This window comes from Ictidomys tridecemlineatus, chromosome 8 (assembly GCF_052094955.1).
Source record: "Ictidomys tridecemlineatus isolate mIctTri1 chromosome 8, mIctTri1.hap1, whole genome shotgun sequence".
NCBI lineage: Eukaryota > Metazoa > Chordata > Mammalia > Rodentia > Sciuridae > Ictidomys > Ictidomys tridecemlineatus.
The window spans coordinates 99,899,876-100,044,054 of NC_135484.1; the positions used below are offsets into that span (position 1 = coordinate 99,899,876).

At 39.4% G+C, this 144,179-nt stretch overlaps 2 protein-coding genes, 1 long non-coding RNA gene and 1 pseudogene across 8 annotated transcripts; 2 read left to right on the forward strand and 2 right to left on the reverse strand.

Moving 5' to 3' along the window:
- Window positions 1-3,442: 3,442 nt before the first annotated feature.
- On the reverse strand, window positions 3,443-49,089 carry Paqr8 (progestin and adipoQ receptor family member 8). 5 transcript variants are annotated; one of them, XM_078019899.1, is made up of 5 exons: window positions 48,931-49,055; window positions 43,474-43,544; window positions 42,801-42,831; window positions 19,267-19,414; window positions 3,443-8,778 (listed from the first exon to the last, which is right to left on the reverse strand). In XM_078019899.1, exon 5 carries the CDS (start codon window positions 8,747-8,749, stop codon window positions 7,685-7,687), a length of 1,065 nt encoding a protein of 354 aa, XP_077876025.1. In that variant the 5' UTR covers window positions 8,750-8,778; window positions 19,267-19,414; window positions 42,801-42,831; window positions 43,474-43,544; window positions 48,931-49,055; the 3' UTR covers window positions 3,443-7,684. The 5 variants fall into 5 exon arrangements, with proteins under 5 accessions (XP_077876025.1, XP_077876026.1, XP_077876027.1 ...); XM_078019900.1 differs by lacking the exons at window positions 42,801-42,831; window positions 43,474-43,544 and adding an exon at window positions 8,858-8,986 and having other exon boundaries at window positions 48,931-49,089; XM_078019901.1 differs by lacking the exons at window positions 42,801-42,831; window positions 43,474-43,544 and adding an exon at window positions 11,803-11,902 and having other exon boundaries at window positions 48,931-49,089.
- Window positions 49,090-66,753: 17,664 nt separating this feature from the next.
- Window positions 66,754-67,117, forward strand: LOC110597482 (chromatin accessibility complex protein 1 pseudogene; annotated as a pseudogene).
- Window positions 67,118-119,073: 51,956 nt separating this feature from the next.
- Window positions 119,074-121,693, reverse strand: LOC110597501 (uncharacterized). Its single transcript, XR_013425106.1, has 2 exons — window positions 121,154-121,693; window positions 119,074-119,271 (listed from the first exon to the last, which is right to left on the reverse strand). It is a non-coding gene; the product is annotated as an uncharacterized LOC110597501 (long non-coding RNA).
- Window positions 121,694-122,237: 544 nt separating this feature from the next.
- Window positions 122,238-139,662, forward strand: Mcm3 (minichromosome maintenance complex component 3). Of its 2 annotated transcripts, XM_005318571.5 has the most exons (17): window positions 122,240-122,607; window positions 124,440-124,552; window positions 124,977-125,185; window positions 125,678-125,808; window positions 128,035-128,273; window positions 128,730-128,838; window positions 129,591-129,744; window positions 130,094-130,225; window positions 130,808-131,016; window positions 132,940-133,114; window positions 133,419-133,545; window positions 134,272-134,422; window positions 136,250-136,390; window positions 137,320-137,420; window positions 137,668-137,753; window positions 138,190-138,259; window positions 138,908-139,662. In XM_005318571.5, the coding sequence occupies exons 1-17, from the start codon at window positions 122,530-122,532 to the stop codon at window positions 139,104-139,106; spliced, it is 2,424 nt and encodes an 807-aa protein (XP_005318628.1). In that variant the 5' UTR covers window positions 122,240-122,529; the 3' UTR covers window positions 139,107-139,662. The 2 variants fall into 2 exon arrangements, with proteins under 2 accessions (XP_040138708.1, XP_005318628.1); XM_040282774.2 differs by lacking the exon at window positions 124,440-124,552 and having other exon boundaries at window positions 122,238-122,607.
- The last annotated feature ends 4,517 nt before the right edge of the window (window positions 139,663-144,179 follow it).

Genomic DNA, 144,179 nt, shown 5'->3' on the forward strand with positions numbered 1-144,179 from the left:
TTCAAATTTTTAATCTTCTTTATCTAAATCTTTTATCTTATTATCTTCCCATTTTCGTGGGTTATATTTTTTTTTTCTCCGTCATGAAGGCATCTTAACCACCTTCAATTTAACCTTTTAAAGCCTTTTGCAACTTACTTAGACATTTTACAACTTTTTACTTTACCACACAAAGATTATCTCATCTCCCTCTTTTTGGTTTAATAAATACATTTTAATAGTTTGATGAGTAAAGCAATCTTTTTTTCCGCCATGAAGGTATCTCAACCACCTTCAATTTAACCTTTAAAGCCTTTCAATTATCATCTATACTGTACTTTTAAATGTACTTTTTCACCACCTACAGCTTCACTCTTTTAAATGAGGCTTAGATTCTGTTTAAATCGCTTTAATGTTAGTTTACATGGCTGCCCTTCAACTAAAGGCCTTTTTTTTTTTTTTTACTCCATTGAGAAGCTTTGTCTCAATCTGCCATGTACAAATACCTCGGCTTGGCACCAGAATCACGAGGCACTCACAGCTTTGTAGGTTCAAACAGCAATTCTTTATTCCAGCTCTCACACCACCTCCACACAGGTCCAGGGGCAAACGCGTTCTCCCGTCTGCCCGCACAATTCTCCTACTCCACGAGGCTCTCTCCAAATCCCATTTTAATCTCTCGAGAACTCAACGGGAACAAGCAGCAGGAACACCCTAATCCCAGCAATAATCTTCAACTTCCAACTTCCCTAAAACCCATTATCTTAAACTGGCAACGCCTTAAACTCAAGGAGCCGGTTACTTCCTTAAACCTGATCAGCTCTAAACCCGAATCCGCCTTGGTCCTTGAGCAAGGTCACCTTATTAAAGCATGCATGCAATGTTCCATCAAATGTCCTCTAAGCAGCATGGGGTACGCTTGGCAAGGAAATTTCGATGCGTCATTCCTACTTGGTAATGGCCCTCAGCAATCATCAAATTCCCTACATAATACAACATTAGAAGGGAGTATAATGTCACTGTCTATATATTCCTGTAAACTCAACTAAAGACTGTTGACTCTGTACTTAATAAAATGAAAGTATTAAGTTACTTAAAATTTTTAGTTCCTAAGTTCTGGTTTCTCAGAAAGTTTTATGTGATACTGTTTATTTACCTTTGTGGTTGAGATTATTTTGACAAAAGTTTTATTTTTTCCCTAAAAGGGATTTTATGTTACTGATAGACCCTTGGATTATCTTTTCGTCCTACTTTTCTACATTTTCTGTAACAATTTTGTATTACTGCAAAATTAGAAAAATAACTAATGACTTTTTTAAACTTTCTACTACTTTTCTAAATCTGCATAAAAAGAAAGGTTTTTAAAATCCCATGTTCAAATCCCTATCTCTTGTCAAAGTCTGTGAGTAAGCTAATCATTTGAGAAACTAAAATTGCCAGTGAAAGATGATACAGGGAGGATTTGGGATTAGGCAAGATTATTAAGACTGGATGAGTTTCTCATACAAGGATTCAAAGGTTTTTCCAAAAAGCTAAATGGGAGAATGGGATTTGTCTGTGATCTAGGCCAAGAATGGACAGTGGACTTTTGGGCCTTCTGGGAAGTTTCTGTAGCACAAAAACTTCTGATGCTTTATTTGGTATCCAAGGATATACAGTAAAGTTAAGTCACTTTAACTCAAAAAGAAATACAGCCTTGATTATTCATGAGGGATTTAGAATCAAGTTAAAATGAGATTTTGTTAAAATATACTTGTTAAAAAATGCTTCATACATCATAAAATACTCTGAAAATATTTGGTTCTAATGTTTCTGCTTAGGGGATTTAGCTGAAGGAAAAATGAGTTTAAACAATTTGGCTAGTTGTGTGACTTTGAGCCAGTCACTCAACTAATGTTTTCTAGATCCATGGATATCTTTTGCTTTATTTGCCTCATATAGTTATTTAGAAGTTCAAATGGATGTGGAATGTCTGGGAAAGGATAATGCATAATAAAATTTGATGTATTACTCTAGAGATTTCAATTTGATAAAGGCCTTAAAATAAGTAAATACTTCTCCCTATGATTCTCACAGGAAACTTACTCTGGTCAAAACCCACAATCACTTTCCTGAAGGATGAGCCTTTAAGTACCTGGGAGTTCTATACTGCTTGTGAAAATCCAGGGTTCCTTTCTGTGTCTGGATGTGTCAAGGATCCTTGAACCTAAACAACCAGAGGGCAGTAAGAATGGTTGAAGAACATGAGGTTGAAGTGTCTTTAAGTTGCCTGGCTGGCTGGATGGGGAGATGTTTCTGGACTCTGGAGAGAAAAGACAGAAAGCTCAATCCTTTTGAAAAGGTTCTGACCCACAGCAGCCAGTCTCCTCAGGCCATCTGGTACTCAGGCTGTAACTGGCACCAAAATCTAAAAAGGGGAACCTTGTCATGGGGCCTTAAAGGGAAGATGTTGGTCCTTATTCAGCCGAGTACAGATTCTTTGTCTGCAGCCTCTGTGTCTGTTTTTCCTCATCATGGTATCTCCAGAGCAACCATGTTACCACCAATAGGTACTCAATAAATTCTTGCTAAATCAATAACTAAAAGTGGTTAGACAAGTAAGAGTAACAACAGAAGCATTTGGAAACTGTGTGGGGCTCCAGCTGATCAACTTTTTAAGGGGCAGTTTGTTTTACCCACAAGTGCAGAATAGAGGTCTATATTAAAAAGGTTGAGGCAAGAGAAACTTCCATAGTTCTATCAGTGAAGGCTCCAACCTTAGAAATGTTTCCTTACACTTATGATGATAGTACTATTGACTAAAACTGCAGTAACCCAGATAATCACCTTTTACTTAGCTATTTCAATCTAATAGTGAAGATTACAAAATAATTTGGTTGATAGATACCACATTTCACAATACATGCATTATAGTACTTATTATTATTTTTTAACATTTATTTATTTATTTATGTATCTTTAGTTTTTAGGTGGACACATTATTTTGCTTTTATGTGGTGCTGAGGATCGAACCCAGTGCCTCATGCATGCTAGGTGAGCACTCTACTACTGAGCCACAACCCCAGTCCCTATATTACTTATTAACAGTAGAATTATGATCATTAATAATTTTTAGATTTCAAAAAATATAGTCCATCAGCTCAAAATTTAGTCTTTTAACACTATTACCTGTAAAAGTAGGAGTATTTATTCAATTAGATTGAAATCCTCAGAGAAATCAACTTTTTAAGGGGCAGTTTGTTTTACTCACAAGTGCAGAATAGAGGTCTATGTATATTGGGCTGGGGGAGTTGTATATAGAGACAACTTAAAAGCTTATATATTTTACTAATTCTAGAAGGATATAAAATATCCTAGCCCCTTCTGGTAATGTTTGTATAAATAAAATTTGCTTTAGGACAGGCTTTGTTAAGGTAGCCCCTATCCAGGGTAACTGTTTTTTAAATCGTTAATACCACAACAATCCATATACAAAAATCCGTTTAATGATAATTTGTGTAAGTAGATTTATAGAGACAGAAAAGAGTTCCACTTTTTCTTTACCAAGCAATCAAGCAAAACACAGGACCAATACAATTAGTGGGCAGAAGTGGGTGGCAATGGCTTTTCTCTAATAAGACATGATCGCCATCTAGAGGATCCATTTGAAACTACAGTGTAGTGAGCAAAACCTACAAAATATTTTCAAGAGTTAAAAGTTATAATTTATGAACAGGTAGGCAACAGAGAAAGAAATAAACCATGCTAATTTCATGGCTATGAATACCTATTATTTCAAGCTTCTAGTAAATGAATCTTGCAAATATCGTTATTGAGATACTTTCAGCCAAAACTGGAAATAAAACCCTGATATCTTCAGAGCATTAAAATTAGCTCATCAGTAAATACAGGTCAGGAAGAAACTAGACAGGAGGGTAACAGGCAAATGTATCCACAGTTTGCTGTGTTCTGCTTCCCTAAATAGGACCTCATACAAATCCATAGGAATTTTTATTCACCAAAAGATGCAAAATACTGATAGTTTAGTTCGATCAGGAACATCTGCATTTAAGAAATTTTTGTTTAGTTATAGATGGATATATTACCTTTATTTTATTTATTTTTATGTGGTGCTGAGGATTGAACCCAATGCCTCATACATGCTGCTCTCTACCACTGAGCCACAACTGCAGCCCCAACATTTGCATTTTAGTAGATTCAAAGTCTTAATTAAAAGTGAGAGAGGAAAAGATAAACAGAATTTTTAGTACTTGTCAACTGTTGGAGCAGTGATGGAGTAAGATAACCATCTCCTTTATAAAATTCTTAATTAACTTTTAAAACTAGGACTTACTGATAAATATTTATTCATTTACTTATTGGGTACTGAGGATTGAACTTGAGAGTACTCGACCATTGAGCCACATCCCCAGCCCTATTTTGTATTTTATTTAGGGACAGGGTCTCACTGAGTTCCTTAGTGCCTGCTTTTGCTGAAGCTGGCTTTGAACATGTAATCCTCCTATCTCAGCCTCTTGAGCCATTGGGATTACAGGCATGTACCACCGTGCCTGGCTGATAAACTTATTTTAATGATAATATTTCAAAAGGGGCCAGACTCAGTGGCACATGCCTATAATCCCAGGAACTGGTGGATGAGGCAGGTGGAATGCAAGTTTGAGGGCAGCCTCAGCAATTTAGTGAGACCCTCTCAAAATAAACAAAAAAGGCTACATACTTAGTGGTTGTGTGCCTCTGGATTCAACCCTCAATACCACACTGCCCCACACATACACACTCAAAGGCATATTAGCCTCTTTCAGAAGTTTGAGTAGTTAGCTGGGCTTGGTGCTCACCTGTAATCCTCGTGGCTCAAGAGGCTGATGCAGGAGGATCCCAAGTTCAAAGCCAGCCTCAGCAACTTAGCAAGGTCCTAGGCAACTTAGCAAGACCCTGTCTACAAAAACTAAAAAGGGTAGGGATGAGGCTCAGTGGATAAATACCCCTGGATTCAATCCCTGGTACCCCCCAAAAAGCAAAGTTTTGAGTAGTTAGAAACATCTGTACTTCCTGTGTTTATATACTTCTAATGAGATACTAGTATTTTGAGAGCATATCATAGCTGGGCATGGTGGTGCATACCTGTAATCCCAGCCACTCAGGAGGCTAAGAGAATTACAAGTTCAAGGCCAGCCTTGCAGTGTCTCACAAAAAGGTGGGGTGGGGGGAGTTGGTGATGTAGTTTAATGATAAAGTGCCCCTGGGTTCCATCCCCAGTACTGCAAAAACAAAAAAGGAGATAGATTATATTATAGTCCCCTATCTCAATGATTCTCAAATATCACTTGTAAAATAAATGGTTTCTTTTTTCTTTTTTAAAATTTTCCAATCACTTGAGGGTCAATCTTCTGCAAATTAAAACTTGTATGGCAATATCTTAGTTTCATGCTTCTTTCTATACTTATGGTGCCATAGGCAAATCATAACAAGGTGCAGACTGGTATTGGTCTGAGGTACATTTGAAGATAACTCCTCTACTTTCTGTCTCCACTTTAAAAATATGTATATATATCTGGATGATTTAATCTAAAGATCTCCACCAATACCACCATAGTTATGCTCAAAAGTTTGATTCACAACTTTCTCCCTTATTTCTTTTTCTTCCATTTTTGAAACACTATAGTCTTTGAATCTTTAATAATGAAAATTTCACTTTCAAGTTCCCAGTTTAAATTGACCTTCTACTTGAAATGTTTGCACTCCTCCTTCCCTATTTTCAGTTCAACCTCATTCAGTTTTGCTAACTTTATTTGCTGTGAATTTGACCTCGACAAACAGAAGCTTGTATAAGACATTTAGGTAGCATAAAAGTTGAGATACTTGAGGATGAACAAGAAATTCACTAAGCAAAACAATGTAGCTAACAAGACACATGCTTTCTTGATTTAAAGATTATAGGAAAGCTTGAGTTGGATTTTTTTTTTTTTGGCCAAAACACAGATTCAAAGTCTTTTTTATTGATAAATAGTTCTAGCTTTCTTAGGTTTACAATGATTTTTGTTTCTGATCCCAATAACCCAAGATAGGAAATCCCACTCGTGCATATATTAAATAAGGTGTTTATACATTTACATTTATAAGGCACAAAACTCACAAATCTTTCAGAAAAAAGAATAAAAAGTACTCTTTGTTTCTGAAGACAAGAAAATAATCTTAGAGGAGGTTCATCAAACTGGAATTAAAACAAACCACTTCCTTTTTTAGTAAACAAGGGACTTTATACTGATAGGAAATGTAGCCGATGAAGAGAAGGCTTCTCAGCCCTTCCTTTGATGCAGCCTCCTTCACTGGATTAGTGCAGAAGCCAGTCCTCAGAGAGGGCTGCATGGCCAGAACAATAATTGCAAGCACCACCTGTCTCACAGAAGCTGCTGGGAAGCAATGTTCCAAGCAGAGCATTTTGGTTATAGGGTGCCTGATTCCCTTGCCTCTTACCCAAGGACCTTTTAGGGACCAACCACAGTGAACACATGTACTGGGACTTGATTATTTTAAGGTTCTGCTTTAAGTTGAGGCAGAACTGCCTGCTTGAGGCCCCTGAATTGAGGTGGTTATGTTGGTCCTTCATGAGCAGAATCTATGTAGAAGGCTGGACTTCAAGTTCCTCTTGAAATAATCAGACCCCCAGAGGAAAGTTAGGACCAATTCACCCTACAAAGGGTTCCCCACCCCCACCCCCCCAAAAGAGCCATTTTTGTCAATATGTTTTTTAGAATCTTAGAGCAACCCCCAGATCTTCTGGTTTGTAAGGCAGCCCTAATAGCTCTGGTAATCCTACAGTTCACAGGTATAAAAGAAGGGTCCCATAACACCAAACAAGCAAGGCTATTCATGCTTGTTGGCTGGGCCTCCTGGAGGCTCTTGGCACTGTACTTTCTAGTACCATTTACATTAGTATTATACAAGAATGAACTTCCTGCATGTCACATGGCTTCAAGCATTTCCTGGAAGTGTGACTGCTTCATAGTACTTTGAGTTACCATGCAAAGAAGGGACAGGAGTGAACAGCACTTCAGACAAAAACAAAACAAAACAAAACAAACAAACAAAAAAAAAACAGCCAGGCAGACAATTGTCCTGAGAAACGGTCAGTGGTAGAGTGGATGAGAGAGTAAGGATCAGAAATCAGATGAACTGAGTAATTCCTTATTTCTAACAGTTTCACAGAATCATCTTGAAGATTCTGACTTTTCCTCTAGATAATTTGAAATCCAAATAAAACAAGGTCTTTAGGTCAATTTATTCAATTACCAAAGACCAGCATAGTAGGATGGTTATTCCAATAGGGTGAGGACAAACCTACCTACTTTCCAGTACTATTTTATTATCCACTCAGTTCTAGGACTTGCCTCTGGAAGCTATCGTCAGAATTTGCTAAATTTTCAGGCATGAAGATAGTTCTCAGTTCAGTGTTTCATTAATCTTACCAAGATCCCTTTCCTTCTAAGGCTATGACCCAGAAGGAAAAGGAATATTCCTTTACTTAACAACAAAACTCTTGAATCCTTTGGCTTTTAAATGCTGTAGCCATAGCATATCCTTGGAAATACATATTAATTTGAAAATCAACCCCTAAAAATAACAAGTCAACTTCCATTGTTGTATCAAGTTTTCCCCAAATCACAAGGGCCACGTTCACATCTACATCCTGTTCCACCCAAAAGCCTCATGAATCTTTCTTTGTCAGTCTGGCCTTGACTTTGTGTCTCAGAAGGGCTGCGGTGGCAGCACTACAGGCGGCCAAGAAAAAGAAAGAAAGGCAGGCCATGTAGACAGACAAAGGACCATGGCGCTGCTGGAAGATCTCATGTCGCCCCTGGTAGTCCAGAAGGATGGCTTCCAGCTGTGAGAGCGTGCAGATAGACAGAAAGGCATGGAAGATTTGATGCCCATGGCCCACGATGTCACAGGAACCCGGGAAATACTTCTCAGGCACCGGGCAGGAGAAGAAGTAGGCGCTGACCAGGAAGAAAAAGATCTGGAGGGTGTGGTACCAGGCTGCCTGCTCCTGGCAGCCAGCCAGGTGGCAGAGTGCCACCCGGTGTGCCACAGGACTGATGTCTAGGATGAAGGCCAGCCCTGCCGGTACCACTTGACAGATCTTCCTCATAACTGGGTAAGGCCTTCGGTAACGATACTTTGCGTAGCAACAGCCAGTACAAGATAACCAGCCGCAGAAGGCAGCTGCTGGCAAGAAGAAAAGCCAGAACCGCTCATACCAGGCCTGGTCTGAGCTGTAGAAGAAGTGGGCCAAGGCACTGCCATATTGGTAAACACTGACGCCAACATAGTCCACGAAGTAGAAGGTGTAGTGGGACAGCTCGGACTTGGACTGGAGCAGGTGGGCCAGAAGGCTGCACGTGAGATACGTAATGGAGGACAGGATAAACAGGAGCAGGGGCAGGGAGTGAGGAGAGGCCCACGGCAAGGCCTCGGCCTCCGCAAAGGCCCAGAATCGCAAAAGTACGGCCAGGGCCGCCAGCAGGTGGGTCCAGACGTTGACGACTTCGTTGTGTTTCTGAAAGAGACTGAAGAAGTAGTAACGCCACTCGTGCCCCGTGGGGCGGTAGCCCGTGCGGATGTACGGCTCCCGGAAGAGCTGGGGCACATCCGTTTCCGGGACGGTGCAGGGCATCTTGGGAAGTCCATCCTCCAAGATCTTGGGCAGGCGGCGCAGGTGCTGGCCGCTCACGGACAGGGTGCTCAGGCGCTCCAGGATGGCTGTCGTCATGGCGGTGGCGTCGTGGGGGCCGGGGCAGCCTGAGGAAGAGAGGGAAACCGCGATGAGACACGCGGCAGACAGTGAGGAACTGTGACCAGTCTTAATGGACTTGGCTACCTGGGGCAGGAGGAGAAGCCGGGAACTGCAGCTGGCTTCTCTGGACCTCGTTTTCCTCATCGGTAGAATGATGGAGTTGGAACAAGGTCCCTTTACTGTCCAGTGTTCTGATTCTGTATCTGCTGCATACTACAGGGTGAGACAGAGCCACGCTTTGTCAAACGGGTCTCTTTGCCACCTTAACATTATTTAATAATAAACAAGATTTAATGGTACGTAAGATTATTTTTAAAGACTAGGTTTTCCTTAATGTAATTAAAATGTAATTAGGCTTGAACTACTATAAATATGTTGAAACACAGAACGATAAATATAAGCACGATAAAGAGCTGGGCATGGGGGTACACGCCTGTAATCCCAGTGGCTATGGAGGATGAGGAAGGAGGATCACAAGTTTGAGATCAGCCTCAGCAACTTAGGGAGGCCCTGGGGAATTTAGAGAAACCCTGTCTAAATAAATAAATAAATAAATGTGGGCGGGGAGCTGGGGATATTGCCCAGTGATTGAGCTCACCTGGGTTCAATCCCTGGTGATAGATAGATAGATAGATAGATAGATAGATAGATAGATAAAAATAAAGGCTAATAAATGCTCCATTTCTTTGGCACCCACCTAATCTTAAATTACCCCACTAATTTCACTGGTAACTTGAAAATCTGAGGTAAACAACTGTATTAACTTCAAACTAAAGAAAAACAAATTAGGTTGGGAAAAACCAATGCACATTCTGAGATATTGTAATAGTTAAAATTAAAACATGGCCTAACATAAAGCCTTAACATAAAGTCTTAATTGCAAATATTGTTCTATTTAATTTACTATTATTATTTTCAGTACTGAGGATTGAACCCAGGGGTACTCTAGCCCTGAGCTATGTCTTCAGCCCCTTTTATTTTTCATTTTGAGACAAAGTCTCACTGAGTTGCCCAAGCTGGCCTCAAATTTGTAATCCTCTTGCCTCAGCATCCCAAGTTATTGGGATTACAGGCCTATGCCACTGTGCCCATCGGGATTGTTCTTTTCAAGAAAGGAGAAAAGCTCTGGAAATGGGGTAGTTTGGGATTTGTCTATCTTGGATAAGTAAATTTGTACTTGTAGGCTTCAGAAATGCTTAACTTATTCTTGGAATGTCTATGTGACAGATTAGTCTGATAAGCACAGCAACTATTTTGTAAAATATTTAATAAAATTTATGAAAAATTCCCTGTGAAGTTACTGGGTAAAGAAGCATACAGTTAACTGTACTTAATAATTCCTAAGCTTGTTTCCTCAATAAAAGTTATATAGTGGGCTGGAGTAATAGCTCAGTGATAGAGTGCTTGCCTAGTACATGTGAGGCACTGGAGTCAATCCTTATTAGCACCATATAAAAATGAATAAATGAAAGTATTGTTTCCATCTACAACTAAAAAATATTTTAAAAAAGTTGCATGCCAATTTATATAAATGGACCCCTACCTTCAAAGATCTTCAACAGGAAAAAATACAGAAAGTACTATAATTTTAGTGAAAAAAAAATGTAATATTCCCACTTATTTACATTGAAGGAGAAAAAAATCTAAGCAGATAAAAAATGTAGGGCATGATAAATAAAATGTGGCCAGATGTGGTACTACATGCCTGTAATCCCAGCAACTTGAGAGGCTAAGGCAGGAGGATCACAAGTTTGAGGGCAGCCTCAGCAAATTAGTGAGACTCTGTCTCAAAAGAAAATAAAAGAGGCTGGGGATGTGACTCAGTGTTACAGCCCCCCACCCCCAGGTTCCACTTCTTAGCACAATCAGTCAATCAATAAAACGTGAAAGAAGTTCAGACCTGGAGTTGAATCTTGATTTTTGCCACTGAGTGATTTTGGGCAAGTTATAGAACTTTTCTCAGCCTTTGTCTTTATATGCAAAGTATGCTTCATAATTTTACATATTATGGGGTAGTTGTGATGGTTAAATGAGGGAGTCTAAAAAAATGAATTGTTTTGCCTGGCCCAAGACAGATGCTTAGTAAATGTTAAATACTTTTGCTATTTTTATTAATATGAACTGGGCTCTATGCTAGATACTAGGAATGCTAAGACCAATAAGATAGGTTCCCTACTTTCATGAAGGTCAGAGTCTACTTGGGAGATAGACAAGAAGTGGGACCTTATAGAAAAGTGTAGTTAAGCATTTTACTAGAGAAAAGCCCCAATTCATAGACTAGAAGGTGTGATTGGGGGACAAGTCTCTCCAAGTTACCCTTGAACTGAGTCTTAAAGGAAAAGTCAGAATTTCTGAAAGGATATAAAGAAGGAGATTTCCAAACAAAGAACAAGATTAAAAACTTTTGCCAAGATATGGGCTGGAAAGCCAGGAGATTCTCATGAGACTCTACTAGTGTAGTTCACTATAAGTTACTGGCATCAAGAGAGATCTGAGCTCTAATTTTGACCCCACTGTCAACAAGTCACATTACTATCTTAAGCTCTCCGTCATCTGTGAAGTAGAGTTAATGCAGAGAAGCTGCCCTACAAGGTTGATGCAAGGGCTATATGATATGATGCCTGTTAAGTGTTATCAAAATGTTTGGTTCCAAAGTGACACACAAAAAAACATTATAACCATCACTAGTATGTAACACAGGAATGGCTCATGAGTGGAGGGTCTAATGTCTCCTTCATCTTTGTATTTTGGTTTTAGCTCCAGTAACCCTATATTGAGACATTTTCTAAGTAAGCACCCACTAGATGGTGGTCTCCTACTGGAATTAGGTTATGATCCAAATCTCAACATAGGTCATAGTTCATAATGTCAAGGGGAAAGTACTAAGGATTACAGAGTCAACCAGGAAGCGAACCAGAATATGTGGCCAGATGTGGTACTACATGCCTATAATCCCAGCAGTTTGGGAGGCTAAGGCAGGAGGATCAGAGAGGGAATATGGAAGTTAAAAAGAATGTTCATTGGAATACCTTAATTCAGGCTGGCTGTAGTGGTGCACATATGTAATCCCAGGGATTTGAGAAGCTGAGATGAGAGGTTCAAGACCAGCCTGGGCAACTTAGTGAGACCCTGTTTCAAAATAAAAGATAAAAAGGGCTGGGGATATAGCCCAGTGGTAGAATGCTCTTGGGTTCAATCCAGTGCCTTCTCCCACAAACCCAAAAATAAATCTAAAAACACCTTGATTCTTTTAAAAATAAGAAGGAAAAGCTTAAAAGTACTTCTACAACTGACCTCAGAAGGAAGAACTGCAGGAATGGGACATGGGATAACTTTTCAAGTTGTTCTTTTGCTGTTAGCCAACATATTATCTGGGGGAGTTGGGCTTGTTGGATCTCTGTTCTTTAGACACAAGCTTCTATTATCTCTTGTGAAGCAGAAAACAAAATCAGATGAACATACCAGTCTGATTTTATGATTGGTAGACAACTGAGGTAAGACATTGGGCATATGAAAATATCAGTCTGATTTTATGATTGGTATGATTCCTTTATAATAAGGAATCTCTAAAGATATTTTCCAGTAGGCTCCATCTGGATGTCATCTAATATTAAGGATTTTACATTATCTTTGGATACCCAGACCAATCTGCAACAATTCTCATCTCAAATAATACATAACCACCCAGTTCCTTCTTATCTTTATATCCTTAAGGTGTCTAGCCAGGGGCAGTGGTGCTCTAATCCCAGCTACTTAGGAGACTGAGGCAGTTCAAAGCTAGGCTGAGTGATTTAGTGAAACCCTGTCTCAAAAAATAAAATGGTCTGGGAATATAATTCACCGGTAGAAGAAAGCTCCTAAGTTCAATTCCCAGTACTGCAATAAATAACTAAAGTAAATAAAACAATGTCTATTAAACAGTAGGTTTTTACAAACCTGATGATTCAACTGAATTGTTTGTTTGTTTGTTTGTTTGTCTGCAGTATGGGGTGTTGAACCCAGGTGTGCTACATCCCTAGTCCTTTTTATTTTGAAACATTGCCTCACTAAAATGCCAAGCCTGGCCTCAAACTTGGTGATTCTCCTGCCTCAGCTTTCCAAGTAGCTTGGATTTCAGGTGTGTGTCACACATCTGGCTCAACAGAATTTATAAAGTTTCAGTTTTTGATTATTTAATGGGTGGAATGGAGCATAAGTCAATTGTAGCAACTAACTAGTCCCATCTATTCTGATAGAGGAAGGACAGAATGTGATGCTGCTGTATTGTTGAACTCCAGAAGACCAGGCCTGTTTAACTGTGACCATGGCAGTCCTTTAGTTCTCACATTACCTCCCTTATAACTTTATGTTGATTAGTCTTATGACTTTATGTTGGTAAGTATTTTTTCAGAAATTTATTTCTACTTCACTTTTCATGGAAAATAAACTAAAGAGAGGTCTATACTAAGAAGCAGAGAGATGTAAGACCAAAAGGATATTAACTTTAGTTCAAAGGAAAAGGAACACCGAAGAAAAAGTTGGCAGAACCAACTTCGAATGAGATCTTTAAAATGCACACCAGTCTTTGAGTTTCCATAGGTATTAATGCCTCTGCATTAATACTCCTCTGGATTAATACATGCCCTGGATTGTGTAAACCTGATACTCACAGAGGGACCAGGTAGTCCAGGGACACAACCACCATGGCCTTCAACTCAGAATGTAATTCCTTATCTCATTCAGCAATGAGGGGGGTTACAAAGAAGTAAGTACTCTTATCTGTGGGTAGAAAGGATTTAAATTTCCCTTGGGATGTGCAGGGTCATGAAAAATTCTAAACATTTTTGCAGTACTGGGGATTGAACTCAAGGTGCTCTACCACTGATCTATATCCCCCGCCCATTTTGAGAACAGGGTTGCCCAGTCTGGCCTCAAACTTACAATCTCCTTCAGTAGAAGGGAGAATGTGGCCATCTAGAGAGCAAGAAGCTTTAGGAGTAAAGGAAGGGATATATATTCTTTTTTTACCCCCTTAGCAACTACCTCCTCCTCTGACATGAAATTCTCCTTTTGTCTGAGAACAACCAATACAACCACAGTAATGGAAATGGTTATAAATCTTGTGTCATAAACTACAGACCACTGTCTAGTGGGTTCTTGCTTTCAGCACCCCGTGTCCTTAGATAGACCTCACTTTCACCAAGCCAGAGTGGGCAGCACTTACAGAAAGAAGCTTCAAAAGACCACCTGTAAAGTTTGAGCTTATTTTGGAGGAAACACATGTCAGCATCATAGTGTTGTTCAGGCACACACCTTCATGCCTTCCTAGGTGATTTCTCTGAGTGAGGATTCCCTCATTCCTGGACTCTGTCCCATGTAATCCTACCTAAGCTGCTGTGGTTATCAGCTGACCTAGAAGCAACCTCAGAACCGTCTACCTTGCACAGGATTCACACCAACTCCTGGACATCTGAAATTCAAATCTTCATTAAGAATCCTCCTGAACTAGCCAGGCATGGTGGCACACTACTGTAATCCCAGCAGCTTGGGAGGCTGAAACAGAAGGTTCTCAGGTTTGAAGCCAGCCTCAGCAGCTTAGCAAGGCCCTAAGCAACTTGGTGAGACCCTGTCTCAAAATAAAAAAAATAAAAATAGGTTGGGGATGTGGCTCAGTGATTAAACAACCCTGGGTTTAATCCTTGGAACCAAAAAAAAAAAAATCCTGAATCCAACTACTTGGGAGGCTGAAGCAGGAGGGATCACAAGTTTGAGGACAGCCTGGGAAATTTAATGAGACCCTGTCCTAAAATAAAAAATACAAAGGGCCTGGGATGTAGTTCAGTGGTAAAGTTCCCCTGGCTTCAATCCCTAATACCACAAAAGGAAAAAAAAAAAGAATCCTCATGACCTGGACAAGTCAAAAGGCAAATTGATCATTTTGATCAACCAGAAAGCTTTTTCAGAGTAAGGATTATCTGTTCAATACTATTGCAGGGTACAGAGACCACAGAAGAAGATGACTTCTTATTTGAAGAAGCTTATAAGAAGAGTCGGACTTCATGAATCAATAGCTAAAAACACCAAATGGAACATAATCAAGTATAAATGAGATAGAAATTTAGGGATACAGAAAAAGATACACCGAGTCTCAAAAGAGAAAGGCCTGTGAGCCACTGAAAATGCCCATGAACCTTGAAATGCAAAATAAGCAATTCCTGAGCAACCTACCATATCTTTGGCCCATGTTCTTGCCTGAAAAAAGTAACATAATTTGAGAGAGATACACAAGTGCAGGAAAACTGGCATGAAATTGCATAACTCTGCCCTTCACCTCTTAGCTACTTTCCCTCTATGTATAGTAACACTCCAGACCAAGGGGTTGCTGTCTCCCTCTGGAGATGGCCTGCATCTTCTCTTGGATGTGTATTCCTTGCTTTACCCCACATTCTCCTTGAATGTGTATCTGCTTTCCTAAATATATCTGTCTGTGTCACTGGCTTGTGATGAAATGCTTTTCTGTCATGTACCAAGAACCCCATTTTTTCTGAGACAAGGTCTCCCTCTCCAGGAACTCCTCCAGTGACACAAAGTAAAATTATACAGGTCTGTATAGAGCAGAACTGGAGCACATGCAGGCAGCCATGGACAAAATGGACTTGTGATAGATCTGGGTAGATGGACAGAACTTAGACAAGGATGAGGCATCCCAAGAAAGGAGCAAAATACAAGCATAAGAATGCTGTCGCTTCTTGTTGGTCTGTGAGTAAAGGGATGCTGGGGAGTAATAAGGGAGTGGGGTAAGGACAGTGGCATTAGTGAAAGCTTAGGTTTGATGAAACCTTTGAAAAGGTTTGAAACAAGCTTTTAGCTTGTTTGAGTGATTATCTCTCCTGAGCTCTGCAGAACTCCCATTGCTAACTAGTTCCTCCTCTCTTGGGTTAAGTGACAGTACCTCTCTGCCTTGCCTCTATTCTCTTATTCCACCATCCCTGACAGCTGTGTTCCCAAAGATCCATCCTTCTTAGTGTCTGTACTATGCCTTTCACTCAAGTACTTTTCCCAGGCCCTTAGCTTCAGTTGGAACCTCTAACAGCTGATTCCCAAATATGCCTCCAGCCACATCTTTCCTGAGGGTTGGATTCAAATATTTAACCATTCTTGAGGTGTATAACTGAATGTCCACAGGTACTTCAAATTCACCATCAAATATCTCCATCAGTTCAGGATTGATCCTGCCCCTACTTCTAACATCTAGAGCTGCTGATCTTATCTCAGCATTTCTGGAATCTATTTGCTTTTTCCATTTCTACTGTTTTCCCTTAATTCACTCAAAATTAATTTAAGTTGCTGATAACAACCAATTACCATAAATGCCCTTTCTTCCTTGCATAATGGCTTCCCCACACACACAACCACACCCTCACTTCATTCTTTCCCTTCATTTTCCAGCCACTTCAGGGTGATAGGATAAAAAATGGAAATATGATCATAACTTCCTCCTCAAAACTTAATAACTCACCATTGTATGTTTGCAATACAAATACTAAGCTCTTACCATGCAAACAGGCCTTTTCTCTCTGACCTCTCTATTCCAGTCTCCTCTTGAGTCCACTTCCCCATGCAATTTATATGGCCTAAGGCCTGGATAATTACACTGGGAATTCTTCCAAAGTGTTCTCACTCTCTGTCTCCTAAGCACCCAAACCAGTGCCCCCTAGACTCGCAACCCCAGCCCATCTTCAACACTCTGCCCAGAATCTAGCTCTGCTGGGAAGCCTTTCCTAGACTAAGTTGGATCTATTCCCAGCTCCCATAGGACTAGGCTTTGCCTCCCTCTACTTGCTTTTGTCCTGGAGCCATGATCATTGATATACTCCACTCCTCCATTAGCCATCAGTGTTACCATGTTTAAAATAGCATCTTACATATAGAAATCACTTCATAATTATTTACTGAATAAAGGTTGAAGAAAAAATAAATTATGGATTGGTAGACAGTCTGGCTGTTAATATTTGCTCTACTCAGCTGTTGGCTATGCCTAAAACATTCAATTAGTCTGTGTCTTTATCCTCTTTAAAAAGGGTAGGTAAGTCAGGTGTGGTGGCACATACCTCTAATCCCAGAGATTTAGGTGACTGAAGCAGGAGAATCACAAGATTGAGGCCAGCCTGGGCAATTTAGTGAGACTCTGTCTCAAAGTAAAATCATTTTTTAAAAGGTGGGGATATAGCTTAATGGCAGATTGTCCCTGGGTTCAATCCCCAGTGCCACATGGGAGCACACACACACATACACACACACACACACACACACACACACACACACAAAGTGTCTGGTCGAACATGTCTTTTTTCTTATCATTCTTTAAACAAAACAGTATAATATTTACATAGCATTTATAATGTATTAAAGTACACAGGAAGATGTGCATAGATTATGCAAATACTATGTCATTTTATATAAGGGGCCAGAGCATCCTCAGATCCTGGTATCCCTGGGCAGTGGGGGTATAGAACCAATATCCCACAGATACTGAGGGCCAACTATATATATTTTTTGCCTTATAATTGATTTTAATGCAATTTTTGAAAATTAAACAGGAATGTAGGGCTGGGGTTATAGCTCAGTGGTAAAGCACTTGCCTAGCACATGTGAGTCACTAGGTTCAATCCTCAGCACCACATAAAAATAAAATAAAATAAGGTATTGTGTCCATCTACAACTAAAAATATTTTTTAAAAAAGAATATAAAATTTTGTGCTTCCTCACAATCCTCACAATCCTTCTCCCCAAACTACCTTTGTGTGTGTGTGTGTTTGGGATGCTAGGAATTGGTGCTCATGCTAAGTATGCATTCTACCACTGAGCTATACCTTTAGCCCAAGATTTTTAATTAGGCTCAAAATGGAATTGAAATTAAAATTTCTATTTATTGAGTATGGTATGCCTTGAATTCATTTAATATTTATAAAAAGTTACAAAATCATGCCTTGGACTATGTAGGGGTTCAATCTTAAAGCTTTGCCTTATAACTTAGAAGCCCCTTTCAAAATATTTTTTTAAGATTTAAAGATAATTTAGGAAAAGCAGAGAAAAGTAAGGTAGATGCATTATTCATGGTAATAATTTAATATTTTAGCTAAAATTGTTCATTTAAAAGTTTTTTTAAAAAGAAATCACAGGGCTGGGTTTGTGGCTTAGTGGCATAGTGCTTGCCTAGCATGAGTGAAGCATTGAATTTAATCCTTAGCATTTCAAAAATAAATAATTTTTTAAAAAAGAAAATCACAGTCAAGAATGGTGAGGCAGCCTGTAACCTCAGCTACTCAGGAGGCTGAGGCAAGAGGATCACAAGTTCCAGGCCAGCCTTAGCAATTTAGCCAGACCCTGTTGAAATTTTTTAAAAGGCCTTGGAGATGTAGCCTAGTGGCAGAGCACTTGCCTAGTATGTGTGGGGTCCTGGTTTTATACAATCCTCAACACTGGAAGAAGAAAAAAAAAACAAGAAAATGTTTTATTTACCTAGTTTAAACTGAAAACTACCAATAATACATTTTGTTTTCAGTAACATTCAATAAAACAGTGAAATTATATGTTTCTGATGACTGTTGTGACTTCCTCCTCCCTAAAAGTACATGGAAAAAGGATAGAGGGAATAAAGATCAGTAGAAAGGAGACAAAAGGAAAGGAAGGAGACTGTAGCTGTAAATCTAAAAGCCCCATCATCAGACCTTCTCCCCAGACCTGTTTTTTCCTCCTGATCTGTCACTCCCAAATTTCTGAGAAATCTACAAATTTTAGTGACTATAAATTCACTTTTCTATGAAAATTGTCTTTTTCCCCCCACAGTACTGAGGGTTAAACTCACGAGTGTTCTGCCACTGTAAAAATACCCCCAACCCTTTTTGTTTTTTATTGGGAGACAGGGTCTGGCTAAGTTGCTGGGGCTGGCCTCAAACTTGTGATACTTCTTTCTGAGCCTCCTGAGTAGCTGTGATTAGAGAATGTGCCACCATGCCTGGTGAAAATTGCCTCATTTTGATTAAAGCTTAAATGTACTGTTAGCCTACACAGTGGATTTTCAAATTAGATAAAGCAAAGGGAGATGTATTTTAAAAATCTACAATATAGGCACATTCCAAATATTACCTAGATAAAAAAGACAATGTCAATCTTGGAAGATTAACCACCAAAAATATCTTGTGGTCCACGAACAAAGAGCTGAGTTCACCAAGCTGGCATTGTTCACACATACCTTCCCATGCCACCCTTCATAAGGTGTTGTTTAAAAGAAGAGCCTAAGACTCAAAAGCACTTCTCACTTTCAAGAGAGCACACACAGGAGCTGAGGTTGTGGCTCAGCGGCAAAGTGCCTGCCTAGCACATGTGAAGCACTGAGTTTGATCCTCAGTACCACATAAATAAATAAAATAAATGTATTGTGTTCATCTACAACTAAAAAGATATATTTAAAAGTATTTAACAAAAAAGAGCACACACACATGCGTCGTTACCTTTCACTTTTAATAAGGCTCTTCCTCTTTGCTAAAACTTGATGTGTCCTTAACTTCTGCAATGTGTCATGAGTTCCAAGTAGATGTTTCCTCTGCCTCTGGAAAGATCTCCTTGAAGTCCCTTATGGTGACAATATGTTCACATGCCCTGAGGAGATAAGAGAAAAAGAAATTCAGTTTCTTCCACAATATACTCACAACCCATCACTCTCTGATTCCAAAATGCATAGGAATTTTTTTCCACCAGTAAGCCAGCAATTTTGCTTTGGACACCAGCTGGGCATACACTAATCCAATTTAGTTCTGACAGATAGTGTCAGATCTCCCAGATAGAAGGCTTAGTCCCACAGGACTTCCCTTGATTCAGATACTAGTCCTCAATCCTGGCCTCTGAAACTTCTGACCAACCAGTTTTGCGTTGGGTTTCCAATGACTATCTCTCACCTCAGGCTCATTTAATTTGCTACAGAGGCTCACAGAACTCACTGAAATACTTATATTTGCTGGTTTATTATAAAGGAAAATTTAATGATATAATTTAAATGATATAAATAAATAGCAAGTTGAAGAAATACACAGGGTGAAGTCTGGAGGGGTCACCATGGAGTTATAGTGTATCATCTTCCCAGCACATGGATGAGTTCTTACTTACTCTCCTGTAAGCCGCCACATACTTAGTTGTCCCAAAGCTTAGAACTTTGTCCACTTGGGTTTTTAAGGAAAGCTCATTGCCTAGGTATAAAGCATGGGACAACTATGTAGAAATGTAATTGGTCAAAAAGATAGGACCTGTGCTAATAGGCTGAGTAGGGAAACCCAGCATGGCCTGTCTGTTCAGATTCATCTTGGCCTCTCTGTGTTGCATTCCTTCTCCAGTGTGTGGGAGGTAGGACTCCTTCTGCAATGGCGGTCTTATGATGTAATATCAGAGAATTCATTTTATAGAAGAAAAGGCGAGGGAAAATTAGATTCTATTTTTAATTTCTATGACCTGCCTTGGGGAAGAGAAATTCTGATTTCAATGGCTTGCCTTGGAGAGGGAAAGGAACAGGTGAAAGCAGGTTAGAGAGAAAGCCTTTGGTTTTGGGGAAACCTGTTTCTGAAGCTGAAAGTGCCCCCCCCCCCCCGCCCACATACACATTATAACAAAGCTGCTTCAGGAACCAAAGCCAAAAGGCAAAAATCTTCAAATTTATTGTTGTAGTCATTTAGGAAATAAAGACAATGGAGGTATAAGCCAGGAACTATGGACAAAAACCAAAATAGACGTTTTTATAATATCACATGCCCGTAAATAACCATTTAAGTTTCAGAGAGAAAGTGTATAGATGAGCAGAATAGCACCTGGGTGTCTTCCAATCAGCTGTGGGACAGACATAACCAGATACAACAGGTGTGCCCACTGCCCTCATTGCTCCTCACCCTACTCCACTGCTGGGCTCCCTCTCAGTGAGGGCTCCAGGGTGGCATGGTCAATGTCCACATTTGAAGGTTTATCATCTCTCACAGGAACCTCTGTAGAATATAGGACTTTCTGGTTCTTACCTGCTTATATCAACAGTCCCTGAATTGGGTTGCACTCAGCCACTGTGTTTTTTGTTCTAGTTATTCTACCTACCTCTTAGGCCTTGTTTCTGTACATGCCTGGAACACCCACTCCTGATGACTGCTGACCAACTCCTTTTCATTCTTCTTTTCCCAGATCAAATAGCCCCTATAAAGCCTTCCCCTTAGGTGTTTCTATGTCTTACTTCCATGGCACTCATACTTCTCCAATATGTCACTTTCCTTGCCATATACCTACAGTGTCATGGTTTTCATCATGTCTCTCAACCCACTAAGCTATGAGATTCTTGAGGGCTGAGAATCTTTATATTATTTAAGTAGCACACAGAAGAGATTCCAATAAATTGTAATTGAATAATTGAATGAATGAATGAAATGAGAAATTTGAGAATAATAATAGTAAATACTTATATGGTGTTTATCAATTGCCAGATAGTGTTTTAGGTACTTTGTATTACCTCATTTAAGATTCCTAACATATCACCTGGTACCAGTAATATTAGGAATAGAGGACAGAAAGATTAAGAGACTTTCCCAAAGCTACACAGTACAGGCAGATTCAGAATGTAAACCTAAGCAGTTGGCCTAGAGTATGGACTCTTAATCCCTAGGCCCTCAAAAGAATGCACTTTTTAAGACAAAACCACAGCTGGGCAAGGTAGCATACACGTGTAATCCCAGCAGCTCTGGAGGCTGAGGCAAGAGGATTATAAATTCAAAGCCTGCTTCAGTAAAAGCAAGGTGCTAAGCAACTCAGTGAGACCCTGTCTCTGAATAAAATACCAAATAGGCCTGGGGATTGGTTCATGGTTGAGTGCCCCTGAGTTCAGTCTCTGGTACCTCACCACCACCACCAAAAAAAAAAAAAAAAAAAAAAAAGACTAAACCTCAGTAATTTTTGATGATATGCAATGTCAGATATACTGCTTTGCAGTTTCCCTCATGAAAACAGTCGTTACTATCAAAAGCCATTCATGGGCTTTGTGCGTGAGCTATGCGTATTCGAGTACATGAGGGGACTGGACTGACATTGCTGCTCTGACTGGGCTGTGGGATGTATGTGTGCTTTTTGCTCACTCTGCCTGTGATCACCACACAGCACCTGATATAGGTGTGACTTTCCAAGATGTCAGTCAAACTGCTGACCAAGACATCACCAGACAAGACTCAACCCTCCAAAACCTGACCCCTTGCCTTGTTTGGGTAGAATATTATATGAATGGCTTCTCCCCAATAAATAGTAGGGTCTCAGGCGAGCTCTCTCTCCTTTGCCTGCCTCTCTTGCCTCCTTTATGGGAGCTGAGGTGGAGGAGCTGTCACTGAACCCCCCAAAAGATATTTTCTGCCTCTGTATGGTTATTTAGTAGCCAGCCCAATTCACCTGGAGTGACCCTGACTGATTCAGTCATGTGTGGTAGCATGTTATTGCAAAGCATCTCAGTTCTTTGCCACTGAGTTTCTTTGAAAATCAGATTTCAGTACTCTCCAAAAGAAGAAAATGTGACTTTCACAAGATCTGAGTAGAATCTACCAGTCAATCCAAGTCAGTCCATGACCCAGATAAATGTGATCAGAAACCTGCTGGGGTTCTTTCATCTTAACATGCAGTTCGCTGGAGCTGCCTTTGCAAAACTGTAGCAGTGAGATGTTCCAATCATAAGCCTAAAGATGGAGGTCACATTGGACATCTAATGGAAAGCATATGAAATTGAGAATAATCACTGAATTTTGTTGTACATATTGCATGCTATCTAAAAGCCTCTCCCAGATTAACAAAGTTGAGAATTAAATGAAAATTCCATACTTGGGAAACTGGCATGGTTTGGTACAGAAGACATTTTTTTTTATTTAATTTTTTTTTTATTGGTTGTTCACAACATTACAAAGCTCTTGACATATCATATTTCATACATTAGATTGAAGTGGGTTATGAACTCCCAATTTTACCCCAAATGCAGATTGCAGAATCACGTCGGTTACACATCCACAATTTTACATAATGCCCAATTAGTAATTGTTGTATTCTGCTACCTTTCCTATCCCCTACTATCCCCCCTCCCCTCCCCTCCCATCTTCTCTCTCTACCCCATCTACTGTAATTCATTACTCTCCTTATATGTAATTTTGTATAGCAATGAGGGTCTCCCTTCATTTCCATGCAATTTCCCTTTACTCTTCCTTTCCCTCCCATCTCATGACTCTGTTTAATGTTAGTCTTTTCTTCCTGCTCTTCCTCCTTGCTCTGTTCATAGTTGCTCTCATTATATCAAAGAAGACATTTGGTATTTGTTTTTTAGGGATTGACTAGCTTCACTAAGCATAATCTGCTCTAGTACCATCCATTTCCCTGCAAATTCTATGATTTTGTCATTTTTTATTGCTGCATAGTACTCCATTGTGTATAGATGCCACATTTTTTTTATCCATTCATCTATTGAAGGGCATCTGGGTTGGTTCCACAGTCTAGCTATTGTGAATTGTGCTGCTATGAACATCGATGTGGCAGCATCCCTGTAGCATGCTCTTTTAAGGTCTTCAGGGAATAGTCCAAGAAGGGCAATAGCAGGGTCAAATGGTGGTTCCATTCCCAGCTTTCCCAGGAATCTCCAAACTGCTTTCCAAATTGGCCGCACCAATTTGCAGTCCCACCAGCAATGTACAAGTGTACCCTTTTCTCCACATCCTCGCCAGCACTTGTTGTTGTTTGACTTCATAGTGGCTGCCAATCTTACTGGAGTGAGATGGTATCTTAGGGTGGTTTTGATTTGCATTTCTCTGACCGCTAGAGATGGTGAGCATTTTTTCAAGTACAGAAGACATTTTAACTGAAGGCCACATAGAAATGCTCCAATGCAATGTGTTCCCCGACTTGTTATTAGGATCCTATATGAAACTATCACAAACTTGGAATAGCTGATCCCCTGGAATGAGCATGTGATGAGAAATCAGAAATTCTAACTAAATTCACTAACTATGAGACTTGAGGCAATTCATTGAACTTCTCTAAACCTCAGTATCCTTGTCCATAAACAGAGGCTGTACAAGCTCTAATACTGTAAAAGTTTATAATTTTCCTGGGCTATGTTTTGCTTTGTACTGAAGATCAAACAGTGTGCTCAAATCATTAACAAACAGATTCTGTGACATCACCTCATGTCACTGTGTGCAGGACTCACACAGATGGCAAGAAGGTGGCCTGCTGGTTTTTGGCTAGAGAACAAAAGAACAGCAATTCCCATTAAAGAGGGAAGGAGAAATGTTTCCAGAATCCCCAGAAGGCCAGCTTCACACATCACTGCATAACCATAAATGGCTGAGAAGGAACAGCAGTCAAAATGACAACATGGTGCCCATTTATAAGGAATGGAACCATGCTTTGAGAGCAGCCTTTGAGACAGAGGTAGAGTTGGAAACAACTCTCAGACGCCTCCAGGATCTCCACAGTCATCCATCAAATGAGAGACTGCTAGGCCCACACTGACTGATCTTTTTAGCCACATCTGCCAAGAATCATATCACTGTTTATAAAGTCATATTTTACAGAGTACCACTACCAGCTGAATCCTATTATTAGCAGACATAATTTAACATGGTTTAGAATTCACCAAAGGTCAATGCATAGTTCCTCTTATACTTAAGAAAACTTAATACAGTACCTTGACATTCTAAAAGGAAGATTTGATTGAATAAATAATGGTGAATCTATACAACAGAATACTATGTGCTTATTAAAATAATTATATAGTCTATTTACACTTATAGTGTGATGCACATGATACATGTGTATTTGGCTTATTTTCACTGTATTCTCCCCTATATTTAGAATATTGACTGGCACATTATACATGATCAAAAAATTGTTAAATAAATGAAGGAAAGACATTGTTATAAGGAAAAAGCAAATTAAAAGCATGTTTCCTATTTTTATAAACGTATAAATATGGCATAGAAAAATTATAGATGCACATATAATCAAAACAATACTGCTGTTACTAAGTGGTGGGATCATCAGGAATTTTATTTTTCTTCTGAAATGGATATGATCATTGTATAATTTTTTAACAATAGATGTTTACTTTTGTAATTGGAAAAATAAGGCTATTTTTATTCTGCCAATAGGAATATTTGACATAAATATACAAAAATTGGTGAAATAGATATCATCAATATACTTCTATTCCTCAAAAAACACACCAGCATTATAAAGGGATATATACATATTTGCATTTTAATCTGTGGATTTTGAACTTGACTACTTTGCATTCCATACTAATAAAATTGTTAGATATGACCTGATTATATTTGCTATTATGTAAGCAAATGATCATGGGAGGTTTAAGTGGGAAAAATATACCACCTCTCTTAATGCAGCCATCATGTTCTCTTAGATTGGGAAAGCTTGTATGCACAATATTGTCAAAAGATATCACACAAACCCAAATGGCCCTAGCAGCAAGTCAATCCATAACCATGTGGTTCATGGGAAGACTGAATCAGCCTCTAAAAAAGGCGAGGTATGCTGGTGTACTACAGATATTCAAGAATGTGGGTCACCTCTGAGCTCGGTGACCTCTCCACCTCTGAATCTTTTCTTCTATCTTCTCTCTACAATATTCATAAGAGGAGAAAGAAAAGATAACCTTAATTTCCTGCTGTACCCCTGGGGGAAGATGAGCACAGCATAATTCCTCTGAGTGCCTTTTTCTCTTTCTCCAACTGGAATCCTCTAACTAGAATTCCTGACTATTCTCGACTGTCATTTCCTTCATCTCCCATATCTCAGCTAATCTCACTTGAGCTAGTACCATTTCTAAATGCATCCTTACAGACAGCATGTACCTCTGCAATGGAACAAAAAATATTTGTGTTTAATCCATCAGATGGGAGAATTCAGAGGAAGTAGAAACAAATTAGAAGAATACATTGAGCTATCTAAGGCCAATCAATAGGTCAACTGGGCAAAAATAATTTTTCTTCCAAGACTTCTTGCTTGGGCAAAGATAAACTACTGCCTGAAACTCTTCCTAATTAAAGTCTAGAGACAGGAGTCTCTACGGACTTTACAAATGAGTGTTACTATCCTTTTCACTAGGTGTGGTTTGGCTTCAAGCCTCTCAGCTTGATCTAGTTCTATCAGGAAGCTTCCACTGATATGCAAATCTGCTAGGATCTGAGTTCAACCCAGGTGAACCCTGAAGGGAGGATATTTCCAAGACTGACTTCCACTGGCTGGGAATCAATCTTGGAAATGTCTTTTCCATAGCAGAAGAATTGGATAACAAATGAAGCTGGAGACTGGAGCACCACCTAAAGATTGCTGTGTTCTCTAGCACCATTAAGGTTAATGTTAACCCTTCAGCAGCTGATACAGTACACTCCCTTGATGGTCCCCAGATGTGACCATTTTATTTGCTACAAATTCAAGCATGTCACTTCATTCTCAGTGTCTATATATCCCCGAGATATCTAATTCATCCCCAAATCACCAAGAAACCTACTTCATAGCAATTTTGATTTCTCCCTCTCCCCCTACATTACCCACCTATTCCACATGCTTTGGTAGGTAGAATCCTAATGCACACATTATCTCATTACTCTGTGGATAAAGAACCTTGCTTCTTCTATTGATTTGCAAGCTCCTTGAGACAATGATACTAACTTACTCATCCTTTGTTATAAGCAAACTCTCAGAGTAAAAGTGTCCCAGAATTCCTCAACTGATAATACTTATTCAAAAACAAAGTGAAATAAGATTATCCTTTGCTTGATTCTCAAGATAAAAACCAATAGAATCTTAAATAATAAAAATGTGGGGTTATTTATCAAAAGGAAACCCCATTTGAATTTGACATTGTTTTTCTCTGTGGCTCATCTTCTTGGTAGGTAGCCATAACAATACTTAAATTGCTAACTAGATATCTAATCACCAGCTTGTTTGGGGGTTTGTCACCTCCAACCATTAGTACTTTTATGCTCAAGAATGCCTATGCAAAGATTCAAGAAATGGAGAGGCCTGGCAGCAAAAAATAATGTAAACTAACATGGAGCAGAGTTAAGAGACCTAATTTCCTATTCTTGTTGCATAGAAAAAGGCAGAACAGACTGTCCTGGTTTCCTGAACAAGCCACTCACTTGATATCACCATGCTACTATACCCACTGTGCCTGGCAATACCTGCTTCTCTCAATTTGGCTTAAATAGAATCTCTCCTCTGAAGTTCAGCAACAGTCTCAAGCACAATTAATAACATCCTGTTAAACCCTGTCTTAGTCCACTCAGAATGCTGTAACAAAATACCAAAGACTAGATGGCTTATAAACAACAGAAATTTATTTCTCAGAGTTCTGGAGGTTGAGAAGTCTAAGATCAAGGCACCGGCAGATTCTGTCTGGTGAGGACTTCCTTTTGGTCATACATGGCTGTTTTCTATCCTCAGTGGCAAAAGGAATAAGGGAGCTCCCCAGAGTCTCCTTTACAAGGGCAGTAATCCCATTCACTGAGGGTCCTAATGACCTCCCAAAGGCCCCACCTCCTAACACCCTCACATGGGAGTTAGGATTTCAATCTATGAATTTGGGGGAGGAGAACATAAATATTCACAACCATTCTATGGTTGCCCTCTTAGCATTATGCTGTAATTGACTATAGACATTACATTAAATTCACTGAGTTGCATAAGAAAGTCCCTGAGTTGTACAAGAAAATTATTCAAATATTTTTTAAAATGTGTTTGTGGTCAGGCAAACAAATCCCAGCTATTGAGAAAGCAGAGGCAGGAGGATTGCAAATTCAAAGCCAGCTTGGGCAATTTAGGGAGACCTGTTTCAAAATAAAAATTTTAAAAAAGGTTTGGGATGTAGCTAAGTGGTAGAGAACTTTCCTAACATATGCAAGGCTCTGAGGTCAATTCCCCAGTTAAAAAACAAAACACAACAAACAAACAAACAAACAAAAAACTAGTTTGTGTTACCTGATTGGGAAAATGAGACATGACCTATTCAAAGCCTTAAATCAAATCAGCAATAATGTGTGGGGGCCTAACCCACTCCTGTTGACTCCTCTGTACCAAGAGTCCAGTTGGCCAAGTCTCAGTAAAAGAAAGTCCATCAACCACCAATGAAAAGGAAGAACTATATAGAAAGAGGCAGTGCACCAAGAGCACCAGCCAGAGTCTCCTTTACCAGGGTATCCTATGCAGGTACTCCTGAAGGCTGCATTCCATTTCCCAGGATGTCCTTTTCCACAATTTGAAGCAGTGATTCATAAATCAGTAGTTAGTTGATCTGGTTAAAATTATCATCAGTTATTGCACAGAGGAGTTTCATTTAAAAAGTCGATTTATGCAGTTCAGATCAATAACTGAGAACTATTACACAGCTACAGCCTTCCATCTCCATTATATCATAACCATCCACCTGCCTGCTCATATTTTCTACAAAGGTAGTGATCACTTATAACCCAGAATTACTTTTAACTCCAAGATCTCCAGTTTGAAATTCTTGTTCCCTGATTGCAGCACTCCTGATTTCCACCTGTATATTTCCTCATACCTGCTGGATACTCTCTTTGGGTTCTTCATTGCCTCTAGTCCTCTAGCCCTTCTTCTTTCCTAGTCCACTCACCTCACTCAGCCCCAGTAACATCCCGTCACAATCCTGACCCCTGCCAGCTATTTCATTTCTGCCCTAGCCAGCGCTTCTCGCCCTTTATCCCCTATCCATTTGCTGGGTCCACTTGCCTAGCTCCACCTTGATTATACCTAATCTCATTGTTTTCCTCAGGAGGTACAATGTAGAGCTATGGAAAGTCATAACATATTATAGGACCATTATGATTTCATGCCTTTGAACCTCAACTGAGATTTCAGAATAGCCATCTGGATGTCCCCATCAGCACCTTATACATTGCATTTTAAAACCAAACTTCTACAATACTTCTTTTCGTTACTGGTAGGACCAATCTCCTAGTCGCCAAGCCTTGAAATCCCTCCTCCTTCCCTTAACCCAGTTATTAAATCTCTTCTTTATTTTTAAACCCAGCATTTCTCAAACGTGTTCTTTTTTTTCACTTCCCCTACAGACTTGGAACTGGTCCAGTTACACTCATGGTGATGGTGATAACCTCCTAGCTGATCTTGAATCTTCCAACCTTCAGCCCTAGTTCTATCAAATTTGATTTGGCTAAGTTCAGCTCAGAAAATAACATGCCTTAAAGCCACTGGCAGCCCTCTTCCCTCTGCCAACTAAAGCTCCTATTCCTGAGTGAGGCATTCAAAGCCCGCCACGAACTGTTTCTAATCTGTATCTGCAGGCATCACCCTGCTTGATTTCATGCAAGACAAAGAGAAAGTGAATAGAACAGAACGGGTCAGGGTACATACACCCGACATGGTAAGAAAATTCCTGTTCCTAAAACAATATTTTTTTAACAAGGGTCTTGTTAAAGTTTAAAAACCACTGATGTACACCATTTTCCTTCCTAAACATGCACTATGACTTTCTCCTTCATTTAAAATTTATGAAATATTTCAAATGTATGGAAGAATGTAAAGGATAATACAACAATTTGTCATATCTTAAAATGTCATATTTACTTCATATTTTAAAATATACATGTAAATGTACATACAAGTGCATATGTATCTATCTGCCTATCTATCTCTATGTCTATAAAACAGATACAACTGAAACCTAGCATTCCTTCTCTTCCTCCCTAGAAGCAGTCACTATACACTGATTTGTGTAGTTCTCATTCCCACTGTTTTCACATGAAATTAGAAGATTATATGTCTACATATAATGATGTAATAATATTATATATCCATGAACAACATTTTAACCTTTGGATAATTTAACCTTTGAGTATTTTAACTTTTATATAAGCTTTGTACCCAACAATCGGTAACCTTCTTTCTTTCACTTACTATATGTTTTGTTTTGTTTTTCCAGATAAATTGCTAGATGATTCTCTATTTGATTTACTTTCTCTGCTAAATATCTTCCATTGTGTGAATGTTCCACAAGGTTTTTGTCCATCCTCTTGTGACTAGATATGGAGATTGCTTTTAGTTATTTACTATGACAAAGCTGCAGTATCATAATAAATAACTTCTAGCTGCATGCTAGAAAAGGATTCCTGTTTAGGTCTTTGCCCAGGTTGTTCTCTTTAACTGGAATGATTTCCTCCCTATTTCTGCCTCAGAAAATGTTATCTATCTCTGAAGTCACTTCTAATATGCCGGTTCTTCCAAGTTTTCTAGTTCACCAAGCTAAAGCAATACCTTCCTCCTTCCATTCTCCCACAACCTTCAGTTTGTATCAATTAGATTATGCTGTCATATACAAACTTGTCCTGAAGTTGTGTGGGTCCATAGCAGGCCATAAACTTCTTATGGACAAGTACTATGCTGAATGATATTAAATTCCCTCTCCTCCCCACTTAGAGCCTGGTATAGATGTTTGCCTAGAATAGATTCTCAATGAATGTATATTGAATCCACTGAACTTTCCTTCTTTTGTTACTAAGTACTGCTACCACTTTCTAATGAGATAAATGCTGACAATCATGTATACCTAGTAGCTACTACACTCCCATATTATATCATTTCAGCACGAAGATAAAGAAATGCTTGTCTCTCTATCATCAACACTGTATTTTGGGAGAAACTAGAGGTACAGGGAGTTCCCTGAGCTCATCTGGGGCTAAATGACTATAGGCAGCTCCCTATGCATAAAGATCAAGGAAAATATTCTTCTTCTGTTATTGTTATCTTAGTACTTAAGATACTGTATTTATGCCAATAATTTTATAAGCACTTTGTTCAGAGCTGGGGACATACCTCAGTGGTAAAGTGTATGCTTAGCATACACAAAGCTAAGGTTCAATTCCAGCACCAACAAAAGGGGAAAAAAGAATTTCATATAGAACTAAAAGAAATCAAACATTGGGCAAATACATTACTAAAAACTGGAATGAGAGGCAATTTTTGAGACTGGTGCTGTTTTTTCAGTAAACCAATGATTATTGCCATAGTAAAGGAAAAAATTATATAGAGCACCAGTTCCTATTTCTCCCACCTAGTCTCTGTGACCTTAGTAATTATTTTACTACTTTAGCCTGAAAAGAGTTGCAAACAACCATATGTCTTGTGAATGGCAGCTGGTGTGACTTCAGATTCTTGATCAGGGAATAGAATGATAAGATGAAGGTGCATGTCCATCCATAGATGTCAGTTCTCTTCAAGTTCAATAAGAGGAGGAGGAGGGGAGACTTATTCCTAATTCCAAAGTAGAGATTTATGTTCACTCTTCTTTTTACCCCACTGAAAAAGTGGGGTTAAAAATTACATTTAGAAAAATCAGCTCAATCATTCAGTGCTACAAGCCTCTTTCAAGTGTTTCAGGAGTACAAAGTATTAGCTTAAATGATGGCAACTTGATACCTGTTTATACCAGCCTCATAAATTCATAATACAACAGGTCCAGGTCACAGGATTTTTATAAGTGGCTCACCATTCCATGCCATATGATCTACCAGATAGAGAGCAACTGAAATAAGTATACATTTGAGCTACCCTCCCTAGTTGAGTTGACAGAAAGTTCAGCTGACTCTTTGAAAATCCTACTCTTATAAAGGAGTTTAAAATTCATATTGGAAATGAATGTTTTCTCAGATCCCAAGGAACCAAGACTCCTCAGGCTAAAGAACAACATGAAAATTTAGGAATAACTGAAAAATCAAATTCCTGCTTTTTGCTTCTAGGTTATAGTTTGTTTTTAGAAAGTGCCACATAAATGAAAAACCATGTATCCTTACAGTAACACAACCTCAAGTCTCAGATGACATCTGATTATAATCTGTGCAAATGCCTGCTACCAGAGTACCTGGCTTGTTTTTCCAGTCAAGTTGAAATACCTATGTCCAGAGTTTCTACATCAGCTGCCGGATACAGATAGACACCACTGGATCCAGGACATTGCTACCCACAATGGTCCCTGGAATATTTAGACACAGACTATAACAGCAAGTGAAGAAACAAGCAGTTCCTTGCAGTCCTTGCTCAAATCTCACCTTTTCAAAGCAGCTTTCCAACCACCCTCTTGACTTAATGCTGTATTTGTACTCTCCCTGGCATTCCAGAGACCCCTACCCTGCTCTACTTGGTTTTACATGGTACTTATCGCTTTGTGACAATATATTATTTTCTTTCTCACACTTTTATTTTGTTGAAATATATATAACATGAAATTTACCATTGTAATCATCCTAAGTGTACAATTCAGTAGTGTCAGGTACATTCATGTTGTTAAGCAACCAACAGTATCCCTATCCTGCAAAACAGAAACTCTATCCACATTAAACAATGACTCCTTCTTCCCCCAGCCCCAAACCCAGGCAAGTATCATTCTACTTTTCATCTCTATGAACTGAAATACTCTGAGGACTTCTAGTCTAGGGTGATGTTTCATTCCTCATCCCAATTCATGCATGTTGTAGCATAATTCAGAATTTGTATCTTTTTAAAAATTTTGCTTAAATGATACTTTTTAATTATACAGAATAGTGGGTTTCATTGTGGCATATGTACATACATATGGCATAATTTGACCAATTTCGCTCCCCAGAACCGTCCTTGCCCACTCCTCCTCCTTCTCTATGACTTCCTTCCTCGGCCCTTATGGTCCCCTTCTATTTTCATGACACCCTTTTTCCCCTTTGTTCTTTCTAGCTTTCACATATCAGAGAAAATATATCTTTCTGAGTCTGGTTTATTCTACTTAAATTAATGCTATTAAGTACCATTCATTTTCCTGAAAATGACATAATTCCTTTTTTAAAAAAAATATATTTCTACTTGTAGTTGGACACAATACTTTATTTTTATTTGTTTTTATTTTTATGTGATGCTGAGGATCAAACCAAGCACCTCGCATGTGCTAAGCGAGTGACTCTACCGCTGAGCCACAACTTCAGCCCTGACAGAATTCCTTTTTTTAAAAAAAATTCCATTCTTTACAGTTGATGAATACCCAGATGGTTTCATAATTTGGCTATTGTGAATTGTGCCACTATAAACATGAGATTGCATGTTAACTTTATCTTTCTAATATATTTTTAGTTGTTGATAGACCTTTAATTAATTAATTAATTAATTAGTTTATTTATTCATTATTTATTTATATGTGGTGCTGAGAATCGAACCCAGTGCCTCACACGTGCTAGGCAAGAGGTCTACCAAAGATTAGTACAGCTGGATCATAAGATAGTTTCATTTGCAGTTTTGGGAGAAACTTCCCCACTGATTTCCAAAGTAACTGTACATTCCCACTAACAGAGTATAAGTTTTTCTTTTCCTTGTACCCTTTCCAGCATTTATTGTTATGTGTATCTTTGATGAATTCCATTCTTAGTGGGGTAAAATAGAATCTCAGTAGTAGTTTTGGATTGCATTTCCCTGATGGCTAAAGATATTGAACTTTCTTTCATATAATTGTTGGTCAAGAATACCTCTCCTTTTGAAAATGTCTGTTTATTTCATTGGCTCATTTATTAAATGAGTTATTAATTTTTTAGTATTGAGTTCTTGTGCTCTTTATATAGGGAATTTCTATCTTTTTAAAGACCCAATAAAATTCCATTATATGCATATACCACATTTTGTTATTTATTCATTTGTCAATGGACAATTGGATTACACCTTTTGGCTATTGTGCTTTATGCTGCTATGAACATGGGTGTATAAATATCTCTCCAAGGGTCTGCCTTCAGTTCTCTGCATCCATACATACTCAGAAGCAGGACTACTGGATCATATGGTAATTCCATTTTTAATTTTTTGAAGAACTGCTATATTGTTTTGTATAGCAGCTACAATCTTTTTTATTCCACCAATAATGTATAAATATTCCAATTTACCCACATCCTTATGCTTATCTCTTATTTTCTATTCTTTTAAAAATAGTAACCATTGTAATGGTTATGGGGTTAAATTTATTATTTTTATTTAGTATGTTGTCAGTTATTATGTTGTCTGTTCTTCCTAGCCTCACTACTGGTCCAGAATATAGGTCCCGTTAACACAGGCATCTTTGTTTTGTTCACTGTGTATCTCCTGCACTTAGAACAATGCTTAGTATACAGCAAGTGCTTAGTATAGACTTCCTATAAGAATGAGTGAATGGGGTAAAAGAAAACCCCATGAAAGTATACCATCCTTTCCTTTCCTGGTTTCTACGGCTTTGATCCTAGGATGTTTACATTTATGTTCCTATGTTACCCTCACACAAGAAATTTAGAATTTTTAGAAAGCAATTATCCCTTTAACAAATATTTTCTGAGAGTCTACGACATGCAGTTATTGTATTCATTACTATCAGGTGGAAATCCTGAAACACATGGAATCTAGTGTTTTTGCAGCGCTCAAGAAATTTATAGGAAAATCAAAGAGAAAATATGAAATACATAGAAAACTTAGTAATAGAATGGGGTATATTCAATATCCACTTGATATCTCCACTCAGCTATAACAACGATATCTTAAAAATGAACATTTCCCAAAGAGAATCAAGCTTGCCTTACTAACCCTACTTCTGTCCTATGTTCCTTGTTCATGAATAAACTGCTACATCCAGGTATTCAAGCTAGAAACCAGAGATTTATTTTTCCTTCTGCTCCAACTGGTACTCCCTTTTGCCCAACTGTTGATAATAATTACTTCTATGACTTGATTCACATATATTGAGCACTTACTCTATAAAAAGTTCTAAGTTCATTGCCTATGTTAACTTATTTATTCCTTGCAAGTAGATGAAATAGGATTTACCATTTTCAGCTATGATACAGATGAGGAAATAGGTTAAGTACATTGCCCAAGGTCACTCAGATAGAAGAGGATAGACCTAAGAATCTGTACCCTGGTAGTCTGGCTCCAGAGCCTATGCCCTAAACTTTTGTGCTATTTGGGAAATACTTTCTGTTTCAAACTGGTTTACTGGAAACCACTCTAAGATATTTGAGTCCACTTTCCAAAATGAGTAAGTGCATACAATTTTGATAATATAGAACCATCCAGATCCTTCATCTCCATTATGCAACTTGGCTAATGGAGATATCAATAGTCAAGAAGATTGGGTGGGTCTGGGACCTTACTGGGAACTTGCTCTTAAAAGTTCTATCAGCAATTGATTTTCCTGCTTTGATATTTTTTGTTTGAAACAGAATATGTCAGTAAAAGTTAGTTAATTGAAAACTGTTTAATTAAAGCTATAGTGTAGCAAATATAGTCATTATACATTATAAACATACATTATAAACACCATTAAAAATGGACAGCTTTTTCTCCTTGGAAGTTGTATTGATCTTAGAGGCAAAGTGGGATGGAAGGCACACGTCCCAAGTCCTATTCTTGTGAAATTAAATGAAGCATAACTTAAAAATAAACCACAATCCTTCTGGCACCAGCAGTGCCATCTGTAAAATGAAAAAAATAATAAAGGCTCACAAATTGGGATTTCTGAATTAAAATTGAAAAAGATGAATGTAACTGCAAGTATTAGGATGATTACAGGTACAGCAAGAGTCACTTTTGAGTTTTAACTCATTAAGTGCCATCATCCCAGATGTGGATACATACAAAAACCTACATTGAGCAACAAATATACAACTTATGGTAATTGTTGAAATAATTATTATATTCTTAGAATTCTGGGGGTTTTTTGAGGAAAGTAATAGGTGAATGAATGGAGTGCTTGAAAATATATATAAAGGGCACCTAAACTCTAGATTATGATTTCCAACCTATTTTAATGCACCTGTGTCAATTTCATTGGAATATTTGCAGAATTGAAAACTAGGGACTTAATGGATTAAGTTTATTAAGTGTTTTATAGACAATATTATATCGTTTTGCTATCACCTTAACATACAGATATGATACATTTTGCCAGATGTGGTGATATATGCCTGTAATCTTAATTTCCCAGCTATTCAAGTGACTGAGCTTGAAGCCAGTATGGGCAATTTAGTGAGACCCTGTCTCAAAATTAAAAAGGGTTTGGGATATAACTCAGTAGTACAGTGCTTTCCTAGCATGAGTGAGGCCCTGAGTTCCATCCCCAGTACACCCTCACCACCACAGATATATTTTTAAAGCCAAAAGGGGACATTTTAAAGCCTCCAACGTGACTTTAGCAAACAAATGATACAGTGCTAGCAAGAAGCTAATTGGGCAAATGCACAGATCATTGGAGCTAGGAAGAGACAAGCACTCTGTGTTACCAGAAAATTCAAGGTCAGCATTTGCAGTTTCATTTCCATCACCACAGCACTCTCTTTGACAAAGAATCATCATATCTACTGAAAAGTTGCATTCACCAACCAACTCGCTCTTTTAGCCTCATCCGCCACTGGTCTCTCCAGGGAATTCAGTTACTTCAACATTCCTCTTTTTATGTGACATCCGAAAAGATGCAAAAAGTAATAATAGTAAGCAAGAAGTGATTTCTTCTGAAGTATGAGTTTTAGATAAAAATTAATACGTAAAAGTATATCTTTACTGGGGAGTGGGGGAGTCTAAATCTCACCTGATTTTTAAAAACTACCCTTAAAATACTTGGTCAGCATAATGCATTGTCAGATCTATATGGGGTTTTCACTCCTCCCTTCCCCAACCCCCAATATAGGGTTGAGACTTCTAAAATGGACAAACAGCTCTGTCCATTCTTGCTGTCAAATCAGACCATTCAAAAACAGTGCCTGGGTTTGATTTTTCCTTTAAAAGAATGTGCTGTTAGTCAAACAACAAAAGAAAAACACTGGTGCACACATGGCCTGATCTTAACCAGGCAGATGACAGTGTGGCATCCTCTGTCAATCTTTCTAGAGACAGGCGGGCCTGGAACAGACTGTGCAGCTTCTGCCTGCACAGTTTATCAACTGGAAATTATTTCTGGTGACTATGGTTTCCCCTAAGCCATTCTTACTGCCCAATACATTAAGTATAACATAGTCATGAACATTAAAAACATCTTCTGTCAAGGAAGTTCTGTTATTCCTAATACCTTCAGATTTCTTCAAAAATAAAGAGAATTATGTGAATTGAGAATGAGTTAGTTAAAACTAGGGCTATGGTTCTTACTTTCTCCTCTGATTAAACTACAATGAATCTAAATTCAGCTCAATACAACACCTAATACCAGATTAGGAACTCATTAGGGACAGGCTCTGGTTTTGATTTCCTTTTATTTCCTTTGACCACTGCATTAAATATTCCTTTTCTCCCAAAATAAGAATGACTTTATTTAGTCCTACTGGCTTACCAGCCAACATACAAACTCAATGTAGGGCCTACTATGAGGCAAAAGGGAGAGTTTGACCTCCAAATCCTCTAGTAACCATCAGTGTTTAAAACATTTTCTCTTGTCATCTGCTTCCCAGAAATAGTTTGGTATCTTTGAGTGATAACATTTCCCCTTCCTTTGATCTGATTCATAGTCAAGAAGAGAACCATTTAGAGACCTACTGTGATCACAGGCAAAAAGGCTCAAAGAATTTCATTATGGGAAGAGCTATCCAGACCCCTTATTTAGGAAATGGCAAATATATTTCATCATTCATTCCAACCCCTATTGCTCAATGATAAGCCTGGAATAATGTATTGAGGGGCATTCTGGCCTGGACAGGGGCTCAGAGGGAATGTCTAACACAGGCTCCTTAAGGGAGGCCAGGCTCAAGAGAGAGCTGTGGCACTGAGCCATAACTTGCCATCCCTGAGTAAATACTATAGAGAGCTACATGGCTTGAGTTCTACTGTTTTTCCCACTAGACTTTTTTTTTTTTAAGTAGAAGTATCAATAATGAAAACCTAAAAATACTTGCAGCAGCAAATGTTAAGGAAAATACATGGTCCCTGAAAAGAACACCATCTGAGAGGTCTGTGTTGGCATAGTCTCATGAAGGGACAAAGGTGGAATTTCTGGGTTCTTCCTCAACTGCACCGTGATAAGTACTACACCTTAGTGCTCCACAGGTAAAAGAATGAAGAAAGAGACAGGTAGTTCTCCAGAAGTTACATGGCTTCCGTGATGGGACTGGGCTGGAAAGAGGGAAGGAAAGGAAACCGAGGCTTAAGAATCAGGCAAATTTCAGTGGTTCCAATGAGATAGAAAAGCATTAAGCAGAAAAGTCAATGTGATATTTGTTTTGAAAAGAAAAAAAAAATGGAAAAATCAGTTTCTTGAACTGGAACTAGAAAAACTCTTTTGACCAATTAATAAATAGTATCTACTTGCTTTCTGCTCTGTTCTTAACATTTGATAGCTGAAGTGGATGGATGTAAGACAAAAGACATGCTTACTTTCACAGATTATCTAATTTCTCTTTCACTCTTCTCTTTATAGCAAGCTTGGGTGCCAGGGGCTAGGTCAGATCTCTGGGGAGGCAGAATTAAGCTCCCAATGTATTCTTGGTGTTGTCAACCAACTGGCTCCCAGGTGAGAAGAACATTTTTGGCAGTAAGAGCAGTACACAGCAGGTGAGAGACCTCAAGAAAAGGCAAGGGACAAGAGGCAGGCACGTGGTTCTGGAGACAAATAAACACAATTAGCTGTGCTAGAAACTAACTGAAAAGACTCAGTGGGGAGATTTTGATTCCTTCTGCTAAGAGAGCAAACCAAAGAAAAATTCATTTCAAAAAAAGCTTTCTAGCTCCCTAGTAGCTGTCACCCAATGACAGTCACATTTTCTGCTGAGTCCTTTTTCACTGTGGATTATTTCTCCAACATTCTTCAAACAATGTAAAAATAATGGTTTGACTGCTTTGTCAGTTTTCCTGCCTAAATAGAATCCATTATTCTTTCAAGCTAGTCTTTTCATTCCTGGAGATGACCACTCAGGCTTTTCATAGTCATTCGGTGCCTTTGTACCTAAGACCCAATTTGCAGCAATGCTGGGGTGGCTGAATTCATGGAAATCAATAGTCATGTCCCTGGGAGTTTGCTTATAGTCCCAGGATCCAGTTCTATAGTTTGAGGATTAGCTACAGCAGAAGGGATCCAGTGACAACCATAGGGCACAGGACAGGCTCTGGAGTTAGGCAGTTTGGGTGTGCATGTTGTCTCTGCCTCTTACAAGTCGGGTGACCTGGGCAAGTCACTTAACCTCTTTGTGTCTCATGGTCCTCATCTGTAAAACAGAGATGAAAATGGTACCTCACCAATAGGATTGTTTTGAAGTGTAAGAAATTATAATAAGAGCCCTTATCTTTTAGAATCACATTCTCAAATATTCACAAATACTATATCTGAGATTAGCTTCAAAATAACCTGGAGGTAAAGTATGCACAAAGGTATGGCCATGGATTGATAATTACTGAAGTGGGAGGATGAGCACTTAGGGGCTTATTATACCATTCTGTCCACTTCTGTCTGTCTGAAAATTTCTATAGTGTGAGAGAGAAGAGAGAGAGCAAGAAAAAGACTACAGTAAAACTCTTAGCACACAACATGTGCTCAATAAATAGAATCTGTTATAGATCAGGAAGGGTTTTTAAAGACATTGTTCCCAGGTCACACGGGCATCATGAGACTAGCCTGCCTCTCTAGAGACATGCATGGGTCACCAGCATGAGGCAGAAAGGTAAGATACACTGAGAACTTCACTGTCACTCAAGGCCATCCATGAGTGCCCAATCTTTCACCATCAAAAATAAGAATAAAAAGTTGTTACTAGTTCTCTATGCTTTGGAAGTTTACTAAATCAACCACATTCATTAAGTATTTATTAGCCCATTTTGGCAGGGGGGGGTGGTATTATAGAGTATTGAACTCAAGGGCACTTAACCACTGAGCCACATTCCCAGTCCTATTTTGTATTTTATTTAGAGACAGGGTCTCACTGAGTTGCTTAATACCTTGCTTTTTTGCTGAAGCTGGCTTTGAACTCTCGATCCTCCTGTATCAGCCTCTTGAGCTGCTGGGATTACAGGTGTGCACCAATGTGCCCAGCTACCCCATATTTTTCACAGACACACACAATCACAAGTTAGCTGTAGATGAGCTGGTGGGTGACTCCAAACTGAGCTATCACCCCAGCCCGAAGAAAAACACTTCTTAATTTTCATGATCTGTTAGCAGTTTGCCACACATAACACATGGATTTGTAGGTATATGAAATAATGAAAAAAAAATTTTAATGAACCCACTCTAAACCCTAGGTTTATGCCTCCAGTAGGTTCGGGATAGCAATTCAGAGTCAGCCCCAACTTCTGAAATTTCTTAGGGTAATGAGCTGGACAGATAGAACTAATCTCCTCCTAACTAACCCCAGGCTAGATATTAAGGGAGCCCTTTATTAAATCAGGATTCCCAAACTCTATTTCATGGCCCCTCACAAACAAGGAATTTGCCATTCCAGCTCTGACACTAACTCTCATAGCCTTGGGTTGGCCACTTCATCTCTGTTTTCTCATTTGCAAACCCTCCCAAGGTCTTTGCAGGGATTAAAGATAAAGCAAGTAAAGTACATTGTATAATAATTGGAACATAGTAATTGCTCAAAACATAGTAATTGTTCTATGTCTCTGGGAGTCTTTATGTATGGTTATATTATTATCACTTTTGGAATTTGATTAGTGTTTAGACCCCAAGGTTCTCCAGGTCATGAGATAGATCGCCACATAATTAGAAACAGTTCAATATTTTCCTTCTATTTCATGTAACAAAACTTTGATGCAGGTGCATTGTCTTCTCCATAGAGCTGTGATATATGGATAACTATGTTATAACCATCCGTACATATATCCTATCCTATGTATGAATCACATAGCATAAGACATATAAATGTCCTGTAAATGTCTTGTGACATTATCTTTTAAACTGAAAGAAAACTATAAGAAGTAAAAAAATAAAGAGAAAAGTATGATCCAATTCAAGTCCAGAAAGACTATTGTTTTTATTATGGAATGCTTGTTGAATGTCACTCTCTATATATTGCTAAGCATGTCAGTGGATGGGAGAAATATAAATAATAAAGCTGGAAATCCCTTAACAAAGACTTTAATGGTCTTTGGGTTCTCTACAAAGGGAAGTAAACCTTATATACTCTTCTTAAAATCTTGATGTCATCCATTACCTCTATTATACATTAAAATTCATCATAATTATTATTAATTTGTTCATTCCACAAATACTGCTCTGATGTGGTATTGAATTCTCCACACACAGGAAAGTAGGGATAGTCTAAGAATAGTCTAAGAATAGACTATTGAAGCTTATGGTACTTTCTCAGACCTGTAGAGAAGAAAATCTCCCTTCAACCATGGCTCAGTTCAACCTGATCATCTAACTCAGTTGACCTAATGCAGCAAGAAGACTCCCCACCTTTGAGGAAGGGACATTTTTTAAATTTACATGAGATCACATGAAGTCTAACTCATCCACTATAAGCTTCTGAGCAGGTAATTAACTGATGCCCTCCAACTTACAAAGGGCTTGAGATTTGCTTTGCCTTGGTGGTGTTAGTCCTGCATACAAGCATTAAAAAGTCATGATAATTACTTTCTCCACCCATTTTTTGAAGCAAAGTATCATCTTTAAAACCCATCTCCAAACTACAACCTCCATACAGCAGGGATTATACTTTGCTTATCATTTCTTCCCCGTGTTTAGCACAGACCCTTATACCTGCTGGCTTCAATATTTGATAAATAAATGAATGAAAAGGTATCCTCTGGTTCCGAGACCACTGGCAAGTCTACCAAGATATCACTCCACAAGGGTTAGTGTTCAGGTTTCTCTTCAGCTAAGTCTACCCAAGTCACAGCATGAATTTCAATGATTCACAGCATTAGGTATCACAAACAGCATGGACAAGTGCCACAAAATAGGTCTGAGTAACAGAGGGGTTCTCTCTCTCAATCACTGGAGGGTAGAAGACTCCAAACACACAAGGAAAGCTGAATGAAAGCTTCAGGTAGTAGGGGCATTTTCTTCCTCCTTAAGAACCAAGGAGTCTTGGGGCTGAGGATATGGCTCAGCGGTAGAGTGCTCACCTCGCATGTTCAAGTCCCTGGGTTCAATCCTCAGCACCAAATATAAATAAATAAAATAAAGTTATTGTGTCCAACTACGACTACAAAAGTAAATTTTTTTTTAAAAAAAAGAAACAAGGAGTCTTTTGTTTTATTGTACTAGAGATTGAACCCCCAGGTACTTTACCCCAGAGCTACCTCCCAAGCCCATTTGTTGTTGTTATTATTATTATTATTATTATTTAATAATAGTGAGACAGGGTCTCATCAAGTTGTTTAGGGCCTCACTAAGTTGCTGAGGCAGGTCTTAAACTCGAAATCCTCCTGCCTCAACCTTCCTGGGACAAGTGTATACCATCATGTCTGATAAGACCAGGAATCTTAAATCTAGAGAAATGCCAACATGCTAGTACTAAAGCAATTGAGAATTTCATTTGGGTAAAGTCTACTCTACTCTTTGGGTAAGTCACAACTCTCTGCATATCAGTTTCCTCATCTGTGAGATGGGACTAATAATATATGTATTTCACAGGGTTGTTCTGAGAATTAAATAAAGTAATATAAATACATTTCCTGACACTGATAAATGCTCAGTTAACAGTAATTATCTTGTAATGCTGAAGCCAGACTAATATTCTACTTGTAGCTCCATTCTTTCTCATAGAGTCTGCTAAATCAGAAGAGGCGGAAAGATATGATGGACAGAGCCCTGTAGCAGTCATCAGAAGCCCTGGGTTCAAGTTCCTGTTTTTTCCATTTTCTTTTTAATAATTTTTAAAATAATTTTTATAGTTGCCAATGGACCTTTATTTTATTTATTTATATGCGGAGCTAAGAATCGAACCCAGTGCCTCATGCGTGCTAGACAAGCACTCTACCACTGGGCCACAACCCCAGCCCCTGTTTTTGCCATTTTCTCTTATGACTTTGACAAATTTCTTACCCTCTCCAATTTCAAGTTGTAAATTCATCATCTGCAAAAAATAAAAATAAAAATCAATATGATGGTATCTGCTCTTGGATGTCTCATAGGATGGTAGCAAAGATATAATTGACAAGATATATGAAAACACTTTGAAAACTATCCTGCAGATAAACACACAGATGTACTGAACAAGGTAAATTTATCAATATTAATTAAACACTGCTAAAACTCTAAAACAATGGATTTTTTTTTTAAACTTCTTTACACTATCCCTCATCAAAAGCAAGCCAGCATACACCCATCACTAAAGCAAAAGCTTAACAAAACAATGCTTCATTTTGATATTTTAAATTCTATTCTCTTTTCTCTCCTTTTTAAATGCTGGTCCTTAATTTCAGAAGGCAGTGGTTTTTGTCCTTCAACTTTCAACAGGCATCAGAATCATCTGAGAAGCATTTAAAAAATCTGATGCCCAGGCCCTACCCACTGAGACTGCATCAGTGGTTTGAGGTGGAGTTGGGGCAGCCCCAGGTTATCCTATTATACAGCTCTAAAGGTTTCTAGCTCACGGCCAAATAACCACTGTTATTTAGTCTCAGTCTGCTAAACACTCTGTGGCCTGGAGTTTGCCTCACCTCCACCCCCATCTCTGTCCTGAAGATCAGCATGTTACTGTGAATTGATTACTCACTCATATGGCTCCAGGGTGGTGAGGAAAAACAGAAAGAAATGGAGATTGAAGTGGAATCTGGGCTTTCCCCTCTCAGATGGCAGGATAATGCCATGCAAAACAAAAACAAACGTGGATTGGAATATTTTGTTAAAAGCAAGGAGATCCCCTGCAAGTATTCTGTGCTCAATACAAGGAGCTAAAGAAAAACCGAGAGAAACTGCCAGTCCTCCTTGCCTGCTCACACAGCAGAGGAAGCTCACACCAAGAGTAGACAGGGATCTGAGAAGAGCCTTCTGTAGTCTGGGAGATAAGCTCAGTGAGAAGGAGCGCCATAGCCTGGCTGTCTCCTTCTTCCAGGTGTAGCCCAGAAGGAAACAGAAAACTTCATCCTCGGCTCATCTTTCCTCTATACAAGACAAGTCTGAAGAACTGTCCTGTTCATTTGGTTGGGGTGACCTGCAGACCTTATCTAGCTGTTGGTAGAACTTGGGCCAGAATGCAGAAGGAACAAGAAGTATATTCCTCTCCCCTACTTTTGGACCCAAGGATAGATCAAGAAACTTGGCTTCTTTCTGTACATAATGGGTTAAAAAAAAAAAACAAAGCTATGTCTGTTTGAAGCATAGTCCCTAGGTCTTAACCCAGATCTACAAACCAGTCATAATACTAAGAGTAACCATTTAATAAGGACCTCCAATGTGTTCAGCACTTCATAAACACTATCATTTAATTTCACAATATCTCTGCAGATGTGCATGTTATAGATGTTCAGGTTGAATAATTAATCTAGATAGTACAGTCAATACCTGGGTGCCAGGGTGCTAGCACAGGTTAATCCTTATCCCAAATCCCAGGTTCTAGGCCAGGGTTTCTCCACACCACTGACCAGAGTGTTCTTTATTGTTAGGGGCTGTCCTGTGCTTTTTAGGACGCCTAGTAGCATATCTGGCCTCCACCCATTAGATGACAATAACATCCCTCCCTACTCCAGTTACAACAATAAAAAATGTCTCCAGACATTACTAGAAATCTCCAGGGGGTGGGAAAGATCAATGTCTCTCTTCATGAAGAACCACTGTGGTGGGATAAACCACCCTGTATATTATGTTCCATACTTGACAAGTACATAAGTCATCATTAAGAAGAGAAAGCAAGAACCACACACAACCCTCCAGGAAAATATTGCTAGAGTTACAATTCAGTGAGTACTTTCATAGATATCACTTCTTTTCATAGCATCTAGATACACAGAGATCTCATCCTAAAAGAGTTAATCAACCTCAAAAATATTAACACTTTCAGGGCTGGGGTTGTGGCTCAGTGGTAGAGCATTCATCTAGCACGTGTGAGGTCCTGGGTTTGATCCTCAGCACCACATAAAAATAAACAAACAAAATAAAGGTGTTGTGTACAACTAAAAAATAAATATTTTTTTAAAATAATGAACACTCTTGAGAGATCTACCTGTTTAGACTTCTCCAGGAAATTGAAAGAAAAGAACTTACAGTGAAATCCATAGTAATGCTTAGCCCTATAAGCCATTAAGAGAAAAACCTTTGACCAACAATGTACAGTCATGAGAGAGCACATTATGTGAACTTCTGGAGGTCAAAGCCTGTGTCTTGTGTCTCTCTCCAACTCTAGCACTTGCTAAAACCCAGGGAATTCTCATAAAAGGTTGAGTATTTCATGAAACACAACCTGTTTCATAGCAATCCCTTAACATCTGATTAAAATTAGCATAAAATTGTTTTTCATCTTGCTAACATATCTATATATTAAGTAAAATACATAAATTTGAAAAAATTCACACCAAGATTTACAAAAGAGCTGAGAATTTAGTGACAAGCCATTCTTCCATGTCCTTTAAAAAAACAAAGCCTAGCAAACTCATGTTTTAACTAAAGGGATATTTACTGGAATCATCCTTTTCAATATATGGCAAGAGAATGATAACTATTTCATTAGAAAAATATTTTCATTGGATCAGGGAAAAAATTATAGTAGAGGCTTTAAAACTCATTTTTCCTTCAGATTTTAACTACCATATCAAACTGTAATGCATAGTCCTAACTGGTACATTCATTTTTAGAACATCAGGATTCAAAATAAAGTAACTAACTGGTTGTTTTTAAGGTTGCCCTTTAAACACTCCTAAAATGATAAGAGGATAAAAACAAAATATTATCATGTACATATTCAGTTGTTACAACTCAGATAAAAGGAAAATCGTTACTTGAAAAATTATAAGTTTTCACATGGATTCAAAGAAATGTTTATATAAAGCTACCAATAAATAATTTTAATAATAAAAATAGACCCTCTATGCATTCATTATATGTCAGGCACCAAGCTAGGTATTCTACATGTATAAATCTTATTTAATCTTTATCACAACCCCATGAGACACATAACTATTAATAATTTCTTTTTAAGGTAAGAAAACTGAGGCTGAAAGAAGTGAAACAACTTGTCTAAGACCACAGCTAGATCAGATTTGAGCCATGACTGCCTGAAAATTTATGACATATAATCTAAAAAAGGGGGGGTAGAATTTATGGAAATAGAAGAAAAGCTGCATGTTCAGTTAATTTCTCATGTTGCATGGCCTAGAATCCTAAAGTTGAAAGGAATTTTCAGAAATCATTCTCTTCCACTTGCTTCTGTAAAATTCTTTCATATGAAGACTCAATAACAAGGCATTACTTGGAATAAGTGGCTTTCTGAGTTTCTTTTTTGTGTGTGAGAAAACAAGTCTCTTATTTGTTTTGCTTTCTGAAAATATGCTGTAATGGAAACTGCCTAGCAAAGAATATCAAGAAGGGGGAAAAAGAAAGGTTTATTTCCTCTAGCCCAATATGCCATAAAGTATAACAATAAACTGATACAACCAGGTTTTATTCTCACACATACTAGAGCATAAATACCCAAGTGAGGATTGTACTTTGGAGTAATTATTTTTCCCATTCTGAAAACATATACCTTTTAGAATTACCAGCCCTTCGTGAGAATTTTCATTATTTTAATGGGCACACTTTATATTATAACCTCAATTCTCTACTCCAGAAGCCCAAGTTGGCCCCACTAGGTGTTTGGCTCCTTCCCAACTGAAGAAGGTTGACCATCACTGAGGCAATTTGGTAAATGTGCTGCAAACTCAGAAGGCAACTACAAAGCAGGAGCTCCAAAATTATTCCCAGCAATGACAGCATCACTAAGATTAGTACGTGGTTTGCCAAGAGGAGACATCTGAAAGGGAGAAATACTCATCTGAATGTATAAATACTGGCATATTTATTTTAACATTTGGATAAAGAATTGGAAGCATCAGCCAGCTTTATGCCCAAGTGAATAAATATGCTGCTGCAATGATAATGCAGATTTTTGGTGCAAGATTCTGACCACTTAATAACACATATACCTCCTTAATGAAACAAAACTTGTCTTAAAATGATACTTGCAAAATGAATACTTCCCTTTCCCTTTAACTTGCATAATTACTGAGGAAATTTCCTTTTTATGAAGAAGCTGGGGAGATCAGAACCAGCAACAAATGCTAGTGGCCAAAACACTCCTCCTTGAAAGTTCATCAATCTCAGTGTGTGTCAGAAGATGGACCTATACACTTAGCACAGAAGGAAGAAGGAGGGAACACCTTTTCTCTGTCCCAAACCTAGGTATCTTGCAATGAATAAATCCACTTAACAGGATTCACAGATCCTGGGTCTTCCTGAGTAGCTGTTAGAGCAAATAAACTAATTACAATACACAATTAGCAATATACGATATATTAATAAAAGGTAGTCAAACATTATTTAAATAATTGAAGGGAGTTGTGCACCCAAGACAACAGAAAATAAAAAAATAAACTATCAGATCAAGCTCTGCCATCTGATCGTTTTTATATACACACTTGGTTACCCCATCCCATTAAGTGCTAAGGCCAAGCAGTCTGGCTCCGTTTCAGTTGACTTGGCCCAGGGTATAGCAGCTCAGGGATGGGTACAGGCTGTGGCTGATCTTAACAGGGCAGTCAAGGGCAGTCGACCTTCCATACAGGCAACTTCCTATTAACTGCAGTAAAGAGAAACTTCACTGATACAAACAATCCCAAACTACAATACCTCGTGTTTACTGGGCTGTGGAATGTAGTGCATTTGTGGGCTGGTGTGTGTGTGTGTGTGTGTGTGTGTGTGTGTGTGTGTTGTCGGTCTCCTCCAGTTTTTACTCCAAAACAGCCTCTGAGGAAGCAGAGGAGCAAGTAGTGTGTGTATCTAAAAATTACACACACATTTATTATATGAGTTACGCCTAAAGTACACATACTATAGATATTATCTGTTTATTTGAAATCTCACTCCGTAACTATTATTTCTATCACAGACTCTTCTGATCGGGTCCCTGGAATAAATAATTTTTAAGCCAGGTCAGAAATATAGGTACAATTTAGAACAAGATAAACAGCCCAATCCAGACCGCAGGTCTCCTTGGCCTTCCTCCTGTCCATCAGTACCAGGGGCGCACGCAGCTACACAGCAAGCTGTGATGCTCTGGCCGCCTCCAGGTCCTCACACCAGGGCGCCCACAGGTAACTCCCAGTAGGTTCCTCCCGGAGGTCTGAGAGCCTTGGTTCCCTACTCTTCTCTCTCTGGAGTTACCCATTCTTTCTCTCTCCAGCAGATGCCCTCTCGAGGTGTCAACGACCTGGTTCCAGGAGAGGATTGCTTTCTCATGGCTGACAGGTTCCCTGTGTCCCAGCCCCACTAGCCACTTCCGACACCCAGCCGCAGCATTCTCCACCCTCCAACCCCACCCACCACCCCGCCCATAAACCAGCCGCCCCCAATTCTCAACACAGCTCGGATCTTTGCACCCATCACTTCCATCTTCTCGGAGAAGAACCCCCATATTTCCAGCAAGAAGCTACACGCACCGCCCAACCCGGCTCTTTCCAGGGCTCCCTCCCTCGAGTCCCCCCTCCCACCCCGTTCTTCTTCTCCGGGCACTCCCCTCTCGGGTTCAGTTCCCCTCAGTCCTGCGGAGGGCGCCCCAAGAATGCCGGCAGGGCGCCCCTCGTTCCGCCCTCCCAATCTTCCGCGTGTCGCGATCCTGACATCTACCCCATCCCCAGTTCTCAGGACTCCGGCTCCGTAGCTCCCAAATATCACAGACAACCCCCACCACCACCACCCCAGCCTTTCCGAGCTCTGGGCTCCCCAACACCACAGTCTTGCCCGGTATTCTGCCTTCTAGGTTCGGTTACTGAAACTCTCCAACACCGGCGTCCTAACCCTAGCCCCGGGTTCGGGTTCCCCAACATTGCGGTTCTGGACCCCCCTTCAGCCTCTAGTCCTGTAACTCCCCAATGGCGCGATCCTGCCATCCCCGCCTGCTGAACTCCGGCCCGAGGCTCTTCAGCATCCCCGTCCTGATCCCCAGCCCTGCCCGCTCTTCGCCTTCGGCGGCGGGACTCACCCGCAGCGGCGGCGGCCGAACGGGTGCGCGCAGCCCGGCCGGGTCCAGCCTGAACTCCCAGCTCAGCTCCCGGTTACCAGCCTCCTGCAGGCGACTGACTGCCGAGGACTCAGCACGGGGGAGCGGCCGGGAGGAGGAGATCTGCGAGCGCTGGCTCCGCCCCTTCTCGGCCCAGGGGCGGGATGCGCAGCCCAGCGCAGCCCAGCGAGGCCCAGCGCAGCCCCAGCGCACACCCGACTGCAGCCGCCACTGCTGCCAAGGAAGTTGACTGACGCTGCTTCCTTCCACTGGGGGCTCAGACTCTTGTAATCACCTTTGCAAAAGAAAAAACAAACAAACCAAAAAAACCCCAACAACAACAACAACAATCCGTGGGTTGAGGATAGGACCAGCCAACCGCACTTAAGATTCTTTCCAGGAACCCATCCCAGGGGGCTGTTTCCCAAATCTCTCGGGAGGGAAAACAACAAACCTAAGCTGCCATTTCAAGACTGACTTAAGTCCTGGCCTTCATTCTTTCACCGCCCTGTTGTGAGCATTGAGGGTCATGCCCATGAAATAAATCATGCTGTAACACATCACGAAGGTCTTTGCAAACACACGCGTGCAAGGCTTATCACACAAACCCACATCTTACACCATCAGGCCAAGAAACCCACTTCTACCAACCCGTCTTCCATATAGAGAACTCCATTAGGTCCTGGCACCAGTGACCCGACTTGCCCCTCACCCACAATGCTCTATTTTCCCATGAGAAAAATACACTTAAGTAGAAGGACCATCAGTTAACCAATCGAATTGGTTTTGCTGTTACAGAGCAGTCTGTATTTTTTAAAGAAAAGAAACAGATCCAATCCTGCGGAATGGGCTGTTATTAATGTTACTATAGGGGTTCCACCCACCTCATCTCACTATTCTGTGACAGGCCTAATTTTGGTCCGTTGATTCCTAGAACTTTTCCCTTATACTACCTTGTTTTAGTGACACGTCTAACTACATTTCACACTTTTTATAATGTTTTTCCTGTTCAAAACATTTTTAAAGTCATTATTTGATTTATCCTCAGCAAAACATCATGAAACAAAGAAAGCAGATTATCTAACAGGACTATTTCAATTCCATAAATGAAGACATTTTAGACTGAGCAGTTACTTGGCAGGTTTGAAGCACAGTCAGAATCAGGAAAATTGTCAGGGAACTTCTTCCATATCCTCAAAAATATGGGCCTTTAACCTTAATTGGCATTCATTTGTTTTTAAGCCAAGATTACAATTGTACAACAGAGTTGATGAAGAGAAGGTGAAAACTCCCTCCTCTGCCACTCTGAGCCTCTCAAGAAACAAAATTACAGGCCAGGAAATCAAAAGTCCTATTCACAGTCTCAGTCCAACTACAATGATCTATCCAGTAAGAACAGAGAAGCTGTGAAACGCATTGTTGATGTTCTTGCATGTTTTTTTTTCCTCCAGATTTCTCTATCTGGAGTATGAAGTTTTACTAGGAGACTAACAAATCCTCTAATCCCTTTTCAACTGTTCTTTTTCACCTTTTATCAAAAGGCAGGTGTAAGCCTACATGTAAAGTGTAATGGATGTCAGGCATTGGTATCTATGTGAGAGAAAGTTTTGTTTACCAAATGAAGCTATCTGGAGCCACTAAATTAAGAATAGTAATTTCTCCTAGAGCTTGGTGTCAAACACCTGAAATCCCAACTACACCAGAAACTGAGGCAGTAGGATTGCAAGTTTGAGGCCAACCTGGGCAGCATAGTAAGATCCTGTCTCAAAATTAAAAAAAAAAAAAATGGAAAGGGCTAGGGATATAGCTCAGTGTGGGAGACCCTGGGTGGGGGTGGGGGGGCAGAGATAAAACAAAACAAAACAAAAAAGCAGGCGCTTTATGCCTGTTAAAATTACTTGGTTTCCTAATCTCGGTGACTCAGGAAGCTGAGACGGGAGTATCACAAGTTCCAGGACAGCCTCAGCAATTTAGCGAGTCCATAAGCAACCTAGTGAGAACCAGTCTCAAAAGAAAAAAAAAAGGACTGGTGATGTGACTCAGTGGTAAAGTACCCCTGGGTTCCATCTTTAGTACCAAAAACAAAAAAACCCTACTTGATTTCCATGCAAGCCCCTTCCATTTTCCACTGTAAGGTGATAGCCTACTTCACTTTAGGCGGAAAGTAATATTTTGGTAATTCTGGAAAAAAGAGTTTGAGAGTGATTTTTGAATAATAATTTATTATTATTTCTATTTTTGAATAATAATTAAAGCCTATTAATCCTGAATTAAAAAATCAAGATGCTCTTTGGTCTATGGAAGGAATTGCACTGCCAAACCTCTCTTCATGTAACTTTCCAATTGTGAAATAAAATTTGACCTGGGATTTTTCTAAAAAAAGCTGGAAATAGGCAAAAAAAATCTTGGATATTGCAGTATGTTCTCAATAAGAAGGCTGACCAGTCACCACTTCCCTTTCAGATTGCCCTTGAAAGCCACAGACATGGGCAACATGCAAAATGATTTTTAAAAAGATATGCAAAATTAAAGAGTTATTTTGTCCCTATCTCTAACAAAATAATTTGGTCTATTTTTTGTGGTATACATACTAGACTGACACTGTTTTTTATAATACTTTTACTTTGTGTTTACATGGCATCCCTTTCCAAGGAGCTTCAAGTGCATGTGATGGCATCTTGTTACTAAATTTCATACATTCATGTGAAGTACAAAGGGATGGAAACATGAAGAATTGGAAGTGTGGCTGAGATAAAATCATTTGCCTGGAAATATCCTGGTCTATATTGGTTTCTACTGGTCCATCCTAAATGAGACCTATAATAAGACCTACTAGTGGAAACTTATACAATATATAGAATTGTTTAAAAGCTCTAGTTATTATTGTTTTCCTTTTTACATCTTTTTTATTTGTTCTAATTAGTTATACATGATAGTAGCAAAATGCGTTTTGATTCATTATACACAAATAGAGTATACCTTTTCATTTCTCTGGTTGTAAACAATGTAGAGTCACACCACATGTGCAGTCATACATTCCACCATGGTTCCTGCTCCCATGCCCCCTCTCCTTCTCTCCCTCCCCTTTGCCCAAAGTTCCTCCATTCTCCTAATACCCCTCCCCCGTTATGATCAGCATCCACTTATCAGAGAACATTTGGCCTTTGCTTTTTGGGGATTGGTTTTCTTCGCTTAGCATGATATTCTCCAATTCCATCCATTACCTGCAAATGCCATAATTTTATTCTCTTTTAACGATGAGTAATATTTCATTGTATATATGCACCACAGTTTCTCTATCCATTTATCTGTTGAAGGGCATCTAGGTTGGTTCCACAGTTTAGCTATTGTGAATTGAACTGCTATGAACATTGATGTGGCTGTATCACTATAGTATGCTGCTTTTAAGTTCTTTAGGTTAGACTGAGGAGTGGGATAGTTGGGTCAAATGATAGTTCCATTCCAAATTTCCTAAGGAATTTCCATACTGCTTTCCATAGGGGTTGCAGCAATTTACGGTGCCACCAGCAATGTGTGAGTGTACATTTTTCTCCACACCCTCGCCAACACTTATTATTGCTTGTATTCTTGATAATTGCCATTCTAACTGGAGTGAGATGAAATCTTAGAGTAGTTTTGATTTGCATGATCTAATTACTAGAGAAGTTGAACATTTTTTCATATATTTGTCAATCGAATGTATATCTTCTTCTGAGAAGTGTCTTTTAGTTTCTTAGATCTTCATCATGTTGGATTACATTCTGACTTCCTTAACCACATTCCTAAAGTGCAAGAAATAAAATCAAGAATCAATACATGGGATTGATTCAAACTAAAAAGCTTCTTCTCTGCAAAGGAAACTAGAACATGAAGAGAGTGCCTACAGAGTGGCAGAATATCTTTACTACACGCACATCAGATAGAAAGAGCTCTAATCTCCAGGATATATAAATAACTCAAAAACAATAACACCAAAAAGAAAGAAAGAAAGAAAGAAAGAAAGAAAGAAAGAAAGAAAGAAAGAAAGAAAGAAAGAAAGAAAAGATAACCCAATCAATAAATGGGCTAAGGAACTGAACAGACATTTCTCAGAAGAAATAGAATTGATCAACAAATATATGAAAAAAATGTTCATCATCTCTAGTAATTAGAGAAATGCAAATCAAAACTACTCCTTTTTACATCTTATGGAAAGACTACCATGGCAAAGAAAAGGAGAGCACTTTGAATACTGGTTAAAAGTGTGAGCTTGGAAGTTAGCTCAGCCTGAGTTTGAGATCCAGAACTACTGTTAGAACCTTCAGTGAATAATTGAACCTTTTTGCATTTCAGGATTTGTAGCTGTAGCTGTAAGCATCATCCTACCCCTGCATCTAGTTACTGCTCAAATTAAATAAAATGACCCCTGTTATGCACTCAGCATTGTGCCTATCACATGATATGGTGATAAGTGTGGGTAAAAAGGCAATTCCTTAATTCAAGTGTTATTTATGAGATCTTTGTTTCAATACTTTCTACTTGAAGAAAATATACTACTTAAGGGAACTACTTGGGAAGAATTTGGAGAAACCTGAACATCTATACTTCTGAATCCTGAAATCAAATCTATTGATTCCTTGACATTCCATCATGAAAGAAGCCTCCATCCTGGTTCTCCTATTGAGACTCCCTGCCAACAGCCAACTGGGGAAAGCAGCTATGATATTAAGTTCACCTCTTTCACATACAGGATGCTGAAGAACTATGGTTCAATCAGTTTTAAAATAAATAAGAATAATAGTTTCCTTGTACCGTGTGGCTATTTTATCTAATTTAGTGATAGAATGGTTGGGGCTCCCTAAAGCTAATTTGATTTTCTTCTACAGTTTTTCACTCTGTTTTTTTTTCCTTTTCACTTCTAAATAACAATTATGAGAGCAAGTCAATTGACTACTATAAACAAAAGAGAAGATGGAGAAATTGTTCCTGGGCCCTCAGTAAACTTTAAAATTATGATGCCTTACATCTGATCTCCCACTCTCTGCTGTAACTAGTTTGTGATTGAAGAGTTTCAGATGCCAAACTATAGGAATGAATGATAAAATGACCAATCAGGAACTTTTTATATTATTAACAAAGTAATGTGAATTCCTAAATTGCAACAACATTTAATGTGTGTGTTAATTCTCACACTGGCTCTTAAACAAAAATTTAGGAAATACAGTGCATAATTGTGTCACAGTTTTAATGGCAAAAATATGGATATTTGTAACTAAAAAGCCTCATAATGAATGGCTATGACTCCCGCTCTTTAAAGGTCTTGTCAATTTCATTCATTTCATTCATTTTGCTCAAGATTCTTATTCATTATATCCTCGGGGAGAGAAAGAGGTGCACAACCCCTGAGCATATGGAAAATGAGAAGAATTGAACTTCAGACTGATGCCAAAAATTTGGAGAAATAAAATGTTTTTTACTCAGCTCAATTCCATTTCAATCTGGACAATGTTATAAAAGAAGATTTTGGAGGGAACTTTCTCAGATTCAGGACCAGAGAAGGAGAGTTGCGTAAACTCGCACAGGATGAGAAAACTGAGGCCTGAATTCCTGGGCTTTGTCACACATCCAGTTAGTGTGCTGATAACTGCATAGAAGTGCGCAACTCCCAGTGGCTCATTGCGGTCCATCATTTATCTTCTCAGTTAGGCTAATGAGCAAAGGCACAGATTGCCCTTTGTTGGACTGCTGAGGGTCAGAATCCCCCACAGGGACAGAGTGTTCTGTCCATAGCTCTTTAGTTGAAGCCCATCTCAGGAAGACTTATCTTGGCTCTCAGTCCCTTTTAATAGAATGGGAAGATGAAAATGGCAATCTTGGACAAGAAGAGTAACAATTGCATTATTCATGCTTGATTCTGGCTTGGTTTCAGGATTTTAATGATTTAAAAAGAAAAAAAAAATCAATCCAACAATTGACCAGTATAATTCAGCTCATGTTTACTGAGTCTGGTTTCACTGTGGAAAGGTTAGCTGGGGAGCCAGAACTGGCCATCTGTAAGGCCTCTCAAAATAGATGAGACTGAGGTAAAGTCACAGGACAGGAACAGATGTACGGGGAGTCTTCTTCAGTTCATATTTGTATCCCTATGGATGATGGAAAAGTGTTGGGTTTGGCCAAGGGTGACCTCTGTTCAGCATCTTGATGTAGCATCTTGAGCTGATTTCTCTTGTGATACATATGGATTATTTTATATTTCTCTTTTTACTTCTTTGGCTCCTCCATTAGACTGTAAGCTCCTACAGAATTAGATTTATGCACGTGATATTCACAGTCATACCCATATGACATAGCACATAATGTGTGCTGAAAAAATAATGTGACCGCTTAGCACATCAGGAATCTACTTGGCCAAGAAGTTCATGATCATTTGCTCCAGAACCCTTGGAGGATGCTACAATGATCTAGAAATGGACTAGAAGAAACAGATATACACCAGGGATGAAAACAATGAGGACAGAAAAGCAATTAAGGAGAAACATGTGTCCCCATCTGAAAGAAAGGGAGACACTAAGAAAAAAGAATGAGCAGGAGTAATTCTGAGTCCCTGATAGGATGTGCTAAGTAGTAGACTACTCAATTTTTTAAAGTATTGAATTAAACTGAAGTAAACTGAGTGGCAAGAATTTGGCCCACTGAAGGAACATCCTGTATAGATCAAAGTAAGGTAAAATTCTCCTCTCTTGAGCATCTGAGAAGGACCCTGAAAACCACTCTGGATACAAAGGCCCAACTTTGTGGAGTCTGACCAGGCTTTGTTGGGTTTTTCGCCCTGATGTTTCTGAGAGTGTCCAAGAATCACCTGACGGCGTGGGGATTTTAACCAAAGTCTTAGAATTTTGGCAACACTAAAGGGAAGTACTAGCAGGAAGCTCACAGGGTATGTAGTCCCTGAAGTAAAATATGATGACTGGAGACTAAATTAACTCTACTTAATCATGCATGTGATGGAATACTTACAGTCTTCAAAAATCATATAGAACACATGACACGGAGAAATATGCAATCTGTTTTTCTATAATTTCGCAAGGCAAAGCAGAATATCGTGCAGCATGATTAAATAAATATACATATCAAAATAAGAAAAAAAGAGAAAGAAAAAGCTGTACATACGTAATGACATTTCCAAAACTTAATTTTTTAGTATTTTTTAAATGTCCTTAATAAAATAAATACATAAATGAACGAATGCTGTTGTTCATTGCTCTGTACCAAAGTATAATTCTAATGGGCTACAATTAATTACATATTATCATAGGACAAAAATATAGTGAAGTCAATTATAGCAATTGCAATGGTGATGTATGGGTGCTTTGTGAGCAGCCTGGGCTTACGAGCTCATAACAACAACAAATAGGAATCTTTATTGTCTCTCAAATTAGATGCTAAAGGAGGTAAGCTGCTAAAGGCGACCATAAACTGTCAGAATACTCCATCATTAATGGTGCAGCGGGAATGGGTGGCAGAGGGGTCAGACTCCACACACTCAAACTTCCAGGAACCTGAGAGGCTCTTGGAGGGGACACTGAGGGGACACATAGGCAATGTGTCCCTTCTCCTCACTACTTAATGGGCACAACTGGCTCCTTCAACAAGTTGCGCTGGATCTGAGCAGTCTCCCTTCCTCCCACATTCCTCTTTAAAGGCAACATCTCTGTCCTATCTATTAAATCAAAGCTGAAAGAGAATTATGTCAGCTGCTCTAAATTTTTTTTGTGACTGTGTCCGGCAAACTTTGCAGCAGGATGGGACCTGCTTTAAATCTCTCTCTTCCTCTTTAGACAAATCCAACGAGCTCTGATCCCTCTATATTTCTAACATAGGTTAGAAGGAAAGCACCTTATTAGGATGCCCTGGGAACCCTGAATAAGAATTAGTCTGGGGACAAAGAGACACAATGCTGTTATTCAATATGCAATATTCTATTATTAATTCTTTTGTCTATCCAGGAAATATTGATTGGAAACCTCCTAGGTACTAAGACCCAGATAAAGAGATTAATATAATGCAATCCCCACCCTCCCATTTAGTAGAGAAGACATATTTAAACAAATAATCACAGTATTGTGTTACAGGACTTAAGAGAGGTACACTGGAAGTTAGGGAAAACAAAAGGGTCATGTAGCTCTCTAGTCACCTCATGTTTTAGTGCTGGGAGGGTTAGCAACAGCTCTAAGGTGAGTCATGAAGCTGAGTCTGATATGTGGACAATAGGTGTGGAAAGGCTTCCAAGCCAAGGGCAGCAAGTGCAGAAAGCACAGAGGCACATAGCAGCACAACACTTGCAGGAAATGACAATGGCCAGCTTGTAGGGCACGTATGGGTACAACTCCTGCTCACCTCCTTCAACACAGAAGGGAGACAGAACAGTCCATGACCAAATGCTTTTACTATGAATCACTTAATCATACATAGGGAATGTAAAAAAAAGTAAACACAGTCCTTTATTTTTGGCTCCAGGGGATGTTCTGACTCATGTAAAATCCTTAGTAAAATAGGTGTTCAAGAGGGGCTCCTCCCCACTCACCCCACCAGTCCCTCTAACTAGCACCCATGTGTAGCATCCATTTCCACAGTGGCCCTGTGGCCTTGTAGGAGCAAAGGTCAACCAGTCATCTTTCCTCTCTGATTTCCTCTCCTCTCTCCTTCTCCAGTTCTTTAATCCATTTAAATTTTCTCATTCTCTCGTCTTCCAGCTCTGCTCAGGACTCCACCTCTTCTTATAAAACTGTCTTAGTTTTTTTTTATTCACTTCTGCTGCTGGACTGGGTCAGAAGCTTCAAATCTAGAGGTTGGGGAAGAGAGCCCATGAACTGGTCTCAGGGTCAAATATCTAAAGAAGATCATCAGGTCTTCCACGTGGTCTAGTTTAGCTACCTGCTAACAAAGCATTTGCTTATTTTATTATTATTATTATTATTATTTTGGGGATTGAACCCAGGGGTTCTCTACCATTGAGCTATACCCCAAGCCCTCTTTGTTTTTTATTTTGAAATAGGATCTTGTTATGTTTCGGCCTTGAATTTGAGTGCTTCCTGCCTCAGCCTCCTGAGTCGCTGGGATTATAGCAAATTATTATATTAAAAGAAAATCTGACAACTTCTCTACCTTAGGTAGTATTCTCAGCTTGGTGATGCACAGCCTGTGGGGATTGGGAGAGACTGAGAACAAAGAAAATACATCCCATCTGACAAGATGTGACACTTGAGAAGTAAACAGAGGTCTTATGAATGAAGAACTTTGCATGTTCTAGGAAGGAACTTGAACTACACGAAGATTTTCCCCAGAGGTAGGGAAAAGAGGTAACCCCACTTCATATCATTAGCACTATTTTTGTAGGCCTTTGTTCTGAAGGGACTATTTTATAGCCTTCAGGTATTGGGGTGTTTGGTATGAGAGATAAAAAGTTATAAGCAGGGAACTTACATGATGTTTAGTTTTTGAAAAATCTTGCTATTGGTAGTGGTGGAGAAGGCTGAGGACATGACAAATGGGGACAAGAAGACAAGTTTGGGAGCAGTTGGAGAGCCAGAAGAAAGGTGAGGTGTTGTGGATGACCAAGCAAATGCCAAGATTCAAGAGGTATCTAGAAGGCAAAATCAATAGAGTTTAGTGATTGACAAGAGGTAGAAGGTGGGGTTCCTATGCTCTGCGTTCATGTAGATCCTTGTATTTCCAACACTGAATTCACATCTCACTGTGTTAGCATTTCTTACTAAAGTCTTCTGTGCCACTCCATGAAGTCTAAAACACACAGTGCCTGATAGACACAGGTGACTGGCTGAATGGACCAACAAATGAATGACGTAAAGAATGACTCACAGTCATGGCCTGAAAGAGTGGTGGTTAGGGTAGCTACCATCTAAGAGAGGGAGCAAAGGAGGAAAAGAAGTTTTGAGTCCCAAACTGCAGTTTTGTTTTCATCTCATTAGGTTTGGGGTGTCTCTAGGATCTTGAGGGAAGATATTTAGCTGTAACTCAAGCCCAGGGGAGGATTTTAGTCTGGTAAGACAGATTAGGTGGCTGTCAGTGAATAGGTGGACATTCATAGCACAGGTGTGGGTAGGACAAATATAGAGAATGAAGCAAAGGGGATGAAAGACACAGAAGTTATTTCTAACAGAAAGCTGGTAGCTTTGGGTTTTGTTACTGCTTTTATTGTTTATTGAAATCTATGTGCAATACCATGAAATTCACTAAGTGATTTTTAGTATCTTCACAAGGTTGTATCGCCCTTATCATTGGTTGTCTAACTCCAGAACATTTCCATCAACCTCAAAAGAAATCCCATGCCCCATTTGCAGTCACTCTTCATTCCCTCTTTCCACTGCCCCTTGACAACCATGAATTATCTTTCTGAGTCTATGGATTTGCCTCTTCTAGATACTTCTTATAGACGGAATCATACTACATACAATGTGACTTTTGAGTCTTACTTTTTCCACCTAGCATGACATTTCAAGGTCCACCTATTTTATAGGATGTCTCAGTACTGTATTCAGAAGGCTGGTGTTCAATCAGTTTTTGTTTTGTTTTCAAGATGAGGTCTCCAGGTACTTCCCAGGCTGGTCTCAAATTCCTGGGCTTGAGTGATCCTCTACCTCCGCCTCAGGAGTACTTGTTACTAAAGGCATGCATCTTCACACTTTGCTGGTGTTTAATCTTTAGCAAAGTTTTTTTGCATTCTCATCCTAGACTTAGGAGACTCTCCCACACCTTTGAGTATGTCTCTCAGAGTCCAAAAGATGGGTGCCTTCATCAACTCATAGAATTTGGAAAGCCTTTATGTAAAAAAAAAAAAAAAACATAGAAAATATCCTCAGCTACTTCCTGAAGGTGCCCTTGAACAGTCTAGACTCCCAGGAATCTCTTTGCTCTGACTCCTAGGGCACTCACTGTGTGATCTACATGATTACATTCCAGGTTCTGTAAAATCTCCATCTTACTTCTCTGTCATTGAAAATTCCTGGTAAGGTAAGGGGGATCTATCTCATGCTGTGTTTTTCTTTTACTATTTGCAAAACTCAGCATATTATTATATGAGATTCTTATCTACAATTGAATAGAAACCAAAATGGTACTTAATCTCTCTAATTACTGCAAAGTTTCCAGAAACATTACAATTTTGTTTTTTTAAATGGGTTTGACTATATATTTTTTTTCTATAATAGATTCTATAATGGACTGCTCTTGAATTAACTCAAGTCACAACAATTATTCTGCCTTTTCTTAGAACTCGTCCTTTTCCCCTATCCCAGAACAATATCCAGCTTAGAATGCTTTGGTCCAGCTCTAGGACCAATAAGTAGCTTACGGCTGGCATCTATTCTCAATGCTTAGTACCCAGATCATCATATCAGTTTTTAAATATTTTCAATACACTTCCTGTGCCACCAACTACATACAAAAAGCTCTAGGATTCCAGCAGAGGTTTTTCCCCCAATATGCCACCTTTGTCACAATTAGATTCTTCAAGTAAAGAACATATGACCCAAGCTTTTCCAGTTACATTCCTCTATGGGGAATTTGGATTTGGCTTATCCTTAGCCTATGTGATATATTATACAACAACAGAAAGTGATTTCAGAAGATACTAGAAGTTTGCAAACTGGAAAACCAGACAAAACTAAGCTGAGCAGGTAAGAGAAGGAAACCAGTGAAATAGTACTAAAGAGAAAGCAGTTCAAGAGATAAAGCTGGAGTCGTAGGGGCATTTAAGGCCCTGGTTCCCCTTCATTCTTGCCAGCTGGCTGCGTCAGCCCTGGAGTTCCTTTAATGCTCATCTATCTTTATGTGCTGTTCATGTGTCGAGGTGCTAATATTACAGTTTATTGGGGGGAAAGAATCAGAAAGGAAAAGAGATACCTGTGTTTTATTATTTTCCTCTCACCCCTCCCCCATTCTGCCAATTCCCCACCCTGTTCACCCAGGATGATTGATGTTCAGCTGGTTTGCACCTTTGTGGCTCCTGTGATCATAAAATATTTTGAATATTTCTTCTTCTCAGATCCATACCCCTGCACCTGCACACACCTCATCTCTCATGTTCCTGCCAGCACAATGGGAGGGAGGAACAGAAATTGATTTTCTTTGAGTGAAAGAAAGTTTACTAACATGCCATTCCTTGTACAGTAGAGTTTCTAATAAATACCTCTTTTTAGCTTTGACCAGCTCAAGGGAGTTTTTGTTACCTATAAACAAAAGAGCTAAACGCATTCAGAATGCTTTTAATATAGGCATAAAGACTTAAAAAAAATGAATGGAAGAGATGGTAGAAATTACATTATCATTTGATAGATGAGAAAACAGATCCAGAAAGCTAAAGAACCTTGTGGTTTCACATAGATGTCAGGGTGGAGACTGTGGGTCTCTTTCACTCCATGAGTCTTACCCTTAAGCACCCTCTCCTTCAATTTACAGCCCTGGCATTGTGCAAAGATGGGAAATGTTTGCATTATTTAATTTCACAGAAATATGAACCAATGTTCTTACTGTTTTTCGGATTATTTTGATTAGCAAGAAAAGTATAACTGCAGTTTAATGGGTGCATGGCCATACTGAATCAATGCTTGTTCGATTGCTAGGAGATTTCAACTGTGGTGGACAAGCAGGGATTGATGTGCCTTGTGGTATAGTGGTTGAATGCAATAATTGTTAAATAAAGACAAAACTGAACTGGCTAGGATACATTAAAAGGATTTCCTGCTCTTTGCTTTGCAGCTGCCAAGCCCTCTGACCATTTCTATGTGATGACTCCACCTTATCAGGACAAACCATCTTCTCATTTCATTGTGGTTTCCACGGCCACTTTTTGCATTCTTCATCTTGGGGTAAACTTGGAAAATGAGGAAACCTAGAATGTCTTGAGTCATCAGGGATGTCCTATAGCACAGGGTGTGAAATGGTTCTTTGATTGGCTGAGTCCCAAACAGGCTGATGGTAACATGTGTCCTTCCAGGTGTAGTAAATGCCTAACGTCTAGCTGATGTTCTGAGTGTGCCCAGGTGAAACAAAATCACAGCCTGCAAACACTCCCCAGGTCTGTCAGGACCCAGTATCTCTGGTCCATGAGCATATTCTAAAACTCCAAACTGGATAAACTCAGGAGGTGGGATCAGTCCTCTCAAGGTAAGGAAGAGCTCTGCATTTTTACCTCATCTGGGTCACAACTTTCAATGCACCTGTGGATACAGCATTTAAATTTCTTTGTTTCAATTCATTTATGCAAAATATACTGTAGACTTAACTTCTGAGCCTTTTATTCAGAATTTCATGTCTTTCATATTTTATTACACATTTTTCATTTGTCACCAAAATAGTTATATTTAACCAAATAACTATTGTTTTTCCCAGGCTATATACTTCTCAAAGGTAAAAACATTTACTCATTTTTTTTATACTGCCCAGAATTCTGCCAGGGTAGCAGTATTTAAAAAATCCATGTATAATGACTTCACAATCATACTTCAATTTAGTAAACTTATAGTGATTCCGAATTCACCCCTGTCCTCACCTTGTAGTGCTGACAATCTTATCCCCTCATTTATGGGAAGGGAATGGTCTCAGACTGGCCAATCATAATTTCCTACCCTATGGCCACAGGGATGGAAATGTAATCCAAACTAAACATTGCCTAAGACTGGAGCTATAGACCCAGTCTGGCCCATGCAACTTAAAGAAAATCTGCTGTATGCAGCTTTGGGGAAAAAAATCTTTTTTTGCTAGTAAAGAAGACCATCATAGTCTCTTCCTATTTTTCCTCCTTTTTACTTGAGTATAAATGTTATGGTTGGTCCAGAAGCAGTCATCTTGGGATCATGAGGGAAAGATCAAGAGAATCACAGAGGTGATAGTCCTGGTATCTTCAAGCCACCCAAACTATAACAAACAATTACCTGGCTCTAAAAAAGTGTTGTCCAACTACAATCCCTGTGCCAAATCTCTTTTGTTTGATTTAGGGGCACTGCCTAAACAGGCTAGCACTGTGGGCAATAAAGACTGAGCCAGGCCATCCTCTTCTGCATTTACTTCCCCTTCTGCTCTCAGCATTCATCTCCTAGTGAACAGCTATGTATTGTCAGTGCTGAATGCCCAGCTTGTTGCCACAAATACACTGGGAAATTACCATTGACAACTGCTGGGCACTGGGTAGTAATCTCTCAGTCCAAAAGTTAGTAAGCCTGAAAGTCACCCTGCCTTGATCAGCTGCCCAAGCTGTTTGGGCTGGGCTTGCCAGGAATAGACGAGGACATATGGGACTGTAGGTGTCACTGGGGCAGAGTGAAAATGACCATGGAAGTTGCCATCCCCATTGTGCACTCAGCTGGCCAGACCCCTCCTTCTTGAACCAATAAGCTCTTTCTTCCAAGAATATCTCTAAGAGAAGATAACTAGCTGCAAAGTGTGCCCACCTCAAGCAAATGGGGCAGTGAAGGAGTTTTTTCTCCTGTTATATCACTGCCTCCATAATATCTTCAATTGCCTCATTATCCTGCAATATTTACTTAAAATCTTTACTATCTGAGCCTACATGAAATTGTCAATTCTTGATCTAAGCAATACCTGTTAGGTCAAGGAAAAAAAATTGAAGGTACTGTAGTCAAGTTTCCCCTTATTTATATTCAAACACATTTCTAACTTACATTAATAAGTAGGACTTCAATAGACAAAAAAGTTTTAGGGAGAGCACAAAGGACAGCCTGAACAAAAGTAGAGCCATGTGTGAGGAAAGCAAGACCTGTCTTTGGTTTGAGAATGAAACAGCAATTCCCTCCTAAGATGTTTCTTTTTATCTTTGTAAAGAGCTACAACATGCTAGTTTCTGCTTCTGTAATTATGCTTGCTCAGCACCTGTGGCAGGAACCAGAGCTGCCTGAAGGAAGGAGGTGAGATCAAGGCTACATGCATGAGAAAGTCTTGAAACCTGCAAGTCTGTGCTGTACAAAAGATACTGAGAACAAAGGGCTGTGCTCAGCCTTCAGAGAGAACTCTTTTGAGCCTGCACCAGTGCTGAATAAACCTCGCTCTTCTACATCTGTAAAAGTGTCATTTGTCTCTTTCCATTACCATTATTTTTGTATTTCCTGTAACAAGAACAAGGTTAGTGTGGCTAAACTAACCTTGTTCTTGTTACAGGAAATACTTTTTTTTAATTGCATATATATATTTCATATATATTTTTCTTTTATATATGCACAAGCATACTAGATACTGAATTTCTATGTCTGAATAGATCCAAGGGTTCTTTATCTAGTATAAACATTTCTGAGTCACAAAAAAACAAAAAATTGCAGGTCATGTTCATTAGTTTGTCATGAAATCAGTTTAGTGGGCTGCAACTAACATTTGTTTAGTTTACATTTGGTCTTTACATGAATTTTCATAGCAATTGTATTCATAACAGTCCTAAACTGGAAATAACTCAAACTCAAATGTCCTTCAACTTAAAAAAAAAAAAAGTTGAACAAACTGTGGTACATCCACATCATGAAGTTCTACTCAGCAATAAAAAGGACAAACCATCAATACAAGGCACAACTTGGATCGATCTCAAAGGAATCAGGCCAAGTGAAAAAAAAAGCAATCTCAAAGTGTTATTTACTGAATGATCCACTTATACAATATCATTGGAATGGGGGAATTATAGAAATGGAGAGTAGATTTATGGATGATGATGGAACTTTTAAGTATCTTGATTATGTTGGTAGCCACACCAATCTGTACTTGTGATAAACTGTATAGAACTGCACGCGCACACACACATACTCACGCACCCAAATAGGTGCACACAAAATGGGTGACATTTAAACAAAATGGGTAGGTTGTATCAATATCAGTTTCCTGTTTTAATATTGTAGAATTATGCATGATATTACCATTGGGGGGAATTGGGTAAAGGGTATATGAGATCCCTCTGTATCATTTCTTAATACTGGGGCTAAGGAGCCAGGCTTGGAGGTGCACACCGCAGCAGCTCGGGGAGGCTAAGGCAGGAGGATCACAAGTGAAAAGCCAGTCTCAGCAACTTAGCCAAGGCCCTAAGCAAGTCAATGAGACCCTGTCTCAAAATACAAAATAAAAAGATCTGGGAATGCGGCTCAGTGGTTAAGTGCCCTAGTTAATTTCTGGTACACACACCCCCCCACACACACACACACACACAGAGGAGTGGGGGGATATTCTAATTTGTTACAATTGAATGTGAATCTACAAGTACCTCAAAATAAAAAGTTAAAAAAACCTGAAGAAGAGGATGTTAACTTTAGCCTTGCAGAGTCCATGGAAAGAGGATACAAAATGTTAAAGATAGGGGATTGTGTTCACAACAGAGATTGGCAATGCTGAGAATATGGCTGAATGGCAAGCCAATTCATTTCAACCCGAACTTGCTGTATCAACACTACTGCAAACTCTCTTCATATTCACTTAATTCTACTCCAAGTATGAGGACCGGATATATTTCAGACAATTTTACAGAACATTTTCTACTGCTTCCTTTGAATTAAATTATAAAATGAGCTCTTTTGGGGGGGGAAACCTTGAATCTATGAGTACATTGATTCATTTTGAAATGACACTTTATTTCCTGTTCACATAGGTAAAAAATGAAATTGAGACTTTTCTTAAAATATTTAGTGTAAGTCACTAAAACAACTAATTCTTGGAATTAAAGAGCTAGAGGAAAACCTTATTACTAGTGTTCATCTCAAGGTAAGGCAGGAGCTTTTAGCACTTTTTCATTAATTGAATGTAAAAGTGTAAAACACCTACATGTACAATATGTCTTGCTGTGAGAGTTGGTTAAAGTGAAAAATCCAAGTGTAACAGAAGATAGCAGAAGTTAGGCTGGGACTAGATAATAAATGTCAGTCTGAAGAATTGTGCTTTAAAGCTGCCTACCATGAGGTGCCCTGAGGACTCTTCAGGAGGTAACCAGATCCAGAGAAAGAATGGTTTGACAGGTGAAAGGATCAACAAATAGTTAGTACATTAGGCCTGGGTACTGCAGGTACCAGACGGGCAGGAGAGAGCGACTTAGAATTCTTTCAGTGCAAATGATAGAAATTCGACTCAAACTCTGGTAAGCAATTACATATATCGACTGACATAGCTAGGAAAAATATTAGGTTATTTTCAGGAACCAAATAAAATGAGCTGCAGCACACAGAAGCTGTAATGACAGAATGAGGACTTGTTACTGCTAAGTCTCTCCCTCTCTCCATGAGTTTGGCCTCATTCTTTCCTGCACAGAAGCCCTCTGAAAGTTGTGGTGAAGACTGCTTCCAGGAGTCTGGGACTCATTTCCTCCCCCAATTTAGCAAGCCTACTAGACTTTGTCTAGAATCTGGCCATCAATCCCAGTAAATGACTCTGAGAGGTCTTGCCATGGTGGCCTGCCCATTCCTTGTTCTGAACCTTTTTCAGTGTTTCAGTCAGAGTGCTTTTGGCTGGAAGCCACAGAATGAAAGTGATTTAAATAATGAGAATAATATAAAATTTTACTTATAAGAAGCTCTGAGACAGGTTAATAAAGTGACATAATAAGGCCAAGGTCCCAGGTAGGCCTCTCTGCCAGTCTCTTGACTTCCCCCTCAAAGGCAAGTTGGCTGCCGCATTTCCAAGAACCATCTATCTCCTCCTGTAACAAAGTTCAGGGAAAGAAGAAGTAATTTGTAATTTGCATCCATAGTTAGGATGAGGAAATCTTGCCAGGAAATAGTCTTTTCAATTTCATTGTTTATTAACACTAGGTCACTTGGCAGCTGGAAGATGAAGGACGCAGCCTTGGGCGAGGACAAGAGCTGGGAGCAGCGGCTTGTGTCACTGCCTGGGTCCTGCATCCGAGGTGTCCAGCATCAAGCAGGAGGCACCAGGGCTGGAGGGCCAAGGCAATAAGCTCTTTATTGGATACTGGTCACCTACTATCATAGACATGGCAGTGGAAAGGGAAAGAAGGCACTGATTTAATGGTGGTTTAGTAAGCATTGCTGAGGAATTGGAAACTTCTCAGTTTCTTGCAGATATATTGCTAAAGATTTTAGCCAGTAAGTATCTAAAAACTCTTAAAGAGAAGAGGGAAGGAGATGAGGAGAATAATAATGATGAAAGTGACAATGATGAGGCAGAATCTTAAGCCAAGAAAGAAGTGCTTCTAGAAGTTACCTGGTGAGGGCCTTCCTGGGTGACCCTTATTGCTCTCAAGCAAGCCCGCCACCATGTAGCTTGATCTCATCACTTTTCCAGAAACTTCCAGTACAGCGTACTCCTTCATGTTTAAGACAGTGTCTCCTGCACCCATACCGTAAAAAGCTGAATGGAAAATAGCCAGACCTCGGTCTGACAGGCCACCCTATAGGTGGAGGCCACCAGGAGAGAATCCTGTGACACGGGCCCTGCAGCTGAGATCACCGTACTTTCCTTTCAGTGAAGATAGATTTTTGAAGATATTCTGAATAAGCTCTGAATTTATGTGTATATTCTGAGATTAGTTCTTACCAAGAAAGAGCTAAATTCAGTTTTAGCTAAATATGCACTTTATAAGTAGTATTTTACCTTTGAGTTTATGTATTTTTTAAAAAAATCAGCTATTTGTTCAAATGTCATTTTTAAAAAAATTATCTATTTTTAGTTATAGTTGGACATAATACCTTTATTTTATTTATTTATTTTTATGTGGTGCTGAGGATCGAACCCAGGGCCTCGCATACAGGAGGTGAGCACTCTACCGCTGAGCCACAACCCCAGCCCCTCAAATGCCATTTTTATTGTAAAGAGATCTGCTTTTCATTTTCCTTTAAAGGTTTGTAAATATTTAATAATAAATTTTGTCATTTAGGATTGTCTGATATACACATGTTGGTATAGCCCGTCATTGGTGAGGTAAATTGGATGAACAAAATTGGCTTGAGCTGGTTGTGGAAGATATGCCTGCAATCCCAGCTACTCAGGAGGCTGAGGCAGGAAGATTGCAGGTTCAAGGCTAGATTGGGCAATTTACTAAGACCCTGTTTCATCATAAAATACTAACTTAGTGGAAGAGCACTTACCTAACCTATGTGAGGCTCCTAAGTTCTATCAACAATACAGGAAAAAAAAAAAGAAAAAAAGAAAGAAAGAGTGCCTTGGATCAATCAACTTCTACACCCTAGGGTTGGAGAGGTACCTTTGAAGTACAAGGGGTACTCATTATAGTCATCCATCTGTATCCAAGGGGAAGTAGTCCCAGGACAATTCCTGAACACTTCTCCCTGACCCTGTTTGGACTGGGCCCTCCACAAGACTAAATCAAGGGATTGGTCAATGCTGGGTGATCTTCTGTAGGCTCAGTTGGAACAGGGTCTGCTACCAAGCACTCAGATTATTATCAGAATTTATTTTCTTAAGGTTGCAGGCTGCCTTCAGCTCCTAGAGATGGCTCCCAGTTCCTTGCCTGATGGGCTTCTCCAGCATGGCTACTCAACAGACAGGGAAAGTCTCTAAAGTAAATCTCCTAGCAAGAACACAAAGGCATGAACACCAGGAGCTAGGCATTTGGGGGTGGGGGGCCACCTTAGTATCTATCTTCTACAGAGGTCACCAGTAGCTAGACTTGGGTCATATTTCCTGCTCAGAAGAAGGAAGATGGGAAAACTTTCTGGGAAATTAAAAATATAGCTCTTTCAGTTCGCATTAAAAAAAAAAATGAAAGGGACATTCTGGAAATAGAATTGCTGTGATTTGGCAACAACTGGATATGGTATAAAGAAGGAAAGATAAAAAGATGACTCAGGGCTTTAAAGACAGTGACTGCAAAGAAAATTTTGTTAGTAAGTCTGGGAACTTAAGCAGAGTAAGCAGTGTAGATTCACCTGAAGTTTCCATAGGATGTCCTCCCACCACATACTCCCCTTCTAAAAGCCTTTAAAATTACCACAGAAACTCTTAAGCTTCCAAGGTCTTTCATGGTTTAGCTCTTGCTTACCTCTCCAGATTCTTAATTGACTTCCTCCCTAGAACTCTACTGAATTACTTAGAGGCCTCCAAAAAATGTCAGGTGCTCCCTTTTCTATGAGCCTTTACTTCCTCCCTGCCTTTTTTTTTTTTTATTTTTTTATTACTGCATGAAACACTCTCCACCCTCCTCCCAACATTGGCTGGCTCTGTCTTTCAGTCTCCATATAGAGTATACCCTCCAGAAAACCTCCCATGATTTCTCAACACCAATGCAAGCTTCATCTTTGTGCTTCCAGAGCATGCTGCCATCCCCTTTCTGTAGTTCTAATGATACCGTGTTGTCATTACCTATTTACTTTTTTTATTGGCCTATAAGCATTTTAAAGGCAGGGATAAGTTCTGGACTACTAGTACATCTCCAGTGGAGTATGGTATAGGGAAGGAAAGAGACCAAGAGGACTCAGGGCTTCAAAGATTGTGACTAGAACAGTAACGAGAAGATGCTCGATAAATATTTGTTGCATGGAAAAAGAGTGAATATTAACATAATTCTCTTTCAGTTAAAACTCCTTTATTTGTAAGGGTCAGAAAACACAATCCAATAGCTTAGTCAGAAAAGGGACTTAATGGCTCATGTAAGCAAAGAAATGTAGAAGTTATGTTAGTTTCAGGTATGACTTGATGGAGAGGCCCAAATTGACATCACCAGGGCCCATTTTCTTTTCTCACCCCTTGGTTCTGCTTGCTCTGGTTTAGGTCCATTCATAAGCTGGGTGTCCTTCATGGTAAGCAAGATGGCTACCAGAACTTCTGGTCTTACATCTTTACCATGCAAGCCCAGTATGGAAAAGTTCTTGTTTCACTCTTAGAAGCCTCAGCAGAAGATTCATAAAGTTTTAGTGATGCTGAGGAGTTCTGTGCCCGTTCCTGTACTTACTAATCACAGTCTGTCCAGGAGAATGCAAGGTTATGGATTGGCCGGTCTGATTGTCATGTCATCCCCAGAACAGCTTTACAAAAAACACTGAGATTGGGGATGAAGGATAAATCTGGAGGTTGAGGAAGGGTAGAATTTCCAAATAGAAATTTGAACTTTCCCTGGAATTTTGTTGATGATCCTAGGTTGACCCACCCCAAATCACATTTCTATTAACTAATTCCTACAATTGAGGGGGGTAAGGAGGACTAAGATCCAGCAAAGGATTTCTAGGCCAAGTAGTCAGAGAAACAGACAAAGAACTAAGAAATATAGTGTCATCCAAGGAAAGGGTTAGCACCTACCATGTGATAAGAAATTTACCTGTAATGTTTTATTTAGTCCTCACAAGTACCCTGATATATAAACATTATTATTCCTAGTTAAAGAGACTTAGGGTGAACTGAGTCTTAGGGAAGATATCTGATTCCCAAGCCACACACTTCATATGTGGCTTAGCTGGAACAGGAGCTGGAACCTCTTTGTCTCTAAGAAACCATGCCATGACAAAAGTTGAGCAAGGTGTCAAATCCAGCAAGATGGCTGGGGTGAGTGGCAATGAAGCCTGGGCATTTAGCAATTGGAAAGCCACAGCTAATTCCCACTATGGTTATTTCAGAAGAGCCATGAGAGTCAAAGGGATTGAGTTACTATTCTTCCAGCTCCCTAAAAGCAACAACCAAAAAGGCTTTATTTGTTTTCATGCCTCCATTAAAAGAAAAAAAAATACTGATTGCATCAGTGAAAGATAAAACACTATATCCCAAGAGGAAATGAAGGTAGAGAAACAAATGTAGGGATGGATTAGATTTGAACTTGTTTCTAGAGCAGATGGAGGAGGTTGCTAATGAAAGAAGAGGTTGATGATATGGCAAAGTCCCTTGTGACTATCCAAGTTTTGGAATCAGCCTAGGCGTCCATTAACAGATAACTAGATAAATATGTTTTATATATATATGCACACATACACATATATACACACACAATGGAGTATTATCAACAACACACAAAAAAACGGAATTATGTAATTTGCAGTAAAATGGATGGAAAAGGAGACTGTAATTTTGAGAAAAATAAGTCAGATTCAGAGAGAAAAATATCATATATTTTCTCTCATATGTGGAAGCTAGAGGGAAAAAAGGGGGAAGGGACATTATGAAAGTAGAAAAAAAAATCATTAGGGTAGAGGAAAGAGGCCAGGTGAGGAAGAGGGAGCGGGTGAGAGAAAATAATTGAGGAGTGAAATTGGTCAAATTGTATTTTTTTTCTTTTTTGATTGTTTTAGTTGCCAATGGACCTGTGTTTTATTTATTTGTTTGTGGTGCTGAGAATAAAACCCATTGCCTCACACACGCTAGGCAAGTACTCTACCATTGAGCCCCAACCCCAGCCCAAATTGTATTTTCACAAGACACTTCTCTAAAGAAGAAATACAATCTTTAACAGTCATGGATGTAAAAATAAAAACTACATTGAGATTTCATCTGTTTCCTGTTAGAATGGCAATTACCAAGAATACAAATAATAATTAATGCTGATGAGGATGCAGGGAAAAAGAAACATTTATACAATGTTTCTGGGATGGTTTATTGTACAGCCACTATGGAAATCAGTATGGGGGTTGCTCAAAAGACCAGGATGGAACTACTATATGATCCAGTTACACCACTCTTCAGTATTTATCCAAAAGAATTAAAGTCCACATATTACAGCAATACACATACATATCCATGTTTATAGGAGTGCAATTCACAATAGCCAAACTATGGAACTAGCCTACCTGTGTGTTAACAGATGAATGTATAAAGAAAATGTGGTATGTGTACATAATGGAGTTTTATTCAGCCATTAGGAAGAACACAATTATGTCATTTGTAGGAAAATGGTTGGAAATGGAGGATATTATGTTAAGCAAAATTTTAACCAGATACAGAAAAACAAGGGTCATGTGCTTTACCTCATATGTGGAAGCTAGAGAGAAGAAAAGGGATAAAGGATGGGGGAGGGGGGTTGCATGGATATGATGAAAATAGAAGAGAGACCAGTAGAGTAGAAGAAATAAACCAGGAGGAGGGGGAAGGGAGAGAAACTGGATGAACTGGGGAATTATGTTATGCACATGAAACAATGTGTCACAATAAATCCTATTATTATGTATAATTGTAATTGCCACTGAAAAATTTTAAAACAATTTTTATGAATATATGAATATACCACAATGTAACCCACTATTCTGTATAATTAATATATAGCAACCAGGGGGGAAAAGTTGCCTGTGAAGTTCAGATTCCAAGGACAAAGAAGCCTGAGCAGAAGGTCTCAATTTTCTCTCTTTAAAAAAAGAGGGAAAGAAGAAGGTAGGGTTTATGGTCTTCGAAAGTCTGGGATAGTGGAAGGAAGACCCAAACACTCCTTTCTACTGTCTTCAGTCTTCACTGTGAAAAAAATAAGGTTCTTATTTCTACAACTCTGTTGAATATAACTTCAAGGTAGACATAATATTTCAATTCATGCCTCACCCCCACAGTGCCAGACATAGACTAGATGCTAAAACAAATATACAAACTCATTGAGTGGATTAAATATGCAATTAAATGATCTTCTATTAAAAAATCAAGGAAAGCCTATAAAAAGGCAGCAATAAGTATAATTTAGTGATTTGCAGGTACTTTTGTAGGGTGCTATGGGAAGATGGAGAGAAGCAGTACAGTATATACCTGTTATCTCTTCTACAGAATATCTTTCCTGGACTAACAGCTCCTTATCCTTTTTCTTTAGTGTTCGCTTACACCTTACTTCAGAACACCTGGGCTTGGGCAATGATTATTAGGTTGTGAGTTTGTAATTATAGGTCTGACTTGGGAAATTATAGCATGGACTGTCTCAGAGGTTAGTAATCAGGAGGGATTTACTAAGCCTCCCCTGGGCCAGTACCAAAGCCATCCTTCTTGGCAGACTGACTCAATCAGCATTGCCACCTGTTCAGTTGGTGGTGGAGCTGGTCACACTGCCTCAGCCCACATGCCTCATTCTGTCCTTGGATGTCACTGTGTCACTGACACCAGCCAAATGAGTAAAGCTGAGGGCTGCAGGGGGTGCCTCCAACTGCAGAAGGCAGCCTGACCTTGAATTCTAACAAGCTTTAAATGCTTCACCCCACAGGATGAGGTAACAGGGAAGATGGATGATTGCTGATTAGAACACTGTGAACTGAAAAAAAAATTAATAATCTGCAGTGAAAAAACTCATTCCCTCAGCAGTGTTTCATCTCTAACAGGAATAAAGATAACGTAAACAGAAGAGGGAGAAGGTGGGGTGGGGGTGACATCAGTGGGTACCCTTTGGACTAGAGAGAATGGAGTTTAATTTTACCTCTTTGTGGTAATGAGGGGCCAAGGGAAAGACAGAGCTAAGCAAGGAAGCAAGGAATTCACTTGCCCACTCCAGGGATTTCTGGTCTTTCTGTTTGTACAAGTAGGTAGTTTATTTGTGAGTATGCTAATTTGGATTCTTACTTTGTTCAGGGTTTGTTCATGTTTTCTGCAAAGGTCCAGAGGGAACAGGCAGGCAGGGAGTGGGGATGAGGGGTGGGAGGGTAGGAGTTTGGCAGTGAAACCAGCCAGAGCGAGGCTTTGATATATGAATCTTTTACCTAATTTCAAGCAATATATCTTCTGCTCTCTTTATCCCTTCCATTTATCCAGCTTCAACAGGCACAGATTGTCCTTTCTTTTCCAACAGGTCAATATTAATCAATCGTCCTTTTATGGTGAAATGTCTCTTATTGTAACATGGGTGGGCCCTGGGACAAACTGCAAACATTGTAGCTCATCTTCAGCTTCTCCTCTTTTTGCTGGTCCTACCCTCCCACCAACTCCATCCCACAACTCCCATTGTCAAGATGAATATCTGGTGTAAGTGTGACTTTCCACATGACACATTTTCATCCTAACAATAGACCTTTTGCTTTCCTGTACATTCTCTCTTTTGGACAGCAACCCTATGAAGAAAGCAGTAATGGGCATTTTCTCCCCAAAGGTATTTTTTTTCTTTTTTTTTTGAAATGAAAAACAATTTTTTTTATTGTTGGTTGTTCAAAACATTACATAGTTCTTGACATATCATATTTTTAACCACTTAAAATTTACTGAGTGCTTTTTACTTGCCAGTCCCTGTACTAAATGCCTTACGTACCTCAGTAAATCATCAGAATTACTCTGTGAGGTTGATATATTATACTTACTTTATAGAGGGGAAAGCTAGATATAGCTAACCTGCTCAAGGTCACACAGCTAACTGGCAGGTGAAATCAGGATTAAGGTCTGCCTCTGGCCATGTCCAAATCCTGTGCTCTTATCTTCTCTGCCATTCTGTATAAGAAGCCAGGCTGTGTTTTAGTATGCACATTTTCTAGAGATTTTTCTTTTCTCTTTTAAAATGGAAAGTTTGAAGAATTATTTTACAGAACTAACAAATAGTAAAGCTGGAGGTAGCACTCCTTTTAATAGGTGATGCCAGAAGACAATTTTCTATAACATCTGGATTGTACTGCCATGTTAGATTTCAGGCAAAGTACTAAGCAATGGAAAACTCATGGAGTCAGCATCTGATTCTTAAATTGGGTCCAACTAAAGTGGAAGAATCTCTCACTTAGAAGCAAATATTTTAAAAAACCTAAAAATTCTCCTTTTCTCATACCACTTTGGAAAAGAACCTGTCCCCCCCCCCCCCGCCCCTCCCGAAGTGGGTGCAGACTGAGGGCTCTCTATCCCTCCTGTAGTATGGCTCCTCCCTACTTTTCCACTGAAACTGCCTGTCAAGAGTGCCTGGGACTGGCCTGGGGCTATGGCTCAATGGCAGAGCACTTGCCTAGCATGTGTGAGGCACTGGGTTCAATCCTTAGCACTGCATACAAAAATAAATAAAATAAAGGACTTTGGACTAGAGAGAATGGAGTTTAATTCTACCTCTTTGTGGTAATAAGGGGCCAAAGGAAAGATGGACTTTGGCTGTAGTCCATCTACAACTATTAAAAAAAAAAAAAAAAAAAAAAGATTGCCTGAGACTTCCTAAGTCAGTGTTAACGTTTGTAACGCTGTCACGGCCTCTCTGCAGTGTTTAATGACTGACCACTTTTTTTTTTTGGACCCAGGATCTCTCTACCACTAAGCTACATCCCCAGCCTTTTAATTAGTTTTTCTTTGCTTGTTTTCTTTTCTTTTGTTTCTTTTTATTTTTATTTTTTAAATTTTGAGACAGGATCTTCCTAAATTGCCTAAGCCAGCCTGGATTTGTGATTCTAGAGCCTCACCCTCCCAAATAGCTGGGATTAGTGGTGTGCACCACTGTGAGCAACTCTGATGGTTTATTGAAACTCTCCCTTGTCTTGATTTCAGGACAGCAGTATGTTCTAGTTTTGCTGCTACTTTTCTGGCTTGTCCTTCTCAGCCTTTTACTAAGGCTCAGGTCTCTGACTATACTGGTCATAGTTTAGGTGATAAGAGCAGAATGCACCTTAGCTGATTTTAGCAAACAGGGATAAAAGCAAGATATTTATAGACTTACAGAATTGGTGGGAGAGCTGAAGAATGAAGACTCTAGAATGAATTACTAGGAACAAAGTCATACTCAACTGAGTTGCCAGGAGAGTTGCGGCTTAGACCACAATTAGTGCTTGCTGATTGGGAAATGCCTCCATTGCTGCCATCTTAAATCCTAGGGTAGCTGTGCTCCACATCAGCACAGAGGGTGCTTCCTGCCCTGCCTAGCCCTCAACTTGTTCATCTTTGACACTGGATCCTCATTTGAGTGTCTAATTCATATCTTTGGAAACCTCAGCTGTAAGAAGTCTGGGAAATGTTTTTAGTTTTTATTTTTGTAGTGCATTAAGGCACACTAAAAGGAAATTAAATAGATATTCAGTCCTATAAGCCCTTAAATTTTGGTACTCCTTGGGTTTATGTTCTTAGTCTTTTTCTTTCATAGTGCTATCTCTGGGAAACTCTTGGCTTTGACCACTATCTGGATTAGGGCCAGCCAGATCTCTTGCCTGAGCTCTAGACTTGAATGTACAGCCATCTACTAGAGAGCTCCACTTCCTTCAAAGTCATCCTTCCCCTTCTCTGATTTCTATATTAGTGCATGGCCCAGGCTTCTACCCAGTAATCTATTGCTTTGTCTCTCATCTGCTTCATGCTCATGTGTACTGTGGCATAGAGCGGATTCCTTTTTTATAGTCTTCCTGTAATTTGGTGTGGTCACATGATTACTGCGTCCTGGCCAATGTAATATAAATTTAGGTAGCATGAGCAAAATCTGGGAGAAACTCATAGAAACCCATATATCATTTATGTTCTTTCCTCATCTGCCAGCTGAAGGGAGAGGGTGTCAAGACACCAGAAGAGAACAGAGCCATTGATGTAAGGAGACTGGCTCCCTGAAAGACTCAATAGAGCTCTGTAGCCCCTAGAACTGATTCACATTGTACTACGATGTGTGGGTATGGCATTCATGAAAGTAATACTCAGACCTCCGGCTCGGAGGAGCAAAATTTACTATGGTCCCATCTGCTGCCCTCCTGGATCTATCATTATATTTGCTCTAAGGCTATACTTCCCATGGGCTTTCCCAGTCATTGACTGAGCATGGTGAGATGGGCACTAATTCAGCCTCTTATTGAGAGACACAGGTAACTTTGACTCATGGTTTTTCCATGGGCCTGGCTGAAACTTTCTTAATTATACTGACATTTGGGACTACCTTTATCCATTCCTTCTGGGTTTTCTCCATCACAGATGTCAGACTGGTATTATGTAAAGCTCTCCTCATCTTCTTTTACTTCCTTTTTATACCTTCCAAGCATTTCTCCCATTAAATCTCTTGTATGACTAATTTTACCCTGGTATCTGCTTTTTGGAAGATCTGAACTAATATAAGGGGTAAACAAATATTTGTTGTACTATGCTGTGTGAATTTAGGGGATGTTTGTTATGATATTAGTTTTCCCTAAGGTAAACATCAAGTTCTTAATGTTTTAAAAAGTTGTTCTTGCTCCCGCTTGCAAGTATCTTAGTTTAGACCCCCTGAGCTAACTGCACCATCTTTGGGTATGAACCTTCTGCTCATAACCAGAAGCCCCAGAAGGAACACAGCACAGAACCCACCTCCACAGTGATCTTTCTACTCTCAACATCTCCTTAACACCTATACAAAGCACTGAATATACCCTTGCCACTTTGCACAATAAAGGAAATTATTATTAGCTTTATTTTAAAGAAAGGAAGCTATGATTTAGAGGGTTTAAATAAGTGTCCAAATGTTAAATATCTGGTAAGTAACAGATTTGAGATTTGAACTCAGACCTCTTTGTTACCAAAATTTGTATTCTTTTTTTCTATCCCTGAACTGCTTGGGCTTTTAAATTATTTCCCTTTGCAATGTACTAATAACAGTTAATAGTCACAAATACTATCAACGGTCTTGAGTTAATCTAAATTCTAATGTAATCTCTACTAGAAAGTAAAACATGGCCCAAATATTATTTTTATAGAAGAATATTGTAAAAATCCAAGGAAGTATCTATTTAATGATAAAGAGGTCTTATGCATTTTTTCATTTATGTTTTCTCTTCTTTTTAAACTAAAAATATAACTATTGTCTTTTTATGCCAATAAAGCCCTCACAAACATGGTGAATGTTCCTAAAATCTGCCAGACGTTCTGTAAGAAGTGTGGCAAACACCAAGCCCATAAGTGACACAGTACACAAAGGGGAAGGATTCTCTGTGTGCACAGAGAAAGCAGCATTATGAAACTGTGGCTATGAGGGGGTGACTAAACCAATTTTCAGGAAAAAGTATAAAACTCAAAGAAGATTGTGCTGAGGCTTGAGTGTGTTGAGCCTACCTGCAGATTAAGAGAGTGCTAGCTACAAAGAGATGCAAGCAGTTTGAATTGGGAGAAGATAAAAGTGAAAGGGTCAAATGAGCCAGTTCTAAGCTTTATCATTTGATTTATTGTGAAAACAATAAAATGTTAATGTTATCTTAAAAGAAAAATTAAAGTGTAATTATTGGAAAAAATTAAAAGAAAGTGGACATAAATAAAAATTATAAACAGGTACAAAAATATTTTAATCTGCATGGATAATGGATGTTAAATCAGGTGCCTCTCTAAAAGCTAGAACAAACAGATAAGCTGGGATATGTGCATAAAATTTCCACTGCCCTGACATTAATGCCATTAAAAAAATAACATTTAAAAGCAAGTGGATAAGAGTAATATGTGTGTGTATACTTTTCATATACAATTTATGTATATATTAAAATAGATATCAAGATATATGTATTTAATTTACCTTATGTAATTTACAAAAAGTGGTCTATTCACAATTTCAATTTTTTATTATCATTTTCAAATATAAAACGCAATCTATATAAATTCAATATATGTTATGAACTTCACTGCACCTCACATTCATCTGATTACTGTGATGCTCTGCTAAATAGTTTTCTGAGGCCCCAAAGATAAGGAGTAAATTCCTCAGACCAGCATTTCATGCCTTCCTTGAGTTAGCCCTTGATTTACTCTTATGACATCTCCACACCCCATTCTGGCAAACCAGTGACAAGCTCCCCAATGCCCTATGCCTCTTTCCTACCTCTGGGTCTTTGCTAATATTATTCCTAGTGAAGGAAACATTTTCTGCCCACTCTTTTCTTCTGAGAACTCTGAGAATTCCCCAAGAGACGGTGTGTGTGTCATTTTCTACAACAATCTTTGCCTGATACCACTTCCAAGCCCAGATAAACTCCTCAGCTGAATTAGGCACCCTCTTCCCTGCCACCCTTCCACTGTCATTTTTCCCCCCAAGGCTCCAACAGCACCCTCTGCCCTAGCACACCGTTGCAATTGCCTATGGACTCCCCTTATTAACTGGTTAGATTCCTAAAGTTGGAGGTGAACTTCACTTAAATAGTCCTCCAAATGTTTGCAAAATGAATGAGTGACCAAAGAAAGAATGAATGAATAAATGAGAATGTTGAGTTCTCTAATACAGTGTATTATTATTCTTTATATAGTTTCTAAAAATCATTTATTTGCAAACACCAAAAAAAATTTATTTTGCATCCCATCTTCAGCATGCAAGTGTATTAGCCTAGCTAAAAATTTGAGTCAGAATTTCAGGTCACATTTCATCACATTTCAGGAACACAAGGGGCCTTTCTTACACCCTCCCTTAGTGCTTAGACAGAGGCCAGATTTCACTGTGATGCTCTGGAGAAGATACACCCTGGCAAAGGAGGGTCTTGCCCAGTCTGCAGCCTCACGGCCTCCTCCCCTCCCCATGACAATCTTTGTTGACAGGGGAAGATAGAGATTTCAAGAATTAACTCCCATATCATCTTCAGGGCTTAAACACTCCGGATTCCTTCTTACCTACACTCATCTCACAAATATTGGTGCTGAGGCAGGCAGCCTGAACATTTGATTCTGGTAATAGTGTGACATGATCAAATTTTGCACTTTCATTTTAGCCCCAGTTTCATAATGCTGCTTTCCCTGTGCATACCGAGAATTCTTCCCCTTTTTGTACCGTGTTACTTTATGGGCTGGGTGTTTGCCACACTTCTTACAGAACATCTGGCAGGTTTTAGGACATTCACCATGTTTGTGAGAGAGTTATTGGCATGAAAAGTGATTACATTTTTAGTTTAAAAAGGAGAGAAAATGTAAATGAAAAAATGTATAGGACCTCTTTATTATTAAATAGATACTTTCTTCCATGTTTACAATATGTTTTTATAATAATAATGGATGGCCCGTATGTTTTACTTTCTAGCTAGAGATTACATTAGAACTTAACTCAAGGAAGTGAATAGTATTTATGACTATTATCTGTTTTTAGTACATTGCAAATGGAAATAACTTAAAAGTCCAAGTAGTACAAGGGCAGTAAAAAGAATACAAATTTTGGTAACAAAGAGATCTGAGTTCAAATCTCAAATTTGTTACTTACCAGATATTTAACATTTGGGCAGTTATTTAAACTGTCTAAATCATAGCTTCTTTTCTGTAAAGTCAAGCTAACTTTATTTTTTTTTTCTTTTTCCCCAAACTGTGTCCTCTTTATTGGATTGGCATCAGGGACAAGGACAGAGTTTTCAGAAACAGTAATAAAAAAAGAGATTTGGAGAGCAGTAGCAGATGGATGGAACTTAGAAATTTGCTTCCAAGTAGGATTTTTTGTGAAGTATATATATATTTTTTAAGTAAGGGTAATAAAACTTTCTTTTAATTGGGCTTCTATAAAGACTTGATTTATTTTCAAGGTCTTAGGAGTCAAGTTTACATGTCTTTTTTTTTCTTTTTTTATCTCTCTCTCTCTCTCTCTCTCTCTCTCTCTCTCTCTCTGTACTAGGGATTTAACCAGGAGTTTTCATGCATGCTAGCTAAGCATTGTACTACTGAGCTACATTCCCAGCCCCAGGTTTATGGTTCTTACTGTGGGTGCCACAAGACAACAGGATTCAAAGCAAAAGCACTCAGATCCTGATTTATTTGCCCGGGTTATACAGGTTTCCTGCTTGTTCTGCTGCGGAAGTGACTGGAGTCCACACCTCAGATGTGATACTTTTGGCCTAACTTATATAGACTAGCGGGGAAGTGAGAGGTAATTGACCACTTATCAGCAGTTTCACTAAATAAGCCACTCCCAGATTTTTATTTGTTTTGTGGGAGGTCTGAGTCATTCTTCAAGTGAGGAAACATCCTCAGTTCAAGTTACTAAGTCTCTAGAGGAATGAACACAAAGGGAGTTACCATTTTTTTCTGGGCAATGTTTTAAGTGCCCCTATCTCTTTTACTATTAAAATACGATTTTAATTTGTTTGTAATACACACTGGTCCTGTGCTGCCCAGATCTAGGATTTCCTTTTAGACTGGAAGTATTCATTCCTCAGCTGGTGGAAGGGTTGATAGGTAACAGCTCTCATCTAAACCCTTCTCCCTGTAATTATCTTCCAATGAAGGCAGGCACTTCATCCAAGGTGCTCCACACACCCACCCACCCCCCTTTGTGTGTGTGTGTGTGTGTGTGTGTGTGTGTACTAGGGATTGAATCCAGAGGGGCTTAAACAGGCCACATCCCCAGCCTTTTTTATTCTTTATTTTGAGACAACTGCTGGAATTATAGGTGTGTGCCTCTGTGCCCAGCTAAATTACTCCCTCTTCTCAGGGGCAGTCCACATTTTATGATGGTTCAACATTCCCAGTTTGGGTATAACTCTTCAGGGCCATCTCAGTTCCAGAGAAACTCACAGAATCGGAAGCATTCTATGTGAGGGTGTCATAGTCAAACTTCTCTCTGCTCAATCCTGCTCTTCACAGTCCATGACAACCCCATCCTCAATGGACCTCTTGCATTTTAATCTCTACTGCAGAGTTTACTTCCCAGGAAATCCAGCTTGTGACTCTTGGTGGCATGTACCACTACAAGAAATCAACCACTACAGGTGAGTCATCTATCAATGGGTTAGAAATATGGACCCATTGTGGATGGTTGGTGGATGGGGGATAAAGCTAGTCACACAGTAGGAGTACCATTGTTAACAGTATGATGTCCCATTACCTTCTTTGGAAGATAATGCCAAATTTGAACAGCAGGAAGGAATTAGTAATTATAAAAGCTATGGGCCAGGTGTGGTGCCACACACCTATATTCCCAATGCCTCAAGAGGCTGAGGCAGGAGACAGCAAGTTCAAGGCCAGTCTTACAGTCTTAGCAATTAAGTGAGGCTCTAAACAACTTAGACCTTGTCTAAAAAAAGAAAAAAAAGGGGGGGCAGGGAAGTGACTCAGTGAATAAGATTCTCTGGGTTCAATTGCCAGTATCTAAAATAAATAAAGACTATGGAATCAGATGTGTGTTGGTGTGGACAAAAGGTTCTAGAGAAAGACAAGGGAAAGCTGAGGATTGAGGGTGATTAATTGGTAATTAACTTATCCAAACATAAAAACCAGAGGGCTTCCTGGGCACAGTACATGTGACTGCTCCCATCTAAGCCCTCACATAGTACTTCTCCTATAGCTGGAGGATAGATAAAGAAGATCATGTTCAGCATAAAAAACATAAAAACAGCAAATCTCCAGCTAAGGTTGACTCCTAAAGAATAAAACTAAAGAAGAAAGAGCTAAAGGATAAAGAGATTATATCCTAAAGGAGTTGCAGTATGTTCTAAAAAGGCTCAGAACATTCATGGTACTAGATTCCTAGATTATGGCATCATGGAGAACACACAATTTAGTAAGGAAGAATTGATTAACATGGGAGTATTCTCCTGAGATATAGTATTTAACACTTTGGCATTGACCCCAGGACACTTCTAAGATGACTCTTACACACCTGGGCCCACACCAAATGAGAAGTAAATGCCAGAACTTCTGGTGCAGACAGTGGAAAGAGGAATCAAACATCCCACAGAAAGGGGTGTACTTGAGTAATGTGTTATGTAAGGCTGGAAAACCCATCAGATGACTATTTTCCATGGTAATGAGATGAGGATTTAGAGTAAAGAGAGAGAAATACTGAATCTTACAGGAAACACCCACAAGCCATTGAGATGTAGAAAGCATAATTACAAATCTTGAAGAATATGCCCTTGTCCGATGGTCTTGGCCCATGCCCTTGTAAAACAAGGGAAACATTGAAAGCACAGGGGAAACAGATGCAAAATTGTGCAGTTTCACTCTGGATCCATCTCTGATACAGCCCTTCTATAAATATTGGACCCCCGCCCAAGTCAGGGCTGCTTCTCACTCTCAAGACAGCCTGCATTTTCCCTTGAATGTGTATCTACCTTCCTAAATAAATTCTGTCTATGCCTTTGTCTGGCTCATGCTGAAATTCTTTTCTGACATGTATGCCAAGAATCCCGCTGGTCCTAAGTTGAGTTCTCCCTCTTCTCTGGGGACTCCTTGGACTCTTCTCCCATGACAACCCCACTATTCAAGACTTTCAGAATGTTTGGTCCACTAAGGGGATTCTATGAAGGATGCCATTGGAATAAAGGACACTTGGTAGCAATGAGGTGTGGCAGTGACTACATGACTATGGCATCATTTTGCCCTGTCTCATTCCGAACCATGAAAGTAGAGCAATGAGATGCTTGTTCAGGTGACAGTGAAAGGCCAACTCAGAAGTGAATACTCCCCAAGTCAACAATTATCATACAGTTTAGCGTCCCTAATAGGTAAGACGCTTAGTTCTGAGAAGCAAGGGGGTAGAAGTAGGAGTGGCCCTGCTCACCTGCACTCCCAGGAACCCACTCGGAAATTTTTTTGCTTTCATTCCCCATACTTGTGAATCCTTCAAGTTTAGAGATCTTGTCTTTAAAGAAGAGGACATTTCACCCGGGCACACAACAAGAATCTCATTCAATTTCATTTTGTCTGATGCCCAGTCATTTAATATTCTTTATGCCAAGAAATCAGCAGGTATGAAAAGAAGTTGCTGGTCTGAAGGAGTAATTGACCCTCATCAACTGCAAGATGTAGGACTATTGTTATAAAATGGGTGTTCCGCCTCAGGGCTGAAAATGCCACAGTGTACTGTTTATTGGTCTCAAAGAAAGAACCTGGAGAGTCAACAGAGAGGTATTTATTATTCATGCACTCCTTGTTGGTGGCAGGCTGAGATACAACAACAAGCATGGGGAATATGTTGGATAGGTTGCATGCCCACCTGCACAGGTGGAGTTCTTCAGACTGATGAGTACATTCTCTTACTTACAACCACAATCCCTTCGTTTTGATCCTTAACTAAAAATTGGAGATAAGGAAAGTAGCCAGCTTCCCCTCTCCATTTCCTTCATTATCACATTCCTTAGAGTCCTTCCTACCTCATTGCAAGCTTTCCTAGGCACTGATAGTGTTCACTGCCCCAAACGGGAAGAATCCATTTGATCTCAGGTAATTTACTTGGTATTTCATTGCAGAAGCCAGAGCCTAGGAGAGCTCAGACCTGTAGGGTATAAGAGTCTGGGTCATCCCACTTCAGGAAGTCACTGAACCCAGCAAAAGTGCTATCTAAGGGTGAGGGCTGATTGCCTAGTATTTGCAAGGCCCTTGGTTCAATCCCCAGCATTACACAAAAAAATAAATGAACTAATTGATTAATTAAAAGTTTAATAAATAAGAGTGAGGGGACTTTATCATGGAGAGCAGAAGATGGAGATAAGGAGTATTAGTATTACACTGGGTCTCAAGAACAGTTGCAGTGTCGTTTTTGCCATTGACTTTCTCCTTAAAGATACCTCCAAGGGAAGGTACACACCAGGCTGGAGAAAGCCAGTTAACTCACAATTATTCCAGTTTCACATGGATAGCCCAGTTTCAGATATCTGTGAGGTTGTTATGGGATTTCAATTCCTCCCTCTACCCACTTTGACTTTCATTACTTCCCCCAGAGGGGCCAATCCTGGAGGTGCTCCCTAAAAATTTTCTTGCATTAAAAAAAAATCGGTATTTCTAAGGGAATCCTCTCCCTCTTTCTCAAACAAACAAACAAACAAACAAACAAAAACTGTAACAGTTTTTAATTGTATCTCTGAAGGGAAGAAAATACAATTTTCTCCAAACCCCATAAATTCCTAGTCAGGACAGGTTGCTGCAACAAAAGACAGATTAACGAGAGAAAAACAAGCAAGTTCATTAACGTGCAGTGCATACCACACCTGAGACAGCAACTCAAGGCAATGTTAAAGATCTGCCTTAAATATTATTTTTAACAAAAAATGATAAATTTTAGAGAGGTGATAAGAAAGGAAAGCAGTCCCAAGTTTCAGAGAGAGGAAAACTATGGAATGATAAATTTAGGGGAAGAAAGTTTGCTCACAGATTTCCTGTGGTATTGCCACTCTCTGAGCTGGTAAAGCTCAGGGATATAAAGAAGAGAATTCATATCCTGTCTTTAGGTTGGAAAGTGGAGAGGAGAGTAAAAGACCTTTTTTTCTTATGAATATCTCTTCTGCTTCCAGCCAGAAAAATGGCAGAGTTCCTGCGTTTTGATTTTTTTTTCTTTTTTTATGGGAGTACTGAGTGAAGTTAGGGGCTCTCTACCACTGAGCTATGTCCCCAGCCCCCATTTTTTGGACAGAATACCTTTATTTTATTTATTTTTCTGTGGTGCTGAGGATCAAACCAGTGCCTCACACATGCTAGGTGAGCACTCTACCACTGAGCCACAACCCCAGGCCTCCAGACCTTTTTTATTTTTTATTTTGAGATAAGTTCTCACTAAGTTTCTGGGGCTGGCCTTAAATTTATGATCCTCCTGAATCAGCCTCCAAATCCCTGGGATTAGGGGCATGTGCCACCATATCTGACTTCCCCCATATTTTGATTATCTTCAGCTCAATAGTCTTTTATATTTTGGGGAGAAATATTTTGGTTCCCTTCACTTCCTTAATACACCCATTTATTTTATTTTTTTCTGTTTCTCCCTAGTTCTTCTCTGTCTCTCTGTTTCTGTTTCTCTCTCTCTCTCTCTCTCTCTCTCTCTCTCTCTCTCACACACACACACACACACACACACACACACAACACACCCTTTTTTGCTCTCTCTCTCTCAACTTTGTGTGCATGTACTTTTATGCTTACTTTTTAAGTTAACACTATGGTCTTAAAATACTATTTTCATAAATTATTACATCATCTTCATAATTACATTTTTGTTTCAGTATAACATTCGTCAATTAATGAAGCATAGCTTTTTAAAAAAACATTTATTTTTTTAGAAGTGGTTGGACACAATACCTTTATTTAATTTATTTTTTTATGTGGTACTGAGGATCGAACCCAGGGCCTCACACAGGCCAGATGAGCGCTCTACCACTGAGCCACAACCCCAGCCCAAAGCATAGCTTTTAAAAACCATTCTATTAGCCTGAAATCTTAGTTACACAGGAGGCAGGAAAATCACAAGTTCAAGTTCAGCCTGTACAATTTAGTGAAAATCGGTATCAAAATAAAAATAAAAATGGCTAGGGATGTAGCTCAGTGGAAGAGAATCACTGAGTTCAATGCCTAGTACTTAAGACAATAAATTAATTAATTAACAAACACAGAACCATTCTTCTATTATTGGATGTTTAGGTTTATTTTTAGTATAGACTCTCTCTTATATAGAATTATCATTTTTCTGCAGATAACTCTTTTTCAACTGAATCGATCCCTTACATCAATTCTGAGAAGTAAGATGATCAAGTGAAAGTGTATGGGCACTTTACATCTCTTGATACCTATTATCTTATTGTTTTTTTAAAAAATGATAGCAATATATGCTGCTAGATCCAGGAGCATTTCAGCACAATGTCTCTAGCATTAGAAATTATCAATATAGAATTTGCTGGTGGTTTAATAAATGCAAGATAATACCTCACTATTGCATTACTTTGTAATTTTTTCAGTAAATTCTGGTTGAAATTTTTTTTCCTTTTTTTTTTTTCATTACTGGGGATTAAACCCAGGTGTGCTCTACCACTGAGCTACAATCCCAGCACTTTTTTTTAGTTGTTGATAGACCTTTACTTTATTTATTTATATGCAGTGCTGAGAACCGAACCCAGCGCCTCACACATGCCAGAGAAGTGCACTACCGCTGAGCCCCAGCCCCAACCCCAGCACTTTTTAATTTTTATTTTGAGACAGGGTCTTGCTAAGTTGCTCAGGCTGGCCTTGAACTTGAGATCCTCCTGCCTTGGCCTCTGGAGTTGTAGGGATTGCAGGTGTGTGTGCCTCTGAGCTCTGGCTTTGGTTGAGATTGTAATGTTAATTATTATTCAAAATTTCTCCTGTGTCAGAGTTCCTTGAAATAATGACATTTTATAAATTGGAAGGCATTCTCTTACCATGATCACTATTTGGAAGTGAACTGAAAGCATCTCTGAATAAAATTCAAGCAGAATCAATTCAACAGTATACTGGAAAGAACACCAGACTGGGAGTCTGTGGCCTCTAGTTCAGGTCAAGTCAGTCGCCACCTGTATCCTGAGAATGACTTAGACCACTAAAAATTTAAGAAATCTCAAAGTAGGCCAGACTATTTTGATTTCTTTTTTAGAAAAGAAGTTTGAAAGTGACAGAAACCAAAGATAGAGACTGGACAAAAGGGCTTCAGTCCCCCTTCATGCCCTACAGAATGCTACCATAGTAGCTGGAAGTAGACAGCTCACTTCTCCTCTCTTCCCAGAGCATGGTAGAGCATGGAGCTGACCAGCACGGTTCACTTAGTCCTTGGCAAAGGGTGTTAAGTGAAAGAGAAGAGGTGTCAGGTATCTGAAGCAGATCTTTGGTAGGCAGAACTCTGAAGTGGGCCAAAGTGAGATGGAGTTCTGACCTAAAAAATATTTAGGAGAAATAGGCTAGTTAACATTGTTGCCAGACAACAGTCTTAAGCCTTAGGCTCTTAGTCCAGCAGATGCACACTCACTGATTAGGTCAGAGACCCAGGCAGGCTTGTTCTGGGGTGGAGCTGATGGCTGGTTGAAGAGAGGGTCATAGGGAGAAGTTGCAGTTCTCACCAGGGCCAAGATGTGGCTGTAGAGTTTGAGAGTGGTGAGGAAGATGCAGAGGATTAGGCAAATGATAAGAAGAGTTAGGATGTCAGTCTTTGTCCTCATTAGGCTCTCCAACATGAAGGTATCAGTGTCAGCTGGTTGAATGTTCTGTTATTTGCTCCATCATTTACACTAAATTTTGAGGCGTTGTACCCCCCTTTCAATCCTTATCAGCTGCCACCAGATTTCTCGGTGATATCATTTGCCCTGGGGTTAAAGCATCTGGTCTGGTGGTCCCCACCCTGATTTTCTTGCCTCTCCCCCTTATTGGGGCGAGGGCAGCCTGTCAGAGACTTTACTGAGCTTGTCAGGGTGGGGAGAAGTGACTTGTTTATGTCAGGGCTATGCCTGATGATCATATTGGAGGGCTCCATAAGCATGCCTGGTGAGACTGCAGGTTTCAAAGTGGAGTTTTTAAAATGGAGTTGCTTAGACTAAGGCCTATGTCCATCCTTACAACCACTGACATCCCAAGCCTGGAACTCTGTAATTTAATGAGGGAGACAGCTATTAAAATAATTGTAACTACAAAATGTAATTATAACTATAAGACTGTGGTAGGTCTGGGGATATAGCTCAGTGTTAGAATGCTTGTTTGGTATGCATGAGGCTCTGTGTTTAATCCCCAGTATCAGAAAAAAAAAGACTGTTATAAATGTGGCTTATTATGAATCATGTGTTTTTAGAGTTTTAGCATTTTAAAATATTTTGTACTCAATTGAAGCAAAATTAAGAAGTTAGAGGCCTAAAAATTTAAAAAGAGGCAAAAATATCATTACTTGAAAGTGATATAGTGGCTTACCCAAAAGCTGTAAGATAATTAGCTACAAAACTCTTAGTAGGAGAATGCAGTAAAGTGGTTGTAAGTTAATATACAGAAATAATTTATGCAAACAATGAGTTAGAAATATATAGAAAATACCCCACTTACAAAAAAACTTTAAAAAGATAAAATACCTACATAGGAACTTAACTGAAAATGCATAACACTTACATAAAGAAAATTTTAGAACACCACTCAGCAACACAAAATTTGAGCAAATGAAAAATCAAAGCATTTTCTTGGAGAGGATGATGAGCCATCATCATAAAGATGTCTGCTGTTTCCATATTAATCTATAATTGCTTCAATCTTTCCCTCTTAATTTAACTAGCAAGCCAATCTAAAGTTTATATAGAAAAATAAAGCAAGTAAGAAAGACCAGGAATATGTTCAAGTTAATTACAAGGGGCTAGCCTTCACATATGTTAAAACATAAGACTATATTTTTTAAAAAAAAGAGTTCTGGAGGTCAAACCCAAGGTCTCATGCATGATGCTAGGCAAGTCTCCAGCCCCAGCTACAATTTTTAACTCAGTACTGTATTCTAATGACTTGTAAACAAATAGATCATTGGAGAATGCAGACATCTACGAATGAACTCAAATACACATGGAATTTTGTATAGAATAAAAGTGGCAAAGAGGCATATGAGTCAATATGTAATAGGAAGACAGTGCAGTAGGGGCTGTGGTGTACCATCCATACCCTCTTCAAGACCAGGCCACTGATTCCCTTTGCTGCCAGTAGTGTTGTTTGCTTAACTTATGAGAAATGCAATTCAAATCACACTGAAATTCCACCTATCAGCTTAGCAAAGATGACAAAGGTTTAATTTCAAAAGGGCCAATGAAAGTCTAAGGAATCACATTTACATGGCCACTGCATGAAAGAAAAAATTGGTTCTAAGTTATAAGAGCATTTGCCTTTGTCCCAGAAATTCTATTCCCAGGAATTTATTCTATATGAATACTGTAGTTCTGACATATCACAAAGTTATTGATTGTAATATCTTTTATATTAATAGAAGTTTGGAAATTATCTGAAATTCCAGGAGTGAAGAATTTGTTACGACTATTTCAAAAGGAAAACAAGCTTTGGACTGAAGGAATAGTGTCAAGGGATTTGTGGAGTTCCACCCTTCAGGTGGCACCTGAAACTCCAAGAAGTTTCACCGTGGTGAATTTGGGTAAACGGATGAGTCTAGTGCTCTGAAATATGGGTGATCCCTCCTTGGTTCAGGGAATTGGAGTCCTCCGTGTTCTGCAAAGGAACTAAGGGCTGGAGAAAGAAATACAGAAACTTTATATAGTTAATGCTGGGAAGGCTGCCAGATCATTAATTCTGAAGAGAGTTCCAGGGATCTAGACAAAGACATGCACACAAATATTTTATGCTGATGGCTTCACAATTTGATACACTTATTAAAAAGATTATTGAAATGGATGAATTATATGACCTGCACAATGCCTTAATAAACTCATTTTTCATAAGTTCCTGTGCAAGATGCTATCTATTCCTGTAGCTGTGGAACCTCTCTAGTGAGGCTTTGTTGGTGGCCCTTTCCTTATTCTCTTCATTGATCCTTTGCTTTTTGCCAGCTAGAATCATCCTTAGCAAAGACTGGTGGATCAGAGAAAGGGTCAGGGAAGTGGGCAGTCCTTTCAGAAAACCAAGAGTGACGTACTCTCCTGCTCTAGAAGGAGAAAATAGGAAAGAGCAGGGTTAGTGCAGGGTGGCCTGAGCCACAGGTTAGTGCAGGAGGGGAATCTCCAGGATTTTAAAGGAAGACCCTCCCTCTGCCAGCTCTGGACTGGAGCAGTGCATGACAAGCCTTATGGCCAAGAGAGGAAGTTTAAAACCCAAACTGAGGTCTGGTCTCCTGCCAGAGAAGCAAGGAAGTAGAGTCTACGTCAAGGGGATAGTGAAGTTTCTGGTCTGGATTGGTCTTCTTCCTTGTGCCAGATCCTGAGCTTGCAGACATAAGGCCACTCTAGACAGCACTGCTAAGGATACATACCATCTAGGATATAGAAACAAAGAGTGCAGCAGGAGGGTCACACAGAGGCCTTTGAGATAGTGCTTAGTTTGATTTCATCATTATGTGGCTGCTACAGTGAGGTTCTAGTAAGAACTTAGAACCTCACTAGTTAGCCATGCTTACATGCCCAGGGTATGGCCATGACAGGAAAGAAAGACAGTGTAAGGGGATATGAAGGTGTTGAACAGCTGCAGTCCTTGATAAAGAAAATGCTGAGAAAAAAAGAAAGGAAAAAGAACCTACAGGAAAGGTGCTAACGGTGGCTCAGATAATCTGCTTTGCCATCATCATTCAGACTGGACTGTGGTTCCAGGCTACCACTCACTACTGACATATTTGTCCTTGAAGAAATTGCACAACCTTTCAGAGCTTCAGTGTTTTTCACGTGTCAAATGGATATATAAAGAGAGAACAGTGACTTCTGCATAGAATTCTTCTGGGGATGAAAGGATACACAGCATGTAAATGATTGGCACAATCCCAGGCACGTGGCGTTTGTGACATTGGGCAATGGTGGAACATCAGTGTGGCATTTCCTCTTTCACAAGCAGCAAATAACGGTCAGCCCACACTCCCAGGTGATGTTGACATGTCTTGCCAATGCCATAAGAAATTGGTCCCAAAGAGCATGACCATAACCCAGGAGTAGGTGTGTTCAAGGACTTGCCCTTTCCCACTCTGTCTCTTTAACCTTGAAATCAGCCTGGATTAAGGCATCGTGGTGACTCATAATAACCATCTGCGGAGGGGACAAAGGTGCTTTCTACTCTGGTCAGAGAAAGCATTAAAAGCCATTTTGTAGTATAATCTTCCCAGTCAGAATGCCAGACTGGCCCCTGGCCTTGAGCCTTAGAAGTCCTAATAGAAGCATCAGTGACTGTGAAAGTTTGGGGGAGGGGCAACTTTTTGAGCCTTAAATATGTACAAATAAATTAGGTGGCTATTTAACATTGAGCATGTTAATCTTTATTTGTAATACAACGGATAGAATGTGTGCATTATTTAAAATGTCCTGTGGTTTCAATTTTGTAAGATTTATGAGATGGTGGCTGTGTTTGCACTTGAATTAAATTAGAAAGATGGGTCATCATCTATCATGTAAGCCTAATTTAAGTGGGAAGGCCATCTTTTCCTGTTTTTATATCAAGTATGCCTTTATCCCTCAAGGGTACACCAAGGTCACCAAACTGCCTTCACTCAGCCAGGACCTTTCTTCTTTAGGTGGGTCTAGTTGCAAGGCTTCAGGACTTGAACTTCCTCAGGAATGTCAGTTCTGCAGTGTGCACTCAAAGCTTGGTTTTCATACCCTAGAAAATTCTACGACTTTTCTAATATTTTTTAAAATGAATTCCTTTTGTTCTTGAATTAGCTGGAATTGGCTTCTGTTGTTTTTCTATCCAAAAAACCTGGTACATATGCATTTTCCATATATCATTTTTTATGTAAAATATGGTTACTGTTAGCTATGTTCACCCTAAATAAGACATTAAAATGTTAAAAAAGTAGTCTAAATATCTTTCTTGAAAATAACTACAAAAAAGAGAAAATAACTACAAAAAAATTATTGCCCATTTCAAATGAAATTAGACCATTTGCTTTTATTTCCACTAATCTTATTTTTCTTTCAAAGAAATTTAAAGGTATTAAGTAACTAAGAATAATGTCCTTGAGTGGTTTGAAAGGTGGTTGATATTTAAAATACTTGTAAAGTATTTTGGTAATAAGAATATTATAATACACTGGACACTGGATATTGACATCTTACTTAATGAAAGAGGTGTTATATCTGAAAAATTTTAGAAAGTTTTGAACTTCTAGAAAAAAAGGAGATATAAAATATAAGATATTCTTTTTTTTTTCCTCCAGTATGGGGATTGAATCCAGGGTGTCACAAATGCTAAGTAATTGCTCTACCATTATGCTACATCCCGAGCCTTTTTTATTTTATTTTAAGATAGGGTCTCACTAATTTGCTGAGGCTGGTCTCAAACCTGTGCTTCTGTTTCTAGAGTAGCTGAGATTTTAGGTGTGCACCACCACACCTGGTTAAGATATCCTTATTTAAGCATGCTATAGAGGACTTAGACACAAGTCCACATTTAGTTTTAAGAGACAGGAGAAAAGACAATGTGTGTTCTGGAGGGAAAAGAACTAGCTGATCACTGGTGATTCTACTATATGGACCAGAGAAGAGTGAACCTAGGGGTTGCTGTTATATGGGTTTCTTCTATATAAAAAAAATAGAAGTACACAAGTGAGGCCAACTGGATTGGATTCCCAGAATGGGCGCGCGCGCGCGCACACACACACACACACACACACACAAATAGCATTGTCATTTTAAACAAATGCATAAATATTTACATTTTAAATTCTTTAATCAAGGTAGTTTTAGTATCAGCTTTGTGTTTCACATGAAGTAAATATTTTTCTCACTTTGTAAGATCTCTGTTCTGAAGAGAAAGTTTAAAAGAACTAAGGAGGAAATACATGGAGATACCCAGTCACAGAGGACAGCAGTGAATCTGGCAGCTGTCAAAGATTGCAGAATTGATGATTAGTGCTTAGTAGGCAAATGATGACGTATCAGGCCATGTGAGAAAAATGGTTAATTAATATTTAATTAGCATAAAGAATAGTGGGCATTTTCTCCCTGTGTCCCTATTTTCCATTTATACAATGAAGACTGAATAATTGTTTTCTCAATTTAGTGCGGGAAAAAAATGTAAACTCAGGCTCTAATGACTTCACATATGATCAAACATGAAACAAAGTCAGGCATGATGGTGCATGCCTGTAATCCCAGCTGCTCAGGAGGCTGAGGCAGGAGGATTGCAAGTTTGAGGTCAATCTGGGCAATTTAGTGAGACCTTGTCTCAAAATAAAAAAATAAAAAGGGCTAAGGATGTAACTCAGTGTGAGAGCACCCTTGGTTCACTCCCCAGGGTAAAAGAAAAGAAACCAAAATAAATCCATGGTTCCAAGTGTTGTAAAGTTTCCAAGGAAATTTGCTTGATTTTTCACACTTTTTCCTAATATACACGAGTTGCATTATGTTTTCTTCTCTATGTTAGCTACGACTGAAGTCCTTGGAATTTAGTATGTTATAATGATGAGTTTAAAAGAATAAAAAGTAGGATTTGTGCTTTCAGAGAGCACAAGGTCCCGCTAGTCTATATCCCTGAACAGTGAACTTTGTCTAGTTCTCTCTCTTCCCCGAAATTCATCTCCCACAGCCCATATCTTGTTTCTGATCTCCTTTCAATTTTAGGCACTTTGCATTGCTATTTAACTGCTATAGGAGGGCCTGGCTATTCTCTCTTATTTATTGAAAAAATGCTTGATAAACACTTACTTGCTGTCAGACACTGTGAGAGGCACTGCAGATACAGGAGTGAACAAAACAATCCTACCTCCATTCTCCCCTCCACAGGGCATGATAGACTGAGAACAAAGAAAATCATGAAGTCGTTCCTCATGTTTAGTGTTGCAAAGGCAAAAGCAAAGACAAGGACACTGGGTAGCTATGGAAGAGTGACAGACAGTACCTAAATTAGATGGGAGGGAGGAGGAAGAGTGTGAGAGGAGGTCTCTGGGGGAAGTAACAGAAGATGGAAAGATGAAAAGGAATCAGGAGGCCAAGCAGAGGGTGGCAAGAAGAGTATTCCAAGCAACAGTATGTGCTAAAATCCTGAGATAGAAAGGAAGGAGCTCAGTAAATTTGAGGAACTGAAAGAAGCTGGGGAGAGGAAAAGGAAAGTGGAAAAGCCCCTTCTTATCAATTACCTGAACTCCTTAAGCCAAAGACTTCATTTTATTTTTGTGTATCACCCCTCATTCCCGCACTGTGCTGAGTGCAGTATTTAATACACAGTAGATACAGTAAAATGCTGAAGGGTTTGGCTTCCTATTGATTGATGATTTTACTCTAATATCAAAAGTGCCTGAGAAATCAGAATCCAGTATGAAATAAGGCATGATCAAGCAGAGCAGTCTCAAGACTTGTGGATCCCAGGCATTCTTACTCTCAGAAACTCCACTACCCTCACAGTAAAAACATATTTATAATGAACCCAAGGTTTACATCAAGCATTTGTATCATCACCTAAGATTAGAGTTGGGTTGTAGTTAACTAATTTTTTTAATGTTAAATCTTAGACATTTAAGAATACACAATTTTGATTTCACATTTGTTTTTAATAATTTTACAGCTCTCAAACATTTTCACAGAAAGCACTGTAAGTCCTGAGCACTTTGCCCAACTAGCCAAAGCCTAGTAATCCAGGGCTAACCCAAATAGAATAGGATAAAATGCAAGTGCTAGAGGGATTCAGGAAAACACCCTGAATCAGGAAACAAGAAGTAAGAGGAGGGGCTGGGGATATAGCTCAGTAGGCAGAGAGCTTGCCTCACAGGCACAAGGCCCTGGGTTCCATCCCCAGCACAACAACAATAACAACAACAAAAGAAGTAAGAGGATACTGCTACTCTGGCCTAATTTGGACCTCAAATTGCCTCAAAGCAAAAACTAGTAGGTCAATTGAAAGCCTTAGGAACCTTGGAAAAAAGCATCCATGTCTCTTTAAAGTTAGTACTACCCAAGAAAGGACATGGTCAGATTTTACAAAGGTCAGGCTGCCATGATGAAAGGCTCAAACTACCTAGTTCTTACAGGGCTGGAGGCTGGAAAGCCCAAGATCAATGTGCTGGAGAGGCAAGTGTCATTAAGGCCCCTTCTCTTGCCTTGTCTTTGGCGGGCATCTCTCTGAGGGCTAATGTGACCTCTGGTTTGCTGTACAGGGTGTGGAGGAGCAAGCCCTCTGGTGCCTCTTCCTGTAAGGCCATTATAATTACCTCCCAAAGGCTCACCTCCAAATACCTCACATGGGGGCCTGGACTTCAGCTTGTAAATTTTCAGGGGTCACAACTCAGTTCACTGCAAAAAGGCACATTTTTTTTTTTTTAAAGAGGGACAATTCTTTTCTGGTCAGCCATCGTAATAGATAAAGCCAAGAATGAATTATTACTTGAAAAACAAGCACAGTTCTTTTTTTTTTTTTTTAAAAAAAAAGGTTATTGCAGAAAAGAGTAAGACTTCAGATACAGAAGACCTGGGCTGAATCTTATTTACTAACCACAAAGGCTAGGAAGTAATTTGGATAAGTTATTTAAAAATCTCTGTCCTCAGTTTTCATAGCTGTAAAACGGGATTAACAATGTTTGCATCATAAAGCTGTTGTAAGCATTGATGAGATAGAGGGTTTAAAGAATCTGATCTAGAGAAAGAGTCTTTGAAACATTTCCCTGGAACATGGAAAGTACAGACATGTTGCTCAGGAGCAGAGGTTATGGTGATAATAGGTGATGAAGAAAAGCTGTATCATACTCAAACACTGTTTCTAAGAGGTTTGCTCTCACTGGATACCTTCCAACTCTGAAATCCTGTAAATCCACATATCGTGAAGGAACAAATCTGTTCATTTCATCTGCTTAGTTGTTACTATCAATTTGTGCTCAACACTCTTACAAATGTTGTCTTACTCAGTCTTGACTCCAGCCTGACAACCTAACAACAGCAGCAATAATAAGAGCTATTATTATTTCCATTTTACAGATGGACAAACTGAAGTTCCCAGATTTGGATAACAGCCTAAGGTCATACCTCTGGAGAATGACAGAGCCTGGATTTACACCCAGGACTTCTTGGCTTCCACAAATAGCAATGACTATGAAGTAGACTGTGAAGTAGAGTGTTCTTCATTAGAATATCATCAAGAAGACGCTGAATCACAAATCGAGTAGGGGTATTATAAGAGAATGACTTGCTTTGAATAGCTGACTCCTACCCTGGACAAATCCCAACTAGGATCCCAATAGAATTTATATAATGAGAAGACTATTGGTATTTTTTCAGGGACTATAGAGCAAGGGAGAGATGCCAGAGGCTATGGATGGGCACACACTGTTCCATTTTGTGAAAAGGGGAAGAAAGTTGATTCTGCAAACTAGAGACAAAGCCCTGCACAAAGTTCTCGAAGGGCAACGTATGAACATTAAAAAAAGGGAAGTAATTGCTGTCACCCGTGCAAGTTTCTGCTGAGAAGAGATCATTACAGCTGTGGTTCATTTCCCTTTGTGTTAAGGCAAAAGACTGGTATGGTTCTATTTAGACCACATATTTTGCTCCTTATAATAAATGAGTTGGAACTGCATAAACAGCTAGAGTCATAAGAAGTAGAAAAATCAATTATTTTTCAAAATTAATGAAGAATTTCAAATGTCACTGCTTCTATTAAAATATAATTCTTTGATTATTGATTTTTCAAACTTGAGATAATTATAGATTTATATACAATTACAAGAAATAATACAGAGCAATAGCCTTTACACTTTACCCGCATTCCCCCTGTGGTTAGATTTTGTAAAACTATAGTGTAATAGAACAAATCAGATATTGGTAGTGATAGAATCTACAGATCTTTCTTGGATTTCCCCAGGTTTAACTTGCACCCATTTGTGTGTGAGTCTTAGGTTCTACAAAATTTTATTGGTGAGGTGGTAATTCGTGTTCACCACGGTTGTCAGGATGCTGAACAGCTCCAACTGAAGAATCATTCTCATTGGGAGAGACGGAAATTTAAGCCTTGAAAGAAGAAAAAGGGAAAAGAATATGGCAGGGGGGAAGAGCAGAACAAAAATCAGAGGCATGGATGAATTAGTTATAGACAGGATAGTTAGCTCAGTTAGGTAAGAAGCATAGCCATGTCATAAATGTCCTTGAAAATCAGTGACCCCACCTTTATATGTAAGTGTAAGCTACTGCTTACCTCTTAGAAAGCATCAAGATAACTATTCCAGTGGCCAATGGTACAAAGAAGCATCAGTGTTTTTGTAACTGCTGTTCCCGCTGCATAGGACACTCTTCGCCAAATAGTCTCTGTCTATCTCCCTCTCATTAAAGTCTCAGTTTAAAGGTCACCTCCTCAGGGAAGCCTTCCCTGACCACCCATCCTACAATGCTGTCTATTTCCTAGATCTCTGCTTTATTTATTCTATAAAATTTATTATTTTGCCACACTGGAGATTGAACCCAGCCCCTTGTGCATGCTAGACAAATGCTCTATCACTAAGCTACATCTCTAGTTCTTTTTATTTTAAGACATGGTATCACTATGTTGCCTGGGCTGGCCTTGAACTTGTGATCTTCTGGACTTAGCCTTCTGAGTAGTGGGGCCTACAGGTATGCACCACTATGTCTAGCAGAGCTTCTTCTTCTTTTTTTTTTTTAAAAAAAAACACATGTATATATTTATTTACTCATTCACCCCTCCATATAAGTTTCATGAGAAAATAAATCTTGAGTGTTTTGCTTACTGTCATAACCCTTTGCCATTTAGGGTGTAGGCACACATTAAATATGTAACACTTGAAGGAATAAACAGGCTATCCACAGAAGTTCTGGCTCATCCCACCTTGAAGTTCCCTTAATTTTACCTCCTCCCTTTTTTCTTTTTTATTCTGCTTAACTTTGTGAGTTCAGAACAAAATGTTTTATTTTCAGTTTTCTAGACTTTTTCTCACTTGCTTTCTCTTTCCTCTCTCCTTTTGTCTTTTTTCATCTTAGCTTTTTCTTGGTGAAAGCCACGCTCCCAAACCGCAGCACCCAGCTCAGGTGTCCCCTGTTAGGTAACACCCACCATCCAGGAGCTAGCCCTGCAGATCAACTCTCTGTTGTGATGGGATATACTTAAGGAAGCACCAGCTTGGAACAAGTTGATAAATTTGTTCATTACCAGTGTTAGGGATAAAGCCATTATCCCAGGCATCTAAGGTCTAAAGCAGATACTCCGAAATCACAGGTTACTTCCTCTGGAAATTTGCTGTTTACTATTCTTTAACGCCAAAGTCCACCTTCCATCCCCAAAGTGTAGACCACAAGGGATGGAGAGAGAGATACTTCCAGTGCCCTCAGAAGTGAGAGGGACCTTCCTGTAGGTTAAAAGTACCTGAATGTGGGGCAAAGGGAAATAATTGAATCTCCATACAAGTTTAATGGGAGTTCATTAAGCTTTTCTTGAATATTCTGTAAGGTAGACATCCTTGGGGTGGGGGGGAAGCAACTACTCAGACATGAAGTCTGCTCAGGCCTTTAATCCCAGCTTGGATAGCTGAGACAGGAAGATTGTAAGTTCAACATCAAAAGTCCAGGTTGAATAATTTAGGGAGACCTTGTCTCAAATAAATAAATAAGATGAAAACAAACAAACAAACAAAAAACACAGTAGCAACAAAAAAGAAAACAGCTAGAGGAGGTTTGAAGGTGGGAGGAAACCTGGGTGGGGGTGAAGGGGATGGGGAGCAGCTGTGGGTCAAGTCAGGGCATGCTGCTGTCTGTCTGTCCAGAAGTTGATGAGGCTGTAAGGTAGTCAGGGATGCAGGATTTGTGCAGGATGGGGTGGACACCTCACGAACTCTTGGCTCAGTGCCCCTGGCTTTAATAAAACACCTTTTCCTTTAGAAACCACCAGAGGAAGGTTAATGTGCTGGTGAAGGAGCAAACCTTTAAGAGAATGTAGAGATCAGAGCAGTTAGTAAAGGTGCTCTCCTACTAACAAGGAAAGATAATGAAATGGAGAGAAAGAGCTGAAAATGCCCCTCTACCCATCTTTTCTCATGGGGTCCAATGAGACCAATCCAGAACCACTGTGAGAAATTTCCATGGCTTCATGTAACCCGAATTAATAATAGCTAAGGAAAAGAATGGCAAAGTACTACTTATCCTTTCTCCCAATTGCTGATCTAATAACCAATGTGAAATCCAGTGACTATAGAGGTTAACTCACTTGATCCTCTCTGCCTCTTATAATTCCTATCACATAAGAAGGACTCAATAAATATGTGAGGAATGCATTGCTGAATACTCCTGTAAATAAGATTTACAGGAGACCATTTGTTTGGCCTGAACTCCTGTCTGAGCCTGACAAAACAAACCAAAATGTAGTAACTAGGGTTAGGGGTGTAGTTCAGTGGTAGAGCACTTGCCTGGAATGTGCCACCTTAGTCCCAATCCACAGTGCTGCAAGAAGAAGAAGCAAAAGCAGTAACTTGTGCTAAAGTTCCACATCACTAAGCTGAAACTAAATAATTTATCTGACTTTCCAAGAAATCAGAAGAATAAAAGATAATGTCTGAATCCTCAAACAGTTGTTTTAGGACGTCCCCTCTATTTTAACCTTTATAAGAAAATAATTTTGAAACGACCTGTCCATTTTTTGTCATCTGCTTCTGTTTTCCTCAGCCTTTCTAGTCTCTAAATCCAACCTTCTGTGATTACTTTATTGGAGTACTTGTTCTACTTTATAGAACAAAGCGTTGCCTATTTCTAGAATTGCAAATAAATGCCAGTTAAGATTAACTTTGAATTAAATTTGTTATAATTTGATGATTCATAATATTTATTACATTGTATTGATTATACTACTTTAGAAACAATTTCTAATGTATTTGAGTTACAGCCACCTTAGTGGACATTTTTTGAGAGCTGGACTTCTAAATTAACCCAAGGATGGGATGCAAGAGCATCAGAGGTCATTAGGGTTAGGTGAATCCAACCTACTCGTTTTAAAAGAGCACTTGAGACACAGAAAGGGAAGGTAATTTTCTTAAGGTCACACAATCTATGGAGCTGGTGTATAAGCACATCGTTCAACTCTTAGTCCTGCCTAGCGTGCACACCAGCTCTTAAGGAAAGAACAACCTAAAGGACACGTCATTATATTATGGATGTAGATTTTCATTAGGAAAGAAACAGCAAGAAAGACATTGAAGTACAGAGGAGGAAAGAGTGTTGCAATGGTGGGTCAAGAAGTCCTTTGCAGCCTCTTTGTTCTAGCAGTAGGCAGCTCTCAGGGCTTTCCAAGTAACTCGGCAACGCTGGAGCCCTCAGACCCAGAAATATCCAATGCTAATGGTAATGTCTACTCTTTCTTGTGGGTTTTCTTTTTCTTTTATTTCCTCTTTCATTCATTCATTCTTTCTTTTTTCTTTTCTTCTTTTTTTTTTGTTTTTTGCACTCCTGTGAATCAGATTCTTCATAATAAAGATATCGAAATTCAAAGTAATTTTTTCAACTAAATGTCATGTATGTTAGATTGGAAAGGGTCTTCTTGCTTTTTTGTCAAAAAATAAAAATAAAAAAGCAAACAAATAAAAATATCACTTCATGTCCTTGCTTGTGGGACCACCTGTATTAATTAAGATTCTCTAGAGGAACAAAAAGAATCAATAATAATAATTGATCATATATATTATATATGTGTACATATACATTATATATACATATATAATCTCCTATAAATAAAGGTATTTATAGGAGGAAATTTATTAGATTGGCCTACACAATCAGAGTCTGAATAGACCCACAATGGCCACCTGCAGGCTGGAGTAGCTGCTCAGTCCAAGAAGCTGAAGCCCCAGAACAGGAGGAAACAATGATTTAGCCCCAGTGTAAGGCTAAAGGCCTGGAAGCCCCCTATTGTGTCACTGGTGCAATCCATGTTCAAAGGCTGAAGGATCTGAAGTCTGATGTCCATGGTCAATGGCAGTAGATAAAAGCACATCCACTCAAGAAAAGTTGAGTGTGCAGGTGCATGTGTGAGCTTCCCCCTTCTGCCTTTTGTTTCCTCAGAGCCCTTAGTCTATTGGACAGTGCCACATTTAGCAAGTCTTCCTCACACCCAGTTAACTGACACACATGGCAACTGTCTCTGGAAACACCTTCACAGACACACCCAGAAGTGTGCTTGACCACTTTTCTAGGCATCTCTCCATCAGTTGAGAATCAAGATTAACCGTCACAGGACCAGACGATCAAGGCAAATAAAACCAAATGGTGACGTAGTTGGTTTTTCAGGACACTCCTTGATTTTAGTGTATAGAAGAAGTCTTCCTGTAGAATTTTGCTTAGGTGTTTGGCAAAAAGAGTCAGACGTCCAGGAGAAATGAAAGTTCTTTAGAAGGAGGAATTCAGGAAAGGAAGTCTGCTAATGAAGAAAAGAATTCAAAATGATACCTGTACTCAGGGCCTGGTATTATTTGCTCTGAGCTGTTTTACCCTAGCTCTTGTGCTGCCAACTGAATTGGTAAGAAAATGGATGGAAGATGCTGATCTGTGATTGCAGGATACAATTACATTCATACCCACGATCAGTTCTTAATGGAAGGCATTATATTCATCAGCTAACTCTGCCCTTTGCTTCCTAGTACCCACACTTAATGTGGGAGAGAATTGAATTGATCTTCATTAGAAAAGGCACACAGACTCACACACAGCTCTCCCCAGCTCAGCTAATTAACACCCATGACCCCCAAAGCATACTCTGTGGGTCAGACTCCTGAGAGTCTGCAACTTTTTGCACAAGCTGTCCTGCAAATGGGAGCCATGGCTACTATGCTTGTCGCTGAGAAGGCACTTGTTCCAGCCCTAAATCAAGCCATCCTCCATACATGGAGGACCCACACAGGTTGTCTATTCTCTGCTCACAGAACCTGCCTGCTTTCTTTTAAGAGTATACAGGACCAGGACTGTCATCTGAGCAAGCAGACTTTTGCCTAAAAGGTAGAGACAAATCTTTCACATATTTTAGAAGACACATTAATGTATCTACAAAAAAGTGTTTCCGCATCTTTAAAAGCATACCACTCACTTGAAATTGCCTCTTTCTATGCTTTAGAAAGAAGCCACTAGGCCCTATTGATTGGCCTCTCCAGTGCATCTGGGCCTGAACTGTGGCCAAGCTCTTTGGGGTGTCCAGATCTACTGCTGAGTATGTTTTCCATGAGGTTGTACATGTTATTTGTTATCTTTTGGCACCTCCTGGAAACCAGCCCATCCTGGAGAAAGTCTTGGAGATGTTCTAGACCAAATATGGCTTCTGATGAGTGCTAGGTCATTAGGGGTACATACACTGTGTATCTTGCTTTGAGGGTCAGGATAAGAATTTTTGTAATTGTTATCAGTACTTTTCCATAATTTTTAAAGCCATTGCTGGTCCTGACCTTTGTTTCAGGCAAGTATTTGTAGGCTGCCCAGGATCCAGCCATAATCCATATATGTTAGAGGCAAGTTGGTTTTGCTATAGGGGAGATGGAGGCCCTGTCTTCCCTGCTATCTGAAAGAAAATAGGGAAGCAGACCTTGGGGTGTGTCCTTGTGGGTGATGAACCTTGTGGGGGGGTGTGGCGGGGTGTGTGTGTGTGCTATACAAACATTTAGACAATCTTCACAGACACAACAAGAAATAATGTTTACCCAAATATGTGGGAATCCTGTTGCCTATTCAAGCTGACACATAAAATTAACCAACATGGCTACATATCTCTTGAAGGTTCTTGGGGAGAATCTGCTTCCTGATTTTTCCATATTCTGAGAACTACTTACATTCCACATCTTTTTGTCTTCAAGGCTGCATAGCATCTTTTCACTTTTCTGACTTCTTCTGTTTTCACATCTTTTTCTACTCCATCCTGATGCTATTGAGCTCTGAAACCCCTTTTAACTCTGATAGTTAATGATTTCATGTTCCTAAGCTAATATAAAGTGCTTAACAACTGGAATTGAATATAGGTGTATTAAAGCTGTTCTGGGATCCTTTGAGGCATGGAGTCATCTCATCTCTCAATCTCTCCTTACTTCACATACTTCCCATCCCCTCACCTACCCATATACCCCTTAATTCCCACTAAATATATATATATATATTTTCATATTCCAGTACTGGAGATTGAACCCAGGGGCACTTAAACACTGAGGCACATCCCCAGCCCTTTTTATTTTTTATTTTGAGACAAGATTCTACTAAGTTTTTTAGGGCCTCAATGGGTTGCTGAGGCTAGCTTTGAACTTGCAATTCTCCTGCCTCAGGCTTCCAAGTCACTGGGATTACAGCCATGCACCACCAGGCCTGGCTTCCACTGATTTTGGAAGACTAAACAAAAGTTCTCTTTGAATTTCTCTGTATCCACCATTATCATTAAATTGCCTGATACCAATAAAAAATCACTTTAAATTTTTTAACCACTTAGAAGAAAACAGTGGTATTGGCATAAACTTCAGACCAACTAACTTATGAAATTTTGTCATACTCGTGTCCCTCTATCAAGCAAACTAAAATTATCAATTATCAACTTTCCATAAAAATCTTCAAGTTTTCTAACATTTACATTTTTTGTTCAAATATAGAATTGTACTTTTTAAAAAAGATTATTATTCCACTATTACTATATGCTTAGTTAGGAATTTTTTTCACTTTCTACATTTGTATTGGTTTATTATAATTGTATAGAATGGTGGGATTCTTACATATTTGTACATGCACATGATGTAACAATATAATTTGGTCAATATCATTCCCCAGTATTTCCCTTTTCCCTCCCCTTCTTCTCCCTGATCCCTTTCCTCTATTCCATTGAACCCTGTACATGTGAATAAAGATCTCTAAAATAAACTCCACTCTGGAATATCCTGGAGTGATCTTTGAAATCTATTGCACTCTTCAGTGATGGTAACAAACCCTTGGGAAGTAGTGCTTGCTGTTTGCCAGGTATTTTCTTTTTTCCCCTCACATTTTTTATTGATGCATTATAGTTACACAAATGGTAGGGTTTTTTGTTACATATTAGTACAAGCACACATTATAACAATATAATTAGCCAATTTGAGTCCCCAGTTCATCACTTTCTCCTTCCCCACCTCATACTCTCTGGTCCTTTCCTCTGTTCTACTGATCTCCCTTTGATTTTCATGAGATCCCTCCCTTTCTTTCCCTTTTTCCTCTCTGGCTTCCACATGTGAGAGAAAACACATGACCCTTGAACCTCTGAATTTGGCTTATTTCACTTAACATAATGTTCTCAAGTTCCATCCATTTTCCTGCAAATGACATAATTTTATTTTTCTTTATGGTTGAATAAAACTCCATTATGTAAATATACCACATTTTCTTTATCTGTTCATCCATTGATGGACACCTAGGTTGGCTCCATAGTTTGGCTATTGTGAATTGTGCTGCTGTACACATAGATATGCATGTATCACTGTAAGTATGAAGACTTCAAGTCTTCAAGATAAATACCAAGGAGTGGTTTAGCTGGGTCATTGGTGGCTCCATGCCTAGTCTTTTGAGAAACCTCCACACTGATACCTATAGTGATTGTACTAATTTACAACCCCACCAACAGTTTAAAAGTTTTCTTTTTCCTCCACGTCCTCTCCAGCACTTATTGTTGTTTGCATTCTTGATGACTGCCATTCTGACTGGTGTGAGATGAGCTCACAGTGTAGTTTTGATTTGCGTTTCCCTAATTGTGAATGATGTTGAATATTTTTTTCTTATATTTATTGGCCATTTGTATTTTTTATTTTGAGAAAGTTCTGTTCAATTAATTTTCCTATTCACTGTTTTTTTCCTGAGTTATTTATATATTCTAAATAGTAATCCTCTGTCAAAAGGGTAGCTATTCTGTAGGTTTAAGTTCTTAATGATTTCCTTTGCTGTGCAGAAGCCTTTTAATCTGATTCCATCCCATTTACTAACTGTTGGCATTATTTCCTGAGCTTTAGGGGGCCTATTGAGAAAGTTTGCTTGTGCCTATATGCTGGAGTGTTGACCCTACATTTTCTTCTAACTTCTGATCTAATTCCTAGGCCTTTAATCTGTTTTGTGTTGATTTTTGTGCAGGGTGAGAGATCAGGGTCTAATCTTTGTATATGTATTGATAATCAATTTTCTCAGCACCATTTGTTTAAAAGGCCATCTTTTCTCCATATATGTTTTTGGCATCTTTGTCAAGGATCGCATGACGGTATCTGTACGGGTCCATCTCTGAGTCTTCTATTCCGTACCATTGGTCTGTGTGTCTGCTTTTACGCCAGGTACCATGGAGCTTTTGTTACTATAGCTCTGTAGTAGAATCTGAAGTCAGTATTGTGATGCTTCCAGCATTGCAGTGCATATACTTTTTTTGTTTGTTTTGTTTTTGTGCTGGATATTAAACCCAGGGATGCTTAACCATTGAGTCACTAAGTTGCTTAGGACCTCACTAAGTTGCTGAGGCTGCTTTGAACTTGGCAATCCTCCTGCCTCAGCCTCCTGAGTCACTAGGATTACATGAGTGTACAACCATGCCCAGTGAGTGCATATACTCTTAAGGTCATTCATTCACCAAACATTTAATGTGCCTCTTAGGTACTAGGCAGTAGGTATGCAAAAGTGAAAAAGATATAATACTTGCCTTCAGGAATTAAGAGAAAAGCTGAATAAACTGACAAAACACAGTAAGAGAGTTGTTCTAAGAGCCAGGCGCTATGGCTACCTAGAGGAAGGACACCACACTGAGTAGACCCACTTAAAAGTTACCTTTGTAAAGGATAAGATGATGAAATTAGCTCCAGGGAGTGGGATCTGCAGTAGGCACAGGGACAAAAAGCAGCATGGTACTAGTTGAGCTAGGGGCCAGGGCGAGGGGGAAGCAGGCAGAGGCCTGCATGCCAAGCTAAAAAGGTTGAATTTCTTCCTAAGAACCAAAGGGAATCACTGATGAAATTTAAACAAGGGATGACATGATATCTTTGCTTTTTTAGAAAGGTAACCCTGAAATTAAAGATTAAAGTGTAATAAAGTAATAAAGGTGTCTGGGGACGGGAGGACCAGGTAGCAGGTCAGTGGGATAATATGCGAAAGCTGGATGCTGAATTGTACCCGTGGGTATGCGTGGGCGTGAGGGTGTGTACAAGGGTGAGTGTGGGAATATAGTACCAGAATACCCACATAAAGTCTACCTTGTTAAGTATCCGCCCTCTTCTGGTTGTAATTGGTTATCCCAGGACTGTATTTCAGGAGCTTATTGGGTGGTGGAGCTGTTCATTCTCGGTTGGTTAAGCGGAGGGGCATCTGGAAGTTGTAGTTTCTGCAGCTGTGCTCCCTCCTGCAGTTTTGTGAAAACAAGTTTCATTCCTTGTCTTCCCTCAGCCCTCCTCCCCAAGGCATCCCACCCAGCAGCTGAGGCCAGGCGCTGCAATCTTTGAACATCCAGACTTCAAGAGCGAAAGGCAAACACTGGACAGGAATTTTGCACAGCTGGAGGAGGAGCCTCGGGTTCTCCATCTTTAGAAATGCAGCCAGACAGCACCCATGCCCCGCTGTAATTTCACTTGTGTTTACCGTGTTCTCCTCCTGTCTCCCGGTTTTCTCTACTTACATCACACAATTTCTACTAGTGCAGAGGTGGAGAGGAAAATGTTGAGGAATTTTAAAGTGAATGATTATACTTGAATTAGACTGTTCTATTAGTTAAACAAGTATAATTAAAAAAAATATTTTGGTTAGTCTGTAAATCCTTGTTGACTTCCTTTAAGATTTATGGGCTGGGTAGGGTGATAGGTGATTTATAAACCATTTTTAGGTGTACAGTTCAATAGTGTTATGATTTTTAATGTTAACGACTACAATAAGGTAGAGAGGGAAGATTTTATTTTGGTGAGGGGCCCTTGTTTGGAGAGGGCAGGTGTTTATTTGTTAATCTGAGAGTGAGAAGGAAGAGGCCTAAGTCTCATTTCTGAGTGTTTAAGAACTGAGCTGAGGTGAATGCTGGTTCTGAGACTCCTAAAGCCCAGAAAATTCTAACAACTGACATCAGTTGTTAGTGATTATTGGAGAGTGGCTGCATTCGAACTTGGAGCAAAAGATGAAAATAGTGTGTCAGATCCATCTTTTATCTGCCCCAGCACTCTGTCAAGAGATAACTGTGCCAGGAAGATGATGGTTGTTGGTCTGTTGAGATTATAGTAAGGCCCTGGGTAAACCTTAAACTAGGAAAAGCTGTAGACTTGGGGACTAGGGAGGCTACTGCCCAAAACTCCAAGGTTCTAGAACCTCTCCAAGCCTCAACTTCTTCCTCTGCAACATGCAAGAGTCCAACTATATTCACCAAGTCTAACATTGCATTACTTCTGTTATAAAAATGTCTTTTATATGTGCTCATGGTAGACACATGAACATTCTCTGAGGCCCCAGACACCTCTAAATGATAATGTCAGAACTGATCCCAGGTCTTGGGTGAAGTCTTATCAGCTGTTTGACAGAAGATGAGAGGAGTGAAGAGACTCTGGTACTCCTGTCTCTTGCCATTTTTAACTGCTGATACCTCAGAGGCCTACATAGAGCCCTGGGCCATGGATATCACAAGACCCTGGGCTACTTGGGGATTTGTGCAATTGACTAGAAGCTGAGATCATCAGAGGAGCAGAGGGAGGGAAGCCTCATCATTTGGCAAGAAAGCATCAAAAGAAGCATCTCTTACCTGACGAAGGACTCTTCCTTTCATAGAGGTTGAAAATATTTAGTTAAAACACCTACCCTCAAAGATTAGTTGGAATGAGCATTTGTGAGTTATGTCTTTGTAGCTCTTCCTCTCCCCTCCCCTGCTTCCGGTGGTGCCAGGGATTGAATCCAGGCCTGGTAGATGCTAACCATACACGGTACTGCTGAACTACATCCTCCAGCCTCTTCCTCTTTTCAATATGACTCTAAATGAGATATCAAAGATGCTCTGAAACTGTGAGGCTGAAAATAGGTAGTATCTACTCATAAAAGACAAAAACTGCTTACTACAATACAAAAGAATACTCCAGCTTCAGCTCAGACAACTGTCACCCCAGCCCCTCCTGTGCACCAAGGAATCCAGGGATGAAGAGGCATTGTGGTGTTTGTGCTGGCTAAGGAGACTTGCTAACACCACTGCTGCCACCACTATCACTGCAGTCATCAGAGCTGGGCTTGTAATCGAGTTGTAGACTCATTTCAAGACTTCACATTTGGAGAAAAGACTGAGAAGCAAGACTTTCTCTGAGGAGCCTACAAATATCTAACTTTGGTGACAATCAGAGACACCTGATCAAGTCACATAAAGGAAGTCTGAATGCTACCTTTACCTGATTACTCTTGTTCCTTATAGTGCTGCTTGTTTACTTTCAGGTTCACTTAATGATTTTTTCCTATTAAAATTATAAGGGACCCGAGGGCAAGGATGATGTGTAGTTTAGAAAAACATGTAAACCTTCCTATCTAAACTATTTTTAGGCGTACAGTTCAATAGTGTTAAGTATATTTACACTGCTGCCAAAACAGATCTCCAGAAATCCCAAACTTTTTAATCTTGCAAACCTGAAATTTTATATCCATTTGTTTTCGTCCTTTTGGGTAGCTATCATGAAATTCCATGGACTGGGTGGCTTATAAATAGCAGTCATTTATTTTTCAGTTCTGGAGTCCTGGAAACCCAAGGTCCAGTGCCAGCAGATTGGGAGTTTGGTAAGGGCCCACTTTCATTGTGTCCTCAAATGATGGAAGGTACAAGGCATGTCTTTGGGGCCATATTTATAATGGGCACTACTATGATTTGAACATGGGTGTGTCCAGCATAGCTCATTCATTTTTGAGGCTTAATTCTTCAAAGCAACAGTATCAGGGGATGGGGCCTTCAGGAAGTGGTTAGGTCACAGGGCATGTTCTCATGTCCTCATGAATGGATTAATTTTGTCTCAAGAGCTTGGGCTAGTTCTCTGGAGACTTGATTAGGTCTTACTGGAGTGAGTTAAGTCTTGTGGAACTAGATTATTTACCACAAAGGTGGGTTCTTATCAAACAACCTGGCACTACCCTTGGTCTGTCTTGCAGATATGCTCCTTCTGCATGTGCTTACTTCCCCTTTCTGCTTCTTGGCAATGATAGGATGTAGCACAAGGTGTTCACCAGAAGCTGACCAAATGTGGCCACCTGATCTTGGATAGAACTATGAACCAAAATAAACCTCATTTCTTTATAACTTATCTACCCTGAGGTATTTTTTTATAGCAACAGAAAATAGCCGAAGACAGGTACTAATCCATTCATGAGAGCTCTGTGCTAATGGCCTAATCACCTCCCAAGGCTCCCTCTCTTAAGACCACCATTTCAGGAATTAAGTTTCAATAAATGAATCAGGTGGGGGAACACAAACATTCAGACCATAGTGCCATTAATCAAATACCACCTTTTGTTCCCCTCCTTAGCCTCTGATGACCATTGTTAATGTGTGTATGTGTGTGTGTGTGTGTGTGTTTACTTTAGATACTTCATATTAATAGAATCATACAGGATTTACTTTTGTGATTGCTTCTTTCCCTTAGCTTAATGTCCTCAAACTTCATCCATGTTGTATCAGGAAACAAGATTTCCTTCCTTTTTAAGGCTACATGGTATTCCCCTGTATGTGTATACCACAATGTGTTTATCCACTCACCCATCAACAGATATTTGGGTTACTTCTACCTCTTGGCTATTGTGAATAGTGTTGCTATGAACATGGAAGTGACTATATGTCTTTAACATCCTGTTTTCAATTGTTTTGGATACACACCCGGAAATGGGATTGCTAATTATTCTATTTTTAATTTTTTGAGGAACTTCTATATTGTTTTCCAAAGATAATGTGCATTTTTATTATGAATGAATACCCATGCTTAATATAATGCCTGCTCATAAAGTAGACCCTAAATGTCTCTTGAATTAATGAAAAATAACAGAAGGGACTTGAGGGGTAACCACAAGAGACATGGACCATGATTCTTCTTGGTTAAGGCCTGGTCATGATCATTAGAAGCCCTGATCCAGGCACCTGTTATGCCTCAAAGCCAAGATAGAATGAAATATGAGGGAAAAACCCCAAATCATTAAATGTTTTCATATAAGTATCTTTCAATTAAAAGCTTAAGTTCCCTTATCTTTAGTTCACCTTGTTATCTACCACATTAAATTTTCAAATTTCTCCTAAAAGAAAAGGAGGGGAAAGGCTGGGGGTGTATGACTAAGTGGCAGAGCACGTTCCTAGAATGTGTAAGGCCCTGGGTTTGATCCCTAGCACTGAAAATCTGGCTATTGCAGAGGCTGTGGTTGTGGGTTTCATTTCTGCTTCAAATAACCAAGAGATAACCTTAGGAGGGGTACTCTCTCATGGACATTGTATTAGTCAGCTTTGCATCACTATGACCAAAATAAGTGACAAAGCAAACTTAGAGGAGGAAAAGTTTATTTTGGCACATGATTTTAGAGGTCTCAGTCCATAGACAGCTGACTCACTGGTTTGGGTGAGATGAAGCATCAGGCAAAAGGGCAAGGTGGAGGAAAGCTGCTCACTTTAAAGTACAGCTGCATGAGCTTTCTTAAGCATGACAGCTGAGGTCACCTTTAGAGACTGCTATTATCTGATGTCCCCCAAATTTATGTGTAGCAATTGAACAGGCAGTGTAACAGTATTAAGGATGGAGCCTTTTAAGAGGCAATTAAGTCACAAGGGCAGAGCCCTCATGAATGGAATTAGTACCCTCATAAAGGGCTGGGAGGAAATAACAACCATCCCCCTTTGCTCTTCTGTCATAAGAAGACACAGGGCTCAAGACACCATCTTGGAAAAAGAGACCAGGCCTTCACCAGACACCAAACCTGCTGATGCCTTGATCATGGACTTTCCAGAATCCAAAACTGTACCAAATACATTTCTCTTCTGTATAAATTACCCTGACTCGGGCGTTTTGCTACACAACACAGACTAAGGCAGTGACACATTCCAGTGCAGTGGGAAGTCAGGCTAATATTTGTTCAAGTCTGCTATGAGGGAGTTCACAGGAGGTTGCGGGAGAGGAAGACTGGTGTATTTCTCTCCTGGGAGGGTCAGGCTTAACATGAATGGTCCTGTACCCTGTTTCTACTTCTATTTCAGAGAGTGGCTTGTCTGTCAAAAGAGGAAGGACAATATTACTGAGGAAAGAACCCCCTGAGAAGCCCCTAATCCTGCAAAATGTACTAAGGCTGCTGCTCTTTGTGCTCCATTAGTTGCTGAGGATCACCGGTGAAACTCCTGGTAGAACAGAAGATGCTATAGAGGCTCCAGATCATTGAGCTTGCTAATGTCCCAGGCCCTGTGCTTTGCCATTGCTTTGCTCAATCTAGACCCTATGGCAAGGAAGGAAGGAAGCAGAGAATTGTTCTACAGGCTCCTCTCCACCTAGGCTACCTGACTAAGAGTCCATAGACTTTGTAGGACCCAGAGAGACTGGCTATTATACAGGGAGTCTCCTTGGCCAGCCACAGCCACCCCAATCTGTTGACAGGGAGAGATAAGCGTAGACCTGTTGGTTGACAAGGAGAGAGAAGTATGGACCTGTTAGCCTTGTCTTCTTCTGAAACAAATATCAGACTTCTAAGTACCCCAGGTGACTGTGCACCCACGCAAGTCTGCCTTGCTGTACAGTGACTATGCAAACATCTAGTGACATTCAGCCTTTCTCCCAACTTGCCCCCTCTTTGACTTAACTCTATAATAGTTCACTGATGAAAGGCCAGCAGGTCATGCATTGGCTGGCCATGGACAGGAGGCAGATTCAAGGTGAGGCCAGCTGCTCTCCAGCAGATGGGGGTGAGCCCAACATCTTTGTTGGAAATTCTCTAAACTGCAACCAAGTGGAACAGACTGGTTCTTACAGCACAGTTGACAGAAATATCTTGGGCCAGACTGCTTTCTTTGTTAAGATAGTACCACCCACAGCAGTATGCACAGCTGATTTCTCTTGCAAAGTGGATGGTTATCCTGAAGACCAGGACTGACTTTGGAGGACCAGGGCTGGTGTGAGATAATGCTTGTAGAGCCCTAACCTTCCTGGGAAAAGGAAGTTTAGGGCTCTACAAGCCCTAAACAACCTGGAAAAAGAGGAGGAAAGATAAGAAAACTAGGCATCAAGAATTGCCACAACCCTGCTCTCTATCCTCTCTATCTTCTATGGCTCCCTGTCACTCACAGCTCTCATGAGGTTAAAAATCTCAGGCTCAGGTATCTGTGACACTCCTGGGACTCCAGAAAGTTCCTGTTTTCAGACACTGTCTCTAATCTGTCTTTCTCATCTTCCTGAAAAGGCACCTGTGAGGCACTGGTTTGAATGGTCCAGTGAGGAGCCAAAGATAAGAAAAGATTAAAGGTCTCAAATTTTGATGTCCTGAAAGAGGGACCCTTGAATTCCATAAAGTAAAAGAGAAAGGCTTGGGCTGGGTATGGTGGTGCACACCTGTAATCTTCACCACTTGGGAGGCTGAGTCTTTCGATCTGAAGCCAGCCTCAGCAATTTAGCAAGACTCTGTCTCAAAAAATAGAAAATAGGGGCTCATTGGTAAAGCACCCCTAGGTTCAATCCCCAGTACCAGGGAAAAAAAACAGAGAAATTTGGAGGTATTACAGCTCAAGAATGAGAACAAGAAGTCAAGAAATCAATTATGAGTTGACATTATACATTCACTATTCATTTGACAAACATTCATTAATGCGTATTCCATGTCAGGTGATGTGCTAAGTGAGCACTCCAGGTGAGAAGAATAGGACATGGTTATTGGGAGAGTCAGATATATAAACGCTAATTGTAAGAAAATAAAAGAAGCAAACACTCACAGAAAAATATCCAAGCAAGAAGGTGAGATCATTCCATCCCATTTCCTCTACAGGCGTGTGTTGCTGATGGCTCTCTAGGCAAAGGCAGTTGGGAACCCTCCACAATAGCCTTCTCCTTCCCTCTTCCCTGTGATCCCTATCCTTTTCCTTTCTTCCCTTTTCTTCCTCTCCCACTGCCATCCAATGGATCTCAAGGGTATGGACTGGTTCCACTAATAGAACACAGTGTTAAATAAGTTGCTGATTCCTATTCTAAGGAAATAAAATCCCTCGGTGGAACTGGAAGGCCCAGCTCCTCAGTCCTCTACTGTGGAGAGGGCTCATTATTTTTGCTTAATATTTTGTGAACCAAAGTTCCCTAAGCAATACAAAATCAAGTTCAATTCCTAAGATTTTAAAACCCTTCAGATAGAAATATTACAACACAGACAAAAAAGTATCTGAATGGTTTGGCTTAATGTGTTTCTTTTGAATTTTAATTTTCATTTACAAAAGATAATAATTTGCAACTATTGTACATTTCAAACAGAATAACTAAAACCCCATACTCATCACCCAGATTTTATACACATTAACATTTTTTCATATTTGTTTCAAATGTTTCTTTAAAATAAACTACTTAGGGGTATGGACCATTAGTTGACCCTTTCTGTGCTCATCTTCTAGAAGAAGCCACTATCCTAAAGTGGGTCTGTGTCATTCATTTCCATGTTAGTAAAATAGTAAGTTTACATGCTTTAAAACTTTACAAAAAAGGTCTCATACTATGAATATCTTTGCTATTTGATTTTTTTTTTCACCCAGTATTCTCTGGATGTGGGAGTTCCATTAAACTTCTGTATTCCATTGTGAGAATAAACTAGGTTTTTATTTCTTGTGGTATTTCCATCTGATTTATTTCTTCTACCTCTTCCTATCTTCAATGTATTGTAGTGCTTTCCTTCTTCTTTCCCCCTACACCTTGTACAGGATACATTTTATTTCAATTTTCCAGTCCTTAAAATATAATTTTCTTTCCTTTCCAAAAAATGTCCTAGAACTTTAACATGAAAAACTTATTTCAAAATCTCTGTTCTCCTCCCAAATAACACAAAGATCTGAGAATATTAAACTTTGGTTGGCTCTGGCCACTTGCAATTGTCTAAAGTGGTGCTGTCTAATATAGTAGCTGCTAGCTACAGGTGGCCATTTAAATTTAAATTAATTGATGTTAAAGAAAAATTTTGAAATGTTCTTATTCAAACAGCCACATTTCATATGCTTAATAGCCACAAGTGCTTCTGGCTACCATATTGGACAGAGCAGATATTAGAACATATTCATCACTGAAGGAATAACTATTAGACATTGCTAGTTATTTCCATCTAGTTTCTATTCCCTTGTTAATGGTCATCATTAAAAGCATCTACTCTGCTTTTAACTGGGTTATTAATTTATTATTTCAATAACTATATATCTCAGTTCTAAAAGTTTGATTTGCTCAAATCTACATCTCTTTCAGAGTCTTGTTCTTTATTATTTCTCTACCTTAAAAAACAAACAAACAAACAAACAAAACCTCTTTGCCAGGCACGATGGTGCACATCTGTAATCTAGCAGCTGGGGAGGCTGAAGCAGGAGGCTAGTGAGTTCAAAGTCAGCCTCAGCAAAATGGAGGTGCTAAGCAACTTGTGAGACCCTGTCTCTAATAAAACACAAAATAGGGCTGGGGATGTGGCTCAGTGGTTGATTGCCCCTGAGTTCAATGCCCAATACAAAAAAAAAAAAAACAAAAAAACCTTTTTGTTTTAAATAATGTTGAACTTAGACTATATCCAAATTTTTCTGAACCTCAGTTGTCTAAATTATGAAATGAGGCTTTAGACTAAATGGTTAGTAGGGTGGTTTCTAGCTCTGAAATTCTAGTATGTAGCATGATTTTCTGGATTTTTTTAAAATAGACATTTGTACTTTGTATTTCTAAGTAATGAGGATGTCACTGGTGTATGACAGTGTGTAAAGAATGATTATTTTAAAAGCTATCTTACCCAGACCTTTAAGGCTGTGAGCCAATACCTCTGGCTTTCTCAGATCCCCTTGCTAAATTAGCTATAGGGAGAAACAGGTGGCTAACCAGATGGACACAGGCCAGGAAAATTTTCCATCAGGTTTGGTTTCAGATCAGAGATATTTTTTTGGAGGCTCATCAAAGAATCCAGCGAAAAACTGGGAAAGTGGTGAACATGAAACCTCTCAGCTTCTCAGAGATCTTTGTTTGGATCCTTATGTCCCATAAAATATAAAATCAGAGTGCCAATGGTTTTTCTACCTTCTCTAAAATTAACAAAATATTGAAGGATTGGAAATATAATGAAGACTTGTATTGCTTTTTATCTGAAGATTCCCACAACCGAGTTGGAAGAATGTAATAAGATGCTGGAGGAGAACTCTGGGTATGTGCTCTGGTGGGGAGGGGGAAGTGCAGTATTTTACACATATTTTTCTACTCCTATTTTGTCAAATGTTCAGAGTAGAGGAAGTAGCAAGGTTCATTCATCTTAACTCTGGCTTCTATAAAGCTGCTTGTGAATGTGGAGGTCAGGAACTGTAAATTCTCAGGCAAATGGTATGGATCTAATTAAAATTAATATTCAACTTACTTTGAAGTGGCACTGGCTCTCCACCCTGTTTCTCTCTAGCTGCAATCATGAGGTTTTTTTCTTTTTTTTAAGTTTTATGAGTTGATTTACTAATTTTGCTTAGAGTTTTAGCATAAACCTGATTTTGGTATAATTTATATATATTTTGCCTTTTTAAGTCTAATTTATTTATATTTTGTTCAACAAAATATAATTTTCTTTCCTTTTCAAAAATATCCTAGACAAAGTTTTGAAACTAAATGTCAAGGTTGTATTCCTCTCTTTACTGCTGCTGTTTTGGGAGATTTAGTGGTCTTTCAGTTTCTTTTCTTTTTTGTTTTAACTGCAAAACAATTGTTCATTCTAAATAAAGATCTAAGTAAAGACCATTAAACTCAGTATGCTTTCTGTAAGCCCTGGAGGCAGTGTGTCTAATTTTTACCCTACCCTCTCCTTCATTCCTTCTTCTATCCAAATACATAGCTTTCAATTTTGGCAGTTTTCCACCTGAAATGTGTCACCCTCATTTTTTTTTTCCTGAGTTCTCTTTGAACACCCCTTTCTGGCCTTGTTTCTTTTATGTGATTAAAATAATCCATTCAACACATGCTTTGGCCAGATCCCTCTTCCTAAAGTACAACTTTGATACCGTCTATCCTTTGCTCCAAAGCCATCCCTGGCTCCCTTTTGCCCACTATGTCAAACACAGTCTACCTACCCTGTTGGTCAGTGTCCTCTAGAGTTAGATCTGATGTACCTGATTGCTTCCAATCCTACCCTACCTTTCCCCCCAGTCCTTCATTCTGGGCTTTTTGGTATCTCTCAAGTGTTTTGCTATAACTACAAAGAATGTTATTACTGCATTTCTCCAGAGGCAACACTTTTGATCCCTCAGTATCCAAGGAGGATTGGTTCCAGCTGCACACATCCACACCTTTGGAAGCTTAAGATATATATATATATATAATGGCATAGAGCCTTACATACTTTAAATTAATCTGTAGACTACTTATAATGCCCAAATAATGCTATGTAAATACTACGTCATGTAAATGTAAATGCTATATTTTGTTTAGGGAATAATGACAAGAAAGAGTTCATATAGCATAGATACAATACGTAATATTTTTTCTAATCTGGGATAAGTTGAATACACAGACACAGAGCATATGAATATGGAGGGCAGATTTCTTTAACCTTTCCTTATTACTTCAGGGTAAATTTATACCTACTATTTATCACTGCAAACGATTTTATACCAGATCTATAACATGTTTTTTATTAATTAAGGTATTTTAAGATATAAAATATTTGTTTACTTAATATTTAAGTACCTAGAACTGAATCTTATGAGCCAAATTCTGCATTTGGATCTGAACATACTCATTTGGTCTTAAATAGTATTTGATATAGCCACATAGACTTACATCCTATCCCTGCCTCTATCCCTTATTGGTGAGGAAATCTGGGATCTTTTAGGCTTCAATCTTTTCAACATAAAATGAGGATTAAAAATAACAATCTTCCAAGGTGTGGTTAAAATTCAATAAGACTATATGGTAAAGTGCTTAGCACAGTGTCTAGTACATAGTACATGCTCAATGAATGGCAGCTCTTATTTAAAGCTCTTATCTTTCAAAAGATAGATTTTATCCTCTAAAGCTGTTTGGTCCAATGTGGTAGCCAGTAGGCAAATGTGGCTAGTTTGAATTGAGATTTTTAAAACTGGATTTTAAAGTCAAGACAAAAAGTAATATATCTCATTAAAGCATTTTCTATTGATTACAGTTTGAAATGGTAATATTTTAGCTATATTGGGTTAAATTAAAAATATCATTGAATTAATTTCACCAGTTTCGTTTTACTTTTTAAAATAAAAAACCTTTTATTTAAGTACTGCTAGAAAACTTAAAATGTATAATGCATTCTTTTTCTGTTAAGCAACATTGATCTGAAATCTTCTGTCCAGGACAGAATTAGATAAACACATGTTCAGATAATATTTATTTTGTTGATATAATTAAGTATCTTCATTGTTTTGTAATATTAACAGACTATGTCTTTAAAAATACCCACTTAGAGCCTCAGCAGTGGCACATGCCTTTAATTCCAGAGATTCAGGAAGCTGAGATAGGAGGATTGCAAATTTGAAGCCAGTCTTGGCAATTTAGCAAGACCCTTCACAATATAAAAAATAAAAAGGACGGGAGATGTAGTTTAGTGGTAGAGTTCCCTTGGGTTCAACCTGTAATACCAGTAAATAAATAAATAAAATGCACAATTATAACAAATCCAGGCACATTTATCAAATGGAGTTATTATTAGGGAATCTCACATGCCATTTTATATTCAATCAATTAGTTTTTGACAATTAATTACCTTCTGCAATCTGCGCCTCTAAGCATTGAGGCAAAGCTCTTCAAACAGATTCTCAGTAAAGATTTGTGTCATGAAGAACCGAGATGACTTCTCAGGGATTAAGAAATCAGACTGCTGAAATTAACCTTGGCAAATGACCATGAATCACAAATTGTTGGCAGGCCAACTGTGTTGCAAATTCAATGGTAAAATCAGGATCATGATGCTCTCTGGATCCTAGACCCTCCTGCTCTTTTAATATTTCTAACCTGAAGGACTATAGGAATAAAAGATGGGGGAATATGAGAGATAAAAGACAGGCCAGCAGACTCTTTCAGAAGACACACTGATTGATTCCAGGGATCATTTGATATTTCATAATATTCTTTAAACATGGGACAAATGTGCCTGATGGCTTCCAACACTGGTAGAATTGGAGTCAAATAATACCCTGTCTCTGTGTTACTCATTTAGCCAACTGGATTTCCAGTAGACAAGATCTTATTTAGGAAGTGTTTGGATTGATTCTATTGGAAGATTTTGGTAGGAGTGGGAAGGGAGCTTGAATTTGGTTGTCTGAATTGTTTCAGAATGCATCAGGGTGCTGTGTCACCGTTCTCTACCCATCTCTTGACCCCTCTTCAACCACCAATACCACCAATGTTTGCTAACATTAACGCTTACTACATACCAGGCATTTTTCTCAATATTTTATATCCCTTATCATTACAATGAATCATTCTTTGAGCTACATATTACATACAGCCTAATTTGGAAGAAGGAACTGAAGTAGTAGTTAAGTAAAAAAAACTGCCAGCCGAGAAGCCAGGAAGTCACTAACTTTACCTCTGTCTTGTGCTTGAAACCTACCTATGACACCTGGAGAAGTTTCTTACTAGTCCATACCATAGAAGAGAAGAGATCTACTTGGCTGGGACAAGCCTGCACCTTCAGATTATCCCTTAAGCTTCCCTAGCACCTAGAAACAGATTTTTCTAATCTCTATGCTTTTGTGGCTTATAAACTAGTGTTGAAGAATTGATAATGAATTTCCTGAGGGCCTAAAACAAGTTATTAACCATAAGGTATTGTTTAAAATATTTTTCAACATAAAAAGTTGCTTACTGGTTTAGGGAAAAAAATTATATATATATATATATATATTACCACATACACACACAGACACACATATGCATATATGTCATTTAGGAAATATTAGTAATGTTTATTATAGTTTTTTATTGTGACATTGAGTACTTTTTGGTCCCTGAGGACAAGGAAAAATGGAAGTATTATACATAATTTGTAATCTGTATTCCACCGCAGTTTTCTTGCACATTCTGCACTCCAGGGAGCCCCCTAGCGTTTATTCAGCCTTGGTAATTAAGTCCATCGAGCTCTAAGGTAGAAATAAAACAAGGAAGAAAGCAAGAATTTGAGCAAATATAGAAACATAGATACATTACTTCATTAAATAATGTGTGCTTCTTCGTTTTGAGTCAGGAGTAGAGCCGGTGGGACACTGGTTAAGCTTACGTGGACTTTAAATGAAATATGTACAAATGTCCCTAATTTTTAAGAACAACCCAATGGTTTTCTCTGGGCAGTTTGAAAGAGTGGGAGATAATCAAGGAAACATAATTTCTCTGATTAATGATTTCATTTCATCATGAAAACAGGGAGAAATACCAATTAAAATATCTACGTGTCCTTCATGGTTGAAGATGATGACATTAGGGCAAATCAAGTTTTTATCAAGGACCATGGCATAATTCATTAAATGGAATTTGTCTTTACACATTAAGCCATAGACTTAATGAAAATGTTAGAGTGGAATTGATTTACTAGAGATTTTCTAATTTAATTTCCTCATCTTCTGTATGAAGAAACTGAAGCCTAGGGGGGAAAAAGTATGTTAGAATCAAAGATGTGGTTACCAAACTGTCACTCCTTTAGACTTTTCACTGCAAATGACTTAATTCCTGTGCTAATTTGAACTAAGTTTCCTGGTTCTAGTGTTAATTTCAAGTTGTTTCTAGAGCAGAGATTATTATCAGTATTGCATCCAATATACTCATAAAATGAGAGTTATGATCAAATGATAAAAATATTCTTAGGTTAATAAGTAATTATCTCAGTAAATAATTGCAAACAGGATCCTTTTTCTAAATTTTTTTCTTTTAATTTGTCATTTATTGTATACAATATTGTATACAAAAACAAGCAGTCAAGAGACATCCTTTTTTCTTTGACCATGGATCAATTTATCTGTCCACCACAATGGCATAAAACATGTAGTAACTATAAATTGAATAATGATAACTAGAAATACATATACACATACAAATAAATGGCATGTACATTTTGCTTAGGCAGATTATATTTAAGATATTTATCAGCGCATAGTCCTGGACACCTTCAAACATAAGATAATAATCAGTTGATGGGAATTTCAGCTACGGAGTTATCAAATATTTTTTATTAAACAATCTGGTCTTTTAGATTACTGTTCAGTAAAATTAAAAATATATGCTGGGGCAATGGGTAGGTTCTTTATTGTGTACTGAGTGATTACATGGGGATGTACATAGGTAAAAATTAATTGAGCTATAAACACTTAAGACATGGGCATTTTACTGCATACAAATTGTACCACAAAAATAAAATTAAAAAATACAAAAAAAAATACTCAAAGAACTAAAATGAACAAAAAACTTGGATATGCAATTGATATTTTAAAAATTGTAATTTCAGACTTGCTGTACAGTATCTTAATTACTAATTGATATTTAATCAATGGTATCATGAAACACCTTTTCCCCCTGGTGTTCAATTTTTGGTAAAGTAAGTTTCTGTGGAGAGCAGGATGGTATCCTGCTCTGAGTTACTCCATGATGTATAATACATAGAACAGTAGTTCTCAGACTATGCCTAAGTTACTCTACTTTATAAAGCAATGTGCCATGAGCTACTCCATTTTAAGTGCTGAGGTGGAATGACTATATCTTGTTTATACAAAGTAAACAACCACCCTCTGCCTAGCACAACCCAAAGCACAAACTGTCAAACAAATTAATTGTGCTAAAAAAATGAACATCTGTGAACTTATAAAATTAATCGGAAGCACATGGATGCACTGGTTTATCAAACTCAAATCTAAAACTTCAGACCCATGAGCTTATGGAACACACCAAACCACCAAATAAAGCAACCTACTCACGCAGGCCCAGAAAAGGAGGAGCAACCTGAGCCTGGCTACAGTGAATCCCTGACCCCATCACCTGGTCACTCCTCATGAGTCTTGCCCAGAAAAATTGCCACAGTGAGTATCTTCTCTGTCCCCGGCTTCAGCAGAGACCACACACCCCATTCCAAGCTGACATCTCAAGCTGACATTCTGAGACTGCCTTCTGTCCAGACCTTGGCCGATAAGTTCCTGCCCCTTGACAGTTCTGTGACCCTGAACAAGTTCTTTGGCTGGTTCTAATCTTATCTGAACGCCTACAATGACTGCATTTTTATCTGCTCTCTGCCTTTGCTCTCACTTCAGCCTCCCCAACCCCTGTGGTTGCCTTAACCCTTTCTTAACCTTTTAAGATTGGAATAAAAGAATTTGGGATTGCCTGGATTATGACTATAAGGTGACCTACAAGTATTCGATGAACTGCCACCGATGAAAGTGGTATAACCTGGAATATATTGAAATTCAAAAATTCTGACATTGTGGAAAAACACACTAGTGTTTGGTCTGTTATCACCATAGCTCGCTCACAACAGTTATTTAAAAGGATCCAGTGATCTTTTTATAAGGTGAGAAAGCCTTTAACTTACCGGTTTGCAAGTAAGATAGCGTGGTAATTCTGTTCAGAATTCTGTATAAGAATACACAAGGAGGTTTCTATTTTTTGCAGGTGTATCTTCACAGTCTTGGTGCCCTGCTATTTTTATAAGATACTTCAAGCAACGCTATTCAGATAGCAAATGGGTCCTGCATTAAATATACTTTTCCTTAAGATGCTGATTCTAGTTTCCATCCCATAGATTCTCAAAATCAACTCCCTCCGCCATGCCCTTGAGGGCAGTTATGATTTGGATACATTTTAAAAACCATTTGCTTTTTTGTTTTCATCTCCCTGCGTTATAAACCTCCATTCTCGTATGTTTAGTTTGCTTTTTGCTTAATCCCATTGCCGGATTAAGTTGGACACTGCGGCAAGCCAAATTGAGGCTGTACTAAGAGCCGGAAAAAGGAGAGGACTACAACTCCCAGAACGCAGCGCTTTCCCCGTCTCTTGGAGTTCTTCCTTGCAGCAGCCCAATGAGCAGGGTCCGCTCACTTCTTCTCTACCCCATTCGTTAGCCTTCTTGTCCGAAGGGGCGGAGTGGGGAGGAGAGCAACGTAGGACCCCGGAAGGCATATTTCCCGCCACCTCAAGACGCCAGGCGGAAACCCCGGAAAAACAGAGTCTCGATTGGATGCTAGCAATTTGGAGTTGGAGGGCCAGCCAATCATAATGTGTATCTACTCCCCGAGTCCCGCCTTTTCCTCCAGGAAGGCTTTGTGGCGGGAAAAGTTCGGAAGTTTTTGCGTCGGAGTGGAGCTCATCCCTGGGGGTCTCCACGCGGCCTAGTAAGAGGCAGTTCCGAGGCAGCAGGCATGGCAGGGACCGTGGTCCTGGACGATGTGGAGCTCCGGGAGGCTCAGCGAGATTACCTGGACTTCTTGGATGACGAGGTGAGGGGGTCGCCGGGATCCGGCTCCGGCGCTTGGTGCCCTTGCTTCCGCAGGGAGGCCTCGTGGGTTGCAGCTCCTAGTCCGAGCAGCAACGGTGCGGGGAACTAGAGGTTGTCCACATCTGCAGCTTGTATGCAGCGGCTGAGCTGGCGGATCGGCACTAGAGCCTCTCTGTGCGATCTTGTAACTTCTTTCGCGGTTCCCGGAATCGCTAGTGAGTGCTCTATAGGTGCCCCCTTGGTGATCCTGTAACTTGCCCCTACAAGCCTTAAAAGTGACGGCCCCACGCGCGAAAGGCAGCGGATTACCAGCAAGTGCAAACAAAATGGCAAAGCCAGCCCTGGCCTTTTAGGCATTACGCTTGATCTTCATGGGGAGTGGGGGTAGGGAGGGAGATGGGGAGCGACTGCTGTAGGACAGTAGTGACCTGCCCGCCAAGTGGTAGGGTGCTCAGATTGTAGTAAAGGAAAAAAGACTTACGAATTTGGCTGCTTTCTTCCATACTAAATAAAATGCAGATAAAGTGTCTTGTATTCAAAACATTGCAAAAAGGGGGTTTTGTGTGCAACTTAATTTAAAGCTATCGAATGTTGATAGAGCATGTTGAAAGTTTGATAATAAATTAAAAGCAGTTTAAATGAGAAATTTTTAAAGAGTCCATTTTATTTACACTTTCATTGTATGTGTTTAAGGTGTATAACACGTTTAGATACATGGAGTGGAAAGCTTACTACAGTCAAGCGAGTTAGCATTGTTAGGGTAGTTGGCACAAATATCCACAGAGAGATACATCTCTGAGTTCAAGCAAAGGTTTATTGACAGAGAATATCTACCAGGCCGCCTTTCTGCAAGGTGCAGCAGCCTGCTGGAAAATTTCTTAAGTATATAGTCATGTACAATGCAGTAGTTAAAAAAAATAACCCGTCTGGTCCTGTGATTGTTACTGTGGTTTGGGTGGTTAGGGACTTTTTCAAGGTGGGCCTAACTGGAATGTCATGCCTGGGTGGGCAGGTGCTGATTTTCAAAATGGAGTTATTTTGGCCTAGGGACCTAACAAGCATATCTCTATTAAATTTCCATTTTTTAGCAAGGCTTTTAATACTGTGCTTTTCAGATTTCCTATGAGCTTATTTTAATTCCCCCTAAAGAAATGACAGCATATAGAAGAGCTGTTCTGATAATGGAAATAAGGAAGTCATTATTACTTTTTGTGTACTGGGGATTGAAAACAGGGGCACTTAAATGCTGAGCACATCCTCAGCCCTTTTTATTTTTTTTGAGAAGATCTCTTAGTTTGCTTAGGACATTGCTAAGTTACTGAGGCTGTCCTTGAATTTGGGATTTTCATGCTTCACCCTCCTGAATACTTTGCCACTATGCCTGGCTTTCTTTATCATTCTTATAGTGTCCCCAATAGGGTAACAAACTTTTAGTTTGATGTTAGTGAATGAAAAGGAGAAATTGATGAACATGTACTTGGGATTCAGCTCCTCTGCAAAGATTGGGTTACTTATCTTGCTGTGGAGAACAACAGCAACAACAACAACTACTATTACTACTTCTTCTTCTTCTTCTTCTTCTTCTTCTTCTTCTTCTTCTTCTTCTTCTTCTTCTTGCTGTGGAGAACTGCTTCTTTTTTAAAAAAATATTTTTAGTTCTAGATAGACACAATACCTTTATTTTATTTAATTTTATGTAGTGCTGAGGATCAAACCCAGTGCCTCACATGTGCTAGGTGAGCGCTTTACCCCTGAGCCCCAACCTCAGCCCAGAACTGCTTCTTTTTAGAAACATATAGTTTTGAATCTGTTCGTTTGAATTTGAATCTGCAGGAAGATCAGGGAATCTATCAGAGCAAAGTTCGGGAACTAATCAGTGACAACCAATACCGGCTGATTGTCAATGTGAATGACCTGCGCAGGAAAAATGAAAAGAGGGCTAACCGGTGAGTGGCAGAGGTCTCTGGGGGGATTTCCTGGCTCAGAGTGAGCATGACTCCATCTCTCTTGCCCAGATTGTAACAGGCTTCCTAGGAAAGGGCTGGGTAACATGGGATTGACTACAAGCCTTCATTGCCTCTCTTGTACCTATGTTGTTTACTTTCAAAAGGAGGTGGTGAGCATTTTCTTTTCAAGTGTCCCTTCTTCCAGTGATTAGCTGAATAACATTTAAAAATCTCTGATAATTTGAATTAAAGTGAATCATTGCTAAATCTTCATAAGGTCGAAGAAGAAAGTAGGAGCTGGATTTTCTCCTTGACCATAATTATTTAAGAATGTTTACTTCTGTTTTGAGGGTCAGCCTACCCCCCACCCCCTCCCCAGTTCTGCATGCTCTGCCTCATTATTTTTTCTCTTGCCCATTTGCAGCCTCCTAAGCAATGCCTTTGAGGAACTGGTTGCTTTCCAGCGGGCTTTAAAGGATTTTGTGGCTTCTATTGATGCTACCTATGCCAAGCAGTATGAGGAATTCTACATAGGACTGGAGGGCAGCTTTGGCTCTAAGCATGTTTCTCCCCGGACTCTAACTTCATGCTTCCTCAGCTGTGTAGTCTGTGTGGAAGGCATCGTCACTAAATGTGAGTGGGCTAAAGGGAGGCACCCAGGAATGGAGGTGGCACAGACTGAGGGAGGCCAGGAAAACAGGAGAGGCAAGGTAGATCAAGGTAGCTTCTAATTTCAGAGAAGTGGAGCATTGAAATTATACAGTTAAACTTAGAGGAGCTCAGTTTGTGCACAGTGATTAGGGGGACTTTTTAGTGGTGACATGAGCTGGCACAATTGATTAATTCTGCTGAGAATTAGAGGAGTCTTAGCTCTTGACATTCTCAGTTCAGCTATGAATTCCTGTAGTTCTTGGTTGGGATCGCTGGCACTTAAAATTTTTCATGGACATGGTGATGTGTTATATGTACATATATAAAAACGATAACAACAACAAGTAGTGTTGAAATAGCTTAACCATTCAGGAAAACACAGCATTAGGAGTCATCATAGGCTTGCGTGGATTTGGAGCCCACCCTTATCACTGTGTAACTAGTTGACTTTATATGCATGTTTTCCATCTTTAGGTTCTCTAGTTCGTCCCAAAGTTGTTCGTAGTGTCCACTACTGTCCTGCTACCAAGAAGACCCTAGAGCGACGTTATTCTGATCTTACCACCCTGGTGGCCTTTCCATCCAGTTCTGTCTATCCCACCAAGGTGAGGGGAAATGAATTAATTGGACCTCTTTTTGGGTTGAATTCAAAAGATACCTTTAATTCAACTAATTGTGTAATAGCTGGTCTTTCTTCTAGAGATAGGTAGGGTGAAAGATAAGGTTAAATCCAAAGGAAAGATTCAATACAGGCTAAAGTTTAATGTGAAAATCCCACATTTCTTATTTTTTTTTTAAAAAAAGAATACTTACTTTAGAAAATATGAAATACTATGGAAGGATTGAAAGAAAAAAAGCTACCTATGTAGATATTTTTGCAAAGTTATAATCATAATTTTATGTGTGCTTTTTTTAAAAATGGGAAATATTTATGGTTCATTATGTTTTTGTATAATCTGTAAATATTTTACTGGATTTGGGAGAGGTTAACCTAGAAATGGCTTTATTGTTCAGATGGATTTAAATTAAAGACAATGAAGGATTTCTTATATATTTATGAGACAAGATCATTAAAATAAATTACTTTGATGTCTGAACTCAGTATGTAAAGAATTCCACTCCCCCCGGTTTTATAAAATTTTAATCAAGAGTTGATGTATCCAGAGCACTGTTAGGCACTATGGAGGACAAAGATAAAATATGAGTGGATCCTTGTCTTCAATCTTGTCAACTGGTAAGAAAATCAAACATGTAAAGACTTAAAACAAGACTGTCAGAATCATAACTGAAAAACATTTCAGAATCTCTTGGTCTACTTCTGATGAAATGCGGACATTTGGAAAGCCTAAGTGACTCACTTATGGCTCCAGTTAGTGATCAGCCTAAGGATTAAGACCCTTGTGTCTTTAGTGTAGGCCAGTTGTATTTCTTAAGTTCCCCTGTTGTCTTCATTAAGTTCTCTGTTTTCAAAAATTCTTCTTCAGAGACACTCTTCTGCTGATGACTATGGCCAAGTTTTTTTTTGCTTGTGAAGTGAATTATGATGGGCCAGGTCTCCTGGATATTGTCTACGTGGTACTTAAGAACATGAACTTTGAAGTTACACCTGCATTGAGCCCTGGTTCTGCTACTTACTTTTTGACTTTGGGAAACTTAACTTCTCTCAATCTATTTCCTTAACCATAAAGTGTGAAAAACATCTTCTTTAGGCTGTGATAATTACATGAGATAATTTCATAAAATTATAGCATAATTCCTAGCACATAGCCAGTGCACAATAAGTGGTGGGTTTGTTTTTTTTTTGTACTAGGGTTGAACCCAAGTGTGCTTTATCACTGAGCAATATACTTAGCCCTTTATTTAATTTTTTTTTTTTTTTTTTAATTTGGAGATGGTTGCACTAAGATGCTTAGGACTTACCTAAGTTGCTTATCCTCGCCTCAAGTTGCGATTCTTCTGCCTCTCTGTCTTGAATCACTGGGATTAGAGATATGCACTTCTATGCCTGGCTGATTATTTTTAGAAAATTCAAATATTGAGGAAGTAAAACAAGAAGATATGTACTTCTATGCCTGGCTGATTTTTTTTTTTTTTTTTTTTTTAGAAAATTCAAATATTAAGGAAGTAAAACTAAGAATTCCTTATAGAAATTTAGTATGCATATAGGAAAGCTCACTGAAGTATATAACTTGATTTTTTTTTTTAAAAAACCAGCATCCAGACAGGAAACAGAAATTTCCTAGCACTCTGAAGTCCTTCTTGAGAGCCATGCTATCCTGATGTCTGACAGTATAGATTAATTTTACCTGTTTTACATAATTGCTCTTTTATGTGGGGCTTCTTTTGCTTAACATTGTGTTTGTGAGAGTCATCCATTTTGTTTTTAAGGGTGTTTCATATATTTTTATTTTTGTGTAGTATCCATTTATGGGACTAGACACGTTTATTTAACCATCCTATTATCAATGGTTTGGATACTTGTTGAATTTTTTTACTATCAGGAATAGTGCTACTGTGAACATTGTAGTGAAGGGCTTTGGATGAATGTTTCTATTGAGTATTACCTAGCAGTGGAAAAACTGAGTTTAAGCATATATTCACCTTCATAGCAGCAATAAAAATCCTAATTTAGATGTTAATACAGCCACAGTTCCATCATAGTATGTGTTGTCCCTTAATTAGATAGTTTATAAATAGACCAGAGATAGGGTTGTTCCCGGGTGCTAAAATTTTATGAAGTCAACTCTGAATTATGTTTCCCATACCAGATGAGTATGGCATTTTTAAGACAAGACTAAAATAACACTATTTTTTTACGCGCCTTTCTGTAGGATGAGGAAAACAATCCCCTTGAGACAGAATATGGCCTCTCAGTCTATAAGGATCACCAGACCATCACTATCCAGGAGATGCCAGAGAAGGCCCCAGCTGGCCAGCTTCCCCGCTCTGTGGATGTTATTCTGGATGATGACTTAGTAGATAAAGTGAAGCCTGGTGACCGAGTCCAGGTGGTGGGGACTTACCGTTGCCTTCCTGGGAAGAAGGGAGGCTACACTTCAGGGACCTTCAGGTAAAGAGTCTGCCATGAAGTGCTTGGGATGCTGTTGGGAGTTCTGTTCTGATAGTATATTTCTCCAGCTTGCTGTATTTTAGCTTGGAGCACACTTCCTGCCTACAAAATGGGATACCTCTGATACCACTTTTCTGTCAAAAGTAGGAGTTATTGCTGACAAGATTACGGCCTCATGGCTTTAAATTTCTCACTTACTCCCACCTCCTTCCCATATACACTTCTGTCTTAACCTCTGTAACCCAGTAGGAGATAAGTAAAGTTTAGCAGTGGGCATCATTGACCTACTTGGATCACAGACAGAGCAGATCAGTTGTTCATTTCAGATAGCCTTATTCTCTGGATTTGCTGTTCTATTTCAGTAGCCTAAAAAGGCATACTGCTACTGGAGGAACTAGCTCCTGATGTTGGGAACTGAATATAACAGGCTTTCTCTTACTCTCCTCTTTGCTCTAGGACTGTCCTGATTGCCTGTAATGTGAAGCACATGAGCAAGGATGCTCAGCCTTCATTCTCTGCAGAAGACATAGCCAAGATCAAGAAGTTCAGTAAAACCCGCTCCAAGGTCTGGGCCCCTTTCAGGGGACTAAGGGTGGGAATGGACTTAAAGAGTTGTGTTTGAGTGTGTCACTATCTTTGTACTGGATCAGGAGGAAGGTCAGGTGTTTTTCTTTGAAGTTAGAATATCAGTGTACCATAGAGTCTTATTTATTACTGAGGACATGAATGATGTATTATTATATAAGTTTACAATGCTGTTATTTTTGTTTTAGTTTATTATTATTATTATTATTATTATTATTATTATTATTATCCTTTTTGTGGTAATGGGGATTGAACCCAGGGCCTCGCATGTACTATATGAGTGCCCTACCACTGAGCCTCAGTGTCTTGAGAAGCTGGGGTTACAGGTGTGCACCTCTCTGCCTGGCTTTTTTCTTTTTTTAAAATGAAGACAGGATATCCACATTTAGAGTTGAATAAAATATATCAATGTGTGAAAAAGGTTGCTGCTGAAGTATAGTACACACTCTTATTAAGCCTAAAATGTTTTGAATCAGGAAACACTTTTTTTTTTTTTTTTTTCCTTTTTCTGGAAGATTAAACATCTACACAAGTTTTGGAACTAGACTCTGTGTCTGCTCTGATGATGATCTGATAATGTGATTTGTCTTCAGAAGCTGTTATAATTCAGAAGAATGTTCAGGCTTGTGTATTTCTCCAAGCATTTTCTGTAGACTAGCACATAAAATAGAGCTCTGCAAAACTACAATGAATCTCATTAGGCTTTATACTCTATTGTTATTCCTGCATTAGGATATCTTTGACCAGCTGGCCAGGTCACTGGCCCCTAGTATCCATGGGCATGACTATGTGAAGAAGGCAATCCTCTGCTTGCTCCTGGGAGGGGTGGAACGAGACCTAGAAAATGGCAGCCACATCCGTGGGGACATCAATGTTCTTCTGATAGGTATGGTGTTGGGGATTTGCTTTAGACTCTTGCTTTGACCTTGAAGACTGATGATGACAACGTGTAATATGTAAGATTGTGTATTCTGCACCTAGTAGTATTTCAGTCCTATCAAAGAGCAAAAGTGGATCTTTTTCCTTAAAATCATTCCTGGTATTCCTGATTTATAATATCTGAAATGTATCCTTCCATGAGTAGTAAAGGAAAAAGTGAAGAAAATAATATTTAAGAAACAGTTACAGTACTGTACATCTTTGTGGTATTAAGAACTATGCTGGAAAAGTAGAACTCACTGCAAGGTGGCATGAGGGGCATTTTCTAAAGAGTCATTACCACCTCCATCCCACAGGAGACCCATCAGTTGCCAAGTCTCAGCTTCTGCGGTATGTGCTTTACACTGCACCCCGGGCTATCCCCACCACTGGCCGGGGCTCCTCTGGAGTGGGTCTCACAGCTGCTGTCACCACAGACCAGGAAACAGGTAAGAGCAAACGGGTCTTTAGCAAAGACCCAGAATGAAATCAAGCATGGAATCTTGAACTTGATCTAGGCACTGGCTTATGTTTGGCAGATAGAGCTGAAAGGTTCGTTGGGGCCAGGTTGTAGAGGACTGAGTATCCTGCAGTAATGGGTGAATTATTTTAAGTCTTTGGGTGAGCTTCTATTGACAAGAATGTTTCCTAAAAGATGATTTAAAAGAATTTCAAAGAGGAAAGCTTAGTAAATTAGAAGGAAAATAAAAATGAAGTCTGACAGTTTATCAACTGAGGAAGGGATTTGAAGACCAGTGAAAAGAGCAGGAAGTCTATCTGGTTATCACTTGAAGAGGAGGAGGAAGAGAGAATCTATGAAGGAAATTTAGAAGAGGCTAACTTAGGGGTCAAAGTGAGACAGAGATACTGTTCAGGTTGGACTGAAAAGGTGAATTCTCTAGAGTTTCCTGTAAGCTTCGGAGCCAAAGTCTTTACATGTGCTTAGGAAGGAGACTATAATCCCTCTTCTTTGTCACCTATAACTCAGACTCAGACCCATAAGAAAAACTCTTATTTTTCTTTCTTCCCAGGGGAGCGCCGTCTGGAAGCAGGGGCCATGGTCTTGGCTGACCGAGGAGTAGTTTGCATTGATGAATTTGACAAGATGTCTGACATGGACCGCACAGCCATCCATGAAGTGATGGAGCAGGGTCGAGTGACCATTGCCAAGGCTGGTATCCATGCTCGGCTAAATGCCCGCTGCAGTGTTTTGGCAGCTGCCAATCCTGTCTATGGCAGGGTGAGTGGAATAATGCCCTTAACCATGTCCTTGTTTGGTTTCGCTGAATGACTGGGCCAAAAAGTTAATTCTAGGGGAATAACAGGCCAAAGTAAATTTACATATTGTTTTTTTCGGTTGTTGTTTTATATATATACACACACTGTGTGTGTGTGTGTGTGTGTGTGTATGTAGTTCTAGACAGACACAATACCTTTATTTGTTAATTTTTTTTATTGTGGTGCTGAGGATCAAACCCAGTGTCTCACACATGCTAGGCAAGTGCTCTACCACTGAGCCACAATTCCAGCCCTTATTATCTTGTTATTGTGTTTGGTTTGGAGTAGTGTGTTCTTACCCATTCCTACACAGCAGAATTCTCTGGAAAAGCTATTTATTTAAAAATAAATAACTTTTTCAAAATACAAAAAAAAAGTAAACAAAATGATCTGTAGTCTCACAATCCAGGTAGCTTGTGTTATTAAAATGAAAGTACTGCTTCATGCCTGTGCACGCCTTCAATCCCAGGGACTTGGGAGGCATGGCAGGAAGATCATAAGTTGGAGGCCAGCCTGGGAAACTTAGCAACACTTCATTTCAGAATAAAAAAGCTGGGGATGTAGCTCAGTGGTAAAATGGTAGGGTTCAATCCCCAATACCACAAAGAGAGAGAGAGAAGATTGTATTCTAATAGCTTTATTTTTGTGTTCTACTCCACACCATTTCACTGAAATTATAGGCTGGGAGTGGAAGAGACAAGAGTTGTGTTTTTGTTGCTGTGTTTGTTGCAGTATGGGGGCTGGAACCTAGGTCCTTGTGCATACTAGGCAATAGTCTACTGCTGAGCCATATCACCAGCCCTAATAGCTTTATTTTTATCAACTTCTTTCTTTCTCTCCGTAAAGTGAGGTAGGAAATTGTTTTTGTAGATGAGAAAATGGAAACATAGGTTATATAATTTATAAAGTACCACAACCAGAAAATGCAGGATTTGAATCCACAGCTCAAATGATGCTTTGGCAGTTAATAATCCCATAGTGTGTATTTCTGAATCCAAATCTCTGGATTGGACCTCTTGATAGCTGTGGTTGAGGAAGGTTCTATAGGTTGGTTTTAATGTGCAGCCTGGACTGAGAACCATAGGTTTTTAAATTGCCAGTAATGTGTTTTTAATCCTTCTGAAGAAGGATTGGGAAATATAAGAAAGTGGCAGGATCTGAATGTGACCATGGTCCACATTTTTTTTGTTATTACCAACAAGATTGTTGGAATACTTTCTGACCATGAAATGTGAGAAGACAGTCATCAGCCCAAAGGGGCCAAAACTGAAAGAAGAAGAGTGTCAGGGTTTGCTTGCCTAGCATGCCCTGGGTTTGGTCCCTGGCAAAACACACACACATACACACACACACACACGGAAAAGAAAAGAATCCAATAATTCAGTATCATTATTTCTTCAATATCAAAGAAAAGTCCCTGAACTCCTAAGACATATTTGATTTCTAGGTCATTGGCCTTTTTAGCTGAGATTTAATTCATCACCTCATAAGAGATTCCAAGGTTTCTAATCTCTCTGATCAAACTAGCTGGTCCTATATTTATGACAGGTAGAGGATGGACTCACCTCTCAGTTGGTCCTGTCTTGTGAATGAGACCAGCAGAATCAAGCTTGGGAAGGGCAGGGCTGGGGTGATACCATGCTCAGTCTGTTAGAGTGCATGTGCTAGGAAGTGGGCTCCTAGTTAGGTTACCTGAGCTTCAGTTAGGTAAGGGTCGCAAGAAGAAGAGATGCTGTATGTATTGTAATAATTTTAAAATCCTTTTGTTTTTACTAGTTCTTATCTGTTTTTTTATGGTTCAGTCTTGTATTTCTGCTCCCAGAATCACTTTAGCCTTGTGCTTTCTTCCTATGGATGTCACTTCTGCTTTTTTCTTGTTCCCTAGTATGATCAGTACAAGACCCCAATGGAGAACATTGGACTCCAGGACTCACTGCTGTCTCGATTTGACTTGCTCTTCATCATGCTGGATCAGATGGATCCTGAGCAGGATCGGGAGATCTCAGACCATGTCCTAAGGATGCATCGTTACAGAGCACCTGGGGAGCAGGATGGCGATGGTGAGGCCATGAGAAGTGTGACTAATGGAAGGGGTCCTCAACAGATGCTGTTGTCTCAGGCTCAACTCAGGGGAAAGTGGGTGTTTCAGATGCTCTCAACTTTTTTTGAGTCCTGCAATACCTTTGGGCATCTTGTTTGGGCAAGGCTGTTCTACCCTTGTTTGTTGGTTCCATGTGTCTTTGTCCTTCTGGGTCCTTGGTTTGTGAGTCTTGGTTTCTATTCCTTCTCTGCTATAGAAGAAGCATTTCCCTGGATTAAGTAAACTCTTTCTTACTCTCCTTTCAACCAACTCGGGTTTCCCAGCCATGCCCTTGGGTAGTGCTGTGGATATCCTGGCGACAGATGATCCCAACTTCACCCAAGATGAACAGCAGGACACCCAGATTTATGAGAAGCACGACAACCTTCTGCACGGGACAAAGAAGAAAAAGTGAGTATTTCTTTTACCTTCCCTTAAGCGATCAGAGATTTGTACATCTGAGCTTACTTAGGGCATTAGGTGCTCATGCCAAGGTCATGCTTGGAGTCATAACTGTGTGGGCCTGTTTTCTTCTTTTCTGAGTCCACAGATACATTGTGTATTCTGGCCAGTGCTTTGTAAATGGTGGATGATTCTAAAATGTTCTTATGACGTGCCCACCTCATGGTGGGTATGTGATACCATCCTCATAGACTCCATGTAGTTGTTCATGGTGAGTTTATGGTGAAGGGTCAGTAGACAGCAAGCATTGGAGAATTGCAAGTGGATTGGGTAAAGGAGACTTGTGATCAGGTGTTCAAAGCATGAAATGTGGGATTGAGTGTGTCTGTTTTGGGCCTTGATACAGTAAGAAGTATATAGTATAATTGTCAAAGCCATTTTAGTTTGCTTATACAGAATTTTAGAGTCAGAAAACTGAATTTGAGTAAACTTTAGCTTCTCTGTAATTTCTCACCTAAAAAACAAAGCAGATGATACCTAAACTTGGTATCTCAACTACCTAACTTACAAATTAAAATAAAAATACATGAAAGGGCCTTATGTATATTTTATATAAGTAGGGCAATTATGATATTGGATTCTTTGCTCTGCCATTTGATATTGACTTCTCAGGCCACTCACCCAGAAGGTAGTAAGGTGTGGCAGGGTAGTGTAATTCACTGTGCCTGGGTCTAGGGAGAAGATGGTGAGTGCCGCGTTCATGAAGAAGTACATCCATGTGGCCAAAATCATCAAGCCCATTCTGACACAGGAGTCAGCTGCCTACCTTGCAGAAGAATATTCACGCCTACGCAGCCAGGACAGCATGAGCTCCGATACTGCCAGAGTAAGTGTCCAGCCTTGCCGTTGGGATCCCTTTAGTGTATCCTTGGACAGGAATATGGTATATGGGAGCTTTGGCAGCATTTTAACTTAATTAAAGTTTAATTAAATTTTTAAGATTTAATTTCAACCTAGTTAAAATTCCTTCCTGGTCTGAAGGGCTTCCTATTTGACACATTTTTTAATAAATAATTTTTAAAAAGAAAATGAGGGAGGTGGGGTTGTGGCTCAGTGCCAGAGCGCTTGCCTAGCATATGTGAGGCACTGGGCTTGACCCTTACACCACATAACAAATAAAAGAAAGGCATTTTGTCCATCTACAACTATAAAAAAAAAAGAAAGAATGAAAAAAAGGATTTTATAGATAACATGCATCTCCTTCAACAAAATATGAATGACTTCTGGGAACTGACCTCATCTCTTCTTCTGTGCAGTTGTAAAAATAATAAGCACTATTCTCAAAGAACTTCAGTTTGAGAGTGGTAGGTAGAAAGGTAGATATAAAGATCACATATACATATTTAAATATACATACGCCAGTGGAGTACTCATGGAGGAATAAATGAGTGAATTTGAGTGCGGATGAAGAAGATGCTGATTTTTCCTATAGAATTTTCTGGACAGATTTGAATGTCGGTGAAGGATTCGCAAAATGTGATGTTTGGGCTAGACTTTGACAAATAACCAAGAGTTGAACAACCATGATGGTTACTCAGAGCAATTTCTAGTAAGATAATTTAGCTGCCCTTGAATTTCTGTAAATATTTTGGAAGCAGTATAGTTCACATAGGATTTCATAGCAGAAAGACCCAAGTTCAAAGCCCTCATTATGTAATACAGATGCCTGGATGTAGGCTTAATCATCTACTATCTACTCCAGCCTCACACCCATTGTCTTCTGGTATTCCTGCCCCAGACTTTCCACCCACAGTGGCGGCATATTTAGCACATCACTGTATTGAAGTCTTTGAATAAGCTCTTATTGTAAGGGAACTTAGAATAAAGCATAAACCTGCTTCCCCGTGACTTCCACTCATGTTATTGTTTAGATATCACTTGTCTTCTTCATATGAAAATGGCTCCCTTTCTTTTTAAATGTTCTCCCCACACACGAACTGTTAGCGTGTCCAAGAGCCTCTCATTGAACCAAGAATTGATCATAATGCAGCATTTTAGTTGTGTTCCTAGTGGGTTTGACAGATCTTCCCATTTGAATTTTCCAGTTTACTAGTGCAGACTGGGGTTTTATCACTTGAAACTGATCCCATTCAGAAAATAAAAAGCACCCATCCTATGAGAACCACTTGCTGGAAATATGCAGGAGTTTTCCTCTTCTGGACTTATGTGAATTTACACAACTTTTAAAAATTTGTCTTCAGATAACCGATTTTATGCCACTCTCTTGGTGGGATCTTGGATAAATTACTTTAAACTCTGATTATCATTTTCCTCATTTACAGAACTTTTCTAAGTTTTTAAGAGGGTTAAATGATAGAACAAATATTAAATGATAGAACAAATATTAATATTCCTGGTGCATTGTAGACCAGCAATCATTTTTCTCCTTTATGTACTTTTTCTGACCTTTTTAACTTTCCAACTGTAAGATGTCTAATTTTCTTTGTTCATCTGCCCCTCTGTTTCTGAACTTTCTGATGTAAATTTCCTTTATCATTTTCTTTCTAAATTTTAAGTGAGATAACAGTTCAGAATTTTTCACTTGGACGTTCTGGAGTTTTCTGGGTAGTGTTTTCACTTCCCTTTTGCTGCAGTATGAATGTTGGGCATGTCTGTAGGATTCTGAATAAGTAATTCTTGTTTTGTTCCCCAGACATCTCCAGTTACAGCACGGACACTGGAAACTCTGATTCGATTGGCCACGGCCCATGCAAAGGCCCGTATGAGTAAAACTGTGGACCTGCAGGACGCAGAGGAAGCTGTGGAGCTGGTCCAGTATGCTTATTTCAAGAAGGTGAGGATTGAGATGGTTGGGCCTGAGAGGTTCTTCTAAATAATCAGAGGTACACTGACCTCTCAGGATGGCTCACTTCTGCATTTGGGTTAAAAGCATAAAGTAGCATTTGCCTGCCTGTTCCTCTTTTCTTCCTCGGGAAGGAATTCACAGTTCTCCACCCTGGCTGCACCTGAAATGTTGTGGAAAGCTCTGTGATACAGATGCCAGGACTCTTAGAGATTCTGGTTTAATTGATGTCCTACAGGTTCATTCTGCTGCTTCTTTACATCTGCTTCCTTTGTATCTTAAGTAGATATTTCCTGAAGAATTGTCTTTTGAGACACCCCTCTTCCCTTTGTACCTTTCCCCTTGGCAGTCTCTTCAAGTGGCCCATTGGCATCTCAAATATTCATGTCAAAAGAGGAACTCTCAACTTGCTTCTCATTTTGTCTTCTCCTTTCTGTTGGTGACATTGCATCTCCATCATTTTAGATACCAAGTCTCGAAGCCTTGACCCCTTTTCCTTCTTTGTTGCTTGCTCCATTTGGTGAATTGCAGCCCTTGGGGATTTAGTTGTGGATTTGTTAGACTTTTGCTCTTTGTTGTGTAGGGGGTTATCCTAAATTTCAATTGAACACCTGATTTATAAAGAAATGAATTGTTTTCCACTTGACCATTGTGATTTCGAACCCCATCCTTATTTGTTTCTTTATTCAGTAAACATAATATTGAGTATTCACTGTAGGAAAGGCCTCCTAGCATTTTAAAGACAGGTAGCAGCCTTACTCCCTTCCTGGGATTTGGGGACAAGAGAGTTTAGATAAATCATTAGACATTTGGAAGGCATTTCTGCTGATGGTGTAGAAGGGACCCTTACTTAAAAGTTCTGTATTCAGTTCCCTGGCATCAGTGACCCCTCAAGGAACCCACACTTCTCTTGTTTCTAGGTTCTAGAGAAGGAGAAGAAACGTAAGAAGCGAAGTGATGATGAATCAGAGTCAGAAGATGAAGAGAAAAGCCAGGAGGACCACGAGCAGAAGAGGAAGAGGTAGGGTGGAGCTAAGCCAAGTAAGAGGAAAGTCTAATTGGAGCTGGGGAGAGGTAGACAGGGTGCCATTGCTGCTTTTTCACATCAGGGGCCTATTTTTGTTTGGAGATTGTCTCGTATAGAAAAAGTAGTATGGACAGGCCTGGTCCTGGTGTTTCACTTCAGTTGTAGATAGTTCTGTTTCTTTCTGGTCAGAGGCACAGGATAGGGCTCCCCAAGTCTCACTTAACTTCTGTGGATGTTTTAGGAGGAAGACTCGGCAGTCGGATGCCAAGGATGGAGACTCTTATGACCCCTATGACTTCAGTGACACAGAAGAGGAAATGCCTCAAGGTGAGTGAGCCTTCCCGAACGGATCAAAGAGGCTGTTTCTTTGACTTCTGATCTTTTTAGAAGTGCACAGAGATGCACTGTATTTTTTCATGGTCTCCCATTTGGCTCCCTACTTAGAGGGGCCTGTTTTGAAGAGGTTTGTCCCAAGACAATCTCGGGGGAAACTTAAATAGGAGGAAATAAGTTTCACTCAGTTTGCTTCCTCCTCAATGAACTGTGATCTTTTGCCAAGCCTGGTATAAGCATCCAGGCCTGACTTCTTTTCTTTATTGTTCAGTTGTGATTTTCCTTTTTCTAATTGTTCTGCTTGGCTCATAAGAACCACAGGAAACAAGATGTGTTTGCAAGCTTTGAGGGGTGGAGAGTGGAGAATATAACTTCTTTGGTGTGGGTGGCAGTGGCTTCACTTTGCTGTTTTCTCCATCCTCTTCTGAAGTGCACACTCCGAAGGCAGCAGACACGCAGGAGACCAAGGAATCCCAGAAGGCAGAGTTGAGTGAATCCAGGTGAGTGGAGAACTTGGTCCTGCACTGGGTGAATTCCTACAGAGGCAAGAACTTGTTCCTAGGGTGGGGAGGGTGTGCAGTGAGCTGCTTAGCAACAGAGTAACACTGGGGATCTAAGAGGTTTTAAACACTTCAGAGTCTGGCTATAATATCAAACTTAGAGGAATGTTGCAAGGGTAGTATAAAGAACTCCTGGTAGCTTTTATAACTTATAAAAGGATGTGTACTTTTTATTTTTCATTTTGTTTTGTTCCTGAGGCTTGAACCCAGAGAAGCTTTACCACAGCCACATCCCCAGCCCTTTTTTTTTTTTCATTTTGAGACAGGGTCAAAATTGCTGAGGCTGGCCTTAAACTTTCTAACCTTCTGTCTCAGTTGCTGGGGTTACAGGTGTGCACCACCATGCCTGGCTAAAGGCCTCTAGTTTTAAAGTGGTATTATTTCTCAGTGTGCAGGAAGCTTAATAGTACACCAGGTTAGCTTTAAAGAAAGATACTCATGAGCAGCCATCAGAGGTGAGGGGTGTGTGTGTTAAATGAGAATACTGGGAACACTTCTGCTGTATTGTCTCACTGGGTTTTCCCAGTATGGATCATGCCTGAGAGCGTTTGGGTTTACTGTTGATTACTCTTTTTCCCGTTTGGGCAGGTTGAAGGCATTCAAAGTGGCTCTCTTGGACGTGTTCCGAGAAGCTCATGCCCAGTCTGTGGGCATGAATCGCCTCACAGAATCCATCAACCGGGACAAAGAAGAGCCTTTCTCTGCAGAAGAGATCCAGTCTGCGCTGAACAGAATGCAGGATGACAACCAGGTCATGGTGTCTGAGGGTATCATCTTCCTTATCTGAGAAGACCTCATCTCTGAATTTGGAATTGTGCTGAGAAAGTTTCTCTCAAGTTTCTAACCCCTTCCCTGGCACTAGCTTATACCTTTAAAAAACAATGTGTAAGTTGAGGGACATGGGTGATGAAGTTGGATCAGCACCTGGTGGGAGCTTTGGAAATGGGTGATGAAAACTGCCATGAAGTAAGGCAAGAGAAAGTGGGGAGGACTAGAACTCTTTTTATCGTCATTGCAGAAGGACTGGACTGTACATCGCACTTTCCATCCCAAACAGACCGAGAATTGTTTTATGTACATAACATGACTTTTTTGAGTCTTTTGGGGGCACAGCTGGTTTCTTTTTATCCTTTCTGTGTTTGTTGGCTGTTTTGCTTTTCCTCCAGAGCATTGGATCTAGAAAAGGCTTTGAGTTGGATCTAGAAAAGACTTAGTTCTATGCTAGTGGAGAGGCTCTGAGGCAGGTCATGAGAAAGCTTTTTTTTTTTTGCAGCAAAGACCCATATGTAGTTTTGAAGTAAACATCAAAGACATTGAATAAACTTAACCATTTTTGTACACAAGGATTTAATAATGGTGCATTTATTTATTTATTTCATTACAGTATGGGGCATTGGATCCAGGGGCACTCTACCACTAAGTTGCATCCTCAGCTATTTTTATTTTTGAGACAGGGTCTCACCAAGTGTCCAAGACTGACTTGGAACTTGCAGTCTTCCTTCTCAGCCTCTTAAGTCACTGGGATTATAGGTGCCTGTGTTTTTTATGTACATATTTACTTTTTTTTTTTCTTGAAAACTTGGCCAGCCGATTTTCTGCACCCATGTTTGCACCAAACTACCACAAGGTGGCAGCAGCCTGCTGTGATCTCTTTGGGGATTATTTCTTGCTATTGGGCCAATTTTCTTCTTCAGTAACATCAAAACTTAAAAGAGACTAAGATGATTGATTTTGTGTTCCTGAGTTTCTCCCTTCCTTACCTTTCCATTCCTTGACGGCTCCTGTCCTCCAGTCAGTATGGCTCTCACTCAAGTACTTGTCACAGGGAAGAAGACTCTTACTTCTAGCTTGTGACAATAGATTCTTTAGCTTTCTCCCAAGGACTGGGATTTTTCTGCCCATTGTGAGGAGTGCTACCTTGAAATAGCCCTGCAAGGTAGGGTCATTAGAAGATGGAGGATGAGAAAGGAGAAAGACTCAGAAATCAAAGACAGCCATTTCTCATTTCTCTCGAGTGTCTAGACTATACCAGTTGTCCTAAGGACTCCAGATTTTCCAAGGTGAGATCTACCTGAAGGGTCAGTGGATGAAGGCAAGTGTGAGAGTTGGCTGTGTATTGACTTCCTTAGATACCCAGGATAGTAACACCTCTAAGAGTTCTTCATCCCTGCCAGCCTGTCTCCCCGGAAGCTAGGTAGTACCATGTCAGCTTCCTGCAAGTGAGGAGGTGGAATGTTTTGCTTGAGTTTCATGGGAACCTTACCAGAGGACCCCTAGCTGGCCAATGGAAATGAACCCTGAACTAGTGCTTTTCGGTTCCTTTTCTGACCCTGTATCTAAGTGTTGTGCCAAGCCAGGCAGCCACATTCTTAGAGGGACATGCATGGTTTCTTTGGGGAAAGAGTGATCAAACGAGTTGACTTCTGAATTGCCTCTGGTAATTCGAATGAGTCCACACACCCCTGGCACACTGGATAAAACCCAGTCAGGCTGCCTGCAGAGACAGGTCTGAACAGGCATTTTGTCACCTCAGCAATCCACCAGGGATACCAAATCACAGGATGCTCGACACATCCTCCAGTATGTTTTAAATCATCTGTAGATTACCTACCCTTAATTCAAAGTAAATACTATAAAATAAATATTTGTTATACTATATTGTTTGGGGAATAATGATAAGGAGAAAAGTTCATACAGTCCAGATACTTTTGGGGGGGAATATTCTTAATTGAATTGGTTGAATCCACAGATGGAACCTGTAGATTCAGAGGGCCAACTGAATGCCTTTAAGGTTTCTATGCTTCCCTATTTTGTGAGTAGCATCTGGAATGTTTTCAGTGATCTCAAAGGATTTTTATTTAATTCCTAGAAAGACTTTAGAACAAAATTAATCTTAATTCATTTATAGTTGTTAAAATATAAATCTCGTTTACTTTTTCAGGTCTGATGTTTCAGGGATGAGTCTTATATTCTGGCTGGTCCATTACTAACCAGCATGTAATCCTAGCTCATTCTCTTTAGTTTTTCCGCAAGGGAAAGAATTAAGATTCTAAATTATTTTCCTGAATATTTTTTACTATTAAGTCCTGAGTATTTTCCCACAGCCTGTAGGAAGATATTAGCTTCTGCTGTGATTTACCATTCAGATAATAGTCCTCTCGGCAGGTACTTTTGTAGCAAGCTAAGCTTTTTCTACCTTTAGGTACTACTATTCAACTTTGCAATAGAAAGGTCAGTTCATGCCAGCTTGTGTAGGGAGGTGTTATTCTAGTGATTTAAGTGGATGGGGTCCAAAAGGAAAGTCATAGTCAAGCCTGGTAAAATCTCCAAAAACAAAGCATAAAATAGGAATTTAACTCATATCATAGTTCTAGTTTTTCAAAGTATTATGCATATAGCAACATGGAATATTAGGAAAGCAGAGAACCAAAAATTACTACCCTAACATGATTGTTATAGTTTATTTTTGGTGAACTTTCTTAAGCACATCTTAATACTTCACAGTATTTCCAGTTGTATCAACAAGTTTGAGATAAAACAGGTAATTAAGATTTATAAACTATAGTCTGTTGCGATTTAAGGACTAAGGATGCTTTTACAATTTTATGAATTTAAAGTCCAATTTTTAAAAATGGGGCTAGAGAAATGCAAACCTTTTCATGTCACACTTAACCCTAATGGATAATGAAAAGCCAAGCAAATTAGTTAGCAGTGGATGATATATAAAAATATAGATTCTAAGCCGCCAACTATACTTTGACTCCCAGAAAACTAATTTATGCATTTGGTAATTAAGTAAAAAGGAGTGGTCATGCTATAATATTGCAAGCACCATATAAATTATCTTTTTGATCCTTCCCTACAATCCTATGATGTGGATTTTATTATCCCAGTTTTATAGAAGAGGAAATAGGCCCCCAAAATAATTTTTCCAGGAGCTTCGAGCTAGTAGATGGTGGAGTTTGAATTCATACTCAGAGTTGTTTGATACATAACTACTCTGTTCTGACCATGATGCCATGTTGCTCTCTTGGAAGGACTGGGGGGTTGGAAAGGTCAGAGCTACATCTCTCAGTGTACCTGGTGGATGAGAATTCTTGTATGAACAGGTCTGTAGGGACACAATCAGGGACCCCACACCGAAAACAGGATCCCTCAGGACTAAGGGAAGAACGCCTCTCAGGAGAAGTAGCTAGCCTGGGTAGGTCTCAGTCTTAGAGTTGTAATGCCAGATTCATGGGACCCCAATAGACCTCTAGGAGCCGAATCCGATGCAATCACACAAGAGTCTTTTATTGCAAGCTCGAGCCTGGACTCAACTGTTTCCAATGCAGTGGTCCCAGGGAGTGAGTCCCCATCCTTTGTTCAGTGAGATTTTATAGGTTTTGGGGGATACTCTATGTGTTACAACATCACAGCAAATCATTCCATACCGTGGGAAAATCAAACAAAAACTCTTAACATTGATTAGCACATTCACCGGCAGGAACAAGTTGGGTTAGGGTGATTGGTTAGTACAAGAGGGGGATTCCTTTGAACTGATTGGTTTAAACCATGAGGGGTGTACTTGCTAAACTACATGGTTTCCCAACATATTACCAACCACCATAAACTACTGGGGGGGGGTCATCTGGCATCCCAGGTATTTTCCCTATCTCATGCTGATTGGTAGTTGGTAGGGGGTTGCTATGGATCCTCACCTAGCCTAACTGAGTCAGGGACACATGGCACCGCAGACCTCTCCTGTTATTTGCAGACAAACAATTCAGCAGGGTGGGTATGTACCTAGAAAGGCTCTGTGGGTTTTTCCAAGGACAAGGGTCACACCCGCTTCCTTGGACAGGCTTTGCTCTGAGGTAGAGGCTGGTTTCTCAAAAATGGAGTCACATCAGTTTCTCACAGTCAGACCAGAAATTAGGAATCAAATGGTGAACTACCTCAAAGCTATGGGAAGAACAGGCCTGGAGATAGGTGGCTGGGAAAGGAGACTTTCCCAGATGATAAGGGCAGCTCTGGGTGGTGGAGGTCCTAAAGTGGGTATCAGTGTTTAGAGCTGAAATTCAAACCTTCCTTAGCCAGTTGACCTCTGAGCAATTTCAGGAATGTGCCCTATGGGCAAAGAAGCCAATTTGTCAAGGACTGGCGTTTACTATTCAACTGTACCTGTAACTCATTGTTAAGGAAGTGGTTTGAAAATTCTTCCTATCATTAACAGAGTGAGTGTAGAAAAAGCAACTTTTCAACACTCTGTACAGTCTTTGAGAACCAGAGGTAAAAAGTTGGCCAAGTGAGGCATCTGATGAGCTGTCACTGAAACTATAGGGCCTTTATCTTGGTAATGAAGCCAGAATTAGACAGGCAGTCCATATAGATAGGTAAATCCAATCAGGTCAGATCTAGGAGGCCAATTTTGAGTGACTCTAGAAGTTGGAGACTGTCCCCTGAGGGATTGAAATGTTAATTCCTGCAGAGCCCTTCCTCCACCCTTAAAAAGAACTTTCCCCTGCTCCAACCCTTTACTAAGGGAACCTGTCCCAGGAATTACCCCTCCCTACAGGGAGCTATAAAGTTGTATAAATGTATCCAGGGTTGCTCCATCCTGCCCTTCGCCCTTTAGCCCATCTGTTTCCCACCTTTTGGCCAACCTACCTGAGCAGGACACCTAGTCATAAGCAGGAAGGAGAGAGATAAGAGGAAGAGAGCAGGAGAACAAAGGAAGTCTGAGACCTATAAAAAGGCAGAACACCTTATAGTAATAAGGTCAGGCACCCATGATCAAAAGGAGGCAGATTAAAAGCAGCTGAACAAGACTTTATTGAGATTTGCTCCTGGTGAGACCCTCTGGTCCAGTAGAGCTGGT

Excerpts from the sequence above, each read along its gene's own strand:
- Paqr8 (XM_078019897.1), bottom strand. The coding sequence starts at position 8,749 with ATGACGACAGCCATCCTGGAGCGCCTGAGCACCCTGTCCGTGAGCGGC.
- Mcm3 (XM_005318571.5), top strand. The coding sequence starts at position 122,530 with ATGGCAGGGACCGTGGTCCTGGACGATGTGGAGCTCCGGGAGGCTCAG. Across the intron at positions 128,839-129,590 it reads TCAGTAAAACCCGCTCCAAG|GATATCTTTGACCAGCTGGC; the intron begins GTCTGGGCCCCT and ends TTCCTGCATTAG. Across the intron at positions 130,226-130,807 it reads CACCACAGACCAGGAAACAG|GGGAGCGCCGTCTGGAAGCA; the intron begins GTAAGAGCAAAC and ends CTTTCTTCCCAG.